At 38.1% G+C, this 122109-nt stretch overlaps 3 protein-coding genes across 3 annotated transcripts; all 3 read left to right on the top strand.

Moving 5' to 3' along the window:
• Positions 1-2905: 2905 nt before the first annotated feature.
• On the top strand, positions 2906-5986 carry RPL27A (ribosomal protein L27a). The gene is made up of 5 exons (XM_080345985.1): positions 2906-2977; positions 3279-3342; positions 3912-3987; positions 4857-5031; positions 5804-5986. The coding sequence occupies exons 1-5, from the start codon at positions 2975-2977 to the stop codon at positions 5930-5932; spliced, it is 447 nt and encodes a 148-aa protein (XP_080202111.1). The 5' UTR covers positions 2906-2974; the 3' UTR covers positions 5933-5986.
• Positions 5987-11701: 5715 nt separating this feature from the next.
• Positions 11702-60534, top strand: TRIM66 (tripartite motif containing 66; the record flags this gene model as incomplete). The annotated part of the gene is made up of 19 exons (XM_080345525.1): positions 11702-11921; positions 22551-22654; positions 27026-27173; positions 32444-32576; positions 33187-33303; positions 34552-34666; positions 36015-36161; positions 36299-36416; positions 37755-38647; positions 39296-39457; positions 49012-49284; positions 49489-49717; positions 53064-53124; positions 53837-54011; positions 54777-55084; positions 56644-56767; positions 58309-58383; positions 59514-59666; positions 60265-60534. 19 exons carry the CDS (start codon positions 11702-11704, stop codon positions 60532-60534), a joined length of 3825 nt encoding a protein of 1274 aa, XP_080201651.1.
• A 34931-nt stretch (positions 60535-95465) lies between these two features.
• Positions 95466-108613, top strand: STK33 (serine/threonine kinase 33; the record flags this gene model as incomplete). Its single annotated transcript, XM_080345282.1, is given in 8 exon segments — positions 95466-95583; positions 100763-100769; positions 101073-101103; positions 101107-101178; positions 102362-102500; positions 103491-103579; positions 106778-106793; positions 108534-108613. Coding segments are annotated over 8 exon segments (552 nt in total).
• Positions 108614-122109: the final 13496 nt, after the last annotated feature.

The raw sequence follows: 122109 nt of genomic DNA, 5'->3' as shown, positions 1-122109 counted from the left end.
TTGATTTATGCTTGGTGCAAAATTGAAAAGCTGATGATGTGCAGCTGACTGTCTCAGCAGAACCACTGACTTCATGGGGTGTTTGTGAGCTACACTGATGCCTGGACACTGCGGGGTGAATGGACTTGGGTACGCGGGAGAGGTTGTACACACGGGGGCTGCTTTCATGTGGCGGAGTTGGTATTTTTTTTTAATTAATTTTAAAAGAAAGAAATAACAAAGTAACTTGATAATAAGGTACTTGGTTCACAATACAAAACTTCCACTTGGTTTGAACTCTGGTCAGTAAACTACTTGTAATCCATTCTGCACTAAGACTGCTAAACCTGAGGAGAGCTCAGTTCTTTGACATGCAAACTGCAACCAGTAGGTACAGTACATCCTTTCCTAATGTATGTATGTATGGTTTCTAATAAACTCTGTAAATATACCTGTTTGTTTATATTCATTGCAAACCTCTGCAGTTTCTGATGTTGAGCAGGTACAAAAACAGTGACTTTCCTGTGATTTTAATGAATTTGTAATTAAAATATAAAATGGCTATTATGAACGTATCTTTTAGTAGGCTTGCTGTTTCATGACATGTAGTTTGATTTTTCTGTAGTATTTTTCACTGTTCTGTTAATTTTATCCTACAGAAGCGTATCTTAAAACACTTTTTTTCTTTGCCATTGTATCACCGATACTGCTCCTGAACTGTGGTATTTTCAGGTTGTTTTTGTGCTGCCTTGGTTAGATGACAGGAGGAGCGTAACTCCTGTGGAGATTCTCTAGAGTTCTGCCTTAGTCTGAAGAAGAAAATACAAAATACTTGAATATATTTGCAAGTCTGACAGCTAAAGAAAATTAGCTATAGATTCTTACCTTTAAAAAAACCCCTGACACTGTATTTTTCTTCATTTGTGGTGCAATTCCATTAGTTAGATTGGCTTTGAGGCTTGCGCAGTTCCTAACCTGACAGTGGTTCTGGTTTGCTATCAGCCTCATAGAACAAAACTGAGGGATTATTCACTAAAAAGGTGAAGTCATTTCCTTTTTTCCATACCTCCCTCACACTCCTGTATATACAAAAGCTGCTTAAGTGTACATGAAATGTCTGTAAAATATCAAGTGTTTCTGATTCAATGGAAATGTGATCACAAATGTTAATTTCCATTACTTTTACTCTAAAATATGTTGTAAATTCCAGAATTATTTTTTAGATGTAGTTCTTCAGAGTGGAAGGATTAACTTCACTTGTACAGGTAGACTCTGGCTATTTTATAAACCACAGTCGTTAGTACATATATGGGGAAATATATTTCTGAAGAAATACATCTGTAGAGAAAATTATGGTTTAAACGTCATCCGCTGAAGGAAGTACTGTGAAGAGTTGCTACAAATGCAAGAAAAAGCTGTGGAATGCTGATATACAACGAAGCAGTGCTGTAAAACCCATCTCCACACCAAAGCTGTTTCATCCATCTGCACTTTAAAAATATAAGCAGAAAGCTTTTAAACATTTTATTACCCATCAACATGTCGTTCCAGTTTTTTTTTTAAGGTGAATCAGAGGAGAGTACCAGACAAGGTGAGAGCATATTTCAAAAAATCTCTTAAGTGTCTTCTTGATACTCAAAGGATAGTCTTATAGATCTATCCTGGTGTAATCTGGAGGTCTGTGTTTGAAAGGATTGGATTGATGAAAAACAGAAATGCACTATTTTGCCTTTTGTATTAGTTGTTAAAACTAATGGTGTTCCTGAGCGTGAAGCACTACTGGTGTGCTATTTAACTGAGAAGGAAATCACGAAGAAAAACAAATCCAGTACTGAGACCCCTTTTAAATTGGTAAAGATTTGCTTAAAGCCTTGTGGTATAAAATACATTTAAAAAGCAAGCTTGAGAAATGACGACACTCTCCAGGAACTGCTACTCTAGCTGTGCAGGTAGTTGTGTTTAACTATATATAGTATTGTGTGAGGCAATGCAGGCAGGTCATAAGAAACAACCAGAGGCCGTGAATGCAATTGCAAAGAGCAAATTTGTTACTCTGCTACCAGGGGATCTCCAAAACAGCTCTTCTAAGCTCGTGGGCAGAGGTGACAGGCACTGCAGAATTCAGCCCTGGCAGAAGATCCCTGGGTCTGCTGTGTTCGCCTGTATTTCCAGACTTCAAGCGGGTGCAGCCTCACGCTGTGCTCTGCTCTTTCTCACAACAAAGCAGGAATCTCGGGCGCAATGATAAGGTGCCTCAGAGTTTCTCACAGGCCTATGTTATCCGACAAAGAGGTTCTACTTGTCAAGCACACAAAGTCGGTAAAACAATTAGTGTTTTGAGTTTTTTCTACACCCCAGCTGCAGTCACCGATCCTCCTCGCCATTTTTCCACTGTATTCTCATACAAGTATTTATATTCCCATTGTTGTCGATATTTAATAAAGTGACCAAGCTTGCAAATTTTCCCAAATTCTGCTCGAAGTCCTGCAGTTGCTACAGAACACAGAAGGAAGCAAAAGCAAGTTGTGTCTGCCGTAACACACAGCAGTACTGCTCTGCCTGCGAAGTTCAGCCCCGGTGAGGGCAGCTGTTCAGAGCTGCTCCTCTTCCGCTGACAGGGCAGCGGCCCGGCCCGGAGTTGCAGCAGGTACCGGAGCGCCGGGAGCGCCCCGGGGACCGGTGTGTCCCCTCTGGAAGCCACGGGTGAGGCAGGGCGGAACACCGCCCTCCCAGACCCCTCCCGCTTCGGAAGCCGCCTGAGGCGCTGCTCCAGGGCGGCTCGGCCCGCCCCAAACCCGCGTTGCTCCCCCGGCCCGTCCCCGCCGATCCCTCAGCTCCGGGGCTACCGCGATCTCGCGAGACTCGCTCCGCTCCGGGCGCCTCAGCCAAACCTCGCGAGATCTCGGCCCGGCCCGGCCCCACTTCCGCCCCGCTCCGCCTTTCCCCGCTCTCGCGAGCGCCGCGCTCTTTCTCTTCCCTCTCGCACGCCGACAAGATGGTGGGTGCTGCCGCTGGGCCGGGCCGGGCCGGGCTGGGGGCTCCGCGGCCGCCGGCCCGCGCTCCCGCGGCGGGACATGGCTGGGGAGTGGCGGGTGGCCGGGGAGAGACGCTTCTCCGAGCCCGCGGCCTGATGAGGGCACGGCGGGGCAGCGCGGTGCGGCGAGGCCGCCATGGCGCCTGGCTGCGTGGCTGCCGAGGGGCTGCGGCCGCGGAGCAGCGCCGGCCGCGGGGGAGGGCGGGTGGTTACGCTGCCTCTTGCTGCCCGTTTTGCTCACAGTTGCTCTCCCACTTTCCCACAGCCTTCCAGGCTAAGGAAGACCCGGAAGCTGCGGGGACACGTTAGCCACGGCCACGGCCGCGTTGGTGAGTGGAGGGCCCGCGGGGTTGTGCCGATTGGTGCCTCTCGGCGCTGGGGGATGCAGATGGTTCTTTGCGGGTTGCAGAGAAATGTGGCTGTGGTGCGGGGTCTTGCACACGCTGTAGGTAGCAGTGAGCAGCGCTGAAGACTACAGCGTGCGTGGGTGCTGCTGGTGCTGTGGGGGCAGATGCCACAGCGCTGGGCTGATCCGAAGTCTGGCGGATTTTGTACATTAACTTCAGTGGTGTTCAGGTGATAGGTACTCGTTCTGTGACATCTTAAGCTTACAGGACAGTGCTGTGTCCTTTCTAACGCTTTGGCCATTCCCGCCTTTTCTTGTTAGCCCATTTGTGCTAGCCCTGGTGTCCTCTTGTACGCTAACCACAGGCATGTTTTGGTTATTTTTTTCTCCTATAGTGTTAGTTTTTAGTTGGTTCATTTTGCTGAATTGTGATAAATTCAGCATAGGGGATAGAATAAAAATAATTAGCTTAAATTGACATTGAACATACTTCTAACCTCAAGTATTTGTTGTAATATTCTTAGTGTAATGAATTTGAATTTTTCTTTGTAGGCAAACACAGGAAACATCCTGGAGGGCGTGGTAATGCTGGTGGTATGCACCATCACAGGATTAATTTTGATAAATAGTAAGCTAACATTTTAAATATATACTACAAAATGTATGTTTCTAAAGTAGAAATGTGAATAAACAAAATTCCCTGCAGTCGTATATGTTTTTTCCTTTTACATGAAGTGGGGCATTAGAGCTATGGTCAGCTCATGTCCCTGTTTACCCTAAAATCAACAGCCCTTTCACTTAAACCAGGTGTCTATGAATTCAGTGCAGCATTTGGTGAACTTGACCAAACTGGCTTGTTACAATGTGTTCCCTGCTAAACAATGTACACACAAAATGTTATGCTAAATTTATGTTACATTCAAAATGTTATATTAAAGTCCTGTTAATGTTAAATGTTATGTTAAATCCTATTTAGCTGCATACTGTAAAGGTAAGGGATGTTGTTTTATTGCCGAGACTAGAGTCACATCTGGACGCTGCCTGTTGTCCTGGTGTGCTAGAGTACTCGGACAGGAACCACTAATCTATATTCACTGGCTGTGACTGTTCTTGACACAGTCAGTCACCAGGTTAGTGACAAGAGTGCTGAAACTACTTGGGATTAATTAACTACTTGGGAGGGCAGGCGCAGCCCTCCCTAGTGTCACTGGGTTGGGGTTGCCTCAGAAATACAGGACTGGGCCAGCCTCACTAGTGAGGGGGTTGAGTTGTGGGTTCAGTGGAGAAAAAACCCTTAAAGAGAAAATAATTTTCCCTTGCTTTGGATACTAATGATTATTACACTTGAATACTAAGTGTACTAATATGAGTAAACGTATAATGTGAAATTTGATTACTTTGATCAAGTAAGATGCTTGTTCCAGTGTTAATTTGTAGTCTTACCTGTTCAGGATGAATTAAAAATGTGATCTAACAAGGAATATCTTTCTTTCACAGTCACCCTGGATACTTTGGAAAAGTAGGCATGAGACACTATCACTTGAAGAGAAACCAAAAGTTCTGTCCTACTCTCAATTTGGATAAACTATGGACGCTTGTCAGTGAACAGACAAGGCTCAATTATGCAAAAAATGAGGCTGGACTGGCCCCTGTGATCGATGTTGTGCGCTCAGTAAGTTTCTGCTCATTGAAATCTACAATTCCTGGTCACTTCATGTGTAATGTATATTTGCATATCCAAGTAGGATATGCATATCCACTGCAAATGAGCTACAATGCTTGAATATTTGTAACCTTCTCAGGACAAGTATCTTGGCATATAAGTAGTTGCACAGGTACTTCTGTTTTTTGCCTGTAAGAACATGTCATGTTTCTGCATGATTGCAGACAGGGACTTCCCTTATTTTGGAAGGTGGTGAGATTACTTGTTTAGTGTGTTACTGAGAGACTGCATAAAAACACGGTAGAACTTTTCATTTGTACGAAGCCACTTCTCTGATATCGAGACTAGAGTCACATCAGAACATGTTTGATTGTCTTGGTGTGCTATAGTTCTCGGACATAAATGTCTGATCACTATTCACTGGCTGTGATGTCTTATGTCTCAGCCAGCCACCGAATCAGCGACACTTACTAGTCTGCCAAGTGAGTGTATTGTGTGTCACAAATTAAGATACCTGCCTTGGCCAGTTATGCCACTCCTAACAAGCAGTGACTTCAGTGGCTTGTGCCATGTTTGTCATTTTAATGTAAGGGACAGGAATGAAATGAGAATATTTTTCTTCCTTTCATTCATACCAGTTTGATACGGGAGACACACTTGGTGAGGTCATGGAGATAATGGTTTAGGTTTTAACAGGTATATATTGAAAGACAGATCTGAATGCAGGAGCGTGCAAGCTGATCACAAACACTTAATGTTTTTTTTTTTTTAAATTTTCTAGGGCTATTACAAAGTCCTGGGTAAGGGGAAACTGCCCAAGCAGCCTGTAATTGTGAAAGCAAAGTTCTTCAGCAGAAGAGCAGAGGAGAAGATCAAAGCAGTTGGTGGTGCCTGTGTGCTTGTGGCATGAAGGCCTGTGTTTTATTCAAATTTTTTGAATAAAAACGATGTGTAAAATTCCTGATTTACAGAAGTTTCTGATTTTTTTTTTTTTCCTCTGGCTTGTTCTCCAGACACTGTTTGCACTTCAGTCTTGTCCGGTTAGTTATTTCTGGCAGTTTTCTGATTAGTGGCTTGAGTGCTCCTCACTGGCTTTTGGAATTGCCTGGCTAGAGTGTCCAGCATTTGGCATGTAGAGATATCTCATCATTTTGTCTTTATGGGGTTGTGAAACAGGTTATTCTTGTATTTCTTTCAACTGCTGATCCTCTTTACAGCTGTCTGTGAAAAGGCGACTTGGGGTTTTTGTACACTAAAATGACATGAAGGTAAAATCTCTTGTGGGGATTCTGCCGTGGCCTTGGGGAAAGAAACAGCAAGAGTGCGGACAAAGAAATGCAATGGGAAGTGGGTAGCAGTATGTCCAAAATCACTGTGTGAAAGAGACAGTACAGGAAATTGCTTTCAATAAGCTATGTGATTAATAGGGTTCCTTTTCAGGTAGCAAAACAATTGTAGTCTCATTTTCAATAATGTGGGGTATAGGAGGGGATAAATGGGATCACCCTGGGAATAGTGTGGGACAGTAGGGAAGAGCTGAAATGGGTGGGAAGAAACAATCCATGGTGTTATTGCCAGACTTAAGTCACAAGAAGCACTTCAAGGGGGTTTCTGCAGCTGCTGTGAGGGTCTGCCTAGAATGCAGCTTTCACTAATAATCCTGGCTTTTGAGCAGAGGATGCTGTGGTGTACCCCTTTGCAGCTAACAGCAACTGTGCTTCCAACAGAAAAAGCAATCAACGTTTCTTTTCTCTATTGGCATTATGCATAGAAATAAGATGTATTTTGAATTTAGCTCAACAATGTGGTTCAATTATTTCCTTGGTTTTTTGTGGCACTGTTAATGAAAGGTCTTTCTAAATTATGACTTTTGAATTTGTCTCTCCAGTGCTTCAACTGTTGCTAAATGGCTGTCAGCTGTCTAGCTTCTGATTGCAGTTAACGTACAACATGCAGACCACTTAAATCCATGCACTCTTTAGAAACTACTGGTGTAGTACTCTGAGTACTGAAGTGTTTGCATCCTGTATTCATCAGAACATGAGGCTCACAGTCATATGTAGTGTAACACTGCGATTTTGCAGTCTCTTAGCTGCACCACAGCTTGTAAACACATTGGATTTCTTTGAGATTAGGCTGAATTCTTCCACCACAGGATGAAATTGCTTCTGCACTTATTTATTCTGAATTTCATTAATTCATAGCAATTGTAGTAGCAGCATGATGTCCTTTTGGTAATAGTGGCAGACTAGCTAGGACAGATTACTTTAGGTTAAAAGCTTTTAAAGCTGCTTGTCAGTGTTGCTGGACTGATGGAGGCAATTCCAAGTTGTGCTTTTAAGGGTTGGTAACAGCAGCGATGTACTGAAACTTAGTGACTGAACTAATACAGTAACTGTTCATTTACTTTTGCAATCAATACCCTCGAGTAGGGTACATGATTTCTGAAGTCTCCATGTGTGGGACAGAACTGGTGCCAGGTACCTTCCGCCTTCCCTACAGCTCACAGAAAGCAATGGCACAGCTCTAGAACTGCACAATAATACATTTCTGATGTATTTGGCTTAAAATCACTGCATAAAATATTGCTTGCTTAATTGTAACATCAAAATAGGACTTCAGTTGCCAATGCAAGGCTTGACCCTGCATGCCAAAGCAGCATCTTTATCTAGTGGTAAAAACCAAACAATTAGAGCTAGTGAGCTAGCTCTTGTTTAAGTGTCAGACCAAAAGCACTGACACCAATTTTTTTAATGTTCACTGCTAGAGGTCTTGAATTACTGCTAAGAGTTGCAAATTACCTTCTAGTATGTGTAATATGGTCCTAGTTAATGAACTCCTAACCTACTGTTTGGTAATAATTAAATTTAGACGGCTTTTAAGCTAAAGCTGACATGCATTGCTTTGTGAAAATAGTTCATCTTAGACAGTGGTACTGCTAGTTGTGAAGAACTATAACTTAAACAAGCAGTTTTTAAAATTCTGAGGTTAAAAGTATATGAACTTTATGTCATTGACTGCTGGGACCACTGGTTCCAAATATGTAATACTATTTATCCACTGGCAAAGCTAAATCTTTTCAATCCTCAAAGGTAAGTTGTGTGGTACTGCAAAATAAGGAATGTCGTTACTTCCTCATGTCAGTAACCTGATCGCTGACCAGATCATAAGGACAGTGAAAGGCTCTATTTACACTGAAGTACCCTGTGCACAGGTGACACCAGGCAAGTGATGCTGGCTCACTAGCATGAGGACAACACTCTCAGTTCTTTGGTAGTTGTATAATGTTTGGTCTTAAATCTTCCATGTTTTCTGGTCTTACTTTTGAGTGAGTACAAGAAGTTCCTTGTTGTAAGTGTGCAGGGTCGTCCAGCTCTGATCTCTGCCCTGCTGAAGGCCAGCTCGGGTATTCTGTGTGCGGTTTGGCTGCGTTTCATCTGTCACATACCGACGCTGAGGCTGGAACAGGACACCTTCCTTGCCGGCTGCCTGTGCTGACTCCTGAAATAACTGTCGAGGGGTCTGGAGGAACAATCAAACCCTGGCGGTTGAGCTGTTTCCGAGTCCTGTTCCCACATGGCCGTTTTCCCGGTTGAGTCCTTGCGCGGGGCCGCGGCCGCTCCTGCCGCGCGATCCGGCTGTCGGGTGCCGTGCCGGGGAAGGCCGCGCCGTGCCGGCGAAGGAGGCGCTGCGAGCGGCGGCCGCTCGGCGTGGCCGCTTCCGCCGGCGTCCCGCCCCGCCCGGTAGGTCCCGCCCTAGTCCCGCCCCCCAGCTGTCACTCATGCCGCGCGCGGCGGCCGTTGGGCGCGCGGGGGCGCCCGCGGGCGGGGCGGGCGATGCGGGCGGTGCGGCGACGGTTGGGCGCGTGGCGGCCGTTGGGCGCGCGCCCTCCCCTCACAGCCGCCGCGGTCCCGGAGTCGCGCTGCCCCGGGTGGGTGGACGGGAAGAGCTGGGGTCGGTTCCGCACACCGGAGCGGGCAGAGGGGCTCGGGCAGGCTTTGCCGGGCATACCGGCGTTTCTCAGAGTAAAGCGCTGTCGGGGAGTATTCCGAGGAGTACGCGGGCTGAACAATCGCAAACAAACCGCACTGTGACCCGCTTAACGAGAAGCTCCTGCGAGGGCTGATAGGAAACCCCCAGAATGGCTGCCCACGATGTCCGAATAAAGGATTTTCCTATATAAAAACTGGAGAAATGAGGAAGCCAAATAAAGGCCAACTGCTTAAATGTAACACTTTTTTTTTTTTTTTTTTTTGACTGATAAACATTATGCTAAAATGGACAGGAGTATTTTTATTCAATGTTTTCCAAATTCTTGGCAAGTTGCAATACTGCTAATGAAGTGATTACAGACAAACTTGGTAAAGCTCATGTTATACCATTTTAAAATGCTGTAACGAGCCTCCTGTAGCAACATCCATATTTCGTGGAATAAGATACAAAAAAAAAATCTGATCAAATCTGAGAAAAAGGAACACAGGAAGTTGAAAGAGTTGCATGGAGAGTTTATCCCTAAAATAGAGAAATGATAAAATTATGAGTGTACATCATTACAAACTTCTCTTGTGTGAAATGTGTTACTCTTCACTGGAAGTTCCAGTCCCACGGTACCCGGATACTTCCCTTGGACTTGTGTGTGGGTGGCCGCTGCCGTCCCAAGGCCAGGACTGCTGTGCTGGTGCTGAGGCAGCCCCAGCCCTTTGCCTTGTTCTGGGCTGGCACACCACAAGCCCAGCACTTCTCTTCCCGTTCCACGTGTGCTCCAGCTGCCTCCCCAGCTCTCCCCGTCTTCATCCATTTCTGTCCTGCCTCATTACCCTCACCACACAGCTCCAAATGCGATTAACTTTGTTTTGTTTGTCATCACCGCTGCTGGACTTGGTGTTTCCTATCAGCATAGGCAAGTCACTGGTGATGTAGCTGCCTGACTGCTGATTTCCATACCTACCTCAGCAGGAAATTTTAAACTTTTTATCACCCTCACCCTTCCCCTTCCTACCAAAAAACTTGTATGTAGTTTCATATGCTATGCAAAAAGCATAAATTAAAATGTATTGTAACCTGCTTCTCATTCAGCCACAGGTTTGGCCTTTAAGGTGATACAGCATTTCTCAGAGTCAGGCTTTGTTTGCACAGATTCTCTGTGCGTGGATGCTTTGGTCCCAGGCTGTGGTTTTTCTGTCTAAGCAATGTGGTAGCCTAATACCTCAACTTCCTACTGCAGAAAGTACATGTTTTTGTAGGTGCTGGTTTGTTTTGGCAACAACAGTTGCGAGAAACAATAGAGACGGAGTGAGCAGAGATATTTGCCTCTGAAAGATGGTTGATGAAGTGCACTGTAAAAAGTGAACTCATATCATAACCACTGATATAATATTGATTAGTTAAATCACAGGTGCAATTGCCACAGCTAATTTTTTGAAGCTGCAATCAGAAGTTTTAGTGGTAGGTTTGAATTTGTCTAAGTGAATTCAGTAAAGTTGGTGGATATCTACCTATTTTAATTTGTTCCTAGAACAGGTCTTGGGTATGAAATATGATGCTGACTTTAACATATGGTCCTTTTTTCTTTCTAAAATATTTACATAGCAATTACTTCAGGATCCAACACTTAAAAATTCCTGGCTGTCAATTTCTAAGACTTTTTATTTTCATTGTAAAAAAAAAAAAAAAAAAGACCCACTTACTAACCATTTTGACTGAAATCTGCCCTGAGACAAAATCCCTCAAGAAAATACACAGCCTTAAGATTAGAGCTGCTGCTCTTCTGTGCCGGGGAAATCTGAAGATAGTAGCTGCAAGTTGTGTGCTGCTGGCAGCACGGCCAGGGCAGTGGGCAGCTACGTGTGCTCTGATCTCAGAAGCTTTGGTCAGCTGGAGGGTGATTCTGGCGGACGCCAGACTTTATTTGCTTTTTCTCCTCTGATGCAACTTGCAGAATTTTCCCTTTTGCAGGCTGTATCTGACCGACATCTCTCAAAATCTCAGACTCAAGGATAGAACATGAACTGCAAATCTCGTTTTACCTTGAGGAGCTTAGGTTGGCAGGAGGAACACTGTCCTGCTTGTGGGAAGTTCAGGTTTGGTCTATAATTTGACCTGCGGGCATCTTGACCTTTGAAATCTGCTTACTGCAAAGTTAATTTTATTAAATTTCTACAAAGAAGACTGGCAGAATATGCTGTACATTTACCAAGGCAGCTTTCTAACATGCACTGCTGAAATCATGAATGTATGATCAGTTATGCTTATCATTTGCTTTACCTGAAAGCTATAAAATATTGATGTGAAATTGTAAAAGTGGCAGAGAATAGAATCATTTTTATTGCACAATTTCAGTGCTTCTAGCAGGAAGTGTACAGCGTGTGACAATTCAGCTTGGTAACAGCTTGGTAAGTAGATCAATAGAACAGATTACTTCAGTTTTTACAGAAGTTGCAAATACTATAGAGAGATAGTGGGATCATGGTTTCTAAACCATAAACCACACTTTCCTGCACAACAATCTGCAAACACATTACTTTTTTTTTGTAGAACAGGTATGTGATTTTCAGCTGCAAGGAACTTCCTCTTTCTTCAAAAGGACTAAATAAATGTTGTTGTTGAGAACACTCATCCCGCTGCTGTCTTCTAGTTTGTGCTTGAGTGATCAAGTGTTTTGTTAAGTGAAAGGGTTGTCATGAGCCATTTTGTGACTCTTCGTTTTTTTGATGTCAAACTTGAGCCGACAGAAATGGAGACTCTGGATCTGTTGAGGAATTGTTTGGTGTGCAAATGGGACCTGCGGAGGAGAGAGCCCAGAATGCTGCCTTGCCTTCACTCCTTCTGTAAGGACTGCCTTCCGGATCTGATTCAAGGATATAGCTGTATTCCCACTGAGTGTGAAGTTCTATATGAAGGTAATATTTGAGAATCTTTGGCTTGTGCAATTTGTGTTGTAGTATTATAAAAATAGATGGATTGAGAAGTACTTTTTGTATCCTATTCCTTTAAAGCACTAGTTTAAAAGAATAGGAGACTCAAGATTTGTATGAGCGAAAGGTGGATTTAGAACAATACTACTTCATTATGTTTTTCATCAAACAACAATGTTATGAAGAGAAATTACACAGTCAGACAATATTTAATGTTTCCAGAATGGGATAATTTTCAGTTACCCAGTGTGATGTTGTGAATAGTTGATTTGCTTAGCTTAATAAATGGATAAATGCTACACGGTAGTTTCCAGGCTACATCTTTATCCAGTATTTTGGACATGTTGGACCTTTCTATGGTGGCAATTGTAGTGATAATTTTATTCTTCCTTCTCTCCCTCTTCCGTGCCCCCCCCCCCCCCAACACCAACACCAAAACATCCGGTTCTTTGTTCCTACAAGAGATCATAATAATTGTTATTAGAATATATTGTGTGTATTGTGGTGTACTGAAACTCCTTTTATCTCATTGTAAATGTGCTTTCTCTCTATCTGAACCCTTCTGACTGTAGACTGTACTTTAACTCACCCTAACAAGCTGACTAAAGTAGTGACTGTGGCTTTGGAAATCCTGAAGTCATTTGTAGAGGTTTTGGTAGTGATGTTAATAGAAAATACATAACTTTTTTTTTTTTTTTTTTTTTTAATAAGCCAGGATTTAGATCACAGAATACAGTAATTTTAACTGAATATGTCTTAATTGCCATGGGGAAGCTTTTCAGATTCATTACTGATTTATAAGAAGAGCAAAGGCATGTAGATTACTTGTATTTTCACAGGCTTTGAACTTCAGATGAATAAGAGGCATCATTTATTATCTCTTCCATAGCAGATTTTAGAAACATGTAGGAAGATAAGTTCCCTGAGGTGATGGTGATCTGAATGGATGAGATAACATAAATGAGACAAGTTCAGGTTTGACAACAAATGGAAAAAATGTTGAAAGGCTAGCAAAACTCAAAAGGTAAAGGAAAGGGGAATAACTTCTTGGCGAAGGAGAAAGGCTTTTCGTGCATAGGGTACAGACAGAAAAACACAAAGGTAGGAGAAGAAGACAAAGAAAGTAAAACAATAATTTCAGGTAAATATCTCCTTAATATCTCCTTAAAGTTATAAATGCCCAGTCATAGTGGGCTTACAGTCTGAGGAACTTTATTATAAAATGCTGTTGAAAACAACCACCCCATTGCTTTTTGTGTATCCTCACTTGACATCTGAGCTATTCCTCTCTCCCCCTTGTCACTGTTTGTCAAGTGGAAAAGTGAATTTATACCACTTGGTGATCTTGGATGATGTGCAGCTAGAAGTTCTCATGAGTTGTTGACATATTAGATATTTCTTCAGACTCCCAAGCAGATTGGGAATTAGTTGTGTATAACAAATTGGAACAAATACTAGTTTATTTCAGTATTCTTGATGTTTCTCTGTTTACTTCCTCAATCTCTTGTAGGTAGGAAACTTCAGTGAGAAAGAGCAAGATTAGAGAAAAGAGATAATGAACAGTGATGACCCACTAAATGAAGTGAGACACCAGGTGCAGAGACTCACTTAATATATGAGCAAGGAGAGCAGCAAAACTGAAACATCTGTGTCTCTTATTTAAGTCAATGACTGAAACTGCAACCACTGTAGGTCAGCCAGGATATATTTGTGAAATCTTCTGATGGTGTGATGCTAAACATTGCTTGTCTTAGCTGCACTGATTGCTGAGTTGTGGGCAGTACAGTACCAACTAAATTTTCAGCATTATCTTTAAGTATGATCATATATAAGTGCCAATGATAAACGGTAAATACAAGTGCATTTTAGTTGGATAAATGTGAAACATAGCCTGTGTGAAAAATGTGTTCCTTATTCACTGTGAATTCTTTAAGCAAAATATAGGAATGGAAAAAGTGAGTATATTTCTAAGTGAAATTAATCTGAGATTTGCTCCGAAAGCATACTTGAATTTGTGGGTTTTGGTATGCTTTACTATAAACAGAACTATACTAACATAAAGCTCTTTTCTTTTTTATTGTTGTTTTAAGATTGCTGAAGTGATGGAGGTAAGTGGTCCTGTTATTTGATGGGGTTGATGTTGTAAACTTATTTTATACCTGTGTGTATCTAAGATGACTCATGAATGAAACGTCTGAGATAGTCAGAACTCTTATGGAAAAGCTGCATACACAGCAGATTTTTTTCACAGCTGTGAGAACTGAGCATTTGGAAGTAATTTGAGTGAAAAAAGAAAAATAGCTTTCTGAGTTTAGCTCCTACATATCCTTCTTATATGAAGGGGATTTTAAGATTCTCAGTCTTTCTTTTTCTGCAGGCCAGTGTCAGTTTCTTTTTTTTTATTCCCCCTCTTAATGTAAGAGACAATCCACATTCTTCTCTGCAGGTCTACATGTGTGTGCTTCCAGTCTGTTTAGTGCATGGGAAGGAATATTTTTAAAGAGAGGTACTAGGTAAGAAAAAGAGAGAGAAAATTCCCCCATCTCCTGAGATTGAAATTTCTCAGATGAGGACTTTCCCAGTGAATTGCTGCTCACAGTGCAATGCGAAAACACACAAAATTGGTTCTTGCATGCTGCTTTGGCTTCTTGGATCTGGCACCTTCTCACTGCATTCTGAATACATTCAAAACCAGATTAATCCAGATTCCTGTGCTCATTCATCCTTTCTGCATTGGAGGTGGGTGCCAAAATAAATTACCTTTTGTCTGCAAATCTTCCTTTGCATAAGATGTTCAATGATTTAAATTGTTTTAGTGCTTTAAATGTCACCAGCGTATTAACTTCAAAAATAACTAAATGAAGACTGGTGGAGGTGCATCATTGTGACAAGTTCATGTTTTTACAAGACTGTTTCAGCTTTAGGGTTGTGGTTTATTATTATTATTTTTTTCCTTAAAAAAAAAAAATCACAGTTTAGACTCCTGAGAAAAAGGCAAATCAGGAAAGATGTGCTGGAACACCTTGCAGATTTCTGGTGACTCATATAAATTCCAGGTATTATTTACATTTTGTGACTCAACTGGGTAATTTTTCTAACTTGTAAGGTACACTATAGTATTTGTAAAATGCGGTTAGTAGTTGCCCAGCTTTGTAAATTGATCTGGGAAGTGGTAGGTTTAATTGTGTCATGGTTTTGTGTTGAACTACTTTTTCCGAAATTCTATTTTAAAAATATGCTTTGCTCTTTTGTGCTTCTCTAGGTTGGATAACAAAATTAATGACAAATGACTGCATAATTTCTGTCTCCATTCTGTGCATGAGTGAAAAACTGTCCACACTTATGCTAACATCCCACTTGCAGGAAAGGGTCTGAGATCCCCAGTTAAATGCCAAGAAATGTAACAAGGTCATGTGTTAGGGAAATGCAAATAGATTGGATAAAACTAAGAGAAAGCACACTATTAAAGCAAAAAAATGCGACTTCAGCTGTTGACAGATGTCCACTTGCTGCATTATTTCCAGCTGAAAAGATAGAGTTTTCTTTAGCTTGTAAGGTAGGTGCTATATATAACCATGGATGCCTAATGTGAACGCTTGTTAGCAAGGCACATCCAAAACTCAGCCAAGCACTGGTCACACTTGCGTTTAATGTGTGCAGAGGTGTCTTCAGGGGGTTTGTTTCAAGAAAAAGCTTGAGCTTTAGAAGTCCTTTGGCTCTAAGCTTATTTTCAGTATGATGTTTTGATGTAAGAGACTCCCAGTGTTGACACATAGTGCCTTATCTTGTACTAAGTTTGTAAGTAAAAGAGAAAAAAAAAGCACGTATCTGCACTACAGAGTTTCTTTAAACCGTATTTAGGCTTACAGTAGAGTACAGTTTGGATGTCTTTGTATTACAGCTGTTATATCTCCAGGACCCAAATAACCTTGTGATGCAATAATATAAGGCAAGTGATGCAATGCATCACATCTATTAATTCTGAAGGAGAATACCCACTTGCTTTAATTAGATCCACTTAACACTAAATATGTTTTATTTCTAAAAAGGGAAGTAGATAGGTAATTCTAAAGAGGAAACTGTTCATAATGTTTATATTCAGTCATCTTAAAATGAATTCAAAGTTACTCAGCCCTTCTCACTCTGTTGTTCGGTTGCCAGATAGAAAAGGCAAGTGAAACAATGCGGGGTTTAGTTATATAAATATGAGGCTGTAGAGTGGGAGGTTGTCTTCAGAACTGTTTCCTATAACCTATAATTGGGTCTCCAAGGAGGTGTAAATTATGCCTGCAGCTTGAGCTGTAGCTAATGCTCTCTGAGAATAATTATTCTGATGGTTGCTGGAGGAAAAGGAGTGAAGGAATAGGTGCAACATGTGGACAGCAAGTATAAATGTGGTGTGTATGATAGCTCCACTGTTTGTTTCTTTATGCTAATAAATTCTCATTATAATAATAGGTTAATTATCTGCATTGATTTATTTCTGAGGCAACCAGCTCAAGGATTCTTTCCGTTTAAAGCTGACCAGATTGGAAGACCTTGAAACAAAACTGAGAGCTGCAGCTTTTGATGTTCAAAAGGTCTTTGTGCTCAGTTTCTACACTTGGTGGAGAGGTTACAATTTGCACTTTCAGAGATGATTGCTGCAAATTATTTGCAGCTTTGTAATTTACAAATTATATTGCTGCAATATAGGTGGAGTAAAAACTTAAGGGCACTCAGAAATTTTAGTTCTTTCTTTATTTGTGTTTCTGCAAAGGAACACACTGCATGAGGGCCACTACCTTGATGTCTGCTTACTGTTCCCTGAGTCTCATGCAGTGTGGCAGCTTTCATTAACAGAAATGAAGGTGCTGTGGGATGAGAGAGATCTGGAAGTAGGACTTGAACAGTATATGGCAGAACCTTGTTGTTTTCCCAAAAGCTGATTTTGGATATCCCAGGTGTGGATCTGGGGTGTCCAGACTGGTTATTTATGTCTGACTACTGTATCCAATACCTTTGAATTTCCATTTTCCCTAATCTGCTGTCTAGTCACTATTGTTGATGGGAATGTGGGAGTGGAAATAAACATGCAGCTTATGAAGAAGGGCTGCAAACCGATTCAGAAAAGTAAAAATCTGCTGCTGAAGCTTTTAAGGGTCAGAGATATCTGTAGATAAACATAATACAGGCACACATGGAGATATGTCTGTACACATGTTGGTTTCTAGTGGTGGTGGCTTTTGTAGTGGTGTTCAAATGCATTAGCATACTATGGATGGTAGTTAAAGGAGTAGTGGAGCCCTGGAAAGATGTAGGTGTAGGATGTGATGAAACTTCATGAGAGTCTGTTCAATAAAATGTGGTCTTCAGTGATTGTTCAGTACGAGCTGATAACTCAAATACACTGAGAATAGCTTATATGTAGTTTATCCTGCGTATAATTCTGAAATAGGGTTTTATTCTGCATATGACAATGAAATGGGCCTCGAATTCAACATTAGGATCCTTGCTAGCCTTTCTAAATCTGTAGTAATCTCTTTAGCAATGGAATGTGTTGTCATAAATAATGATTTCAAATCATAAACAGCAAGAGGTAATGAACTTCTAAACCACAATTTATGCAAATATTCCTACCTCCTTCCTACCAATATAATTTCCATACAAAAATAAAGCATGTCAACAGCTCTCTTAGCTTTTTGCTACTTTTATTGGTTTTGATAACACTAACGGACTTCATTTGGGCATCACAATTGCACCATAGCTGAATTTGGCTCCTGATCTCTTAATATGTAAACTCTTTGAATCCTGTAATTCCATGTTGAATTGCTATTTAGATCCAGAAATTGCATCATTCTCATACGTACAAACAGCGAGTCTCTAGGGCTTCTGACTACTCTTCCTTTTACCCACAGTGCTGTAATAATGATATATTTAAATGAGCTGTCTGCAAAGTACTGGTCCTTAAAACAAATTAGCAATGTTGTTTAGAGGCAGTGCCAAGGTAGGAAGGCAAGAAAAATATTTAGGGAACGGTCTGCAAAGCCTATCGTGGGAGTGAATGGCATTGTAAGACCTGCTGCTACCTGGATCTGGAAAAGCTCTTCTCTTTCCTTCTACGTACTTGCTCCAGGTGACTCTGAGGACTGAGCCAAGACCCAGGCAAGAAGGGAAGTAGGATCCTGCTTTTCATTCTCACTATGGAATTTTTGTTTCACCACTAAAGGAAAAGTACAACCAAGGCAAGTTAACAGAGGCCTGAATGAATCTCAGAGAGGTAAGGGCAAGAAGGAAGACAAGAGGAAAAAATGTATGCATCTTGTAGTGGCCCAGTACATTTTTCTGCCCTGCTGATTTGTCAGCATTTCTGCCTGAAGAAGGGGGAGCAGCCCCAGACAGTTGGTGAGAGGTGTAATGACTTCTCTCCGCAGTACAGCAAAGCTGGATTCCAGGGAGCGCACAGCGTGTGCAGTTCTGCTTAACAACCACCCGCTTTCTGACACAAGTGACTTTGTGTGTAGCTCTCAAAGTGACTATCTAGAGGACAGGAAAGGAGTTTCTAGGAAATTGTACTTTACTGGTGATTTGTGCTCTGAGCATGAGCACAGCATTGTGCACTCGCTTCGTATTGTTGAGGTGGCTGCTGCTTGTGGCTATTGATAAATATGTATGTAAAGTTTGCTTAATTTCAGGGTAATTGCTTCACAAACCATTCTGTAGTGCATTTATTATGCCAAGGTATCGTTAAATTCTTCGGGGAATTTTTATTGAAAAAGGTTGGGCATTTCTAGGGAGCACAGGTTTTTATTAAATGAAAAAGGAATCAAATAAGAAGCCCAATTAGCTGAACAAGTATGATCTCCAAAGCTACCATATTCAGGGAATCCCTCTTTTAGCGAGATGCAAATTTGTCTCCTGTGCTTTTAATAAAGTCTTAAATATAGAATTCGGTATTAGGAGAAGCAAGAAGGTGCTTACTGATTAGTCCTCCTATGAGTAGGAGTCTGGTTCCAGTACAGTATTGCCACGGTGTCCCTGTTATTTTTCCTGTTAACTGTTATGCCCTTTGTTCTGATTTTTGTATTACACTGAGGGCTATACATGTCTTATGTTCTTCTCAAGGGAGTTTTGGATTTGGAATCATTATAATTCACACTTACTTGGATATTTAAGACACACTTTGACATTTTGCACAGTTAAAGCTGTACTTTACTTGATGGTCTGTGGTAGTGAGTCTAATACAAAGTTCTGACCTGTGTGCGCGTGACTCACTCCGTGTATGCCTCTGGAACAACACTGATTTCAGTAGCATAACTTGGATCTAAAACCTGGGAAAAAATTGTCCCCTGGCATCCAGGACACCACTTTTAGATATCCCCTAATATTAATCAGTAGTAATGTCAAAATCATGAGTGTTCCATATTTCTTAATACCATTGCATTTTTCAATATATAGTGAGGTTTTTGTGCAGAGCTGAAATCCATTCATAAAATATATTTTCTCAGGGTGAAAATTTTATGCATTTAAATGCATAATTTAAATGCATTTAAAAACATTAAAAAGGCAGTCTTGCCCATTGTCAAATTAATGTGTTCTTTATACAATGTATTTTGTACTTCACTGATTTGTAATGAATTAGCAGATTTTAAAGTTCTCATGAACCTACCTGAGGCCATAAGCATTCCATTAAATATAACTCAATTGCTTAATTTGATTTAACATTCTGCACTAATTGAATAGTGTTGGAATGTAATAAAATAGTAGCTTGAGTATTAACTTTTTATCCTTATGTGGTGTGTAGAAAGAAGTTGTCCTTGCTATGGCAAAATCCTGAGTGCTGCTTTTGTTTCCCAGTCAGCAGCTGTTCCCAGAAATGTTTTGCATAAGACTGTGTGCTCATCCATGCAGCGTGTAGATAAAGGAATAACTGTGAGAGTTGTGCACTTCTTACTTTGGAAAATAACCTGTGGATAATTTCCCCTTTGGTCAATTTGTGGCATATTATGTAGTCTCAGTATGAAGGTTTTCTCTTTGTATTAGTCAGATCAAGAACTGGCACTGCTTGGGCAATGCTGTTATGGGAGTAAGAAACTGGCTCCAAGTCTCAAGGGGCTAGAGGCGATTCCCTGTAAAGTCAGTAGATGGTTTCCTATCGACTGCATCAAGAATTAGAGCATGTCCTGTGAGATTTGAGAAGCTGCTTGCAAAGTAGGTATTTTGCTTCCTAGCTTATCAGTCAAAAGGTATCAGTCTCTTTATTTCTGCTGCTGTTATAACTGTTGCTTTGTAAGGTGTTCACAGGGAAACTTGTTTCACTGTCTAGGAATTAACACTACAGTATATTGGTGCTTGTAGTATGCACCATTTACAAGGAGTAGGAGAAGACCGTCTATATAACATATCTTGTCTTAGGTACTGCAGTGCTCCTGCTGTTTTTACATTTCCCTAGAGAACCGAGCTGTGAAGTGATATGTAAAAGACACACACAACCACAATTTAGGAAAGCATGTTGAGTTTTGGTGTGACTAATATTAAAATATTGTGTTGTCCTAGGGTGTAACATATGAAGGTGATTAACTACAAACATTGTAGGTAAATAAGGTAACTTTTCAGCTGTGCTCCTTAGATCAAGGATGCAAAGTAGAGGAAAAGTTTAAGAGACTTTACAGCTTTCTGCCATCACAGACATCTTTATCAGATGAATTTTTAGCCTCTTTGTAACTCCTGTCACTGGAACACACTTAAACAAGACTCAAGTTACATGACCAGAAGATGAGCAAAGCATTGGCAATTGCTTGCATGGCCCTTTCCCTTGGGGTGACTTTTAGCTGAGTAGCACAGGCACTTGTGGATACTGCCTGTTCCTTCTCATGTCTACATTAACACTGAGTGTTATATGAAATGCACCATTAAACAAGTGTGAGATAGGCCATAGTCTGACATTTGAGCCTCCAAATCGCAGTTCTGTTTTAAATGCAACCTTGGAAGATAGTGAAAAAAAATTATATATATACATGTACATATATATATATATATATGTATATAATTTTGCCTTTATAACAAGATTTGGGCTGAAAAACCTAGATCTCATGGAAGCAGTTCTTTGTAAGATGTTCTCTTCAAAGGAAATGTAGCAGAACTCAAAGTTTATTCAAAACGTTTATGAATGAAACTGAACATATTCAGACACCTGATTGCAGAGTGCTTTTGTCGGAAGTGGTAATGTAGGAAGGGTTTGGGGTTTATGTGTCTCTGTCAATGTAAAGTGCTGCTCTTAAAATAACAGTAGCCCTGTTCTGAAAATGGGAAACATTCAGGGTTAGAATTGTGCATCTGGCCAGGGACTGCAGGAGCCATGTCACAGGGGCAGGTAATACTAAGAGCCTGGAAAACATGAGAGTCTCTGATAACTGTCTAATGCAAAGAGTAATAGACATCTTAAGATTCAATTAATCTGCAGGCCACTCTTCTTATTCTGAAATAATTTTAGTTAAGGAAAATAGCACATAGACATTTGTTAGCATGGTAGAAAGTTGTCGTTGGTCTTGCTTTTAAAATCTTGCTTTAAGTAGGTTTGCATTATTTCGTTTTCATACACAGATCACTTGGCAAGGTGAGCATAGCACTGAAATTCTGTTCTCAACAGAATGGAAAAACTTAGATTTAAAAGACTTGATAAGACAAGGTAAAAACAATTTGTTACACTACCACCATCTCTAGAGGACTGGAATCACATCTACAGTAGTTTACAGAAATGTGGTCAGAAACTTGAATACTCCTTTTCTAAAAAAACAAGGAAAAGAAAAAAAGCACTAGACCTCCTACAAAAATGTAAGTCCTAGCACAAGGTGTCTAGGAATGAAATAGCAGAAATGCAAAAATGCAAGTGTGCAGTTATGGACACCTTATTGAACTGTTAGTTCTCAGGCCAGACAAACACTAAGATTCATCTCAGTTGCATCAGCAGCTGATGAAGGTGGAGCCAGGTTTTGCTTCTCATCCTGCCTGCTTTGCTTTAGGAGTGATCACATTTTGCCACCTGTGGATTTGTTGTAATAGATGGTGTGCTATTCTGAATTTTATTTATGCAACTTTTTTTTTGTCCTTTACATTCATTCTGACTTGTTGCTTCTGCTAGCAGCATGTTACTCCTCTCACTTTAGCTGGATAACATGCTGCACTGTAAAACTACTGTTAGGCAATGTGTGTTTTATGCCTCGATATACATCTGGTAACGTAAAGCTGGTCTAGAAGAACTGTAGCAAATATCAGGAAGCACAAATAGATCTGTCACAAGGGAATACAGTTTAAAGTGCAGCTCAGTTTTTATCAAAGCTGTAAGCTCTAATGAATTAATGGGAATTTGAACATGCAAATATCATTGATAAATACTGAAATAAGTCAACTGAACTATAGTGTATTTCTAGGGATTTTATTGCTTTGTTTTTATTTCCTATGTATTGAACTGGATCTAGCCAGAAGTAACTTAGGGCTTGAAGAATTCCTTGGTTTCCTGGAACTAAATGTGTCCATGTGATGTAAAAAAGCCAACAATACTGAAGCATGGTTTATATAATTTACTAGTTCACGTGGCTGGTGTGCATTTTTATTATATTTTTTTTTTTAATTCAGGTATCCTTTTGTGCCCTGTGTGCAAGCAGACCTGCTTTGCAAGGGATGTAGTTGAAAATTTCTTTCTCAAGGACTTTTCTACTGGTAATTCAACTATGGCAAAGGTAAGTAAAAAACACTAAGCAGGATGCCTTGTGAGTTGTTGAAACACTATCAGATGAACCTGTGTGAAAAGAGAGCAAATTTTGTATTGAATAACAGACTCTTACAGTTTCCTTATGCAGCACTCTAATTACTTCACTCCTAGGGATGGGCATACTGCCTTTGTAGTACTTTATACCTTTGTTTGAAGAATGAGTTTAACTCTGTATACTTAAAATAGAGTTGATTAAAAATATTGATACTAGTGGTGTAGGACTGGATCTGTGACAATATATTAGGAAGATATTGAATCTCTTGGATTCCTCATTGTCCCCTTTCTGCTCTCAACACAAAGTAAACAAAAGACAACTATTGGCTGAATGGTTACACCAAGATTATTCATTAGATCCTGTAGGAAATCTAGATTTTCTGATTGTCTGTTTTAATGATAAAAAAGATTGCATCACACTTCAGTTTCCCATTGGGAAATGTATGCAAAGGGTAACTGGAAGGCAGAGGATTACTACCTCAGCCTTGTGTTGACACAGTACGTAGGTGGATTTAACTTCTGTTAAATACCCATTTAACAGGTAGGACTATTCTCACACTTTTTCAGTTGTTACTACTTTGGATTGTGAAGAGAAAGTTATGTATTTCTGCCCCCTCTATTACAAAACAGTATTCTATTATTTGCATGAATAAGGTTGATTTCAGAATGTGGTAGTATTACCTGTAGCTGGGAGTTAAAACAGGTGAAAGCTTATCAAAAATATTCTGTAATCTGCTGACTAGTTTATTCAAAGTGTGGTCCAAAGTAAGGGAAGACTAAAAAAGCAGCAGTGACACTGGACTTCACTTTCTGCACCAGCTCCCGGACCTCAGTCTGTCTCTTTTGCACTTTTGATTCCTAAGTAAACAGGCAATTCTTATAGCCACATTGGATATTCAGTTTCAGGGCCTTTGGGTGGAGGGGAACACTTTTTCCGTAATGTAGACCAGAAGATATACATTTGCACTCCTCTTAACTCCTGCAGGGGCAGCAACAATTTGTAGGTCAGTTCTGTCCCCTGCAGAAGGCTTGAGACCACTTTAAATTGTGCAAGTGACTTGGCCAGTGACATGGTTACAAAAAAGTTTAGAGAGGATGTGCTTCTTCCCTGTCAGTCATTTCTACATTTCATTTTCTCCATTGTTACAAAGAAAAGAACGTATAACCTAATTCATGGAGTGTTCCAGGGAAATTAAGAAATTAATGCCATTGAAGTGGGTTGACATCTTCAGGTGTAAGGTGCTTGAAGAGTACAACATAACTTTAAAACACGAGGAGGTCAACTCACGTGCATTCTTCAAAGGGAAGAAGAAAATTCTTAAGATATTGCTGAATGTTTAGAATGCACTTATTATACTGGGATTTCTTAATTACCATGACTCGCATCATTTACCTTTCAATGAGAATTTGTGTAGAAAGGAAATCAAATGGGAATATCTAATGTCTTCAAAAGCACTAGATTATTTTTTCAAGCCTTCTTTAAAAGAAGTTTTTTCTTTTCTATAATCCCTTAGGAGTCCTAAGAGCAGTACAGCAAAGCAGATTTCTCACTGGAGCACAGGAGTACCCCAGAGGGACTTGTGAACCTTCCTTATAGTTTTTGGCTTACTTCCTTTTTATTAACAGTCAAGTCACGTATCAGTGAAGTTTGCTTACTGTCTTTTATCTGCCATCCCCCACCAAGACTAAAGCCATAGTTTCACCATCAGTGATATCAAAAGGAGAAGCACGAGCTCATCCAACTGAGACAGAGCTGAACTGGCATAATTTTTTTAATTTACCTAATATGTTAAAATGGGAATCTGTCAAGGCTTGTAACAAAGTGTTCGGAAGCAAGATGTTTCTTGGTGTGTGAGATAGTGAAGCATAAATGATAGAATGTGCTATATACCAGCAGCAGAGGTTTCAAAAATATGCAATTCAGAATCTCTTGCCCAAAAGCCCATTTCCACGTCATAAATAATGTAACTCTGGGAACACTCTGTGCCCTGCAACTTAAAAGTAATGTTAACACAGTACAGTGTCAATATAAGTTCTAGTCACACTGACAGCTGAAGAGGTAAACCTGTGATTAAGCGATTTTGGTTATTGCAGAGAAGGCAGAGCATCCCTCAACTTTTGTCCAGTTCCCTAAGCTGTCTCTCATGGGAACATTTTAAATTAGACACTTTAAAAAAATTAATAATATATATAACAAGCTTTGCTTCCCAGAATAAATACCCTTGCATTTTGATTGTATAATTTATATTAGGCTTTTTGGTTTAAATTATTACATGTACCTTTTGGAAAACATCGTTGATAAGCAAATGGCTAAAATAGCAGAACGGTTTACACAAATACTTGCCTGCCTAGACAATCAAACACTTGTAAAAAATTTGTTGCCTTATTGTCAGCGATTGCCCAATCTCTTTGAAAAAAGATTGGAAATACTTAGAAACTCTTGAACACTGGGTGGAGAAGAGACTTGTGAAATTACAGCCCCACTGAAGGTATTGATAAAATTTAAATTGATTTCAGCAGAACAAAATTTTATTTTCTTGCACTGAAGTGAATCAGAACTTGGCTCACTTGCGTCTGAGTTTAGGTGGATATAGATATTCCACTTTATGTTAAAGCCAGGATTTAAAACTAAGATGACCAGCAAAGAACTGTGATTGTTCTTTCTTCAATCTTTGTATTTCCTGAGACACCACAAAGAGAAACTCATCTACTAAATTCACCAGGGTTTGCATCAGGGCTTTTGTGCTGAGTGCATGCTGCTATATCCTCCTCTTCATGTTTCCCACCAGAATAGCTGGGATGCAGTTGTAACCAAGCTGATGCTCAACAGGAAGCACACCATCAGAAGTAATTTTTCCATCTATTATTAGTTGCTTGAGTAGCCCTGAGACACAGTGATATTTAGGAACTATGCATAAGTACAGTAAATAAATTGTAACTCTGTAGGAAATTGTTGAGTTTGATAAACACGTGGCAAAGCTTTTATGCTTTGGTGGTAAAATTACATCCCTGTGTTCACTCTACCCATTACTACCTATTTGTGGCTACGGTAAGTAAAAACCATTAATATTAGCTATTTTCAAGCGAGGTATTTTATGCCTAGTGCAAATCCTTTTAAAAGGAAGTGTCATTGTAGCTATCTTGAAATAACTCTTGAGTTCATTCTGGATACCAAGGATCAAATTATCCACTTCATTTACTTGTTGATTTATTTATTTTCCCTTAAGTGACACTTCCAGACAGCAGGGCCTATATAACCAAGGACATTTCCCAAACTATTGTATCAATAGAGATGATAGTTAATAAGGTTTCCACTTCTCATGTTCCCATGTCTTATGTTTCCAGTTCACCACATGTGATATCAATATATAAATTGAGCTCAATTCTGGTCAGTGCTTTAGAGAATAGGAACTAAGTTTTTCATTGATAGTATGGGGGTGTCCCCATATTGTTTTCTAAACTACTTTACTATTGGCATGTTTTATATATTTTTCTGACAGTTACACTGTATCAGAGTGCTTTATACAATGCTAAATAGAGTAAGCTCTAATTTTAAATAAAGTAATGTAGATTTAGAGTAGTTCTGCTGAAGTAGCTCCAGTTTACATTCATATACAGGAAAACAGAAGTGGTTTCTAGCCTATAGATTTTTATAGTTTGTTAATAAATAATTAGTAATGGACAGAAATTGATGAATGACACTGGGGTGACATCGTAAAATACTTCTGCATAATGTTGTGATTAGAAAGGAACTTTTTGATGGGCCATGTTTGACTCTTTAATAATTCACATATTTACTTGGCAACCTAGACTGTCTTTTCTGAGGTAGAAAATACCTATATCTATCTACCTATATATACATACATATAAAAGTAAGGTGTATGCTCATTTAAAGCCACCACTAATACCACACTAACAGAAAGAGATTACAAAGAACACCACCCATTTTCAAATGTAACGTTAAACCTAAATCTCCTTAACTGAAATCAGACAAGCCTTATTTCATAGTTTCACAGCTTTTTCACAGGAAATAAGTCATTATGATTATTTCTTCTGACTTCGTGTGTAACATGGATGCTAGAATTTTGCTGAATAATTCTTGCATTGTATCATAATTGTGGTTGATTGTGTTAGAGCACAGAAAGACAACAAATTTAAGAGCTTCGAATCTTAATTTTATTCTGTTCCCTTTTACAACACTAACTAGACTCTTAAAATCACTTGAATTGCTTAATCTGAGAAAGAAAATTATTAAGCTTACCAATCTGAATCATAGTCTATTCAAGATAACAGTTTGTATAGCTAATTTATTATCCTTGTATGTAATTGCACTTTGTGTTCTTAGAGCTGCTCCACATGTAAAGAGAAGAGACCTGCTCACAGTCTCTGTACAAGCTGCAATAAGTGGTTGTGCAGCTCATGTACAGAGGAACACGAACATGGCAAGGAAACCGGAGACTGCGTCCTGGCTATGTCCATGAAGGGCTGCACAGGTACTGAAGATGCACTTTGAAATTTTGTTTCTTCTCATATAATTTATTAAGCTGATGTTGCAGGCTCTGTGACACAGACACCATGCTCTATGTGTGTGACTCAGAAGGAAATTATGTGTCAGGGAGAGATTACGTGATTTTTCTATGACTTCAGGACCATTACCACAATCAACATTCCACAATATTTGAAAAATATTGAATATTTGTGTTTCACAGAGGCTATCTTTTCCACCTGCCTTTTCAGTCTGTGTAGTGATGGGCTAGGGCTTGGTAGGCTACAACAGCAACAGACCTTTCCCTTTCAGTATTTCTGTCCTCTTTTGGGTAATTTCACTCTGGAAACTACCATAAGCAATTCCTGCACTTATGGACAAGGCATGCGAGGGAAAGTCACAGACAGTGAAATGCTGTGATTACTGTAGGATTTTCTTTTTCTAAGCCAGGAGTGATAAACATGGTTCATGAGTGTGACCACTATATTGCCATCAGCAAGCACAAATGAAGCCCACTGGCAAATATGTCTCATCCTGTTGAGAGTTAAGATTGCGGAGTGACAATAAAACCCTGGCAGATGTATTGTTAACCCCCTCTCCTCCCCCCACTTCCCCCTTCTTGCCCCTTCCTCTCCCCCCTTCCCACTCAGGACAGGCGATCGGGAGGGAAAGAAGGACAGAGAGAAGAGAGTTGGAAAAAATAACAATGTTTTACTAATGCTACTAATAAGAATAGAGAAAATAATACAAAATATACAAAACCAATCTTGAAAGTCTCAGCAACTGCAGAGCCAGCACCCAAAGTCCTGGATTGGACTCTGCAGCCAACCAGAGCTGGATTCAGTCTCTCTCTAAGCCTCAGTTCTCAGGGACGACTAGCAAGCTCCTCTCCTAATGTCGGCCATAAGCAGAAGGGAAAAAGCAAAGGCAAAAGGGATGAGATCCTCGTGATCTCCCACTTTTATATGAAGTATTCACATGAATGGAATGTTATACACAGTTGGTCAGTTTCTTGGTCGCTGGTTTCTCGTTGCCCCTCTCGTGAGATGTCCATCCATGCTTATCAATAAGTTTGCATTCCATTGCTAGGTTTACCAAAACATGTGTCTGGTTCTCCAGGAAAATGCAGTTAATATGAAGGCTTTAGCTGACAGGCAAAATTCACTGAAAGAAAAACTTGTTTTTAACAAAACCAGGACACATCCCTATATAATTATGATCCTAATAAATGGATATAATCTCCTATTACTGCTCTTTTTTTTTTTCTTACTTATATCCCAGAAATCTGCTGAGGAGTATGCTAACCTGAAGTTATGTAAACACTTTTAACCTAAAATAGGAGTTTTGGAATTGTATACGATGATTTAAGTTTACACTTTGCTCACATATGAAATGACTATATTTGTGCTAAAGAGTTTATGCTGCACTATCATTCTTCTTCGTAAGAAAGATGAAGGGCAGAACAAGGAATATACATAAGTGTAGCCCGCTGATCATGTTTATGCCTTTTTTTTTTTTTTTTCATTTCTTTTGTCTTTAGGATTTAGTGTGTAGAAGCCTATACTTTATGCTTGCCATAAGTGGAGTTCTTTTAAGTCTAGGGTGTTCATATCAGAGTTTGAGGCACTTGAGATGCAATATGCCATTGCCAAATAGAATAAACAAAAAAAGAAGTCTCTAAGAATAATGATAATAAAAACGCACAGATGACATTTAAATGTGTGTGGAGTCTTTTCTAGAGAATAATATGAACTGAAGTACCCCTGTTTCCTCTCAAATACCCTGACTGGATGGACAAGATGTTTTTTTTTCTTGAGCTGATGACAAGATAAGGACTGTAGTTTTGAGGCTCCAACTGTTTATAATTTCATTTCACTTTGAGTAAGATTGCCAGCTCACATTGTTGACAAATAATGGTAAGAAAATATACCTGTGGCTTAGTTGTGGTTTTGTGTGTGCTGTAAAAATAAAAAGGTGGAAACACACAAGCCAAAAAGCTTTCTCGTCTTTTTAGTTCTAAATTATGTGTGCTGAAAAAAAATGAACCAGGAGGTTGGTAGTGTATATATAGGCTAGTTAATCTGAAAAATTGATTTGGGATGTAATCCATGCTTTTTAATTACTTTTATTATTTATGTATATATTATTTACTTAGGACATAGATATCTCATCAGGATATTTCAAAGCAAGCAAATACTAGGATATACTGAAACTTGGGCTAGTTTTTTTTTCCTAGAAATAAAGCAACCTCTGCTTTCAGATTCAGTAGCCACCTTCAGTCTGTGTGTGGTGCTTCTGAACAACAGCCACCTTCTTTGTAGGCCCTTTTAAACATTTAGAAATTCTCTGTCCCATTGGTCTTGCACCTTTAAACTGTTCTATCTTTTGCCATTTGCTTTACAAGTGCCAGACATTATTTTGTCATCTGAAAACTGTAAGATTCTCTGCATCTGCAATGAAGTAAAGTAGGAAAAAACCAACACCAAATGCATTGAATCCTGCCTATTCCTCTTCTTTTTGATAAACAATTTCTTCCTTGAGTGTCAGAACGAAAGTAATCTGGCTTCCCTGGGAAAGCTTGCTTTCTGCTTTTTTCTTCATGATACCTGTGCTCCATGTAACACATCTGATTGCTCCCTTCCACACAGAACCTGCAGCTCTGTCACAGCTCCCCATCCACTTCCCCTGCACATCCTCTTGCTTCCTTCCTGGGCCACCAACTGCCCACTGGGTAACACTGGCAGCACCCTCAGCCCACTGTCTCCTGAGGTCATGCTGCAGACTAGTGTGCCAAATTCATGTATAGAGCTCTTGAACTGCTAAAGTCATGAAACCAGGACTTCTTCCTACATTAGTCCCAACTTTCTGAAAAGCATGTTCAATATAGTACAGATTCTTTCCTCCCTCATTGGGGCCCCTCATTGTAAGAAGGGCATTGAATACTAGAGAGAGTGCAGAGGAGGGCGACAAAGCTGGGGAGGGGCCTGGAGCACAAGTCTGATGAGGAGCGACTGAGGGAACTGGGGCTGTTTAGCCTGGAGAATAGGAGGCTGCGGGGAGACCGTATTGCTGTCTGCAACTACCTGAAAGGAGGTCGTATCATGGAGAGTGTTGGTCTCGTCTCTCAAGTAGCAAGTGATAGGACAAGAGGAAATGGCCTCAAGTTGTGTTCAGATTGGATATCAGGAAAAAAAAATACTCATGGAAGGGGTTGTCAGGCGTTGGAACAGGCTGCCCAGGGAAGTGGTGGAGTCACCATCCATGGAGTTGTTTAAAAGGTGTTTAGATGAGGCTCTTAGGGACATGGTTTAGTACTAGAGTTAGGTTATGGTTTGACTTGATGATCCTGAGGGTCTCTTCCAACTGAAATGATTCTATAAAATCTGTGCTTTGCACTTGAGTAGAAACAATCCTTTTGCAAAAACTATGTTAGAAGTAAATGATCTGGTACTGACATACTAACTCTTTATAGGCTAGTGCACAAACTGAATGATTTTCTCTTTGCTATGCTGTCCCTGCCTTTCAGTCTCTCAAGGCTGAATATGAACCTCCAAAATAAAAGTTTGAGTCACTGTGCATTATGCAAGTTGAGGGAGGACTCTATTAGCCAAGATGAGATTGCTTTTTCCAGAGTTGACATCAACTGATCAGATGACCAGGGATTAAAAACTTCCTGTTATTTATTCAAGAGATACACCTGAGATAAAAAAAAAATACAGGCTGTAGAAAACGATGACTCAAATGATGTTACTTCAGAATTTAGGGCAACTGAACTTTCTCTGTTCTTCAAAATAGGTTCTTTTCAAGAAGCTAACATGAATAGTTGTGGTCAAGTTGTCTATTCCTAGAAAAAACAGGCTTGTGCCCTTGTTTAGTGTCTACTTTGTAAGAATTGAATTTATTTTAAAACTGAAGACTGTAGCTCTGAGCAGGTTGAGAATACCATGGCTCAGTGGCAGTTCTCACTGATACAGCAATTGAATCAGGGAATTACTAGTGGCAGAGGCTGTGGTTCTGTGTTGTGATTAGATAACATTGATTTTTATCCATAGTTTGCATTTTAAATGTGCTTCTCTCTTAAATCTGATACAGTGCTAAGAAACTACTGATTTCTCTGGGATGATTACAATCACCCAAAGGCTAAAGAACCCTTCAAAGAAAGAAAAATGGAGAAATCATTATATAAGACTGTGACTAGGCTTCATTATACTTCGACCTTAAAGACTCATCTCATTATAAGTTGGAGTTTAACATGGATAATTTGATCCTGAATTTTCAGAAAAACAGCTTGTGTGCTTTGCAGGTTATGAAAACTTATAGAATCTTTTCCAACTCGTGAAAACGGAGATAGTTATTATGGGCTTTTTCTTTTAAGACATAATATCTGACCCCATAAGGGAGGAAAAGATGATCTTTGACATCTGCTGTATTGGTCATACAACCTGCTTGGTTACATATTATTTGCACTGTCAGCTGCAGCTTTTAATGAAAAAGTACCTATTTGCAGTACAATCAGAAAAAAAATTGCTGTTGAGGTGAGTTCAGTTTGTAGATGTACTTGTGAATGTCTAACTTCAGTGGAAAGGGTCTTATTTTGCCATGGTTTAGCATTTTTTTTTTTGTTCTTTTATTGACAGTGTTCCTTCTATGTAAAACAATTCTACTGTATCCAGGAAGAGTAGATTTCACAAGAGCGACACTTCCACTTTACATATCCACTGTCCATTTTTAATCTTCATCACATTGCTCTTTAGACAATCCTTTTAGGAATAGGTTTTAGTGCCTAATATCAATATCCCCTAGCTGCTCAAGTTTTTGTACTACAAACACAAGTTTGAAAAAAATTCCCCATGTAAGTTTTTAGGACCAAAGGATGTCCTTGCTACTGCTGTGATTTCAGGTTTATTCAATGTATTTGCTTTCCTATATTCTACAATACAGTTTTGTTGACTGACTTGCCAGACCAGGGCGTTCAAAGTTGTGAGGCAGGGGCCCAAAATCATGAGAGAGATTTAAAACTCATGGGAGTTTAGAGGACAATATGAATTTGGTTTGATGACTTGTTTCTGAACTGATTTGATGTGCTCAGTTTGTAGGGTGTATAAGGCCAGGAAAAAATATAAAATAAACCTGCTTTATATAATCAAATGGTTCCAGGGTCTGTGTGTTTCAAAAATAACATCAAGACTTCCAATAAAATTGTGAGAGTTTAGCAACTGTTTTGTTGAACTATAAAAGTAATGCTTGACAATGACACCATTGCTTTGTATTCCTCAGCAACTGAAGATGAAGCAAGCAAGTTTTCCTTACTTTGCCCGGTGCACACACAAGAGCCCCTCAAGCTGTTCTGTGAGACCTGCGATACCCTTACGTGCCGCAGCTGCCTTCTGACAGAGCATAAGGAACACAGGTAGCACACATCGATTGCATAATCATAATCCTGTCTAAAACTGCAGCCAATTTAGATTTAATACTGTTCATCTGCGTTTCCTGTCAGCTGAAGTTGCAGGCTAGGCCAAACTTAAAAGCCACAGCAAACTCAGTTCAGTTGTCTTATGCCCAAGCAATGTGACACATGAGTTACAGCCCGCAAGGAATCACTCACTGCTCTCAGCCGTGTGTACCTTCCCGGTTGTATTGTCTGCCCAGATGCTATGTATGTGTGCATGTAGTTCCTTGTGATTGTGCTCAAGGGCACAAGTTCAACTCAGTACTTAGCATAGTTCAAATACTTCTGTTTTTCTTTATCAAAGACATCATGACTGTACCAGACCAGAGTTACCAACACTTAAGCATGCTGCTTGCCCGTGGAAGTGTGTGAGCCATGTGAGGAATGGTCTATATACTGTGACACTTGTGAGATGCGACTGCCTGTATGAGAGGCAATAAGATTTAGCTGTCACAGAGGACATTTGTAGTAGGAAGGGAGCTGGGGATCATGTTCAGACAAGTATTAAGATAGCTGGTTAGCTGGTTCAACAGAAAAAACTCTCATGTGAGAATTTCTCCTACTTTCACAGGTTCAGACATCTTGATGAAGCTTTGCAAAATCAGAGAGTTATCCTGGAAAATGTCATAACTAAAGTGGAAGAGAAAAAAAATGGAATTCAGGTTTCAGCTAAACAGATTGAAGACAGGTAATTGCTATGCATTTTTATTTTTTTCCATGAAAGTGGGTGATCAGTAAAAGTATTATTTTCACTGAGTATAGGTTAATAGAAGTAAATGCAGATGCTGTTTTAGTGTGTGTGGGGTTTTTTGTGTGTGTTTTTTTTTTTTTTTTATTCCTCTTTCGAGGGTAAGAAATAATAGGAAGATTAAAAATATCAAATCCATGTTTAAGTGGTACTGACAAATAATGACATTGTAATATATTATTCCATAGTCTTTATAAAGCATGTGACAGCTGGCTTCAGAGTTAAGATTCCTGAACTAGAATTTAAAAAGATTAGAAATAAAGACTATTTAAAAAATACCTTATTTCTTCAAGAAACCTCAAAACAAACTTCAAGTCCAGTCAAGACTAGTATAAAAATGAAAATATTTCATTATATTAACTGGATTCTGGCTACTGATTATGTATTTTTTAGCTGTTTGATCTCTCTTCTGCATTAATAAAACCATTTCCAGCACCTTGAAAAGAGTACAAATCTCTTTATACTATTTATACTCTAATATAAAGTTTTTTGGCTATGGTTTTTGTGCCAAAGAACTTAAGGCTGTTCTTGGCATGATGTTTGAGGGAGTCAAACAGCGTTAGCATGTCACATCCAGAGGGTAGTGGTCAATGACTCAATGTCTAGATGGAGATCAGTGATGAGTGGTGTCCCTCAGGGGTCTGTACTGAGACCAGTACTGTTTAATAAATGTAACTACTCCTACATGCTTTATTTTCTTAAATGTAACTACTCCTACATTTATACAGTCTTAAAATTACATTCGCCCTTTGAAGGCAACCGTGAGGCTGATGTGGCCCTGGTGGAAAGGAGTTTGACAACTCTGGACTAGACATAAGGAAGAAAAGTTTTAGGATGAAGGTGGTAAAATGCTGTCACAGCTTGCCTGGAGAGGTGGTAGATGCCCTATCCCTCGAGACATTCAAAGTCAGGTTGGATGGGGCTCTGAGCAACCTGATCTAGTTGAAGATGTTCCTGCTCATTGCAGGGGGAGTTGGACTAGATGACCTTTGAAGGTCACTTCCAACCCAAATCGTTCTGCAATTGTATATTTGAAGTTAAGTGTGAGAGAATTTATGGAAAGTGATACAACTTTCATTGGAGTTGTCTGTCAATAGTTAGATTAGTTCTTGTAACAAATAAATACTAACATCTAAATAATTGACATGCCAGCTGGCTAATCCCAGGATGTGTATCTCTTACCCATAGGCTGCTTGAAGTAAAGCATTTATACAAAAAGGTTGAAAATCAAATAAAAATGGCCAAGATGGTTTTGATGAGTGAAATCAATAAACGAACAAATATCCTTCTTGAACAACTTGAAGTAAGTAAGCCTAGTTTCTTTGATACCTTGGGAAATTAAACTAAATTAAATTTAATCCCAGTTCCAGTGGAAAGAATATAGACTGTGAGAGTTATCATCCCTTTGCTTGTATTTTCAAATATATATTTTTTTCTTTGCTGAAGATTTTTATTTATGGTATCAATTGTTGACAAAGCTTCAGGATGAAGTAGCAAAGTGTTTGCTTATCATGAGTTAACTGCACTTTCTAATGTTGTTACAGAGAATATGTGTGCACCTTTTGAGAACCTGCAAACCAAACCAGCTTCTGGTTTTCATGTTTAATTTGTAGAAGCCTGCTAGCAGCACATTTAATATCCTGTTTTGAAAATGATCCTCTTGTCTACTTTCTGTAACAGAGCCCTCAGTTTTCACTCTTCAGTTTTTGGATATCCATTTGAAGTATATGTGACTTTATTTTGAAATGTGCTGAGCACAAATAATTGTTACTGGATCTGATCAGAATTTGCAGTTCTCAGTTATTCTTGGGTAATTTCAGCAGATATTGGAAAGACAAGGCACTCAGCACTTTCTGGCTACCTTTAAATTTACAAATTTGACTCAAATATGGCTACTCAGCTAAGTAGCTTGAGAAAAAAGAGAAATATATGTTCTCATTTCATTAATAGAAAACATTAGGCTCTTGTGTTTTGACAACATTTCAGTGTCTCTAGCCACAAATGAACTGTGTGCACACGTGAAGTATATGCAGAGTGTTCTGTTGAAGTGCATGGTAGGGGGCATAAAATGAAATTGGGAGGTGCCGGGTTCAAATCAAACGAGGGCAGATGGTTCTTCACATAAATGGTAAATAAGCATGGAACTCCTTGCTGCAAGATATTGTGCATGGGTTCAAAAGTAATTAGACAAATGAATAGAAAAATACACTGAGGGGTCATAATGAAGCTTCTGTCTTTGTGGTCCCTAAATCATGAGTTGCTGGAGACTGGAAGGCCATTCTGAGGAAATGTTGCATACTTCCCCTCTTTATATATTCTTTCTTGAGTCTCTTCTGTTGTGTACTATGAGAGGCATGAAAGTGGTCCAGATGCAAATTTGATCCAACTTCTACAGCTTTCTTGGGTTGCATTATTCTATTAAACCAAGGCCAGAATGATGTAGGTTGTTGGCTCCTGGAGAAGTCATTGTCCTTCCTGAATTCAGACATATCTGCTGAATGGGATTTGCTTTCTTTCTACGGTTGGTGTATTAAAAAGTTTCTGAATAACACTGTCGCCACTAATAATGCGTAATGTAGTGCCAATGATTGTATGCATTATGTGTGTCTGAAGAATGACAACTGTCTTCTACTGATTTGCATTGTTAACAGAAAATCACAAGTGAAAGGAAGCAGAAATTGGAGCAACAGCTGCAAGGTGTTGTGGTTTTAGGCAGACAGGTAGAACATGTGCAGAACTTCATCAGTTGGGCAGTGTGCAGTAAAAACAGCATCCCATTTCTCTTCAGTAAAGAACTGGTAAGAGCAATACTTATTTTGTTAGTAAATTGAAATTGACTGTAAATGTAAGAACTGTTTTGAGGATTCAATATTTCTCAAATAAAACATTTTTCATTCATTGTGAATATAATCATCATCCTTTGATTTGTCACTAGATTGTATTTCAGATCCAGCGCTTGTTAGAGACAAACTGTAACACAGACATAGGCCCTCCTCTGAAGATCAGATTTACTTGGGATCCCTCCTACTGGACTAAACAACTGTCTAATTTGGGTAAGAAAAATATCTTGTTATTAGGCAAGTGTCCAAGGCTAGACAAGACAGATGTAGGCAATACAGTGCTTTCCCTGAAATGCTCTTTTTTTTTTGTTGTTTGTTTTGGTTTTGTTTTGTTTGTTTTGCCTTCCAATTTTGTACCTCTTTTCACATTCCAAAGAAAAACTAGTGTGGCTGAACTTTACTGTTTTGCCCTCCCATTGTATCAATTCACCTATTAAAAGACATTGTTATATAGAAATATCACCTTATAAACATTACCTATAAATATACTCTCTATATATAATCTTTGATGGTCCTACAAAATCACAACTTAAGACCACACTACTAATATTGTAGAAACACTGTGCAGGACTGAACAAATAACTTTCAACTGAAATTACTTACAATGTAGTGTCACTGGCTATCAAGCAACGTTGACTTTGCCCAATATATTTGAAATTCAGTTCTGTCCCAGCAAGTAATAGCTCTGTACCACACTAACTCTGGCAGTTCTGTGAGGAGTAACCTGGGTGAAATGGAATATCTGCAGTGGGCCTCGTGCTCTTGCCTCTGCCCTATCTATGGGCAGCTAGGCTGAGTCATGCCAATGCTTCTCAGGTCCTTTAGTATCTTAGTGGCCGAGGGACCGAAGCCGCACTTGAGACACAATTAATGGGCACGAAGATGGCTTTGAGACATCCACTCTGTAATAATTACGGTGTTATTTATATAATGAATGTGCACACTGTGACTTTGTTTCCCACCAGCTATAACTTTCCCAACTGCAGTAGGTTTTTACAGTAAATTCAGTTTGGTAGGCTGATCAATGGTCTAAAAGATTGGTTCTCTTCCCATTTTATGATATTTAAAACTAGATGGGATAAAACACCTTCAAAAGTATTACATCTTTTGACTAAAAGCATGGACAAGATCAGTCATAGGTCACTTCTATTTTTAGCTTTTATGAATCTCGCCTACATAACATCAATCTCTTATTTTTGTCACTTTCACCCTGGAAGCAGTCTTCTGTACCTGTGCTTATGAAGGAGATGATATGCTCATACTTTAGTAAAAAATGGAAGTATAAGCCATATCCATCAGTTAAAATAAGTTGAGGACTAATTTTCAAAGCATTTGCTGGTAATTCAACCATGAGTTCCCCTGATATCAGTGGGAGTTTGGTGTGATTTTAAATCTTGAAAAAATTATCTTGAAGGTATGTTGAAGGACTGGATAGAATATTTGAATATATTTTATATTTGAAATTAGGACAAGGAAATGGCTGTTGTTCACATTTTTTATTGTGTAAATTTGTCAAGATCATAAGAGGGTCTAAATTTGCTGCTTTTTCAGGCTGTTTCACTATGGAAGGTGGACACATTTCTCACTCAGATGTGCTGCTCTGTGGAAATGTGCAAGGATTACAGACCTCCTTGTATCACGGGCACCGTTCACCAGCATCACAGCTGGAGCCTGTGAATAACCAGCCACCTCAGTTTCCACCTGAGGTTCAGTGTCCCGCACCTGTGTGTTGCTCACACTGCCTCAGTGTGCCTCACCCAAACAAAGCTCAGCCTTCTTACCAAGACATAAACCGCCATCAAAATTTCCGACAACCTCCTGAACTGCATCAGCAGCACTTTCCTCTGCAGTGCAGTGTGCAGCAACATGACAGAGACCAAAGGGGTGTCCCCCAACCTATGAAGCTAGCTCAATCTGGGCTGGAACGGCAGCCACGGTCAGAGCCAGAGAATGTGTCTGGGAGGGTGGCAAAGCACTTACCATCCCAGCAGCCACAACAGACTGCACCCCTGGGTTATGCTGTTGTATCACATGAGGCTCAGCAAGTTCACGCGGGCCATCCACAGCCATTCCGCACACAGACCGCTTTGCAGACATCAACTGTGCAAGTGCAACTTGGTCATCTCCAAAAGATAAAATCAGGCCACTTGCAGCAGCCACCACAGCAGCAGCAGCAGCTGCCACCGGCGTCGCCACCATTAGGTCAAAATGAGAACACCCACAAACAAGTAATTCAGCAGAGCCTGGACATAATGCACCACCAGCTTGAACTGGAGGAGATGAAAAAGGATCTGGAGCTTCTTCTGCAGGCCCAAGGACAGTCCAGTTTGCAGCTGAACCAGGCCAAGCCACCTCAGCATGTTCAACAGACCATAGTTGGTCAAATCAACTACATAGTGAGGCAGCCAGCTCCTGTTCAGCAACAAAGCCAAGATGAAGTACAAGTAAGTTCTCTAAAAGTTCTTTCCTATTGTATTTACTCAAAGTAAGCTGAGAAATGGGAGATACCTTTGAAATTTCATGTATTTGGTTGGACTTTCTGTTGTCTATGTTTATATTCAGCAAAGGTTTCGTGCCTCATGCAAATTGGGCCAAAATTTTCTGTAAGTGCTGCATAAACAACCTGGATCCCAAAGATCTGATTCTCTAAATAGACAAGGTGAGCAGCAGATCCGAGAATAAAAGCATCATCGTTCCTCCTTTGTGAATAGGTAACTGGAGGACTGCAGTAGTCTCACTCTCCATTTCAACTACTTTTTTATTGGAAACTTTATGCCCTGAGTCCTTGAAAAAGATTCCTTTTTGATTCTGAATGATTAGCAAAAAGAGGCCAAGGAATACCTTTTTTCGGTCTGAGAGTTATTTCCCATTCTACTGGTAACTGCTCTTGCTACTGCACCATGTCCTTTAAGATTTTCATGAGTATTCACACATGCTGTTCTGTTACAGTTCTGTCAGCTGGGCTAATTTCTCTACTTTTCCTCTGTTGGTAAGAATCCTGCTTTTGAAAAAGGGACAGTGCTTAGTGGTGAGTATCCAAACTACTTCTTTCTGATATTTTTAAAACACAAATTCTCAATTGTGATTTCTAGATCTGTGAGAGTTCCACTGAACTTGATGCCCAGAAGCCTGTAACTCCTCTTGACAAAAGTGGCAGTCCCTCTCTGCCACAGTCAATGGATGAAGAAGCCAGTGTGAGCAGTCACTCCCCTGAGAGCACATTGCAACGATCAGCTTTCCATCCACTAAGAAAGGTATAAAGAACTTTTTTTGAAAAATATATATTTTAAAGCAAAACCATGATTTGATAATATGGAATATAATATGGCATTGGAATTTTCAATCAGTTTGAAAAAATTAAAATACAGTAAATGTTGACAAAACAGCTTGTAATTCTTGGAAGACAGTCATAGCCTAACCTAGCATGTATCTCCCAGTAAGATGCTTACACACTGTGCTGTAACCAGGATCAGCAACAGTTCCATAAGCTGGTAGTGTTTAGATCTGGCTGGCATGATTGTTAAGTATGAACTGGTAAATAAAGATAAAACTTATTTCTTCACTGAGTAAATTCTCTCTAGTCCCTATCTTTAGGGATTTAACTATAAGGACTTGTAACTACCATGCTAGCAGCAGTTAACTGGGGGAAAAAAAAAAAAAGCAAAAAAAAAAAGTGATTCTGATGAAATCTGGCCTGAAAAACATCCTTCAAAATAGTTGCCCTGTAAATAACAACACTAATTATTACTGAAGATGTGGTATCTGAAAGGGACGTAGTTCTGTTATACTCCTTCTCCTTGTTTGTGTAGAAGCAGAAAAATCATAGATTTCTGTATTGCTAGAATATTTCAGCACATTACAGAGCCATGTTTCGATCCTTCCACCTGCTGAGAGGCCCTAACTATTGAAGAGGCAGCATGAACTAAACCAGGAGGGCTCATCTTTACCAGCAGATCCTTGCTGACTCTGGATTTCACCTGTGCATTTGAGGCAGAGAAGCTGCCTTTTACCCCTCCATACAGTTTGTTTAAAATATTAAAACTTCTATGCATGACTCATGTAGTGCACCATGTAGAAGTCTTTCATGAGTATTTTTTAATTGGAATGTGTGTGTGTAATATTATAGAACTTGTCTTTCCATACTAGCCCCAGAAAGGAAGTTATTTTATCCTTCTTTAATATGTAGCTTTGTTGATCCAACAAATTTATGATGCAATACCCATTCAGAGAGTTGGAGATCCTTTTGGGAATTGTAAAGGCACGGAAAGGTAGAAGCAGAAAAATCATAGATTTCTGTATCACTAGAATATTTCAGCATATTACAGAGCCATGCTTCGATCCTTCCACCTACTGAGAGGCCCTAACTATTGAAGAGGCAGCATAAACAAAACCAGGAGAGTCTGGAAGCAGCATGCAAATTGGATTTGGAAGCCACAAAAAAATCTGCAATTGCTAACTTAATGCTATAGATGTGATGGAATTTCTGGATGAGGCTGATGACGTCATAACATTATAAGAAGATTTTTGGCTCCGAACTTTCACATGTGGAAGAAGATTTTCCTTAACCTCTGATGACAGAGGAAAACTCTGCAAATTTTCCAGGGTAGGGCTACATTTACTTTAGGATATGACTGTAAAAATTGAAGGTGTATATTTGAAGCTTGAGCAAGACCATGAACCTGAGCACATATTTTTCTTTTAATGCAGTCACACCCTCAAAGTTATTTGTGAAAATGAATGCTGATGTTAACCAACTAGTTTTCAGAGGCTTTTTCTACATGCATGTTGAAGAAGTTGTCCTTTGTCTTCTGGACCTGTAAAGGAAGGTTGCTCCCAAGAGCTTAGACAAGAAAAGTCAGAAGGAGGGAAGACAATGGAAGTAAATGTGCAAGACAGAGACTAGTGGAGTCTGATGGGAAAAGAAGGTGGGGAAAAAAAGGAACGGCTGACTCATTACTGTACAAGTTGAGAAGGTGGCAAGAGGAGGATACTCCTAGAACAAAGAAAAATGGAAATTTTTGTAATGGAGCTGAAAAGTGTATGCTCTTGTGCAGAAAGCACAGATGTGTCTGTTTTTTTACTAGCTACCTGGTACCTCCACAAGAAATGAGTGCTATCAACAGCTAAAGCACCCATCTTTGCTTGTATTTATCTCTTGTAATGAGTTGTTTGGGATGAAGCAATAATGTATTGACAGCTCTGGCAACGGCTAATAAGAAATGGCAAAGGAAAACAGCATAATAAGGAAATTCTTGAAATATATTCTTCATGAATGCTGTTGAAAGGTGTCTGACTGCTGTTGCTGACAATTAGAGTAAATGTAGGTTTAAATGGGAGATCAGTTCCTATTTAAGAACAAGGGGATGGTTCTATTCATTCTCATCCCTGTTTCACTTGATTAAATATTTTCACCCTCACAGAATCACAGAATGTCAGGGATTGGAAGGGACCTCAGAAGATCATCCAGTCCAATCCCACTGCTGGAGCAGGAATACCTAGATGAGGTTACACAGGAAGGTGTCCAGGCAGGTTTTGAATGTCTCCAGAGTAGGAGACTCCACAACCTCCCTGGGCAGCCTGTTCCAGTGTTCTGTTACCCTTACTGAGAAGAAGTTTCTTCTCAAATTTAAGTGGAACCTCTTGTGTTCCAGTTTGAACCCATTACCCCTTGTCCTACCATTGGTTGTCACTGAGAAGAGCCTGACTCCATCCTCATGACACTCACCCTTTATATATTTGTAAACATTAATGAGGTCACCCCTCAGTCTCCTCCGAGCTAAAGAGACCCAGCTCCCTCAGCCTTTCCTAAGGGAGATGCTCCACTCCCTTAATCATCTTTGTGGCTCTGTGCTGGACTCTCTCTAGCAGTTCCCTGTCTTTCTGGAACTGAGGGGCCCATAACTGGACACAATATTCCAGGTGTGGTCTCACCAGGGCAGAGTGGAGGGGAAGGAGAACCTCTCTCAGCCTACTAACCACCCCGCTTCTAATACACCCCAGGATGCCATTGGCCTTCTTGGCCACCAGGGCACAGTGCTGGCTCATGGTCATCCTGCTGTCCACCAGGACTCCAGGTCCCTTTCCCCTACACTGCTCTCTAAAAGGTCATTCCCCAATTTATACTGGAACCTGGTGTTGTTCCTGCCCAGATGCAAGACTCTGTACTTGCCCTTGTTATATTTCACTAAATTTCTCCCCACCCAACTCTCCAGCCTGTCCAGGTCTCGCTGGATGGCAGCACAGCCTTCTGGCGTGTCAACCACTCCTCCCAGTTTGATGTCATCAGCAAACTTGCTGCCAGTGCACTCTATTCCCTCATCCAAATCATTGATGAATATATTGAATAGTGCTACTCCCAGTACTGACCCTTGAGGGACTCCACTAGATACAGGCCTCCAACTGGACTCTGCCCCATTGACCATGACTACACTTATTGACCACGCTTATCTCCAGACAAAAATTTCTGTATTGGTGTTCATCCATTTACTTTCATATGGTCTGTATTCAGAACTTTTCAACTCTCTCAAGTTCTTGGAGGACATGGAAAAAATTAATATGGAGAAGTCTAAAATACTGCACTTGGAAAATATTGTAGAGAAGATGGCTAGAGAAAGCTTTTGCTGCCTGGAGAAGGACTGTGTGCCTTTTGGAGAATAATTGGTATTGGACTTCTTGGCCTTGTGTTGCAGTTCTGCTGAACTCTGACAGCCTTCATTGTGCACAGCATTCCTAGTGGAGTAGGTAATTCTGTGGCTGCTGAGATTCTTCCATTAAAGAGAAAACAGTGTGAACCAGGATGTAGCAAAACTCAGAATTAACTCTTTAGAGATGTTTGCCAAGATCTGTCAAAACATAAAAGCTTCCATTAGTCCAGTGGTTTCCTTTATTTCAGAGGGGGGTCAAGGCTTGATTGCACATGTAATTAAACATCTGTGCATTAACTTTGAAACATGTTTATGGTATGCATTTGATCCTATTTACTGATAGCCAGATGAATTGTCTGCATATGGGATCATATTTATATGTGAAGCATTATAGAGCAGATGCTATTAATAGTCATAAATGGGGAAGCCACAAGTACGTTATTCAGATCATCCCGGACAAGTGCTAGTGTAGCCATTATACCATGGTGTGAGACATTCATATGCTGTGTGAGTGCCTTTGAGTTCAAAGAATGCCTGTTCTAGTTATTCTGCTGAGTACCATTTTCTGTCCCTCACATTTATAGCTGGTTATTGATAAGCAGAAGTAGACAAGCAAGGGTTGAAGCACTTCATGCATTTGTAAAACGTCCTTGTGTGTTACATTTCACCACCTATCAGGACAAAAATTAAATCTGGCTTCACCGAGCAGACAGAATTTTGGCTTTCCAGTTGTATAAAGTAGGGTTTTCTAGCTGATGCCAATCACAAACTTTGGCATCAAGGCTACTGCTGTCTTAAAGGTCTGAGTACTTCCTGTCTGTGCCCAACTGCTCTGTATGCATGTGTATAGTATAGCCTCTAAATATGTAACCTTAGTTATGTGGTGCTTGTTTTCATTTGTTTCAGTGTTTTTGGAACGTGAATGGTGATATTTTGTCAAACTTTGTCTTCCTGTATATTCCTCTAACTATTCTTTCTCTGTGAATTGAATTTTTTGTGCAGAATAAATGTTTCTATACTTAGATTGTTGATTGTTTGATATAAGTCCTGCACTTAGCATAACTTTGGACTTGATGAGCACATTTTAAGAATGCAACATTAGAAATGGAAGTTTTCTGTCTGTGTGCAAAATGGATATAATTTTCTCTTCATACTCCCCTGTCTATATATTGCACTCACATAGCTGGAACCTCTGTTTTGGATTGTGGAGTTTTTCCATCTCCATGCCTGTCGAATACCCAACATTTCCAGTAAAAATGCCTGCAAGACAGAGGACAAGTCTCAGAATAACTTTTGTGATACTCACACTTTTGTTATGGGGAATTGTGGCAAGCTCTAGCAAACAGATTTTGTACAAGTTATTGAATTGCTAAGATGCAGAGTGAAAAATATGTACTGAATTAGATTAACAGTTTTCTGGAAAGGATTACCCACCTTCTGCAATGATATGGTTCTCCTGTTGTTTTTGCATAGTGTGATATTGAGTTATTAATTTATACACAGGACTGGAGAGGTCATCTATTCTGGAACAGAGGCAAGAATAATAAGATATTTTTTTGCCTAATTGTGTTTTCAGAAGTAATAAAGGGCATACAATCCCTGTGTTTTGCTTACATGTATCTAATTATCACTTGTGGCTGTGATGAACAAGGGGTACCTAGCATTTGAAGAAATGTCACCATGCATCTATAGCACAAATTTGTAGTTTGAGACTCAGATACTGCTGCAACAGGCATTGGCACTGTCACAGGACCAGGTGGACATCTCTCCTTCTCAGACTCCAGAAGTGCCCCCCTTTCTCTAGTTAGGATCAGGGACCTGGCAGGGAGGTTTATTTGTCTTGTTCAGCTCTTAAGCTGCGTCCTGGGCAGTAGAACTAGAAACCTCCCTGGCCTGGGCACAGTTGGATTGTCTGCTGTCGGTGGCATTCTTTGATATTTTGCCCCAACACATTCGTCCCAAGCTTTATTAATGACAGCTTCTCCATCTCAGTGGCAAGTGCATAACAATTTCTTTTTCTTCCTTTAAAACCATGTGAAATTTGTGGGAGAGGGATTGTGAGGCACAGTACAGGTTTATTTTTGTTAATATTGCACTCAGCATGTTGTGATTACTTAGTGCCTGAAAGTAATAATTTAATACTCAATCCTAAGACTTCAAATCTGAGCTTGAGACTGGGGTGAGTTTATTTTTACTGTTTGTTTGTTTGTTTTCCCTAATTACTACTAATTTTAGGAGAATTAGAGGTGAAGGAAATAATAAAAACACCCTGGAATTTAGGATCCTGCAAATTCAGAAAGTATCAGAGTATCTTTTGACATTAAAGAATTAAGCCACTTGCAGCACAAATGCCTTCATGCTTGATGCAATTAGGTACATTTCTCGGAATGTTAATTTCACAAAACCTTTTCCTTTGACCTGGAAAAAAGGATAAATAAAACATGATGCTGCTTGCTCCATACAGTCTCTTCCTCTCGCTTTAAGCTGGCTCCAGGTTATTCAGGCAAAATATTAAGAAAGATTTGGATTCTTTTTCTCATAAAAATGGAAAGGAAATCTTTTGGATTCTATTGTGAAATTAGGAAATATGAATAGGAAGCATGTGTAGACTGTGCTATCAGTGCTGCTGTGTGCGGTGAGTTAAACAACTGGATTGGAGTAGTACATTTGTTTAACCTCCTAGCATAATGAGCTGCCAGGGGGATTGCTCCACTTAATAGCAGCCGTTCATTACTCTGCAACCATTTGCAGCGTGTTATTTCTCTTATAGCAAAGAGAATTGGTGGTTCCTAGTTTTAGCTTTCGTTATCTATGACACTTAATGTCAACAGCCTTGAGACTTTGCCAAAACAATCCTAACAAATCCTAATCCCAGTGTTTCAAGGTAAGTATTTACTTCTCAGAATTCTTCTGTATTAGTGCTGCATGTTTACACTGGACCTTTTAAAATGCAACAGTGATCAAAGGAATATTGGAAATGAACAATATGTTTATTTTTTGTTCTTTGAAGGTACTTTGCATGTTCTTTCTTCTTACCTTTCACTACCATAGCTATTAAATTTGTGGTAGAAGGCATTTTGGGGTGGTGATGCTGCTGCCATTATATTATAAGGATCATCAGACCAAAATTAATTATGAGACAATGAGAATTCCATTTTTAATGACACAGATACAGTTTGTGCCAGGCTGTACATTAAAATGTCAAAAGTTTCAAAATTAACATAGAGATGAAGCCACCCTCTACCCAAGAGCATAATTAATGCTTGTTGTTGTTCAAAGGTTGCAATGTAAAAGCAATAGAGCTTTTATAAAACAGAGATCAATTCTTTAAAGGCATCCCATTTTCAAAAACTAGCTGAATTGTCAAGGGAAAAGAGAAATTTTTGCTAATGGCAAAAGAAATGATTATTTTAGGGAGTGAATTAATAGGCTATTAATGAGCCTTGTTCCCAGTGCATTGTTCACTTCACACTTGACAGCAGCTCCATGGATCAGAATGGAATGTGTCTGTTCTTAACTGTGAGTTTTAATATTTTGCACTGAAAGATCATAATGTTGCTTCATCATTAAAATAACCACAAAATTAACTTTTGCCCCAAGGGAAAGACAGATGGCAGTTTGATGGCCTCATTATTCTTTTCTCTTTTTAACAAGAGAAAGGTTTTATATTGGCTTATATAACCTAAAAAGATCTGTGAAGAAACTGATGCTAGCTAGAAAAGTAAAAAAGATATAGCCATATAATGCAATTGAATTTCGCCTTTCTAAAAATTGTAGTTATAACAATGTCTTATGCATATGTCTATTGCTTTTCTTCTGCAGTTGGAGTTGTCCCAGTGACTACTCCCAGTAAGTAAACTTGTTTCGCTGAAGCCAGGAGTAACCCTACCACAGCCTCAGCGAGACTAACATTTTGCCTACAGTGCACAGAGTTACACCCAGATGCATCTTCACAGGGTCAGGTCTCTATCCCTAATAGCTGATGGCATGCTCTTGTAACATAAGTAAAGCAAGATGCATGTAGTGCTTAGAAGAAGTGAAGAGCTGCAAGGTCTTCAGTTAACGTGCTGTCCATTTCCAATGGTAGTTCCTATTGACTTGGACAGGAATTTGTGGATGCCTCGTGCTTTTGAGCATCTAGCTAAATAAGTATTTAATTACCTCACAGGAACTTAATTAATACTTACAATGGACTTTGAAATAAAGGGAAAAGGCAAGGCTGATTACAGTCCATCTGTTCAGTTCAAGCGTGGATTCGGCTTATTTATTTTATTTTCTTTAAGTGGAGAACAATTCATGTTTTTGGTCTTTGTGGACTTCTTTAGGATATGTGACCATGAAAGCTGGGTTCCTTTCAAACCTACATCTATTCCTTTGGTTTGAAAGATGAACGTTCTTAGAGTATATGGAAAATTGTGACTCAACCAATGCATTTCCTCATTTGCTGTGTGCTAGTTTTCATCTCAAATATAAGATAGGAAGAACATATTTGACCAGTTCCAGCTGGTTCCAAGAAGTTATTATAGCTCAGACAGCTTAGATTCATTTGCCTGAAGAGGAGGAAAATGGCAAATGCCCTGTACTCTCGGAAGTGCCTTCTACAGACAGGACTGTTTAAAACAGGCTTACTAGAGCACTATGTGGTAGAATGGCACAGACCTTCCCAAGTGCCACAGAAGAGCTGATCTTTTTCTGTATCAAATGGAGGCTATTTTGTTTCATTGAATATAAGAGGTCACTGTTGAGGCAAAGCTCCTACCTCAGTGTCTCTTGCAAATTGAGGAAAAGGAAATTAAATTACATCCTTAGGTAGAAATTAATGTCTGCGGACAGAGTGCTCTCTTAGCATAGAGGTGATATGCATTGCAAGTAGAGGAATTCAGGACTGACTTCTTTGGCATTATGTTGGATTTACACAGGCACAGTTGACAGCTCAATCTAGGCTACTGTCTTTACCACTGTTGGGTTAAGATGGACACAGGTATCAAAATCCAAAATGGAGTAACAGTTGAGAAGAATACTAATTAAATCTAGGAAATGGGTCCTGTCTCAGATTCACTTCAAAGTCGCAGGCCCCTAGAAGAAAAATAAGTACAACAATGAAATTAAACTGTAATTTAGATGCAATCAACACAATTCTTTTGTCTTGATTTATATTATGAGTGCTACTTGCTGTATTGTAGTCAAACAAAAATCATTTATTTGGTCAGTTTTCAAGGGTGAAACCCCAATAAACTATGATGAGATAAATGGAAAATTACATATTCAAGTGGCACATCTGCATACTTCTTAAAACTGCTTATATTTGCTTCATATAGATGCTAGAAGAGTCCTGATTTCAGCACAGTCCCACATTCCTGGATATAAGGCAGCTTAAGAAACTCACCTAGATAGGAGGATTTGCTTTGTTTTGCATAACAGTATTCCTGAGGTTTTGACAGTGACAAATCACGAGACAGTAGAAAAGGCATGTTGCTAAAACTATTTCAGAGACTTGGGTGAATATTCTCTTTCTTTTGGAAATTAGACATGTACATCTTTTCTTTGTTAGTACATGTAGGATGTTTCTCGAGTTACACTATGATATTTAAAGGGCAAATGCGTTTAAATGGGATGGATGCGCTAACTAGCATAAAGTTTTTGGCATCAATAACTGTAACAATAATTTCATCCACTTGTGTCAGATCCAAATAATATTTCTTCTTGATTTTCTTTATAAATAAAGTCATATGATAATTTTTTAATAAGATGATAAAATTTCTGATATGATCTTATTTCTTCTGGAATAATTTAAGAGAAGCTAGTGGGTTTATATCAAGGATTAATTTAATACAATATTCTACATGCTTAGTTTTCCCATTCATTGTAGGGAGTTAAAAATCAGGATCCCTTGGACTGATCAAAGGAAGACATTGTTTGTGAATCATAGAATAATAACCTAGGTGTCTCCTTTTCCAGTTTTCAGTTTTAATGGCAGAAACTCTAAACCTTTTGGAAATGGTATAATATTACAGTAGATACTTTCAGGCCCTCATGACGCAACTGGTTTATTATGTATAGGTGAAAGAGTATCTCATCCATTATGGAAAGAAAGAATGGTAGCATTTTGCTGCTGAAAAGCTTACTGACCTTTTAAAAAATTATTTTTATTTCTCTTCTGCCAGCGTTCAGCATCCTTAAGTGTTGTGGGCTTTTCAAACAGTTTAGAAATGGAATTACCTTCAACAAGATCATCTAGCTCGGCCGATCCACAGATGCAAGAAGCAGCTGCTATAACTCTTGGCCTGTCCCCGAATGCCCTTTGTGACTGTGATACTGCACCAGAGTCGATTCCCAGTTCCAGCTTGACCTTGGGCAGAGCTCCGAGTGACCTGAGCCCCAGGGTCACTGCTGACCTCACACCAGGTGATGCACTTCAGGGCAGCACTAAGTGCAAGGTAAGAATCACTTGAACCCCTCTACTGAAAGGGAATCTGCTTTCATTGATAGCACATGTTATTGTTAGGCAGTCAAAGGCAGCCATTTCCGTAAGTGAACTTTTCGTTATCTGGTATTTGAAGACTGATTACAAATTATTTTCTTAAGATGTAAAGAAAATTAATAATAAAATTTGATTTTTTTTTTTTTTTTTCCTCCTGAAGCTGGAAAATGAAGACTTCATTATTGTAGATCATCCTCTAGAAAACAGCTTGGCTACTGCTAGGCAAGATGTAGTTGATGAATCAAGTTTTTCTATGCAAAATGTTCTGGAAGAACCTATTAATCTTTCAATCAAAAAATCTCAACATTGCACTTCTCCTTCTGAACTGCTCAGCAACAGTTCTTTCCTGCCTGTGAATGCCAGAACAGAACAGCTTAGAAGCAAAGAAGGTACCCGTCTTTTCATTATTTAGGATTTTAGTCTGTCTTTCTTAGCACTGTGCATTGCAAGCATTGCAAAGCAGTATGCTTATTAATATACTTGCATATAAATGTGCTTTTCCAGCAAGCTTCAAATAATATCAGAGTACTTAATCCAATGGAAAAGTGTGTTTGATCTCATTTGTGGAGGAAAAACATGAAAATGATATGCCTTGCATTTGTAACATCCTTCATCTATGAACCAGAAACAAGTGTGTCTATGTGAAGTACCTGGAGCATTAGTTCTCTTAGAAGCACTCCTGTTAATGAGACCTGCAGTTATGACTACTGAAGAGCTGTTTTGAAGAATCTAAATTCAATTAAAAAAAGAAATTGCTTCCAAAATGTAATATGCCTTCTGCTGAGTCCTTCACATCAATGGCATAGCAAATTTTTGTTAGGTTAATATATTGCACAGTATGTGCTTTTGCTTGGCTCTGTCTACTGTATAACATTGCCTTCAGCCAAGACCTATTTCTTCAGCCTTAATGGAGAATTAGACCTTACTCAACTCTTTTCATGGGCTAATTGCTAGCATCCTGTGCTACACTGTAAAGCCTCATTCCTGAAAACTCTGAAAGTCAATGGGACTATTCATGCAAGCAAGGGATTGCAGGATCAAGCTGTTATCCTGTGACTTATGCCAATATTTGGCTGCTTTTCTCTGTAAAAGATGAATTAATAATTGTATCTCTGTGCTGTATTTTTATTCAGAGAATTCTAATTAGTACAAAGGAGGCCTAGCTCAGTGAGCCAAGGAAATGTATTTGTCTTTTCTTATATGTGCTATGCCAAATTGTGGTAATTATGCCACAATCATTTGTGTGAGTTGTAAGAATCAGGCACACCCCTAAAAAGCTGTGCCTCAATCAGGCTTAAGTGTCTCTGAGAGGAGCAGCTTTGTAGTATGTGGTTTGGGTTGTGTGACACTATACACAGAAAACAGCCCCAACATACAGAATCTCACAATCTATAACAAACGTTACAAATTTGTTCTGTGCAAAACATGGGTCCTGTTGTGCAAGAGGATGGGAAGAATAGAGTATTGAATTCAATGGTGCTGCTTCTTTACAAGGCAGGCTCAGGAGTGAGCAATTCCCATCCTGCTCTCCCTGTTTAAACGTGTGCAGTGAGGAGAGACCTGAGGAGATGCAGTCACCATGTGCGGAGTGCACAGCAAGAGAGGTTAGCTCTGTTGCAAGGCAACATTATCTTTGGTAGTGGCTCTCAGTAGGACTTACTGGCTTCGGCAGTGCTGGGCTGCCAAACCCCACTGCTTCTGGTATGTATTTCCAATGACTTATCCTTTTCTAATATAAAATCTAAACATTTCATCTTAATTTATAATAAAATACTTCTTACCCTAGCCCCAAGGGATGTGGTAACATTTGTACATAATTTCATCATTTTTCCTCTTACAGCCACTTTTCTTCTTATCATGGCTTGTGTAAACACCCTCCCCTCTCCTTTTCTTTTCTAGACTAAACAAATCTGATTATTTCAGTCTCTCCTCATGGGTCAGGATTGTGATTATATTAAAACCACCTCATTCCTGCTGTGCTGTTCTGGGTTCTCTGCAATTAAGTAGTGCTGCCCACAGCCAAACGCAGTGCTGCAGCTGGGGCCTCTGGGGTGCCATGCAGAGCCAGGGTATCAGCTTCTTGTGTTTTGCATTCCTCACTGGTGGTAACGCACTGCAGGATGGCATTTGCTTTTTTGCAGCAGCAGCATTACATGGTTGACTCACTTGTAGTGAATGGTCCACATCATTAACCCTTAGTTCCTTCTACAGAACTGTTCCTTAGTCGATTATCTTCATTTGTGATTACATTCATCTGATCCTTTGTAAGCATAATACTTACGGTTATCTCAATTCAAGCTTACTGATTTAGGAGACTTTTTCTTTCTCTGATGTTTTAAAATAATTTTTTAATTGTAAACATTTGCCACAATGATTGCAACCCCTGTAGTTTGGTATTTTCCACAAACCCTTCTAGTTTGGTATTTTCTGTAAATTTTCAAGGTACTATTATTTCATGAACCAAGTTGCTAACAAAAATGTTGATTAATATTAGGAACTCAGCACCACTGGAACATCCTCTGGTTTGACAGCATGCAAGGGGAGCTGCTCCTTCAGCTCAGTGTGCAGTCAGCCTTTAGTAATTCTGTCCAGATACATGACTGCCACCCTTCACCTGAGCAACAGTCACAAGAAAATAACACTTTAGGGGTGATGTGACATGCACCTTTCCTTGGCAGTCTTGATTGTATTGTGTTTCCTGTGGCTGGGAACAAGAGTATCTTACAGGCATGCTGCTTACAAGCCATGAGTTGGGTACCGTTGACCTGAGCTAGATTTTCTTTAAAAAAACATGTTTTCCTGGCACTACATATCTCCAGATAGCCATGATATTGGTTTGTTTTCTTGTTAGTATTGTCTGCATCAAACTAATTCCTAAAAAAAGAAGGAGTTACTATGAAACTTGCCAGTGGACTGGTATTTCTGAGGGCATCTATTGGGACATTAATTTCTACTCCATCCCATCTATCCAGAGTTGTTTTGTTTCTCTTGTGTCTAGTATCAGCCAAGAACTACAGTCACTTATGTGCTTACATAAAGGATAGATCTGAATTCATGTGTTTATATTAGGAGTTTAAAAGATGCATAGATGAGGCTCTTAGGGATGTGGTTTAGTGCTGGATTTAGGTTATGGTTGGACTTGATGATCTTAAGGGTCTTTTGCAACCAAAAAGATTCTATGATTCTATGTCACATAGGTTGGAGGATAGAAACATACAGTGTAGCTTTTGTCCCTCAGTGACAGATGGGAGACACAATTTCCTTCCTGTTTTCAAGTAACTAGAATGATCTAGAAGCATCTTTCATGGAGCAGGAGACCACAGAGACTTCCTGAGCCTTGGGGGTTCAGGCCTCAGTAGGTCTGTTTTTCTCAAGTGAAGGCTGTACAGCGAAGGGGATTACTTATGTTATTCCATGTATATGGATGAATGTGGCATGGCTGTGTACATATGTAATTCCCTGGGAATGTAACCATTATGACAAAATATTTTGGAAAGGCTTCTCATATCCAGTACGGAAGCTGTGGTTAAAAAAAAAAGCAAAAGACAAAGACTGTATCCCAGAATAGAAAATAGCATACACATTTTCTATACATATAGAAGAAATGCTTCCATAATTCACTTATGATATCATATTAAACACCAGTCAGAAGTGCATGAATATTGAAGTACTTTCTACCCTAATCTGACTCTGATATTATAAATATTTTATTCATTTTCTTATCTTCAGTTCCAGATTCCAATAGCTATGAAAATGAACATTTTGAAATGGATATGAAAAGCAATCAGAATGTCAGGTAACGGGGTTTTTTTTTAATACAAAAGTACTGCCCATAAAATTTTATGCATGTATTTAGAAAATTTGTCATACTTAATGGAAACGGAGAACTTAAAAAGAATGCAGGACTCCTTACAGATAAAAATTCTGAAATTCTCTTAAACTTAAAAACAACAATTTAGAAGATGCGTTGAGTTCATGTATTTCTTTTATTCTGTATAACTTTCCAAAGTGAATAAATATTTGCAAAGTTATCTCATCTGAAGAATTAGAAACTGTTTAGCCCCAGTTAATCCTAAAAACAATAATAGGAACAGGATTAACATTATCTCAACAATTTTATACAATTTTGTTTTCAGCTACCGCTGTGATAATATTCTAAAGTAAAGCTGATGATGTGCTGTGTTCCTGCTTGAAACCAGCCACACTGAAAAGTATCAAGCATGACAAACTGGAATAAATAAAACAAAAATATATGGAGAATGGCAAAGTTTTAGTACAGAAGTTAGTAATGCATTTACACGTATGATTAATTTAAAGTAATTGTATTCACATTTCTTAAGGAATTTACATGTCAAAACAACTCCGTATTTTCCATGTTTAGCCAGCAGAGTCACTATGACAAAGGAAAAGGAGCACAAACAATAGTGCATGAAAAATGTTGAAACTGAATAGGGAGGAGAATTTTGTGGAATATGACTGAATTTAACCCTGTGTCATTTTTATTGTAGAGCTGACAGTAAGGAGCAGAAGATCCCCTATGTGCGACTGGAACGTCTGAAAATATGTACATCAGAAGCAGGGGAGCTCCCAGTGTTTAAGCTCCAGCCACAGGACAATGAGCAGGAGGGCAATTTCCTCCTGATCATTGAATGTGGGACTCAGTCTTCAAGTTTGTCTATAAAAGTGAGTGGAATTTCCTTGAGGCTTTACCTGCTTTTCTCTCCTTTATCCCCCTGGCTTGTACCCACAGTTTCTAAATATAATTATACACTAAAGAAGTCTTAGTTGATTTCACCCTTGGACAATTCTGTGATGAGTTGAAGTAACAGAGAATGCAGCTTTTAGTTTGCTGTGTAGCTGCGTGGGACTTCCAGTTCTGAGAAGTCTGCCTCTGGGATTGCATAGTTGTAGTGTATTTGTATTCTAGCAAACAAGCTGGTTTGTCTGTCTAGTTACAAATATAGGATAAATACCTTAAAACTGACCTGAATGCCTATTTGTGTGATAAGAACGGATGCCAGAAATAGCATAGTAGATTTTAAAAATCTTTGTATTCTGTTCCTTCATTGGAGTTTCGAGTGTGAACGTCTTTCCACAGAAAGAAACAGGAATTTCTGATGGGAGCAAAAAACTATACTGTTTGTTTGTTTGTTTTGAGCTGTTTACTTTAAAATTTTCAAATAAGATTGTAAAGTGTCCTGTTTCTATCATCTGTGATATGAAATCTTAACAGCTCATTCACAGTACTATTACATTGTGGTATGTGGACCAAGGTGACTTGGCCAGCCGGTGGCAGACACTGAGCTGAGCATTGGCCTGCTGAACCCCAGTTCCGCCTCCAGTAGAGGTCACTGCAGAGAAACCGTTTTGTCTGCAGATAACCACCACTGTTGTACACTTGTGTATGAAAATGATGATTGTCTGATGCCAGATTTTTCTTCCTTCAAGATAAATAACACTAGTCCACCTGAAGGACTGAATTCTGAAGAGGAGAACTCAGAGAACAGAAAATTGCTTATATCCCAGGCTGCAGAACAGACACAATCTGCTCCTGTAGATATACCATCTGTGGATCAGAAGCTCAGCAATGGCATCTCTACCATGAAAAAATCTCCAGTTACTCAGGAAGTCAATCCAATTGAAAATGAGGATTTCTGTGCTGTGTGTCTCAATGGAGGAGAACTGTTGTGTTGTGATCGCTGCCCCAAGGTCTTCCATCTTTCCTGCCATGTTCCAGCCCTGCTTAGCTTTCCAGTGTGAGTATGTATGACATTTTGCTAATGTACTCAGTTTCTGTTCACTGCCTTGGGGCAAAATATATCCTCAGGGATGTATATGTCAACCTTACATGAGGACTGCATCTCTCACTTGCCTTTTTCATTACTTTTCTTGCAAAGGGAAGAATTGTCTTACACACTTGGAACTAGATTAATTATTAACAGGAACAATTTCCAGCCACGTATGCCCTTTCTGCAGTTAGCTGGCCAGTACGACAAAAGAGGTTGTGGACCTGAGCTTTAAAAACATTCTTAGGACTTACTGGAGAAAAATAAAATCCTAACTCTCATGTAACATCTGTGGTGTAGGTGTCAGCTCTTCTCTGCAAGAACGGTGCCTAGCACAAGTAAAGGGCAATCAGTGAGTTTATATTCAGTTTGCTAGCTGGTTTTATGGGAAATTCAGGATTACTGGGGCTTTTGTGGAAATGTTTAGAACATTGCTTTCCCTAAGACGTACATTCCCTAGCAACTTGTCACAGATTAACTGTATGCGACAAAGAGCCAGAATTAGATACACGTCCACGTATCAAACTTTAAAAGTGAGTCTGAATAATGTGCGTTGTTAGTGTTATATAATTCTGAATTCTGTTACAAATCATTGCTCAGAAGCTACTTCATTTGTTCCACACATATACAAATAACATGCTCAGCTGAGAAAAATACATTGTGAGATATTAGTTTGAAGATTCTGATGTGTTCTTTTTGTTCAAAAAGTTATTAAAGAGGGAAAAGTCAAGAGATGGAAATTCCCAATAAGTAATTTTTAAACCTGCAGTTTCAAAACAATATGAAAACAAAATTTCCTTTTAAAATAATCTTTCTAAGCAAAGCTAAGTTTTAATGAAGTAAATTAATCTCCTTAACTAAAGTTCTGTATTTATTGTTGTTTAATATACCTTCATCTGTAGCTATTTATGCCATGGTGTTGCAGAAGTTGCATCACTGCCTCAAGAAATTGTTCAGTGGATCTACTAGGAAGGACACTTATGCCCATACAGAATTATGTCAACTTGGTTTGAGAACCAATGTGCTTGCACAAATTATGACCTTTTCTGATAATGTTGATTTCTTAGATAAATATGTCGGTTATCATATCAATTAATAATAAATACATCAATTATCAAACAAATCTGGTTTTATCTTATGACCCAACTCTTGGCTGTTTTTCCTTTATATCTTTTTATAAAACAGTACTTGAATCAATGCAGCTGCACATACTGTTGGTACATGATTTCAAACACTACTCTTTCTCTTTCTCTTTCTCTTTCTCTTTCTCTTTCTCTTTCTCTTTCTCTTTCTCTTTCTCTTTCTCTTTGTAACAGAAAAAGTGCAATGAGTAGAATCTGAAATTATTGCACTTCTAATTAGATTTAAATCTCTTGAAGAACATCTAGTACAATGGGCTTCAGGTTGCCTGCTGTTGTAATACTAGTTAAGGATGAGACTTATTTCCAAATACAGTGATTCCTGAGGTTTGTTATTTGACAAGGTTGCTGAAAAAACTTGACACAAGTTTTTGGTTTCTTGTTTTGTAGGGGAGAATGGGTGTGCACACTTTGCCGTAATCCAGTGAAACCAGAGGTAGAATATGACTGTGAAAACACACGCTACAGCCACAGCTGTAGTGCACAATGTGGCCTTGATGACTGTGACCAGAAGGTGGGAATAATGATATATGTTACTATTTAGAAAAGGACATATGATCTCAGCATGAGGCTTTGCTTCTTCCCTGAAAAGATGACTGTTCTGACTTGGTTGCTACTTGAAAGTTTCAGAGAGTAATAAATACAACAAAAACATTGTTAATATTTAGTTGTATCATTCTCTTCTATCTAGACATTGCTGTTCAATTTTAAAATTAATGACATGGTATAAAAAGATGAAACGGGCAGATCTGGATTTCCTTACTCCTTTGAACAGGGAAGCCTCACTCAGCAGCAGAGCTAGGTTCCCTCAGTCAACTTTGCCTGGCTTTCTGCCACTAAATCCTTTTCCTTAAGTACCTGGGACCTTCTCAGATATCTACTTAGGCCACTTGCAATGACATTTTTGTGATGTAGTCACTTTTTGACTTTTAGTTGGATTGAAATCATCAGACAGTCTTCATATGTGCCATTAATCCCCTTGAAGATGACATTTAGGCACTGTTAACTCAACCTAGATGAAAGTTTCTCTCTTCCATTCCCATTACCAGTTTTGTGTACCAAATCACCCATGAAAAAAGGCCTTTTCTTAAAGTACACTTGGTACTTGGAAGTCAATTTCTGAATAAATGTCCTGTATATATTGGTGACAGCTGGACAGGGAGGCTAAGTCCACGCAGCTGAGTCCAGATGTTGAGCTGGCCCTGCACAAATGAAGCCAAGAAAAAGGCACTGTTCTAGTCTGGGCACCATACATAAAGACAACAGCAATGGTTCTTAGACCACTGGGCCCCTTGGCAAGGCCTATGATCATAGCCACAGCACTGCTCTAATTCATCCATGATGCTTCCAGACCTCAGTTATACTGCTTCTAAAGAGCTGGACATAACTTCTTGACATTGATGTGATGCCTGTTTCTATTGGATTGGGTACAACAAGCCAGAAATAGTTGAGACCTGGGTCTTGATTAGTGAGGCTCTGTTTAGGAAGAGTTAATTAGAGATTCCATTGCTTGTGAGCAAACATGACTTGTAATGTTTTTGTAGTGCATTTTTTTTGCATCTGTGAAAAAAATCAAAGACTTAAAGTATTTTACAAGTTTACGGTGATTAAACGTATATACAACACTACCAGCTACATAACTTACATCCATTTGTATGAGGGGATATGAATAATGTTGAAACGTTTTCCATTTAACTGTTTCCACACTGTTGCTCCTGTTATTTTAGTCAAGAGCCAAGGAATGGATCTGGACTGCAGAAAGGAATTAGTGATAGTGATGAATTCCCAAGAGTTTCTGGGAAAGATGCATGCATGCAAAAAAAAAAAAAAAGTGATGTTTCTTTTCTTGTATTTCTTGACTATCCTCACTTTCAAAACTATAAAAATGCTATGAGGCAAAACATCCCTCAGGTTAGAGTGAAGTGTGTCATTTCACATCAGAAATGCCAGACTACATGAAAAGTCCCCTTGTTCTTAGTACGATTGATCAACTAAGGGCAAGAATGAAACTCACTTGTTTTGTATTAAAATGTATTTCAAATTTGGCTCCCACAGAAGTGTGAAAAGCTGGTACTTTTCCTGTTCTGCAATAGTATGAGCCTCCCATTCCATGAACCTGTCAGCCCCCTGGTAAGTACTGCACACCCATGGGTCAGAGGGAATCCAAAAATCCTGTGGCACAGCTTGCGAGTTCCTCCTTTTTCTTATTGAAAGATACTCTTAAGCTTTTTTTTTTTTTTTAAATAGTATTGCTTCCCAGGGAGGGGCAGATGTTTCCCTTTAGCAAGTGCTTTTGAAGGTGCCAGGTTGGAGGTGGGTAAATGCTGGTCAGTGTTCTCAGGCCAGGTTTGGGTGCCAATGTGAGATTCTGGTAGGACACTAAAGGTATATGAGGGGTTCCAGTGACTCAGTTGACTTGCTGCATACATGGAGAATGTTGCACTGGTGTTTTGCGCAAAGGTGGCAATGTGACTCTTTTCAGGTGGATATGTACAGACTGCACTTTCATCCATGTACTCAACATTTGCAGTTAACTGGCTATTTTTTGGAAGATGTAATTTCATGTTATTGTAACAATAGAACACAATGTGAAACAAGTCAGAGGAGGAAAATGAGAGAAAAAAAAAGGTTTTATGTGAATTAATAGGACAAATAACAATATAAAAAGCATTCCTTGTAATAAAGCTTGCAATGAACTTATGGAACACATTACCTAACTAGTAGGTTTTGACCCAGAAATATTTAAGGAATAGGATATCCTGGTAGCTGGTGCCCATTGAAAGAGACTTTTGTTGAACTTTGAATAGAGTGCATGGATATGCATGCATATGCATGAAAAGAATGCATATTTTTTAATTTTGGCAGCCTACTTCTCACAATATCAGCTGCCAGTATTTCAGCACACCATTTTTATAACTGCTTGGGGGAAATGTTAGTTAACTGTCAATGTTACATGGATTATTGATTATGGTTAAATGACAATATTTATATCTGGGGATAAACTTTAGAAAGTGCAAATAGCAGAGGAGTCACTCAAGTGTGCTATTTTCAAAATCAGTCTTGCAGCAAATATGTTTTTAATCAAACTGAAAAACACCCAGGAAGATGATGTGCAAGTGTAGGCACCAAAAGACTAGAGCTGTCTTTCTTGATGCAGGGAATCTTGTCCAGTGTCTTTTGCCCAAATTTGGATAGAAGGTACCACAGAGGAAATGTTCTAATTAAAAAGGTTACATACCTGTGTTTTATTCTTATTGCAGGCTCGGCATTATTATCAGATCATCAAAAGGCCAATGGATTTGTCAAGCATACGAAAAAAGTTGCAAAAAAAGGACAAGTACCACTATTCTGCACCTGAGGAACTCGTGACTGACGTGCGCCTCATGTTTTGGAACTGTGCAAAGTTCAATTATGTAGGTTTCTAAAATGGATGCTGAGGGGATACAAACTAGAGGGTTGCACTTTTAAGCTGTCACACTGGTGTAACTATTGGTTCCATTGACATCAGATATGGGATTGGGATAAACAGAAGTATTAGTGAGTTTTACTCTTTGGAAATTATTATTACTTTTTTAAATGACAGAATTGGAGATATATATATGGATTTGAGAATTTGAGATACATATGATCTGAAATTAAAGAGGGGCATCTTAGCAGACAACTTTTTGGAATACCAAGTTTACTGTGAGAAGCCAGTCATAGCCAGCAAAATAGCTAGGTAAAATTCAGGTGCATAGAAACTCTTAAGCAATGATGACTGCTATTCTTTCTAGTTCACTGCACTTCTCTTTTTCTTAGAGGTGTAGAAACGTGTTCCTTAATAGCAACATCTGGTTCTTACTCACATTGCAAATGCAGAGGGACTAATGGGCTGTAGAAAGTGCACAGAAGACTAATGGAGACGTAGCAGACAGAAGCAAGGCGAGGCATTAGGGTAGGGTAGTCATTTGGGTTTGATCCTAAATGATTTCTGTGTGCAGTAACACTGAATGGTTATTTATTCTCTTACAGCCAGATTCAGAGGTTGCTGAGGCCGGACGATGCCTAGATGTATTTTTTGAGGGCAAACTGAAGGAGATTTATCCAGATAGGCATTTTCCTTCAATGCAACAAGAAGACTCTGATTCTGAAGAAGTGGAGGGTCAGAATAGCAAGATACCGTCCCAGGATTTTCTGTGGCCATCATATGGACAGGAGTGCATTCAGCCTAAAAGGAGACGGCGCCATGCTGTAAGATTGCAAAAGCAAAAGCATTTGGTTGCTAAGTGGCCACCCTGCTAATTCTGTTTACAGCTACTGATGGGAAGTTTTGACAGGGCTGTATGGGAAAACTGTCAAGCTTCTATCACAGAGATGTGACCAGTTCTACAAATTTATGTCAAGATCCTCTGAGTGGAATAAAGTGTCAGTTCTGTATAAATGTGGGAGCATGAACAACTGAAGTCACTCAGGCCACACTGTCATCTTCCTAGCAGAAAACTCTGTCAAGATTTTTGAAAAGACTAAGCCCTCTAGCCATTGACTGTTTGTTTCCTTTGTACACAGGAAAGTGAGAAAACTAAAAGAATGATGTTTCAGCCAGCTAACAGCCTTCCTCAGGAATGATCTCCTCAAGATAAGAGACTTGCTATGAGGAATCCAACAGCATAACTGACAAGAGTTAAGGTGTGTGGGAGGAAAGCAAACCACTTGGGCTGTTTATTTAAACTCTCCTAATCTGCTGACCATATGCCTTATTTCTAGATCTTGTGGGTAGATAACAGATCCAAAGTGTCTGAATTTGTCAATATTCAATCTGTTAAATCACGTATATGTTTTGCAGTGTTTACACTGAAGTCCTAATGTTTTGGTGATAGGTAATTATGATTAATAAAAGAAGTAACATGCTAATAATATCTAATACTGCAGTACCATTTTATAATCTGTTCAACATGACATCTCTATTTTATAGAGCACAGGTAACCATGTAATAATCTTGCAAGCTCAGTGTGAATGTTGGCCATGCTTTGTGATGAATACAGTGTGTAGTCAGAAAAACCATAATCATGTTGTCTAATTCAACAATTTTTTCTGGGAGCTTGACTGCTCAAGGCCTGTGAGATACAGTCTAATATGATTATCTGATTAGCTGTTTCTTTTGAAGCAGGGCATTTTGATTAGATCATGAAAGAACAAGTGCTAATAGTGCTAATACTAGGGCTCTGTGTGAGCTCTTTCTGAGTGCATACTGGATGCTCTATTTGCAAGGAATGACTATTCTGGCGTCTTAATCATGTTCAGTAAAGCAGTGTGGGATTTCTTGAGTCTCAAAGGTCACATTTTTATACAACCCAAGCCTGTTGTTTTTCTTTAAAGTAGATATTGGAATTCAGTAAATTAACTATGAAGCAAATTACATGGTTATAGAAGTGCCTATAAAATAAAGTCATATATTCCTGATTTTCTCTTTGCTTATTTCTTGTAGTTGTGGTTATCAACAGTACTAGAAGATGATGATGATGTGTATATGTAGAAGCTGAAACAGAATGAAAGGATGTCTTAGCTTAAATTCCACAATGTGTTGGCAGAACATCACCAAGGGCCAGAAGAGCAAGTTTAGAGTTAACTAGGATGAAGGGTAGCATGTAGTTGTAGAGCCTGAAGGGTGGGATAGGTAAAGACATGACACCTGATCAGAGACCGATGGTTTACAAGCGGCTTCCCACCTCTTCCAGAAGCAGGTGAGACAGATCTTTGTGTGGCCAGTGCTTTCTTTGTGTGTGTGAGGGCATCTTCCTCCTTAGAGTTCTGCCCAGCAGTGTAAAGCTGGGCAGTGGTCTGGCTCTGAGGGAGAAGGGTTGTTGCAGATCTCAAACACAGCTGAAGTTCATTTTAATTAGGTTTCTGTAAATAAAAATGATATTTTCAGCATAGTTTATATGGACTATTTGGTCTGGTAACTATATATGTTTTTTAGATAACACTTTAAAGTAAAGGTTTATATATGAAATAATAAGACATGAATGTTATATTCTACTATCCATGTGACTTGCCATTAATTTGGTAGTGAGCTAATGTTTTGTTTTCTTTGAAGAAATGAAAATCTGGATATTATAAGCTGACTGAAAAACTGTGAGATGAAGGAACAGCCTTTACATTTTCTATATGTGAATTCCTATGTGTTTGCTTTTTTGTCAAACTCCTGTTCTCAAAACAGTAAGTGTCTTGGCACAGATAAATGAGTGCAGGTTTGTAACTGAATTAATCACCCTTATCTGTGCTACAGGTATCACCTTTTCTCAGTTGGTAATTAATTTCTCCACCAAAGACCCATCTTGTACCATTTATAGTGCAAAAATGATATGCTATATAGCCTTCATCTAAGGGCAAAGGTAGAAATAGGAGACGCTACTGATGAATTCCTCTTTCCCTGGAAAAGCAGAGTCAACAAGAGCCTACTTCTGTTTCTTAAAGGCTGTAAGTTTGTTAACTGTACCAATAGTTTTGGAGAACACCTGTTTTAATAAAATTTACGCAGGGTATATTAAACCTTTATTAAAAATAGAAGTGTAGCAGTTTGTCATCCTATGTAAGATACTCTTTGGATGTGTGCTAACAGGACTCTATAGCCTGAGCACTCTTAAGGCTAACTTTGGGTTTGATTACTTCTCTAAGGCATAGTAACAGTTTAAAAAATACTTATAAGCCTCATGTCATGTTGGTAAGCAGAACAAAAACTGAACTCATACCTATGACTTCACATACTTTCAGACACAAATTTGTGGGTCAGCAACGTTGCATGTTGTGAGAACAACAGTATCTGTCTTGGATGTTACCTTAAAATTGATGGCTTGTTGCTGCTGCTGGACGCCATACCACCAGGGCATTCTTGTGGCATTTACTGTGTTGAAGTCCAATTGTACACTGGTGACGGCACTAACAGGTATGACAGGAAGGGTGTCTTAAAATCTAACAGCCCAAGTGGCCCAGAAGAGAAGCAAACAATAGGTTATGTAGTTACTTTTCTCACTCAGACTGTTTCACAATCCAGAACGCGTAGGAAAGTAAAGTGGAACCCCTGATGTTTTCCACTGGAAGTAAGTATGTCAGAAACAAATACCAGGAGCACTGTGGAAACCCCAGCAAAGGCTCCTGCAAATGCAACCAAGGGCACAATTTTCCCTTTTGTCTTTATTAACGGGTTACATGTAAAACAGGAAAATCCTCTTTGTGCTTAAGCAGCTGGAGAAGAGACTGATTACATTTCAGTAATAGGTCTGTTGAAGAAGAAATGAGAGCTACAAATTTGACTTTCATCCCCCTACAGATGATTCCAAAGGCATACTCTTCCAGCATCAGTACAGAAGAATGGCATTAGAGTTAATACAAACAGGTATTTAACAATTCAGATTATCAAATGACTGCATGTTTTTATGTGTAATGTGCTTTACTGAACAATAAAACATGTGAAATGTATATTTGCACATCAATCTGAAATTTTTGCTCTGAGCACATCTGCTTTCTATTAATATATGGATGATATAATATCATTTAATACTTATTAGCTATGTTGTTTATAACTACTGATTGCAAAACTGAATGGTTACAAAAGCACCTATGCTAACACAGGATATCGCCTTTATAGTTGTGCTGGAATTTTCAATACCAAGTAGATATTTTACCTTTTCATTTTTTCAATGAGTGTAATTTAGTGAGAACCACACACGTGATGAATGAGTAAAAAAAAAAAAGTAGTTTAAATGTATGTATATAGTGAAGTGCTATGGAACATACCACTCACTAGTGAGATGAAAAACTATTGTAGTGTATTTAATCAGAAGGAATCAGAAAAGATACTCTAAAATTGAAAAATACTAGAAATTGAAGAATTACGGAATTATTTACAAAAAATAGAACAAAAATACTCTATTGGCAAAAAGTCAAGCAGACAGTGCATGTGTTTTTCCATTGTTATTGGTTCCTCTCAGTTTGGTTTATGGGAGTATAAAACTATGAACAAAAACTCTCTGACCTGGAGCCGTATTGGCTTGAGGGATAAGGATTCCTTTCAGGGTTACAGCTGTGCTGCTCTTCAGACATAATTAAAGAGAGAATTTGTAGATAGAGGTAACTTTCTTATTGTATGAACATGAAAATGTAGAAAAACTTCAAGACATGCAATTCCTTTAAGCGTGAAATACAGGCAATAGACTTCAAAGCTAAGTACCAACTGAGTTTCTCTGACTTTAATTAGATATCAATGAGATAATCTGAGGAAAAATATGCAGTAGTTATGGGCTAAGGAAGATACGCATCTTTGGAACCTGTCTTTGTAGATCAAGAGCAAGAAGTGAGAGTTGGAGTGATTGTTTTTTGAGAAATGTTACTCAACTGCCTATTCCTGTTCTTTAGCAAATGTCTAAAAAAGTCCATTTTAGTGTGTAGATATGTGCATTTTCATGAGAACATTTCATAGATTGGTAGTATTTAGTCTATTAAATAGACTTTCCTATAAGTTTGTATTAGGATATGTAACGGTAGGAACATGGTATTTGGGTGGCTTTGTTGTCAAAAGTTTACTGTGGTGGGAATACTTCCTGTGGAGATGAGAAATTGCAAAGTTCAAATTTATTGACAAATGGCTAACTCCACTTGCTCCATTTTTGTTCCATGTGTCTGAAAAGAGGTTCTTGAAAGATACACTTCAGATAACTTCTTCCTGCATAGGATGTAATTGGTAACAGATTCCCTGTAAATTCTATCTCACAGTGTATTTTTTCTGTAGAAAAGTCCTTTTTAGGTTAAGGAGATAAGACATGCAAGTGTTTTTCCAAGAGCAAATTGGTTAGTGTCTGAAGGAGTATTTCACTGCTTTCAGAGAGTGTCTGAGATGGTTACGGGTTTTATGGAAGTAGCAACACTGATTTATTGTTGTGCTGTGGATGTAAGTTTGTAAGGTACTATCCTTAAACTTGATTGTAGCACCTCAGACAATTGTGTCAGTACAGAAGTGTTCCAGAGGCAGTGTGATACTGACGCAATGCTTATTAAATTTGTTGTGAAAGTTGGTGAGGGAATCCAGGTTTTCAGTGCAGATGGTATAGATACCACTTATTTTAGCCACAACATCAATGCTGTGTTCCTAGATGGTCTGTGCTGAGATGATATATCTGTCCTTTACTCCAGCATTCCTTCCTTACCTGATGCACCTGATTCCTTACTACACTGGAATAACTTTTTGACATTTTTTCTCATTAACAGTTGTAAGTTCACTTTAGATGGAAAAAAATATTTTTATACGCTGACATTTGAACAGGAAATGAAACATGCTTGAATATTTTTCCTTGTTTGCTTATTAGCCTGCTCTTGCTTCTGGTGAGGTTACTATGAGCAGGAATGGTTCTTACATCTCTTATAAATTCAGTACTTATTCTGAGTTCTGTGATATCCTGCTCTAGGAAGATGTGTTGGTGCTATTTTGGACTGTGAACTGGCTGAAGGAAAGAAGCCAGAGAGTCGTGGTCAGTGGGGCAGAGTGTAGTTGGAGGCCTGTATCTAGTGGAGTCCCTCAAGGGTCGGTACTGGGACCAGCACTATTCAATATATTAATCAATGATTTGGATGAGGGAATAAAGTGCACTGTTAGCAAGTTTGCTGGTGACATCAAACTGACACACCGAAGGCTGTGCTGCCATCCAGCGAGACCTGGACAGGCTGGAGAGTTGCGCGGGGAGAAATTTAATGAACACAATGGCAAGTGTAGAGTCTTGCATCTGGGTAGGACCAACCCCAGATTCCAGTTTAAGTTGGGGAACGACCACTTAGAGAGCAGTGTAGGGGAAAGAGACCTGGGGGTTCTGGTGGACAGCAGGACGACCATGAGCCAGCACTGTGCCCTTGTGGCCAGGAAGGCCAATGGCATCCTGGGGTGTATTAGAAGGGGCGTGGTTAGTAGGTTGAGAGAGGTTCTCCTTCCCCTCTACTCTGCCCTGGTGAGACCACACCTGGAATATTGTGTCCAGTTCTGGGCCCCTCAGTTCAAGAAGGACAGGGAACTGCTAGAGAGAGTCCAGCGCAGGGCCACGAAGATGATGAAGAGTGTGTAGCATCTGCCTTATGAAGAAAGTCTGAGGGAGCTGGGTCTCTTTAGCTTGCAGAAGAGGAGACTGAGGGGTAATCTAATTAATGTTTATGAATATGTAAAGGGTGAGTGTCATGAGGACATGAAGCCAGGCTCTTCTCGGTGACAACCAATGGTATGACAAGGAGCAATGGGTTCAAACTGGAACACAAGAGGTTCCGCTTAAGTATGAGGGGAAACTTCTTCACAGTGAGGGTGACAAACACTGGACCAGGCTGCTCAGGGAGGTTGTGGAGCCTCCTTCTCCGGAGACATTCAAAACTCCCCTGGACACCTTCCTGTGTGACCTCATCTGGGTGTTCCTGCTCTGACAGGGGGATTGGACTGGATGATCTTTTGAGTTCCCTTCTAATCCCTAACTTTCTGTGATTCTGTGATTTCATTTTTTACAGGAGACTTCCTAGAGTTTCTTAATGTAGTGCAGGTATGGAACAAACAGGGAAGTCATGAGACGCCTTCTGGGAAATTTGCAGCGAAAACATTGTAAAATATTCAGATCTGAGCTAATGTTTGAATTGTACCTCTGAAATAGTGAGATTTGCTCCTGTGGACAGACATTATAGACATAGCTGGTTTCCAGGTCTTGTGCTGACTGCCTGCACTGGGCTGAACTTCTCTCCTAGCTGAATGAACAAACACAGCACCCTAATAGTGTTTTGGATATTGACGTAGTAGAAACTCATACAACTTAATTTGGTTTTATACTGGGCACAGCAAATGTCAGCATAGCGTGATGATGGAAATGCAGCAGAACAGTGCTATTTTCAGACATTGAAAGCAAAACAGATAAACCGTGTTGTAGTCAGAAAGTTAGGGTGTTGGAGTGGTGGTGTATTTTATGTTTTCATTTCTGGATCACATGGTAATTTGTAAGTCAGTATGTTCATTCTATAAATAATGACATTTTTGCTCACTACACTTCTAATGTTTCTTGCAACAGCATTGAAACAGGCAAATTTAAGTCAAGGAAACAGTTTATGCATGTGTCTATACCACATTGAGTAGTCTGTGGTGCACAGTGCAACATTTCTGAGTTTACAGATCACTGGGCCAACCTAAGTGGTTCTCTTCTGCAGTCAGACAGCAAACAGAAAACGCTCATACAACACTAATAATGAACATATTAATAGAAAGGGATGATAGCTGTGTAACTAGCACACTATGCAAAAGTAAATCACAGAAATTGAACGAAAGCCTTGTAGGATATCTGGCTAATAATAAAGAAACAATATAGAGGTTAGATAAAGTGAAAATCAATTCAAAATTCATCCTTACTTCCTACCCAAAATCTGTGCTGCATCTTACACACAATTGTAAATACCTCAGGCATCTGCAGTGCAGTATTTTAACACATACAGGTAGGCTTCAGTTCATGAGAAATAACATGAAAAATTTCAGTGCTTTAAGCAAACACTGGACACACCTCTGTTTCTTTTCCCCCATGGTCTCTGGAGACTTTAGAAACATTGGTAAACTGTCTCTTGTCCATGTTTGTGATGTACTTATAAATATTTCCCATTTATATCTATGAAAAACAGCATGATAAGCTACTGGAACAAGTGAGTGGCAGAAGTGGAAATTGAACATAGCCCTTGGGCCTGGTTGCAGGATTATCATCTAGCAGTGTGAAATTCAAGTATTGTGAGACACTCTGAGTTTGGGATGCACAGCTAAAACCGTTCCTTATGGAGGAGAGGATTTGGCTCTGGCAGCATGGTGCAAACAGTGCTTGAGGTGAGCATCTTTGGTCCTGGCGCGGTGTTGAGAATCACACAAACCTTTTTATACCTGCAGGGAAGTTTTATCCCATGCAGGGGAATGGGGCAATGCTCAGTCCACTGCTGCAAATGTACCACTGCCTTACAGCATGGGAGCAGTTGCAGCGGCCTGGGCAATGTGGACACTGTAACAACCATCTTTGGCTCAGTGATTTTATCTCAGGGATACCATGAACATGATGGATTTTATCCAGAGAACAAACCTCATAAAGGCTCCCCAGAAGTACTGTTACATACAATTTGAGAAAAACAAAAGTCTTCATCCCTACTTTTGTTCTTTTAAAGACCACAAAAACCTCTACAGTGCCAGCACTATTGATTGGCATGAGCCTGCTGGACAAGGAAATCACAGCAATGATCTTTTTAGGCGATAGTCTCACTGCTTGCTCACAGCTCTTGCATCATGTTCAAAGCTCTTCCCAGCTCGCTAGGCTGTGTTGTGTTGCATCATGCCAGGCTGAGCGGGTGCCATGGGACTGTCATCCCCGAGGCTGGGGAGAGGCAGGCGCTCTGGACACGTGCTGGAGAGCTGGGAGCACCCTGGAGGCATTCAGCCCCAGAGCTGGGAAAAGAGTCACTCCAGAACACCCTTCATCTGCTATCTAGATGATTCATATAGCAGAAGGATATTTAATGGAAGATGAATATATTATTTCCCTCCTTTTAAATAGTCCTACTTAGGAAGCACTGTAAATATCTGTGCGTATTTTTAGCCACAGAACTCAGCTTTCTAATCCTCTGGCTAGAGAAGGGAAGAAACCAAGAGAATAAATCTGATTCTGCATTTATTGGATTTTACTGCTTCCAAATAATGTATGTTTACTTTACAAACAAATTTCCATTGGTTGCCTCACCTCTTCCTAGCTGTCAGTCCTATAACATCCTTATCATTTTAAGTTCTCCTGCATTATTAATGCAGCAGTTTGTAATTAAATGATTAGCTAATAAAATTGTTCCCTCAAGAGTACTTGTAAATGCATTGAAGACTGATTGATTTAACTGAGGTCACTCAGAGATAGTTTAGCCTTCAAACTCCCTGTTGGGAAGGATGAGAACCAGAGGAACAGTTCTCATAAGGAAAAGGCTCTCTGAGCTGGGGATAGAAGGACTTTCAACCTTATACAAGTTTTCTTGTGATTCCTGTGGAAAAAGTAATGGTTCTGGAAGTAGAGATCCAAAATCACATAGACTTTTGTGTTTGTATGGCTTTACCTGTCAAAGCTGCAGTTCAGGTTTTAAAATGCATCATGATAATTAGCTGCTTTCTCCTTTGCTTTACAATGTCTCATCATCCAAGAACAAAACACAGAAGGACAATACCATGGGGGTTCCATTGCAGTAGTTTTATTGCTGGTTTTGTCAGTGAATTTAAGTTCTATGTGTAACTATCCCCACTCATTTAAGCAAAGTGGCTTCTGCAGCACTTATGAAAAGATAAAGTTCTTATGCAGTTTTAAAGGGATGAGAAGAGATGAAGATAACTTTTTTTTTATGTCTCTCTCAGTTAGCTTTTGCAAGCAAATGAGTGTTTTCTCACATTCCTCAAAAGCATTTAGGTACCTATCACTTCCAGAGGTGGTGGCACAGCCTGGATGGGTCAATAAACTTGGATGCAGCAAAGCTCATGTTTTCCTAATACTCCCTGTAGAACAAATGACACAGAGAAGCAACCTGTTCCTCTCCGGTAAGGCGAGATTCACCACCCGGTGGTAAAATGGTGTAAAGATGTGGCACCCAGGCTGCCGGGCTGACTGTATGGCAGCAGCAGATCTGGTCCTTCTACAACCAGGCAGTGGGCTCCCTCTGCTGATTTGCAGCATCATTTTAGTCATTTTAAGCAACGAGCACTCTCCTTCTTTAGGTACTGGAGGTTCCAGTATCGTTGTGCCTTCTGTCTTTCTCTATGAATTAGTTACAAAGCTCTATGTTCCCCTTTTGTTTAAAATCTGTACAGACCTTTACAAAGACTAATATATGTACTTAAAACCAAGAATCAAACTGTAATGTGGCAGCTGAGCATGAGCGTTTTAGGTAAGACCTCCATAAAACCATAATTACACCCATCTGTTTCCCTTAAGCATCCAGTAGAAAACAGTTAGTGCTTATATATCTCTTGATAGCGCACTCAATCTGGTATTATGGGGAAAGAGGGAAATTAATTTCCCTCTTTATTTTCTTTCTAGAAAAGAATAGTGCTTAAATTTAAATATGTGTAAAAATATATGAAAAAAACAAGCTGAAAGGACTTGTCAAATGAGCTTTATTTGTATATGGATCAGTATCAAACCGGCAGGATTTTCCAAAAGTCTAAGCCTTATGCACCAATTATGGAAAATACAGAACAGCCACATTTCTAAAAAAAAAGCTGTGGCCATATAAATAGATATTAACAATAAGCAAACATGATATTTCTTAAAAATACATAGAGTTGCATCAAAGCTGTTGGATGTAAAAAGAGCTTTGTAAATAGCTGTAAACTGAATGATCATTGAGAAGATACACAAATAAGCCTTACCATTATGGCCTGGCTGTTATGAGGTTATTTGACCAGATTCTCACCTGTGGTAACTTGGTGAACAGTTCAGTGAAGGACTTTGAAAGGCCATTTTCCACCGTGGCAGGACTGACTCTGAAACCACTGTGCTTCTAGAGCCGAAAAAGGAACTGATTTGAGACATTAATGGGGGGTGGAGGTAGGAAATTGGACTGAGAGAACTTGGCTAGTTGTGTGTTTTTTAGCACTTATCCATAACCATCTAAGGGACATTAATGTTAGGATATTTGGTATTGCACACTTTTTAAAAGTGTTGCTCGCAAGAATTTGACAATCTGGGCACAACCAAGTTATCCAAACTCAGGCTACTTGTGCCTTTTGAAACGTCCCCATGTACCATATCACTTGAAAGTCTCTGTGGAGTCGCAGTGATTTTTGAGCTCATTTGAAGGTATTTGGGACTTTTAATAGCCAAATGAAGATGACATGCTCTGTCTGTCCTGTAGATACCTACGTGAATCTTTCATGTATCAGCTCCCATGGGTCAGGTACCTATGTGTGCCTTTGTCACTGTGCACTCCGGCTGCCAGAGGTTGAACATGGTGACCAGGCGGTATTGTCACTTCGTAGGGGATCTTCTGAAGCTGCAGCAGCAGCTTGCCAAAGGGGCTCACTTTAAACTTGCAGTTCCACCTGCAGTTGCCGCTCCTGTTGTGCGGTGTGTCCGGGCGAACGCTGCTGCAGGGGATGCGGTGCCAGTAGATGGAGCTCAAGGATCCCAGTCACTAAAGGGATGGTGAAATTAATGTCGAAAGTGCAGGCCAAGATTTTGCAATTTTTGTGTGCTGCTAAAATTTGCCCTTTGCTATGACATTCCACCCCCCCACCCCCGCCCCGAATGAACCTTCATTGAGAAATTAATACAAGTGGAGCACTTTACAAGATTTGAAAAGTCAGGTTGTCTGAAAAGATTTAGACGAGCATTCACTGCTGTGTGTCTCTGTCCAAATAATGCTTCCTGAATTTCACCCGTTGTTAGTGACACAGCAGCTCTTAACGTCACATTGTCACTGTCACGGTAATTTGTTAAAAGTACTGGCACTTGATAGTCTTATTACGCTCTCAATGTGAAGGAGGTAAAAATTTCTCTGCATCTGCATATATATTCTTACTAGAATCATGTTACTATATGATAAATGACATCATTTTACGTCTCTGGTGACTGTTTCCTCTGGTATTACAACTGGGGATGGGGGCTGGTGGTACTTTATCTACTGCATATTTGATGCAATACCTATCTGAGAAAAAACCAAATTTCTGCAGGCCCTAAGGAGAGAAAGCATGTATACTCATGCATCACAATATAAATATTGAGATAAATAACAAGGATAACTAAAGCTGTATCTAAAGCTTTTCCCATTAATACACATGGTGGATTCTGCTCAAAGCACAGCTAAGTGGCACAGAAGAATGAGAGCTTTCTAAAATTCCCCTTTCAGATAAAGAAGTTTAGGTCTCACATGTCAAACATAATGTGACCTCAGGGGTTCCAACCTAGTCCTTAGCAGGCCTTTCTCACCCTCGAAAAAACAGCTGTCCTTTGAAACAATGCCTCCTTTCAAGAACTTTGGCTTAATATTATGGCATGAAGGTCAAGACTGTCTTGTGCTGACTGAGAGGAGCACAGCAGCTTTCACAGTGGTTCCTTTCTTCATATGAAGCTCTTACTTGTACTTAACATTTTGAATCAAAAAATGCAATGTAGCATGAGAAAGTATCATTTTCTCTGTGAGAATTTGATTTGTTTTGTCTTTTAGCCTCACTATTGTCATTCTTTTTGTAATACTGAATGGTTATTCTCTTATTAACTGATGCCTTTTCTTTGACAGGACTATTTACTTTCATTGGTCTTGAGTTTCCTGGCAAGGTACACAGACAATTTCAACTTGGACCTTTCAGTGGAAGGAACATCAAGACAATTCAGCATGTCTCCTCTGTACAGGCTACCAATGGAATAAACAAACGATGGACCTGTATGAGACCGTGAACAAGCCAGGTCAGCTCAACCCAGACACAATGAAGGTAAATTACAGCACGAGCAGGCTGGGAGCAACCACTAGAAGGGCTAGAAAAGGTTAGATTAAAACCTCTCAAATCTGAATAGAGGGATTACTTCTGGTTATAAAGAGTCTGCACATTGTATGTGCGCAATTTGAGAAGAGCAACCCTGCTCTAATAGACCCAAAAAGACAGTTAGCTAGTCAGACAGCTAGCTGCAGACAGTGGGGCAAAACCCACTGAAAACAGACCTGCATTTGCTTAGATTACATATTTTTGTTCTCAGCCACCCTCTCACCCTTACCCCAGGTGACTGTTGGGTGTCTGTGTGAGCTGGCCCATGACTGCTTTCCTGCAGCAGGACAGCGTGCCAGAAATAATGCACTTGTTGGCAGCTGCAGATTGGAACATGAATCTGCAATGTAGGTATCTTAGAGGAGTCAGAGTTGCTCTTGATTCACAAGCCACAGTGGTCAAACAGCAATTTTTCTTCTGTAGCTGGCATGTTATGTGTGACCTCTTCTACTGGAAGTGACCGTTCTCAGACACACCTAAGTCACTCACTGTCACCTTGGGCTCCACTTGCTGTGATGTATTTTTTCTCAGACTGAAACTGAAGTCATCTGGAAAGGATGCCTGAAAGGACAAGACAGAGATGGTTTAAGTAATAGGGTTCTTCCAAAACTCTTAGGGATAGCAGATATTGAGGAATCTAAATATACTTATTATCCATTCTTTTTGTGTGTGTGTGTCTGGAAGGCCTTGTTTTTTATTAAAAAAGCCTTTGAGAAAGCTCTTTTAGCACCGCTATTCCTGGTCACAGTTAGTGGCATCAGTAGGAACAGAACTGGAGGTTCTGTGCCCAGGTGAAATGAAGATTTTAACTGGGGCTTCCAACCCAAGGCTCACTCCATATAAGGAAAAATTCAGTACCCCTAGAGAAAGGACAGCACAAGTGCTCAAATTTTAGTGTGGCATTGTGGGAATGCCACAAAATTGTACCCAAAGTGGGGAGAAAAACATTTTGTCCCTAAATTGTGACAGGAGCCAATTTCACTTACTTTTGGATTATTCCAGCGCTGATGAATGCATACCCATGTCTTTATGTTTAGGAAATTAATAATTTTTCTTCAGGGAAAAAATAATGACAACTACACTGGCATACAAGGCATGCATAATAATTTACCTGGAGTAACTGATCCTTCTATTACTTTAGTCCTTAAAACCTCAGTTACTAAATAGGCAGATATTTGAGGTCTCACATTAAACTCTGGCAATGTGCCCTATCTATTTGAACAATATTGGTTTCAAAGGCCTGTTTAATACAGTGACAGCAATAGTTGTGGAGAAAGTTTTTAAGCCCACCTTTCAAAATTTCTCAACTTTAGGACCAGTTCTTACTGAAGTAAATCAGAGGAGTCAATACTGGTTTTGGAAGGAGATGCCAGACTCTTAAAATGTAACAGAAGTCGAGGCAAGGGGCAAAAAAAAAAGCCTCTTGAAGTGATTCTGCTCAGTTTGACTTGCATTCAGATACTTTTCTAAGATTATACATCTGCTTTAGTCCAATAAGTTAATAGAGCAGTTTTCCCTTTTGTTCCCCTATCTGTTCAGCATTCTCTTTGCCTCACCCCTCTATTTTTTTTTCCTGTCCTATGGCATTCAAGGTTTAAAACAACATACTGCTTGTGCCGAGAGAACCTCATGGAAACCATTGTCACGGACTGCTTAGCAAAGCAGGAATTTTGTTTTTCCTCCAGCAGCCTTATAATACTGTGTCTGTTCGTCTGCCCTCTGAAATGCCAGCAGGAGTGCAGCCACGTCCCAGGAGGGTGCCCTCCATGAGGAGGAACACCCTGTTCCCCAGCCCCACTGAGGTTCAGATGAGGCCATGAGGGGCCATTGCCTTCCTTTCCTCACTCCACATGTCAGCAGGACCCCCACCCCTGCCAGCCCCTCCGTAGGGTCCCGGCTCCATGCTCACAGACACCACACACGACTCGCTGCTCCCCTTGCCGTAGTGGATTTTTTTTGTATGACTCTGAGTTTATTTACACGTCAAAGGTGATTTATGTATGTCACACAAATTGAATGAGTTGAAAAATGCAAAGTTAATTTATCTTAGAATGAGTAGATTTTAACCATCTAGATTTTTCTGGCTTAGTAGCCGAAGACTTTGGTATTCTCTCATATTTAACAGTATGTCTGATTTCATTATGAACTGAATTTGCAATAAAGTACAGGGTTTAATTTTGATATTAAAAGTATTCTTAGGTAACGTGTATTGCTAACTTTCTTTGTTTGCCCATAATAATCCAGTTTATCCAGAGATTACAGAAAAGGTTATCTAAGAGTTACTTTACTGAAATACAGCATATTGGTGAGATGAAGTGCCAATTTACTAAATCAAGCCATAAATACGTCCTTCAACTTTACTCCTTCTTTCTTCCTCTTTCCCAAGAATGTGGCTGTGTCCTGATTATATTGCAGTACAAACATTCAATTTCTTTGATCAAACCTACTTCATAACTGTGTAGACCCTGATTCTATAAAGCCCCTGCATTCTTTACATAGCAGCTTTGTTTTGTATTATTTATTTAAGCATGGAAGTAATGCTTTGCAATCAGTTTATTTTGATACTCTAAAACTTGAAAACAATGTTCCTGTCAGGACTAAGGCACAAAGGTCAGCTGCAGAGTCTTGCTTCTGTTGCCATAGCTATTTTGTGGCTAAAATATGTATTTCATTTTCCAGAACTGTGATATTATTCATAATTCTGGAGAGAAAAAAACATCAGCTAAGCCAAGATTTTGATTCATGTAATAATGTCATATAAAATGCATACAGTGAGAAGGTAGGATCGCATTTGGGTGTTTTCCAACATTGAAAATGTGGCAGAAACATTGTTCCTCAAAAGTAAGATACTCTTCCCAAACTACGTTATTACCAGAGACATAGAAGGTGCAGGAATTTGTATTGGTATGGCAGTGACTTTAAACCTCCATCTGCCTCCCATAGACCACAGTAGCCATTCATTTATTTTATGTTCAGTAGGGGTTAGAAAATGCTTAGAGTGTTAAAGTATTAGGTGGTTTAATAAGAACGAGGTAAAAGCAAGTGTAATTATTAGACATAGATAGAATTACAGTAAAAACTTTTTGAGTTCTTTCCAAGAGGGCACACAAGCTCAGACTTGCCTGATCTATTTCCACTCATGTCTCTTCATAGCCTTTTTTTGATTCATTTGGGAAGCTTCCTTATCTGTGCATTGCTCAGTAAGGGGTATGCCATCTGCGTGTTATTGTAAATTAGAGGATTCATCCATCTACTATCTTAGATGAGTACTGCTTTCCTGCAGGAATTTGTTAAATTGTATAAATTTAATTCTCATATCCCTTCTGGAATATTGAACAAAACTCATTTTATGACTGCAGGGTTTTAAAGCAGAAGGGACAGTAAACTAATATAATTAATCATTGTGTCATTGCTACAGAATAATGGACTAATTGTCTTCCTAATTTCCAGTTACTTATCATTTTAAATCTCACAGGGAAAGCAGCACTATATAGAAAGCAACAAGGAACAGCCAATTAAAAAAAATGTTTTGTTTCATCATCTGAAGTAAGTGTAACTGGGGAAACCCTGGTTGTAATTTATTAGCTGCATTTGTTCTTTGAGTTTTCACATACCGATAAATATTTCACTGAACTACTTCTCACTGAAAAAATAATGAATTTCCCTGTATTGACATATTTTGTCCATCAAGTTTGCATTTTCAAAAACCACTAAAGTATAGAGAATAATTGGCTTGAGTTAAAATGAACAAAACAAGCCATCTAAAACTCTTTTAGTTCACAAATATTTTTTTAATGTCAACTGTGAAAAAATTAAAAATTCCTGTAGTTACAAAAACTCAGTTGTAATCTTACACTGTGCTAATTTGGGTCACTTAAACTAAATACTTTTGTTTTACTTACAAGACTGTTTCAAATATTAAGTTCACAGCTGAATTCAACTCTGCCATTATAGGTTGGTCAGATCACTAGAGCTGATCATTAGAAATGTGTCTACTACCTGTCACTAGTTTGGGTGTGAGACAGGGCTCTACTAAACCTTTGCAGGTTCAAGTTTAGGTTGGCACAGTAAAGATGACCAACACCTCTGATATCTCTCATTGGGATTGGAATTAGGATACTTTTAGAGACATTCAGGCCTCCTCTGCTAGAGGGAAGGGGACAATATCAAGATGGGGAAAGAGAATGGAAAGCAGTGAAGCACTGGGACAAAATCGTTCAGAGACAGCTGAGGAAGGAGCTGGAATAAAAGCAGCACTGAAAAGCCTGTCTGGATCCTGTGAATATGCAGCCGAGTCCTAGATGAGAGGAAGGAAAGGCAGAGTGGGAATGCAGGAGGGAATGGGAGGTGCTTGATGGGAAGAGAGAAGCAAGTTTTGGCACACATGAAATAATGCTTCATGGGACGGGTAGGACAGAAAGAGAGAGGGCTGGTAATATCTGGCAGGAGTGAACAGAGGAGAAAGATAAATTGATAAATCCTCTTGCTGGACAGAGTTCAGCATCATTTCTGGTAGCAAGCTGGAAAGCATTTAAAGACTGAGCTTTCAACTAAAAATTCTCATTAAGTAGAGACCAAATAACCCTATCAGAAAGATTAGAAGAAAAACAGTAAACAAGGCAGCATTTTTCCCACTCGTTTTCCCGTAACTATGGCTAATTCCACTGAACCTAGAGGAAGTACTGCCTTGATTTTTTTTTCCTTGAACATGTATTCAACATAAACTGTTTGCTACTTCAAAGTTTTGTTAAACTGGAACAATTTTAGTCACTGCTGAACCCGAATTAGAACCTAAACGAGTAACTAACATGTTTGACCTTCTACTTTAACAAATTCAGCATCAGTTTTGGGCAATACAGTTTTCTACATTGCCCAGTACAATCACACATCTCATTTATCCTGCCCGGACTCCTCCCGGCCTCCTGCATTGAATCAGGTGGTGCTATAGGTTGTCGAAGACCTTCTGGTGGGATTAGTTGGTGAAAATTGGTTGGATTTGGACTGTGTGAGTAGCATTGCTCAGAGTTCACTTTTTTGGGTATTTCTGTATTACTGCTTCCATCCTCATGGCAAACTTCCTGAAGGATACAGAGGAACAACCTACCTGCCTGTCAGACCCTGGGGAGAATGTTTCTGCATGTTCTGTTGTACTGCTAAGCCAGCCATCCTCTGTGCCTCATCATCAGAGGAGCACCACTGTGACAAGCCATTTGGAAAAAAAGTAACAGGGATTGCGTGGGTTTTCATCTATAACTGACATCAGGTCTTTAAAACATTTTAAAGAAAATGCTTGCAAATCATATAGAAGTTGCCATGCAACAGTTCATGGCAGTTATGTTGTTAGTAAACTTAAATGCTGTACAAGCAAGCTTTTTGAGTTGGATTTTTATTTTATTCTGTCTGGAGAACATGGTGTCAAGTGCCCATTTTTTATTTTAAGAATAGTTTTAAAGGCTTGATTGCTCTTTGATCCTGATGTTGCGTTGAAGATAGTTCAAAGTTATAAGGAGTTATGTATGCTATATTTTAAGGCAATGCTTGTCTGAAATTGTACTGATGCCTGCTGTGAAAAAATCAATTTGCCATCAGCAAACTGAGTGTGCTTGATGCTTGATTTAGTTCACCCAACTATTTCATGTTCTCCCCCTATAGGAAAACAGAATGGTCCTGAGAATTAATTACAGTGTTAGCATCTGCTTGTGGTAGCTTTACTGATATACTTAGTAGAATAAGATAGTTAAGGTGGGAGTGAGATAGAGTGTAAAGTTTTTTCCACTACTATTTCTTATGCAAATATAATATCTTTTAAAGGACAGGCCTCTTTTTTGACTCCTGTACATACTTGTCCTTTTTGCAGTAGACTATCTGGTTGTGTATTAGATCAGGAGATACCAATCGCTTTCAAATGAATCATGTTATGTCACTTTTTCACGGTTCATATTTCTATAAATACTGCTGCACAGTGGAGTATTGTTTATCTGAATGCTGATAATGATATTTCTTCTTTTAATGTAAATTCCAACCTTTTTGGGGATCAGTAGATGAATGAGAAGTTTGCAGAGATTACAGGTTCCTGAGATTCCTGATGTTGAATCTTGTTTTAGTGTAATTCCAACCTGCTGTTCCAAGTGCACCATGGAGCAACCCTGAACGCTGGACAAGCTTACTTTTGTGTTGTGCAAAATCTCCTTTGACAGTCTTTCTTAACATTAGAAGTGTTAGTGTTCTAACACGTCAATCTAAATGGAAGTTTTATTATGCTAAAGGTAGGTTGAGCTGCAGCACAAGCCCCCAAAATATTGGTAATTTTAGGATTTTAATATCCTACAATTTTGTATTTCAATGCATATTTAGGTAAATAAATCTCACTTAAGCTAGAAAAAGGAATAGGTGCTGTACTTTTTGTCTAGGCTTTTTCTTTTTGCTGAAACAACACAAGGTATAAATCACCTTTCTTGGAATACCTGAGAAAAAATGATCTTTCAAACCCAAGAGATTTTCAGTATTTGTAAATTCTCTATAATTTCTGTCATGTTGGATTTGAAATATGTTTGTCCATATCACTGTATTTTTGAGAGGATCATTTTAGATTTCTGTGGGAGAGTGCCTGAAATTCAGTCTTGTCATGAATGATACTGATGCCAGAAATGGTAGAAGGATTAGTCCTGTTTGCATTGGAGAACAATTTCAGTTCATGTTATTATAATAAAAACCCCAAGTTTGGTGAAGTAAGAGCTGACTCCTTGTGCTCAGTAATTTGAAAGAAGAAAATTACGATCAGAACTACTGGGAATTTTAAATGTTTTTAATATTTCTTGTTTCATATTTTCTGACAAGCTGCAAGCACAAATGGGAAAATTGTGTTTGCATGTCTGAAGGTGTAATATAAAGTTTAAGCCTTCAGAAAATTTACATGTGTCCTGTTAGTTGCTTGAGGGTTTTGAATAAGTCATTATCCAAAGAAATACAACCTACGCTTTCATTAGATTAAGCTGCTTCTTCTTGAAGACATTTGAATATTCTTTATTAATTTATTTGTTAATTTTATTCTTTTCTATATATATGTGCAACGTTATAATTAATGCTTTAGCTTTTGTATTGGATACAATTCTTAATTTTATGTCCAATAGGTTGCCATATACCAAATGCTATTGACTTAACTCGTAAAAATTGTTGAAGCAGTGCCTGGCACTGGTCAGATGCAGTGATAATTAATACTGAAGTGAAAAGTATCTAAATTATATATTTCATAAGCTAATACTCTTACAAGACTGTAGTAACATTGTGTGACATTTAATACACATGCCTGTATATCTTGCTTCTTCTATCAACTAGAATTTTAACTAAAGGCTGAAAGAATGGGTCTTTGCTCCCTATTGGCCTAGCAATTGGTAAGCATTTCTGTATTTTGTAGATATGCTTTATTAGAACATCACATGGCATGAAATTTAAACTCTACACATGTATAACAGTTTTTGAAAGAATGTGTGGTTTGCTGCTCTTCCAGAGCATCCTCTACATAATAACCATTTTGGTAAACACTTGAAATGATTCCTGAGGATGTCTAGAGAAACCCTTGCAAATAAAAGGTGGTCTGACTGAAATGAAAACACAACTAAACTGTCAAGAACCTGGTAATAGAAGAACAGCCTATCTGGACCTCAGAACTGGGCTGTGCACCATCCTTTTCTGTTTGTCAAAAATGCACAACAGCAATGCAAACAGAGAGGTAACAAACAGTCTTAAAACTAAGAAATCACTTTTTCTAAAAACTGGGTTAATTGTGCTCCGTACTCAAGTCCAAGAGAGAGTAAAATCTGCTAGTTGTGTAGGGAAGTATTACTGAAATTAGCAGTTTACTGAAGTCATTGTACGTTTCTTCGCTCAATCTGAACATATTTAATTGGCAAATGTAATAAATACACAGATTATAAAGGAACAGTCATTTTTGTTATTTAAGCTTAAACATTTAACACATATATGGACTGTTATATGTTGTTAGCCAAAGTATTTGATCTATTACGTGCAGAAAATGGCACTGTTATTTAGAGAACAGACTTTCTTGTTTATTGTTTTACAAAAATGGCTTAATGTCATTAAATGTTTTAGCTATTTCCTCTCTTTTCATTATATAAGTAGTTTGCATTGTGTACATGTACAAAGAGTATGTTGAACTTGAAAAAAGTCTTTGTTTTTCCTTTTGTTTTATTATTATTTATCATTTTTATCGTCTTAGAAATACCATCTTAATTAGTTAAAGTGTCTTGTATTTCTTTATAAAAATAAGATAGTAATTTATTAAAATTGCTGATGACAATATTTGTGATTCCTTTGGATACAAATAGACACCCAGGTGTATTGAAAACTAGTGGGTTTTATGATTCTTTAATATAGATCCAAGCAAGCTATATGTTTTATATGTTGCTTAGCAATATCAAAGGGAGGAAAAAATAGAAACGTGTTTTATCATTCTGCAACTTTTATGGCAGATTAGTAATTGTTACCTTGAAAATAGTTGGGATGCACTTTCACATAAGCTGTAAGACTTTCAAAACAGGTTTTTCTACGTTAAATTTGGTGCAGGAGATGTGTGAAATCTTGTGATCTTCATTCCTTGTATTTATGTGAAAAATAATTGTCAGGAAGAAGCACTTTTTTTGAACACTTCAACAAAAAATAAATTGAAACTCGCAGGTAATGTCTTCTGTGCTTTCAGTTTCATAAGAAGGAAATCAATTTAGTAAATTTTTCTTTGGTGTGGGAAAAGCATTCCTGATAGCATAATATTTCAAGCAGTTATGAGGAAAAATTGTAGTTTTTGTATACCTCTTACTTAATTTCTCTAGATGTTGAAATATTTTCATCTGGAGAAGCAGCATGTTTTGTGTCTAGCATTTCTCATTACAGGTGCTAATTAGCAATAGTTAACAAATGATGGTGTTTTGCATTAATGCTCAGAAGAGCATCCAGGAGCTCCAAGAGCAATTGGATTAATCGCTGAGACTGGGGATGTCTGCTCCCAGAAGCTCTCAGCAAAGTGTCAAAGGCATAAATGGTTTTGAAACAGCATATAGCTATGATTAGAGTAATTTATTTACATACAGTTTTAAGTATGAAAAGTGAAAGGAGTAGAAATTGTAACAGAGAATGGTAGGAAGGGAGATTTTATTTAATAAATAATTTGTTGTTGCAGGAGCACAAGATATTGGTTGCTTCCTTCTTCCTGTGATCCATTATAATTGATAGTTTTGGTTAATTTAGTTGATTTCTACAACAGATGCTTTGTCATGGGATTTGAAAAATGTTACCTGACATATAGGGTATATTTCAGCACGTGGATTAGACTTATTTAAATTAGATTTTTAGATTTAGATTTAGACTTTTTTTAAAGTAAATATCCTTTGTGTGGTTGCCTGCAGCTGCATGGAATTGCACTTAATGATTCACACTGTCCCAGGTATCAGCTCCAATGAGGGGACGAGGGGAATATTGTCTTCACCCATGTTTGATGTCAGGAGAATATGGAATACTCTGCTGCAAGTAGCTCCTATTTGACATATAGGGTATTTCAAAAAGATGGACCCAATTTGAAGTCACTATATCTTTGAAACTGTGTCTATCTTTTTGAAACAGCCTATATGTCAGAAATGTTTCTGCAGTTTATTTCTCATACAACTTTTTTTCCCCCTGCTTTCCTCTGAAACAATGTGTTTTCATCTACTTCCGTAGCCAAGGCTGAAAGGTCTTGATTTGAACTTGTCTAATTTCTCACATGTTGTTAGCATGTAGATATACAGAGATTATAGGTTTTCTTTGCCATGATTTATCTCTTCATCTACTGTTGGTCAAGCCAGAAGATGAGAAGGAAGGCAGGAAATTATATTATAACAAGTCTTCAAGAAGCCATTACAACAGATGCACATAGTTTATTGGAGGCTATTTCATTGCCACAGGCCAATTCATGTAAGAGGGTGCTTTTTTCTTATTTCGCTTATACTGATTTTTTAACTATGGAAACAATTTCATATTCATTATACAGCAGTCTCTGCAAAATTTCTGAAATAGTTTGTGTTGTTACTGAAAAACTTTTAGGAGTCTTCAGACTGAAGGAATTTGGCGCAAGTGCATTAAATTTAATGGTAGGCAATCTCTAAGAAGGAATATAGAGAGTTGTATTGGATGGGCAAAGTAAAGTCACTGTAAGAATTAACTTTTACTCTTGACATTTCTATTCAGCAAATACAATCTTGCAATAGTGCATATAATTCACATTCCCCTGTTTGTATTCTTAAATTTTGATAGATTTCTGGTTTTTATGACTGTTCAAATTGCATGTCAATGGCAGTATAAAAATGAATGACATTTAATTTAGTACCACTGAGTTTCCATTTTCAAGAAAGATCTAAGTAAAATGCATGACTGTGATATACTCGGGAAGATCCTAGGAGCAATTTTCTGCACCCTTTTCCCCTCTTCCAATCTTTGAGAATGAATCTTTAAAATTATATTTGATATTTTGATTTTTTTTTTTTGCAAAAAGTAGTTAGTGTAGCTTGTGTTTGCGTGCACACAACCATGTGTGTACTTGTGAACTTTTTTTATTTAAAGAAAAATTGGTATGTTCCTAGATCATGATAATGAAGTACGGGATTAAAGAATACATACATTTGATTATGGCAGAAAACCAAACAAAAAAGAACAGTAATGAAAACAAGACAGCAGGGTTAGCACAACTTCTAGACATTAAGGCATATCTTCTGCTTAGCTTTTTCCTCTTCTTAATATAATTACTTTATTTTTGACCTTGCATTAAAATCTGCTTTGCTGTCATCTAAGCAATCTTTCTGTAATTTATTATTAATTTTTAATTAGTACTACCTTTGATGCATTTTCACAGACACAGTAAAATCTGTAACTACTTGTTATTTTATAATACGTAATGATACAGTTCTTTACCTGTGTAATATATGTACTAGTGTGTAACTTCATGCTGCGCATGGAGTTTTTCGGCAGCCACATGTTCAGCTGATGTTTGATTTTCTTTTTAATGATAAACTTTACATAACTTTAAAAGTTCTGATCTTTGTGTGCAAGTATTGAATGACTGAACTGTTTTGATCTGTGTGAGACAGGAATAAGGTTAGCTTTGTAGGTTAAGCTAGCTTCATCCATGTTCATAGAGTTTTCATTTTTAAAACTTTAATAGTAAGGATACTAAGCATTAGTGCACAGAATACCAAGAGATTTTCTGCAATCATGTCTAAAGCAATTTGTCTTTTATATTTAGTAGATAACTTGAATTGGAAAAATGTTGAACTGAATGCCATGACTTGCAAATTGATTCCTATCTCAATGGTAAAATCAGTAAACATTTGATCTTAAAAGAAGAAATATTAATTATTTCTGAATGTAAATTCTAACATGTCTTTGTACGGTGGCTTCCATTTTTCATCTCAGGTTGCAATATTTATGAAGGATAGGTTGGGCCTAGCTAGCCTATTAAAGAAGCAAAATGTAGCATAAAGATGCCACCTTGTGGGTGAAATAAATGATGCAGTAGGCATGATTAAAAATAACTTGTTAACCAAATAGACTCTATGAGTTTGTGATTGGTTTCTAGAATTTGAGGTTGTATTTTTGAACATTTTCAATTATTTTGGGGGTTTTCATTTGATATTTTTGTAGGAAGTATCTAAGTAACTATGGTTGGACAATTCTAGCCTTAAGTGTTAAATGACTGCTAAAAATCAGACAATGTGATTTCATTTGTGCTTCTAATCACTGCATAATTTTGGCATCAAATTAATGTATTTTTCTTAATGTACTAACCTGAGTGGATAACCAGAATTGATGGTTTTGTAGATATTCCCTGTATGAAAAGAGAATGATGATGCATTCCTGTCCTGGAGTTATTCTCTTTACATACCCAAATTAACATGTTACATGTATTAATTTGCCTTCCTTAGCTGCACATCATGGATTTCTTACAGCAATTTGTGAAATACCAGGTGTCTACAGACCTTGGCGCCATGGTTTTGAATCACCTCTGTCTTGTACAGGTTTATATATGGTATTCTGGATTTTGAGGACACCATTTCAGTGTTTTCTTAGTCGTTCAGTGGTAATGACCTCTCATAGCTCCTGCACATGGGGAACACAATTGAGGAAAATGATATAAATACTTAGAAAATATGAAGCAGCAGATTGTGCCTGAGTCAGCTCACGAGAGCTCTCAACTGAGGGCAGTAGTGATGCTTGGTATCCACATCACAGTCCAGCCAGGGACCAACAATTCCCCAAGCTGTTTCAGATAGAAATCAGAGTTCTGTTCCTGTTATGAAGCACTGTGTAGTGTCCATGCATTCTATTTGTGCAGCTTCCACAGGGCGAGAGGGGTCTGTGGAGTGCTTCAGGTGAAAGACTCCAGGTTAAACCCATGTTATTCTTGTTCTGGCCGTTTTACCTGAATTTACTTTTCCTCCTTATTCTTAGATGGATTCTTGGGGAATAATTCATTTTGCTTTTGCTTTGGAAAAGCTGTGTTTGCTGCTCAACCCAGGTTTGTTATTATGTAGGCAACTCATAACAGCTCTTCAGGATCAGTAACGCTTGTTGTGGCATCATTAATCTTTGCTGTGACATTGGTGTGGGCAACGCATCCCAGTGTCATTAGAATTTTTTTTAAAAGTAGTCTGTCACTACATGCTGCACAAGTTCTTCTTTCGTAAGTCAAGTTGGGGAGCCCAGAGTTGTGTTTAAATGTTGTTGCCATGTAGCACGTACATTTTGTTGCTGGTTTGAGGGACTATGCATATGGAAGAGCACCTGAATTACGCAGATCTCAGATGTGGCAAGAAATAAGCTAATGGGGGTTACCAAGACTGGTGTCAGGTTGTCCTGGAAGGCAGCTGCAAGTCAAAATCCAACCTCTAAAGGAATTGTCTGCCTTGTGTGAGCCCTGGTACTCATCCACCTAGGAAATAGCCCCTTACCTTCACTCTTTGCATTACGTGTCTTGAACTTGTCCACAGGATTGTGAACTCCAAGGTGTTCAGATTTTCTTTTAATGGGAACATTTTTGTTACGATTTTTAAGGAAGATGATTTGCAAGGAGAAAAAAGGTTATTTTTGCAAATAGCAAAGCTAATATGTGCAACCAAGAATTTGCATTCTTCTGCCTCCAGACAAGTATTCATCTCCCCATGACATTGTCTGAGCTGGAGAAGGCTGTTTCAAAGTTCATGTCTCCTGCTTTGCCCCTTCACATGTTCCATCATGTGCAGAGCAAGACCTGGCCTCTCCCAAAGCATCCATTTCCATTAAAACCTGATGTGTGTACTGGAAAGCAGCCATGACACAGTCCAGTTCCTGAGGCGAATAACTGAGGGATCAGGGTTTCATGGTGCACAGTAGGGAGTACTTGCACCTTATTTTGACCACAATCTCAATGTCCTCAGTAATTTAACTAATTAATGCATTTTTATTGCAGTAGCTGTTTTTTGTGGTTTCCTATTGTCCAAACTTCAGAGATATCCAGAAATATATGATACAATTATTTCCAACTTAGTCAAATAAATAAAGTACTCTGTGTTTGCAGTGGACCATAGAGTAAGAGACTTGTGCCAAACAGGTGATAGGTCCCTAGCTTGATGTGTTTATAATTTCAGTGCACAAAGGAAAAGAAAATGAAGTTCTCCATGAACGTAGCACATGTTAAATTGAGGTCTTGTGACAGCACTTCTGATATTTCATGGAGACGGCTAGCCAGATGTTTTCTGGAAAGAGGCTTCAATGTTTTGACGCTATTTTTCATATTGCAGTCTTCAAATGAGGTCTTATCAGGAGCATTCTTTCAAATGGGTAGTAGATTTATTTTCTTTAACCTTAGAGATTTTATGCTTAAGACGGTACTCCACTTATAATGTATCATATGTGTACCAGTATCTATTGGAAAGCAGGTTGCTAAGCTTGATGAGTCTTTAAAGGAAAGGTTAAAAAATTCCAAGCTCAGTCAGGGGTTAAAAACCTAAAAGTTGTTTAAAGCTGCTTTCTTTAGCACAGCTTCAAATTAAACAAATGTAGTCCTTGGTCTTGTTTATTGGAAGTATCTATGAGCAACATGACCTTCCCTTGGCTTCGGATTCAGTTCTTGCTGATTTGACTGTAGATTTCAGGAGGGTTGTTAATGTAACGTTTAAGTAGCTAGGTAAGTTTCCTCTTTTCCATTACTAACTTTGGTTCAAATTAGACAAAGGCAATTTCTGTCCATTTCCTTTTGCATGGAGAACTGGAGTGATGTGGTTGGGAGTTCTGCTGGGCAATTGAGCAAGTCATGGCTGGCATTTACTTTTGGTGTGTCTGGCACCTCAGATTATTTTGTAAAGGGCTGGTTTCACTTCCAGGCAAGAGATGGAGTTAGACCTTCTTTATCTGGTAGATGAAAAACATCCTGGCTTGAAGATGTTTTAGGCTGTGTTCTGTTATGCTTTAACCGGTTTGTGTGCCCTTAGAAAATAATTGATGATATGAGAATCATCCAAGAAGCCAGGTAAATACTCTGGAAATAACGGTCAGATGCAGCTTTTCTGTATATGATTGTGCCTATCTTTTGAGCATGCCAAGTTCTGCTTTATAACCCCTTGACTTATTATTATTATACTACAGTGTTTATATGTATTTAAACACTAATGTAGTGCAAGAAATTAACATAGTGTTTACTGGTTCAAAATATATTACTGTGATTATGTGTTCCTGTGTCCCATAAGAGTGCCTTTGTTTCGAAAGATTTGTCTCTCTCTAAGCGGCTCAGTATTCTGAACTTAATACTTCTCTGCACCTTGCTCAGAGATTACAGGGTATATGAAACATACTCTGAAATTCATTCAAACTTTTAAAACTTATTACATCTAGAAGAGACAGATTTAAGATTACTGAGGTTTCTGGTTGAAGTACTTCAAGCAGAAATCCATACTCCATTAGGTTTTGTAACATTATGTGACCTTAATTTTCCAGGTATTTTGCCCTTCAAATTGAATATAGTATTTTAATACTATTTAAGTTTCCTGAAGAGCCTTATAATATGATAGGCTTAAGTTGTGAAACATTTGAACAAAATGAAAGATAAAAAAGTAATTTAGGATTTTGTATTATTTTTTAATGTATAGCAACATAAAGATACACATCAAATAATAAATTGAAATAGGTGATAAAAAGGTTTTTTTGAGTGCATTTATCAGTGAAGTTATGTGTACATATACTCAGCCATATTTCTTGTATGAAGGTCTTTACATTTCATTATTGTAGGCAAAGCCATTCCCAGTGCTTTGAACTTAGGGATTTGTCTCTTGCATTGTGGTGTACTTCAACTAAAATTGTATCTAAACAGCAGCTGTAGGATCCCATCTCAGGAGATGAAGTAGAATTACAGAGCTATACTAACTTGTTGGGGGAAAAACTGAACAATTATTGTAAAAAAATCTTGTAGAAAAAAGATAGAGGAGAAACACATTTTCTTATTAATAAAGGTGTTATAGTCTTTCAGTATTGTTAAATGCAAAGAAATGAAAATTATCAGCAGCTAGTATTGTGCCAGCTCCATATGTTAGAACTGAACCTAACAAATTACAGCAATAACTTCTGATATTTTACTCCCTTTAATGTAATCCTCAAGAAGTTAAATAGCTGTGTAGTATCATGAATGCAAAACGTACCACTTTTGAGAAATCTCAAAAAAAGTAAGAATGGTATCTAATTGAAGTGTAGTGGCCTGTACGCTGGGTATGAAATTATATATATTCACATGTGTATTTGTACTTGTTCTAAGTGTGTGTCTTGATGGTTACCTCAGGTGTGGGTGTATTTTTCTTTTTCCTAATAGTTATGTTTTATTCACATACACCAAGTGTCAATTTCTATGTTTTCTGTAGCTGTCTACAACATTGGTTGTTACTAAATACTGTAACAACTTAGCATATATTGCCTTCTTTAAATATTTTCATTATATTGCTGCTAAAACCAAAATATTATTTGATGGAATGTCCCTTTTTGCAGGCTTGTGCACTGATAACTGCCTAGCAGATTATATGAATGTTTCAATGTCAAACAGAATCACCTGAAATGCAGGTATTAATATTGTGACATTTTTCATTCTCAGCATCAGGTTGGGTATTCTAGTTACTGAGTGCAAGAAGGAATTCATAACAACTGAGCAGGCAATGATTAATTTCATTTTGCTTGTCTGAACTGTTGTTTTCTTGTTCTTGGCTGCCAACACTGAGATTTTCCCATGTATTTCATTAGTTGCTTCCCAGTCTCTTGGGCTTAGCTGTGTGTTTGGGATACTTTCTTGAGAGTTTCAAATGTAGTGATTGGTAGTGGCTTCTAAATTTGGTCTTATTGGCTGGTCCAGTTTTGGTGGAGTCAGAATAAATTCCTGTTGCTGCTAAGACTTCCAGTTCTGATTTTTAAGCATCACAGGCTGCCTTGGCACTTGGTGAGTGTGAACATTCACCCTGTATTCCTGCCAAACTTGGAGTAGGACAACTGTGAGTGTGGAAAAGCAACAAGAAATCTTGAATCAGGGCTGCGAAATATTAAGCCTTTGTTTGTCTCTGTGCTTCTGAACTCTATGTTGCCAAAAATTACCAAACTGATCCCCACTTTGCTAAATTTTACTAACTAGTAACTACAAATCATCTAGAAAAAGATTGTTCTGAGTTAAATCAGAAAATATGTGGTCCTTTTTGTTTAGAAAGCTGTGAAATTTTGGGTCTACTTAAGACTAATTAACTGAGCATCCCAGCATGCAGAGAGCACAGGTTTAGGAAGATTGCAGAAAGGAAATTGCAATCGATATGTGAAAAGGTTAAAAACACACACAAATTTTCAATATCGGTGAAGTTAAGGAAAGATCTTTGTCAAATACCTAGAAGTACTGAGTTCATACCATAACATATCAACTTACTTTATCTCTCAGAAGTTTCCTGAGTCAGAATTTTTGTCATCCCATTAGTCTTTATTGAGACAAGCTTCCATCTGACTTCGGAAGGGCTAATCTGTTTTTACAGCTTGCCGTCACTAAGAACTAAGTACATTTATGGCCACTGTTTCTGCCATTTGCAGAATCAGTTCACAGTGCTATGTCACCTGTAATGGTGGTACCAACAGTGTTATGATCTCTGGTGGTGTTGCATGGTAATGGTAGTCTTCAGCCAAGTCAAATTTTCCTGTTCTTCACATTCCAGCCAGAGATAAAAATAATTCTTCTGGTAAAATACTGGATGTTTCAGGCTCACATTTTACAAGTAAAGAAAAAAACTTGGTTTTAATGTTGAAGAAATGACACGGACTTTTCCTTTTAATTGATAGAAAGGATCTTTTGCCTGTGAAAATTAAATCCTCCACAGTTTGTAGCTGCTTTTCAAACTCATCAACCAGACAGTGAAATAATGTAATCTGGTAATAGCATGTCTGAGGCTTATTACAATTCTTTGGGCAATGGTATCAGCAGATGATGTGCTCTGTTCATTTTAATCACTTAGGGTTTGATTCTGATCCCACCTAGGTGTAAATGCAGAGTGACTTCACTGACTTCACTGGAATTGCCATAAACATCTCAGTGTAAATGAAATTGGACTTTGTTTCATTGGAGTAACGTTTCCACTATAGGATCTTCAGAAGTCACTGAAGAAATTAAGGTATGGATGACTTTTCCCATCTCTTCATGACAGCTTTGGAGGTTGGATTTTGACTTGCAGCATTTGTCTCTGACCAGTTAAAACTGTCATGTACCTTTCTGTGTGTTTGTACTGATGACTCAAGGTCTTTTGCTAAATGCACACGCCAGTTGACTTTTCATTGTCTTACAGACAGTTTGAGTTGCTTTAAGGTTCCTGCAGCTTGTCACTAGAATTTCTCTTTATTCATGAGCTTTTGTGCTGATTTTATAGTCAGTTTGAAACAGTTATGAATATATTTTAGTGTATCTGAATGGATGGGCTAATTGGAGATATTCTAGAGTACTTTTAGTAAGTGGCCATAAATAAAAACTATTGGAATGTACATTTGATCCTGCAGTTGTTTTTTTCCACCTTTGATAGTATCAAGGGAGATCTGTCTAAAAAGCAGGGACTAAGGTCTTAGGCTTGTACAGAACAGAAATGTAGCTTGTTCACAGCAGATTTTAATGCACAGACGTCTTCAGTGGCACAGACATGTTTGCTATTCAGTGAAGACTTTTTCTTTGTACTGGAAGTTTTCTTTTCAGACTTGGAATCCAAACTCTCCACAGCAAACCCTTCAGTAGGTTGTTTGTTTGTTTGTTTGTTTTCAGTACGATAAGACCAGTTAATTTGGTGCTGAGCCTGATGTGCATTTTTATATCTTTATTTACTAACCAATGAAAATTAAAGGGAATCCTGTGCTTGTTTGTTACTTGTGGTTCTCAAAATCCCCCATTTCAGTGGTTTAAAATTATGAATTAAAGGTGCTGGGCTGCAGGGCTGTGTAGGAACGACTGACTCTGTGAGCCTCTAGGAAAGTGTTCATGTGCTTTCTAAGAATTCCCATCTTGCTTTCTAGGAATTCACCCCTCAGCTTTGTAGGCTTTACACTGTCCTTTCAAGGAAAGCCCACCTTCTGCTTTCTAGGTATATTTCTCATAACTTTCCAGGATTATTTCCCACCTGCTTTCTAGGAATTTTCCCTATGTTGCCCAGTAATTTCTCCTCATGTGTTCTAGGAAATACCAGTGTGCCTTCTAGAAATTCCCTCTCTTATTTCCAGGAATTTCCCTGTGCTTTCCAGGAATTCTTCTGGTCCCCTTCCTAGGGATTTTGCTTCTTATGTTTTGGCAATTTTCTTCATGCTTTCTGAGAAATGTTCCCTCCAGGTGGGAATTCTCCAAGGACTTTGTAGATTTTTCTCTCTGTCATTTGTAGGAATTTACCTTGTGTGTTTTAGAAAGTTTCCCTTGTGCTTTCTGGGAATTCTGCTGTGCCTTCTAGGAATTTTACCTCTGTTGTCCAGATCTTTTCTCCTGTAAATTCAAGGAATTTCCCCCCTGCTATCCAAGACATTTTCTGTGTGTTTTGTAGAATTTTTCCACATCTTTTTTAAAGAATTACCTCTCCTTGTTCTAGCAATTTGTCATGGGTTTTCTTGGAATTCAACTTTCAATTAAAACTGAAGATAAAAACGTACACCTTACAAATGGTTATGTAGTAATTTATTAAATAATACGATTGACTATTTTTATAGTTTATATTGAGACTTTTTGTGTTGAGCCTTTATTTTCTGCAAGAGGGTATGATTAGTTCTAGCCTTTCTTTCTAAAGAATAGTGTGATGTCAGATTTTGGGAAAACCTGCATAACATGAGAAGATTTTCACTGCTTTATTAGAGCAGCTTGTAGTAAGCCACGTGTAGACAGATACCACCATCTTGCTTTTGTGTGCACACATTACCAGCTACAGTGAGGTCCTGGCCCTGCTTTTGTGTGTTCTAGGTGTTGATGTTACTCTTTTATAAGTAAAATTGCAAGATATGGCCACAGAATAAATTCCTAGCTCTTGCAGTACTTGCCTTCCTCTACAAATTATTTTTTATGTATTAACATGTTACAACATTAATTGTGATAAGTGGCATTATCTTAATTTAACAGTTAAGGAAAATTGTAGCAGGAGAGTGATGCAATTTCTCAGATCCCAAAGAAGCTGCTATGTCTGAGAGAAGACTCCATTTCTGACTCAGGTTAGAAGCAGACATGCCAAAAGTAGAAACGAGTAATTGATAGTGCTTAAAACCCAGCATTCTGGTTTATTTTGGTTTTTAAACTATTTCAGGTGTTGCAGATGCTAAAAATCATAGAGGAATTGAAATAAAAGATGTGGAATGTTAGATTCTGATATATGGGCCAAGTAACTCCAACCTTTCAACACCGGAAAGTTGAAAGCAGGAATTTCTAGTGTGTGACCATTTTTTATTCACGATGGACACCGTATTTATTAGTGTATCTGCCTTGACCAGTAACAACTAAATATATCAACGTGAGCTCGCATTCCCTTCGGATCCTGCACCATTGTAACTTTGATCTAAAGCACCTAAAAATACTTTTTGGTTGAGGAGGGAAAATAGCTTCAAATTGCTTTTTGATGATATTGTGAATTCACAATGGAAAAGCAGGCAAGCTGCAAATATGATAGGAAAGATCTTCTAGCTGTCACGTAACATTTTCTCCTCTGCTATTTCCCTGTTTGTATCACATGCATATTATATTATCCCTGTTTATTAAAAACAAAGCAAATATTTGTGTGCTCCTCCTATACAGCTTCTAATTGTATAAAATGTGCATTTGTCATAGTTACTGAAGGTGGTTAAGGCAGATAATTCACTGCTGGAGCATTTGAGATTTTGGGTATTTATTACCAAAGGATATCTACTAACCATACTGTGTATTCCAGAGTACTCTCTATTCTCGCTGTACATTGGATTCTTCTCAGTTCCTCTCATTTTTATCTGTCCACAGGGCTGTCTGCTGTGCTATCTGTTCATTCTTTAATTGGTTAATTAAATCCATTGTTACAGTTTCTAGTTTAAGTGATTCATAAAAGATTTCCAAATACTCTGTCAGGTGTACACAGATATTGTGGTAAGGTTTGCCTGATGTCTGGTCCTTGGCACTGACACCCAGAGCGGTCTGAGGAAGACCACATGACTCTCAGAAGGTGATTAAGGTATTGAGAATGGGAAGTCTCAGGCAAAGACTAATGTAGGAACAGAGTTTTTTCCTCTTTTTCTGTTGGTGGTAGTTTGATTTAAAGCAGCTGTATCCCTCTCTCCTTCATTTATTTATTTTCAACTAATCTTTTAGTAGTAGTACTTTCTTGTGGCTAGACAAAGAGTTTGCAAAGATTTTCTAGAAAAACAATCCATCCTTTTCCTTGCATAGACTTATGGATAATGTTTAAAAAATGTATCCTTCAGTTTATCGGTTTGTCAACAGAAAACTTTACTTAGTTCTGGATTTTAGTATTTTTTGTATTTTCAAAATATCTTCAAGAGAACAAATTATTCCATTGTATCATTACGCTTAGCTTTTCTTTGTGCTAGTTATTACTTTTTTATTCCTGGTAAGTTTCAGAGACTCAAATACTGTAATAACTTTATCATATTACAGTTAAAAATTTCTTAGATGATAGGAATAGGAGTACTAATATTGCCAGAGACTTAAATATGGAAATAAGGTATTAATCACACTTCATGTAAATTGCAGAATGTAGGCTATCGAGTGAGATTAGAAGCTATTTCTTATTATAAAAGCACTATATCAGAAAAGAACATTCTCTTAAGTAGCTTTTGCCTCCGTGTAAGAACTTTGTGCTATTGTTTTCTAATAAGCCATCTGTCATTCAAAAAGAGAGGTCCTAGATCTGGGAGGTGAGGGGATAAGGAGGAACCAAAGGACTTAAGGATGTTCAAACACCATCTGAATTTTTCTCTGAGGTGCATAAGAGGTGTTGGAGCAGAAGGCATTTTGCAGAACACCTGCTTAAAATTTGGTCCTTGTTTTCTGCAGAAACGCAGGTTGTACACTCTGAGCTTAAGCCGATTACTTTGTCAATTTCTTAATATTTGGATCTTCTATCTCATTTGTCTATCTCAGTCTCTAAAACACCATCACCTGTGCAGTCCCCATAGACTGCAGCCCCAGAGTGTGTGAGACAAGGTGCTGCCTTTCACAGCTGAGCAGGGCAGAAGCTGCTTCAGCACAGGGTGATACCAGAGGTGAACCAGTATCAGCACTTCAAGGTAGTTTTCAGTGCCTCACTCATGCTGCCCACCTGCAACACAAGAACAACTCTGTTTTATAAAGTTGAGCATCTTCAACTTGATGGTTTTCCAAGAGTTAAAGGTAGTTAATAGTTCCCTTGCTTATCCCCTGGCACTTTGAAGTATTGCTGCTTCTCAGTTCTCCTCTATGGAGGAACTGAGCTCTAGCCTTCTTGCCTGAAAATGTTCAGATAAGAATGCTTCTTTAGCGCTTTTTAACTCATTCTGAGCCTTTTTGCACAGCTTCTTTTTTGAGAGAAGTAGACTTTGAGGAATCATGTGCAAATCAATAGCTCTCCAGGGGAATTACAAGAGTACCAGGAACACTTGCTTTCGTTATCACTGTGTTGACAGTACTGCTAAGTATGGCCTCACATTGTGCCAGTTAGGAGCAAAGGTTCATTTTAATTTGACAGCCTAGATCTACAACTTCCCAGGTTTAACAAAGTATCTTGAAATAATCTAAAAATGTGTTGTATACCATTTGCTTTGAAGGAAAAATCTTTTATAGTTTTGAACTGTCAGGTGGAAAATATATATATATATATTTTAAATTCCACTTCTAAATGCAACCAGCAATCTGCTTGCATAAACAAGATAGGCAAGCTGAAGTATCATTTTTGACTATATATATATATATATTATTATTATTATTATTTTTCAGATCTGATGTACAAACCAATGTGCTATGCTACCCTCGTCAGTGTGGCAGACAGCTGCAGTTGGAATACAAGGCTTTTGTGTTCCACTGGCCCCTTCATCTCTCAGGTTTTATTCTGCTTCTTCAAGCAGTGGACAAGTTCCTACCAGTCTCAGTGCTTTTATTTGATTTGGGTCGAGTCTATCTAAGACTGAACAGATGGCTGAAAGTAGTAAGGGGAAGACCATAACATGTGCCACATGCTCGGCCGTGTTTGAACCAAGCAAGGTTGTATTTTTTTGCCTCCATTGCAGCAAAGGTCCCACATCTTCTGGAGGTGCGATAGCAGAGGCATCCAGCCAAGCAGCCAGGGACTGAGAGGGTAACAAATAGCCTCACCTTCGAAAGGTCCAGCTCATGTAGAGGAGGTAAGCAAACTGCCATTGGAGGTGTCTTTCTTTGCGATGTATTTTTGAAATTTGTATTCAAAATAAGGTATTGCTTCATATTCTACAGTCACTTTTGCTCATTTCTCTGAAGCAAAACGAGGATTATATTTCTCAATTAATTATTTAAAGCATTCTGTAATAGAGGAATATCTCTACCACAGAGAATGTTTTTGAACTCTTGCACCTAATGACAACTTGACATTATTTTTGGTATTTATAGAAAGTTCTGGATTCCAAGAAATTCACAAAAACACAGAGGGGTAGTTATACCAGGTAGGAAAGATGGGAAATTCACAGCAGAAGCTTTTCACTGTTTAGAAGATTCAGTTCATTGGAAGAAGTGCTGAATGAACTTACAATGTTGAACTTTAAAAAACTTTTATTTTTTTTAGACATTTAGCATCGTTGTTTTACTTCGAGGTAATGTAACAAATGGAATGAACTATGTAATGTTTTTAAATAGTGTAGTGGTTTGTAGAGATATTTATCTGGTGATATCATGCCTTAATTCTTGAGATTGGATCTATTCATAGAGAAGGTTTGTCTGCAAATATAACAGATATATTTTCTTACCACTGTATAAACTGGTAAAGAAATGCATGCTCTAAAAGTCTTATTAGTTCTACAAGTAGCATAACAGATGTTAGTGTGTGTTTATCATTTGTAAAGTTACAAATTAGTCTAAGGATTTGGGTCTGGGTAACTATGTAGGAAAAACAACAAAGGAGTGAGTAAAACTCTATTAAATCCATGTCAGAAATAATCAGGTGATACCTAATTAGTTAATCCATCCTGTGGTCAGTGAATACATGCTCATTCTTTCCTGAATTTGGTTTATTTGTTGGCTCAGCCCCTGATGAATTGACCCCTGAGGTCACATGCTTTAAAGCTCTGTTGAATAGTACTTTAAGTACAACTAACCTGATTGTTAGAAATACTGGGAATGCACATATTCAGTTGAAGTTAATGGAATTTGCATGCTCATCATATTTTGAAAATCAATCAAGCTTTTGTTTTAGTTGACAGAGTTTGTACGCAGTGGGCGATTTTCTGGTTTTCCTTCTACCCACTGTACCTGTGATGTCTCTTAAATGTGATACTATTCAGCTGTATAATAGTCTGTAAGCGTTAATACTATACTAATGACAGAAAGTGAAAAAATTTAGGCAGAAGCTGGATTTTAAGTTGATTGTCTTTAATTCCTCCATAGTTCATTCTTATTGAAATACAAAGTCTCTTTTACTCTCATTCCTGCAGTAGTTAACACATTGATAGAGACATACGTATCTTGTATAATAATGCCTCCTTTAATATTGTAGGCTGTAAAATTGTTCAGTTGAAAACTTTAAAAGCTTTTGTTGGATGAGTTCTCTACAATACACATATCTGAAAAGAAAATTGAAAGAAGCACTGAAGCTGAAATTTCAGAATAAAATCCATAATTTTGAATACTAACATGAATGGGCCCCCTTCCAAGTAGTATTTCCATGTATACATTTCTTTATATTCATATACATGTGTATAAAGTAGCTATCATCCTAGACTAGTCATGTCTGAATTTACAACCATTTATTTGCTTTTGTGAATTATATGGTTAGTAGAAGGACATAAGAAGTCTCAACAAGGAAGTTAGAGATGTGTCGCCATAGATATTTGTGATACTACAAGAGCAGTACCAGGTTATATTGGATCTTTATTACCCCTGGCAACTGAACTTGTGGTAGCTCTCTAGTTTGCTATTTCATTGCTGGTGTCTAAACACTATCCCCTTTTAGATCTCATAGGAATTTAATGAAAATACATGAGAATGTTTGATTAAATGACACCCTTTTTATGTGAAACATGCTTGTTGTTTTTGGTATTGCATTCAGAGAGTGCCACTTTATTAAGGACAGTTTTCAATATGCAAATTCTCTAGTACAGACAGTTTTTGCAATTCCCAGGCTATAGGCATAATGGAAGGTGGGGTTTTTTTGTTTGTTTATTTTGTTTTATTTACCACTAGCATTTATACAGTGGCTATCCACTCTCTGTCTCGGTAGCTGAATTGCTAGCAGTGTCATTATTATCCCAGGCTGACTGGAGAAGTCAGTGGGTTCAGCAGTGGATGAGGAAAGCCAAGCACAAGCATTTCTCTGTGTTGGATTTCCATCTTCTGCAGATTATTCCATCAGCTGCTACCACTTAAGAATTTGCTTCTTTGTCTTGTTCCCTTCACAACTTTTGTAGTACCTCTGGCTAAGACAAAGTGTTCTACTCATGAAAAAACATTTTGGAACCAATTTCAGGTACCTGAGATAAAGATGTGAAAAATAAAGGGGAAAATTCCTACAAAACAATGGGGACACTTCCTAGAAAGCATGTGGAGTTTCCTAGAAAGCACAAGGTAAAATTCTGGAAAGCAGAGGAGAGATTTCGTAGAAAATGGGGAGGGTCTGTCCTGGAAGTCATGAAAGTAGTTCCTGGAGACCAGTGGGGATGGTTCCTACAAAGTAGAGGTGAGATTTCTTTGTAAGCATATGAAAAGCCTCCTGGGAAAAGTGAATGGAAAATTTTGTAAAAAGCAGCCAAAAGGTGTTTCATAGAAAGCACATGAGAAATTTCTGGAAATCAGTAGGGGGAATGCATAGAAAGCAGCGGGAGGAGCTGTTAGAAACCATTTGATTGGTGGGAATTTGTGGAAAGCATATGGCAAAATGGGAAGCTGCAGGGGAATTTCCTAGGAAGCACAAGGTAAATTCCTGGAAAGTAGGAACAGAATTCCTGGAAAGACAAAAAGGGGATTTTGTCAGAAGCACATAGGAGGAAACACTTGCAGAACAATGGAGGGATTTACTGAAAAGGAAAGTGGGAATTCCTAGAAAGTTGAGAGGGTATTCCTGGAAAGCACAGGGGAAAGCCTAGAAAGTGGAAGGTAGAAAAAGAAGGAGAGCGGGGTGGCATGTGTGCGTAGAACACCTGCAAAGGTACAAAGCACCCACAGAATTCCTAGACAGCCAACGGGGGATAGTCTAGAGAGCACACTTGAAATTCCTGGAAAGCTGGGATGTGAATTCCCAGAAAGCTCATGAAAAGTCCTATAAAGAAAAAGGGGAATTCCCCAAAATAATATGTAAAATTGTGGACATGTGGAAAGTTTCCTAGAAAGCTGAATGTTAATCCCTAGAAAGCAGAGGGATATGTCTGGGAACTAACAGAGTGCATTCCTAGAAAGAATGAAGTAAATTCTTACAAAGCACATTTTGAGATGGGTACTCATAAAAAGCAGAAGGGGAATTTTCCAGAAAGCATGTGGGAATTTCATGGAATTCCAGGCTATTGCCAGTGGTGGGGTGAGGTTGTTTAGATGGGTGAGGTCACTGAGACAGCTTGGGTGGTGGAGTCAGGAATCCCAACTGACCCTGGCAGGGGTCTGGGTACCAGCAGCAAAGTCACAGAGTGGTTGCTGAGGGTGTTGAATTGTGGTCAACATGCTCTGTGCTCAGACATTGACACAGAGAAGCTGAATTCTGAACTTCAATCTTACCACAAACTATAATTTGTAAGTGTTTTGTTTCTGAAGTCATGTTTGTACTCGTGTTGTTGTACTAAGTTAAAAATATGCTGGCAATTTATTTTCACACTGACCACATTGTTCTTAATATTTCAAAATTGCACCTTACTTGTTACCACTCCAGGATTGTGGTTAGTAAGGTGACAGCTCATGGTGCTTTGCAAAGTGGAGTGGAAAACTCATACTGAACTCTACAAGTTGCTGGGCTTAAAACTTTGGCTAAGATGCATGAAGACTGAAACAGAGTCAGTAGGAAAATTGTAAATATTTTTGTTAAAAAATCAGAATGCTTCTCTGCTATGAAAAACATATTTTAAGCATTTTATTGCAAAATTTTGTTTGTTTAAATTAATGGATGATACATAAATTATGTTAAAACTTTATTAAAGCTGAAGTAATTTTTTAATGATTATCTGTTTCCTTATTGAATCTATTCTTTTTGAAGACAACTAGGACATGGCAGCCTTGTGGTTGTAATTGGAGTAAAACACAGGACAGCTGTCAAAAAATGGGCCATCAAAAAGTTAACAGTGAAAAAGTAAATATCATGTAGACAGGTGATTTTCTTTAAAGCATTCTTAGCTTTCTTCTGATCCAATGACTTTTTTTTTTCCAATATCTGTTTGAGCGCCAAGATGTCATATTAGATGCAGACTTTCTTTTTTTTTCACCTATGTAGATGTTTATTTTCATTTTTAAGATATAATTTTGTGTCTTAGTCTTTTCCCCTGTCACAGAAACTAGAAACAGCATGAGTTTGTCTAACTATGTATGTTAGGGTTGTTATTCCTTCATGAAAGAATCACTGAAAAGGTGTCTGCATATTAGATTCCAAACCGTCTAGATCTGATCAAAGAATATATGCATTTGGAAGGTGTTTCTTTTTAAAGCATTTGTTTTAATTTTTAAAAATAAAGTAAGGTATAAATTAGGAAGACAAAGCTTTGCATTCACAAATCAGTATGAATACAGCGGTACAACTTTATGCCTAGAGTTTTATGGCTGCCTGATGAATCCTGAGACTCTCAATTTACCAGCTGAAAACGCAGATACCTTATTTTGTTCCTCTTGATATTCTAAACTTTTCAAACTGTTAAATTTGCAACCATAAATTCTTTTAAGTTGTGGTTTATTTAATAAGTTGGAAAAATACTGCACTTTAGCACAGGGCAGCTGTGGCAATCCTGGGTATGATTACATTTAAATGGGATACCCTCATATAGGGTAGACTGGATTGTTTCATCTCCTTTATACCTCCCTAAAATCCATCATGTTTCTGGTGGGTAGTAAGATGCTTGGTGGTCTGTAAAATAATTTTTTTGCTCATTTGGTCTTCTTCAAATATTTGTGAGATCATGGGTATTATCTCCACTGACCTTGCCAGCTTCCAATGTGAATAATTGTATTTTGTTTAACTCCATTGCCCCAACATCTTTATTTTGTGTTGGTGTTAGATGCTTATTAAACGTCACCTTTTCCATATAAGTGAAGTCATTTTTATTTTTGTTTCATAGGTCTATGGTGTGTTTTGATAGTGTGAAAATGGTTGTACACAATCACAATAATTTTCACACGACCCAAACATGAAGGCTTACAGGGCATTTCACAGAATTGTGCATTTAAAACTGTAAGGTGTCACAGACCAGATTTATTAGATCAATGGCAACAATCTTGTGGGATGCTAGGATTTACTTGGTAGAAATATTTCAGGATGTAAGACCTATTAATTTATTGAACACATTCAATAGTTTTTAAAAAATTAAATTGTTGTTGAAAAAAATAATATTGCTATGTTTCTAAAATGTGTTTCCCATCAATAACTAGGGGTGGAAGTTCTGCCATGAAGCTACTTGAATGAGGAATGAGCATCTTAAAGAGAGTGAACTATGATAATATAATACACTTAGAGGAGATGTTTGAGACACCAAAGGTAAGATTTCATTAGTTGCCTCACTAGTGTTGGTAGACCCAGAAACAAACAAACAAAAGAAGAAACCCCATCCCATGGTAACTCATCATATATCTTATTTAACAATTTTGTAATCTGACACAAATCTTACATCATGAAAATATTAATATTTTATTTTCCTCAAAATTCCTGATGAGCCACTCTTGCCAGAAATATAAACTAGAAGTTCAAAAGAGGACAAAACCAGCTTATGTCATAGGAAGTACCTGTCTAAACCTGCTTTGTTGGCTGGTCTCTGATAGGCATAGACAATTACTGCATCCTAGATTTTCATGTCTTCATTCGTCAATTCTCTTATCTATTTATTCCCTATTCTATTCTTTTCAGAACCATTGCAACAATGATTAAATACAGTCAACATGAAAATTACAGTGTTATTTCTTTCCTGTGCTCATTTGCTGTAGGGCTCTATAAGGAAAGGGCTCCTCTTGTGTGTCTGTAGCTTTTCTAACCAGGGGGAACATCAGTCACTAAACAGTCTTTCAAATTTTTATAGATGTTTGTTCTTTCAGTAATTGTTATAAAGCCAAAGAATGGTGGAAATCTCATTTTTTGAGGTTAAATTACTACTATTTTGTCTTTAACTTACTGTATTACTTGTCGGAAAGGTGTCATTGGTGAGCTGCACAGAAAAGATCTCAGGACTTTATAAGGACAGCACCATATTATAAATATTGCAATAACAGATGTAAAATGACATTTGCTGTCAGCTGTAAGTGTTTGGGAGGTATTGAATTGGTCAGAATTCTCATCTGAGTACTGTAGTGTAGTTTTCATTCCTAGTTGCTGAAAAGTTGTATTTTATATTTTTTTCAAATGTTGGTACATTCTTAGGCTTTGTGTAAAAGCTATTGATGATGCATTGAATGGCTTTATGATGAAGCTATACTTGCTGCTTATTTTGTATTTTTTATACATTTTTAAAATGTATGTGTTTTGAAAGCTTGAGAGTTTGTTGTAGTAAGCACTGGCAACATTTGCAGCAGCTCAGTTGTCTTTTATTCATAAAATACTGAATGTATTGGGGTTCTGGGTCATCACTGCAGCTGTCGCACTGCTCTTAATTATATATATTGTTATTGCATTAAAAGAAATTAAACTCAGAAATAACAAAATCATTACATTCTCTCTTGATTGATATTAGCAGATGTATCTTGTAATGGAGCTGTGTGAGGATGGACAACTTGAAAACATTATTTGTAGTAAAGGACATTTTACAGAAAATGAGACAAGACACATCATTCAGAGTCTTGCTTCAGCGATAGTGTATCTTCACAAAAAAGCTAATTAGTTCTTCTATCTCACCCATATGTTCATTGATTTTGAGTGTTCGTACATTTAACAACAGTTACTGATTCCTATTCTTATCTATTATTTATTTCACAGTATAAAGGCAGTCTGGTAAAGAAAAAGTAAAATATGTTACATGAATGGTTTTTTTAGAACTTTGTTTTACATGTGCAATAACTTTTACCATTTTTATTTCTGTTTCTGTACTGTTTATGGATAATAATAAGTATTCTTATTTCCTAACTTGCAATTGCTTTCCATTATAACATTATTTTTTTTAGTTGTTAAGTGTACAGTATATGTTGCATTTAGGATTCAGTAAACCCCAGTGTTTTCATCTGCCACACAGAAGCATTAAAATTCCACACAGTCCATAACAGATTTAACTGATCCAGCCAAAAATTTAAAATTGGTTGATAGTGTAGGATTGTGAACCATTCTGGATTTTTTTACACAGAAATTCTGAGTCTCTCTGTTACAGAATACTACTTCCAGGCATTCTTTATTTACTTTTTCTTTTTCTTTACCAGTAGAGATATATGTGGTTATAGAATGGTTCCTTGTTTAGAGCCTTGTTTCTTCTGCGTACTCATTGGAAAGGCAAAAAGCATCTGCTGGTTTTGGATATGAAAATGAACTCCAGGTATAAAAATATGTGCAAATTGGATAATTATACAATATAAACTCTATTTTTTTAAAAAAGATGATGTCAGATATTCAACCAATATTAAAGACTGAACCAATATGAACTTTTTCCTTTGTTTACAGGATTGTGCGGAGGAATGAGATTTGAAAATTTGACATACTTATATCACTCCCTGGGTGAAATGGCAAAGATGCTTTTCATTAGGCTTCCAGTAGTTCAAAGTAAAATGCACTGGAATTGCTCAAAGAAATTACTCAATCGAAAGAGTTTAAAACATTTCTGTCAGCATATCTTCACTGCAACTGATAACATTTTAGTTCTGACTCTCTCTTGGCAGATATTGTTCACAGAGAGCTAAAACTAGAAAACATTTTAGTTAAAAGCAGTGACATCAATGAGGCAAATGAAATGAAATTAAACACAAAGGTAAGATGACAATTATAGCAGTTCTGCTTCAACAACTGGTTTTAATATCCAGGTATTACTGGGAGACCTGACTTTGATACCTATTAGCAGCTTTTGAAATAAGCTACTAAATGGTCTTATTAGGCGAAAAAATAATTTTGGAAGCCACTGCTAAAAAAGGCTTTTTAAAAAAATTATTATTATTATTTTTTAAAATAACCGTAATTCGAGGTCAATATAAAAAAATCCTTAAAGTGATCATACCTTGCTCATATAGATAAATGAGGGTCTGAAGAAAACAAGCAATGATTTATTTCAAATCAGCTCTGGGGTACGTTTGCCTAGACACTTTCCTTCTTTCCCTTGCTATTCTGGAAGTTCCAAACTTCTGAAATTGTTCATTGATTAAGAAATAGAACAATATTTAATATTGTTCCATCCTTTAAGCCTGCCTTGGAAGGTTTGTGGCTACTTAAAACTTTGACAAAGTTGACAGGAGACATTACTGACCAAAGAATCTGAAATCAAATGCGTATGGTTTTTGCAAACGAGCCATTGGTGGCCAGAGGTAATCAGAGATTCAAAAAACTGGTTTTATTGGAAGGTAAAGAATTCTTTTGAACTCCCCATCTGCATAAGATAGATGGAAGAACTCCATATTTCTCAACTGCTCATGGGAAAGGAGGTACAACCGTTCCACACCAGCTGCGGACCACCAACCACCGCCTGGGTCAGCCAATGGAGGGGATGCTGTCACCCCACTCACTACCCAGTTCCTAAAGCAGACAAGCAAGCAGGTCCCTGCAGCGAGGACAAACCGCGACTCCAGCTGACTGGATGTCCCCAGAGTGCCCACAGGGACAGACTGTGTTGTGCAGGGAGCTCTGTGACCAATACCTGCTGCCTGAGTTAGGGAAGGCTTTGATCAGATCTTAGATGTAGCCCATCAAGTACTCATTGCAACCTCTTAGATGATATGCAGAACTCATTTCTTATTTTTTCATGAGCTTTACCATGCCCTCCATGCAGGTAACACCCACCCTGCATTTCCATTCTACATGATGTTGTCTTCAAACTGCCTCAGTCTACCTTATATTATTGCTAAGTTCAGTGCAAGTAACACATTCCATTGTTACCAAGTCAGCTTTTTCTCTGTTGCTGGGTGTTTTTGAAGCCAACACTGCTACCTGAATCACAGAGACTCCCTCTGCTTACATAAACCTAATTTGTAACTTCTGATGTGCTGCAGAAACTTTTAGGAATCTCCTGTTAAACAACAAGATTAAATTCTAAGCCAGTTTTTTCTTAGACAATTCCCATCCAAACCATTTGTTTATGCCAGTGTATAACACTGATTATTATTTGGTGTTGAAAAAACCCACAAAACCAGATAATTACCACATAGCCTGTCCAAAAGGCATACTTTTCAGAGTTTTTGCTTTGCCTATTTAGGCAATTGGTGCCTTGCATCCCAGAATATAAAGATTTGTACTCCTTTCTGATCCATACTGCATACTCTAATATACTTCATATCCAATATAGCATTCATTTTTTAATTCTATAAAGTTGTTTTCCTAGATAGTATATACCAGCAGTGCATTTTACACCTTGCTTATAACAGAATGAAGAAAAAAAAAAACCTTTTTGAAGGAAGATGAGTAGTCCTTCTGACATTTCTATTGATGACACACTACTAGTGTTAAATACTTCTTTAAGTAAAGGGGTGGCATGGGATGAGATTACTTTCTGATTTACCAATTGTGACAGAAAGATAGAAGCTCAACACTGGAAGGGACCTTAAGTCATGTGATTTGTTTCTCTGTCCAAAATAAGAAGCAGCTGTGCTTAAGTAACTTCTGATGACTTTTTGTGTAAAGTGTACTTAAAGACCTCCAAGTAATGGAGAGTCTGTAATCTTCCCAGGCACTCTATTCTGATGTTTCATTATCGTCCTAGAAATTTTTCCTCCTGTCTGCCCTGAACCTTCAGTTTGACAATCAGCTTAAAGTTATACCTACAGGCCAAGATCTTATAACTTTTTTTCATTATAAATTTTCAGTTAACCCACCTGCAGTCACATAATTGCTGGAGCTGACCTAAGGGGGGTGGTGGGAGCCAATGTGTGGGACTAAAGAAAAGAGCAGAACTGCACTTCACATTTTCAGACTCTTATTTCTCACCCTGCCCATCATGGATATGAAGAACAGGTAGCCACCTTCCTATTTTCAGCAATCTGATATCACAATTCTCCCCTGGTCTCTTGTTCTTCAGACTAAACAGGTTGAATTTTTCCAGCCTTGTCCTGCATTTCTGATCTTGTGATTGACTCGCCATGCTTCATTTGATACCTGTTATGTTAAAATGGGAGTATCTAAAACTGAGCATAATATCTAGTTGAAGCCTTACCAGTGATGGGCTGAGTGGAGGGATAGTTTTGAGTGTACTGCATACCTTAGGCTTGCATATAAAACACAGGCGATGACTGTCTTTTTGCAATTTATTTAAGGACTCTGAAGTCCAGATAAGAGAACAAGAGGTAAGTGCTGGGAATCAGGCCATTAACCTGTTTTTCACCTGGCAGATTTGAACAGGCTTCTAACCCAGACAAGAGGAGGAGCGTTGGCCTTGGCCTCCTCAGGAAGGGCAGGGATGCACAAGGAGATTTTACCAGAGTGGCTGTATTAGGCTAATCCTGCCTTGCACAGGCATTGTCTGGTAGCACTGGAACTGTTAACTCACGTTCAGTTCGTGATTCACAACAGTCCTGGAGCTGCTGCCTGACCAGCTCTTCTTGTGTTTGTGTTCTGAGCTTGTCTTTCAATATACTTACAGTCATTCCTGGCTTGATGTTGTCTTCAGATTTAGTGAGCATGTTCTCTCTTCGATCAGCCAGGTCATCAATTATAATGGTATCATGGCTAGAACAGGCACCTACAAAACATCCCTTGGTGCAGACTTCCACTTTGACAATGAACAAGTTGCAACTACTTTCTGAGAAACATTTTTTATAAGCGTATGTGCATTGTTCCTGTGATATTTTAATGTAGACAGCATTATGAAAAACGTTACGTGAAATGGTATCAAAAGCCTTACTAAAATAGAGACATAAGATACTTAATGTTCCTCCTCTAACCCCGAAGCCTGTCAACCTGTGCAACATGGAGATTTGTTCCTGACAGGTGCATAATGGCTGTTACTTACCTCTTTGTTTTCTTCTAGGTGCTTATTATTTCCAGTATTTTCCTGGGAATTAGAATTAATGGGATGCATCTGTAATTCTTTGCTGCCAGCTTTTCCGCCCTCTTATGGATAGGTACCATGATTGCCTTTTTCAGTTTTCAAGTATTTTACTTGCCTTCCACTAATAGTTCTTGAACCACTAATAGCTCTGAAAAGTCTTGTCAGTTTTTAAAGTACTCTAGAATGAATTTCATCGGTTATGGCTGATTTTAAAATTTCCAGCCTAAGTACTTGCTAATCTTTTGCTTCTCTGTAAAGAACTGAGGTCTTGCCCCTGTGTCATTGATATTGATTGTGCTATCCGCCGCTTGCAGTTGACATTTTGGCTAAGATTGATGTAAGAAGACATTAAATACATTTGCCTTTTGAGCATCATCTATCAATTGCATCCTGGTTGAATACAGTACCAGCCTCTTTATTCACTGTCTTCCTACAACTTGTATACTTACAGATCATTTCATTTTCAGTTATGTCCCTTGTTAGTTGCTCCTCATTTTTCCTTTCTGTTTTTACCTCTCAATGCTTATGTTTTCATTTCGTTCCTATTTCCATATTTTGCATGCTTCCTTTTTGTGTGTGAGACTTCTGGAAATTCATGAATTAACCAGACTGGTTTATTAATTAATAAGAAAAAAATATAAAAGTAATAGCAATTTCCTGATTCTATAATTTTATTTTCTGTAGGATACATATACCAGCTTACAAACTTTTGTAAGTTTCCCCAGGATGTGAATAGCATGAATTACTGCTGGTTTAAAATGTTGTCAAAACAATCAACTAAAAATGAGATGATACTGTAGGTTTTGGCCAGTTTGGTAATGTTAATGGTAAGAATCTCCTTTGAAGTCTTGTTTTACCAGTTGTGGTATTATTAAACCATTAAGTTAACCCTTTTAAGTTGACATAATGATTAGATATCTGAAGCTTGGTACCTACCTAAAACATAAGCAACTGAGATGATAGTTAACCAAGCTTTTTGATTTTGTGGGACAACACCGAATAAAATAGTCTCTGTCAATCTACTCTTCTATTGCATGGAGGTTTTTATCTTCTGTTCCTTACTGTGGCTGTGTCATCTCCATTGATTCTGGAAGTGAAGACCATAGATTTTGCTGTGAACTCACAACCACTTTTCCCATTATATAAAAGATAAAATATCACTTAGATGGCCCCCAAGCAGCATCTTTTTGACATGTGACTGAAAGAATATAAAGTGGTTAGTGAATACATTATAATTTATGAATTTTTAGTCTATGATATAAATAAATATATTTGAAAAGTTCCATTTTAGAGTATTTTGGCATTGATTATGATATATTCAAGCTACTATGTGCAAACAGAAGCTCTTGTGTTTTGCAGAAACCCTGTGTTCTTATGTGCTACACTCATATCTGGTATAAAAAGAAAAGTTCGTATGGTGTTTTGCAGTACTTTAAGTCAATGTGTTATGAATACTGCTTTAATAACTTATTGTGGGGAAAGAGAATACTAAGTTTAATCATACAGCTAATGTCACAATGTCACCACCCCCTTAACAACTAAATGATAAAAGTGAGGATGCATCAGCATGAATTGTTAAGGTCTGTACATTATTCATTTAAACATCTGCTGTTGGTTCCTCTTTACATATGGGAATAAATTATACCACATCAGCACATTCTTCATGCTTTGTGTTTAAGCATTTAAAAGTTTTTTTTTGTATTATTAATACTATTTTTTTCTGCTTGGTTGGCAGCCCGTGAAGTTATCAGTGCCTGTGACTACAGCCAACACTGTGACATTTGGAGCTTAGGTGTCATTATGTACATGCTGTAAGTAGCTTGTAAGAGTAATATAAAATGTACAGACCCATTTATAATACAAGTACTTACAATTTTGCACTGAAATAAAAAAATAAATCTGTATGCTGAATTGTCACAAAAGACTGAACTCTTTTAATTGCTTGTATGTTAACATTACAAATTTTTATGCAAAATAACGCAAAAGGTACAGTTCAGTGTTAAAAATTGAGTATTTGATTTATGAACCACCTTATAATCCTGAAATGACAGAAAATTACATAACATTGCAGTGTAACACCGGAAAACTAAAGTGAGAGTTTGGGTCTCTCTTTTTCATGTGTTGATTGGACCTATATTTGAGAACTAAGTTATTGATTTACAGATTACTGCTCAAATCCTCAAATGGATTGCATGAGCCATGCAATCAGTGTAAAGGCTTTTCTTCTCCATCTCTGGCTGAGGTAACTGTAACCAAGACATTAGAGGGCTGCCAGGTCTCCCTGTACAGATAATCTGTGTCTTTTGAAAGTTTATTAGTCTGCTGTTATTAGAGGAAAAAAAGAAATTTTGCATTTGTAGGAGTGTGTACATATTTTTATTGAAGGCTTCCATAATTTATAACATTTGTCTCAGTGAAAAATAATAATTCCTCTCTGAAAAGTCTTACCCTGTCTATACTAGCTAAATAATAGTAATTAAAAATAAACTGTAGCAAAGTGCATGTTTCCTTTCGTATGATGCAGTTAAAATTGAGAGTTATGCAACTAAAATGTCACATGGTGTGCAGGCACTTTCTTTCTTTTATAATTTATTCGCATATTTTTTCCCCATTCTGTCATCTTCTTTTCTCAGTTTCCCCCAGATGATGCTTTAATACTGATGTTTTAGAACATTACCACTTGCCATTTCATATGTTGTTATTATTTCTGTCCTGTGATTGTTTTACTTTTGTTGCATACAGCTGGGTTCTTTTATAGCTTAAGTCTTTGTACATGAGCATGCAGACACAGGCACACAGTTCCATAACCTCCTTTTTACTGGATTATCTTTGTGGTTTTTTTTCTTTCCACCTTGTTTTGGTTCCTCAGTTTCTTTTCTATACAATTAACTCACTTTTCTCCTTGTGTCAGTATGATGAAGTGTTCATAGCTTTATTGCCTTTTAAAAAAAATTCTAAAATCCATGTGTACTTTCTATGCTGATACAGAATAAGTTTTATTGTCGTATTTCATGATATTAATGTTTGCATCATGGTAGTAGGAATTGCACAACATAATGCAATAGAATATAATATAAAATGGTTGGTAGAAATTGCATGGCTTGACTAGCTAATAAGAATCCAGAGCAGTGCCTGCAATCAGCACAATTCACAACTCAGAACTTGTAAAATTCAGAGCAGTGAACTGTGTTGATTGCAGCTTAGAACTTCTGACCTTCTTCCTTAATTAACAATATAAATATTTTTTAAAAAATATTTTATTTAAATATTTTTAAATTAGCATTTTGTAATCACAACAATGTCAGGACCAAGTAACATTAATTCACCCCTTGTTGTGATGACTGCATAAGAATGAAAATATCATATATGAATTAATAGAATACAATTCGCACTCCTTTTTATTGCTTAATTTGAAAATAGTAATACAAAAGCCATAAGATCATCTTCTGATTTTAATTCTGGTTTTGCGAATTACTTTTCTTCCCACCCTGACTAACAGCTTGTGCTTCTGCTGCTCCTCTAATGGGCTTAAAGATGCTGTTACAGCCATTATTGCCACCATCGCAGCATTGACCCTTCCAGGCTACAGCTAATGCCTCCCTGGTAATTTGCTGGCTGCCAGAGCTCTTTTTGCAGTGCAGATGGCATGCTCCATTGTGGTACCAAGGGTATTATTGCCACAACAGGCTCAGTCTCTACCTATATGGGGAGCATAAGCCCTGGGGTGACTCACAAACTCTGTTTTCATGAATGTTAATGCACAGGGTTGCCTCTGCATAATGGGGCAATGCCAGCATGATGGATTTTTATATGTAATTTAAACTGAGGTGTACTTTATGCTTTCCGTTTCATTTCTATTTTAGCATAGACTAATAGAAGCATACACAATAGTAACCAACAAAGAGAAAATCCATTAAAATACAGAAGTATGGCAGCACATTGAAAAGCAGAGTAGCCCGAGTCCTGCTGCCTGTCGCACTCAGAGCATGTGGCCCAGGTGCTGCTCTCTGATCCAAAGGGGTCAGGGCCTCCTTGTTCCTCTGCAATCTGCACGGTGGGATTTCTTGCTCATTCTTCCAAGCGCGCTCAGAGACTCTGGCCCTCGCAATAGTTCTCGAAAACCTTTGTGCAACTTAAGAACTCTATAGGATGCCTAATAAATTACTTCCCGCATTGCAGCAATAAGAAAGCTATTAAGAAAATGTGGCACCTTTCTGAAGGCACAGAAAATTTCTTCACAGGTTTTCAAGGTTCCATGTGATACGTTTCACCTACTTAACTTGATTTCTTTAGCTGAAGTTATCTGTTGTCTGTCACTGCCTTAGTCTGGAGAGAATTTAGTCCTATCTGTGCATAACAGATATAATGGGCATTGTCACCAGCCAATACTTACAATATTGTGTTCTGAAATGAATGCTTTCTTCCCATTTTCTGTTCTAAAAATTGAGTCCCATGTGGATTTTAGTCTCAGGGAGATTTAGTCCTCAGGGAGATTGGGAAGGAGAATTGGAGGATAAAAAACCAGCAATTATTGTTGAAGATATTTTGAGATTAAAATTTGGGGGAAAAATTAAAATATTTATTTTATATTTTACCTTAAAATTAAAAATTAAAGCCATATGAATGAAACTCTAGAATATTTTATTTTGATATAAAGTGACAGGCATCCTTCACTAGGATATGACAATTACATTTCAGTAGCTACTTCTGTGTTTTGGGAGTAGAACTAAAACCATAATTTGATGGAAATAATTTATTTGATGAAGTTAGCTTCTTTTTTGTTTCAAATGGCCACAAATAGGTGTATTAATTTCTTGAAAGTATTTGCTATGTATTTTTTACCTGTCAGTTGTGCTCGAATAGTATGATGTAAAATCTATTAGAAATTTAATCTCTCTTTATTAGTTTTGATTGAAAACACAGATCACGTGATACGGCTTTTCATTTGTTATGTGATTACTAGAACACAGATCAATATTTACTTCCAAAGTATATTCCCTTACAAACATTTATAGTTTATGTTTCTGGTTAATACTTCTGTTGGTAAACATTAATAGTCACAGAAACCAAATACAAAGCAAATTTAGACAGTAGGTTTGATATCAACGCACTTTTTTTTAGGAATATATTTGTTTTAGTTTCATATATATTACCTTTTTTTATCATTGCTACCTCATTAAGAACACACCTGACATAAAGGAAGCAGATAGTACAGAAAGAATAAAGCGAATTTACAGACATTCAGATACCACATTTACTCAAATGTTTTACTGAAAATAACATGAAATAGATACAGGGCAAGAATTCAGCCAAGGTATATTTTCATGAATTTATGTACTCTTAATATGTACAATTTGGGTATGTCTTAAATTTTTCTGATATTTCTGATACCTTTGCTTTTTTATTATCCTATTTCTACTCATACTTTAGGCCAGACAAGGTGATGTTCATACTATGTAGCTGAAGGAGAGACAGCTTGATACTAGAACAAAAAATGAAAGATTAAAAATTATAAGGGTTTTTTATTAAGTATTTTCTAGTTTATGTTTTTGTTCTGAAAAGTACATATTTTGTTGCAGTAAAAGTATATTATGCACTTCTATATTTTTCTGTGAATCACACTTGCTTTAATTTAATGTTATTCAATGAAGAATAACAACTTAGACTGAGAATTGAACATATTTCATAGATTGTAAGAATTTGAAACTGAGTTTATCACATGTTGAACAGCGGTAAACTTGACCTCAGGGACACAAGCAATATTTATGACTGAACTGACTTCCTATATAAAATCAGGCTACAGAATAAACATATCTAGTAATTCTTACACTGAGCCAATGACCTCTGTTTTATCCAAAGCCTATTTTTCAGAAAGACGGTTGATTGGGACTTAAGCTCCTAAATTGAGAGTCATCTGTTTTGTCTCATTGTTGTTGTTTTAGTTCTTGTGATTGTTTTTAACTCAGCGGAGTTTTAGCTCACTAGTCTAAAAACAGTGGGGCATGAATTAATAATGATGGTTCTTATTATTGAAATGTGGTGGTTGCTAGGACAGAATTGAATTGGTTAATGGAAAATATTACTTTGACATGAAATCAAAAGAAATCATAAGTATAAAGTGTTTGCAGTAAACAATGTTTCTGTGGTGGAAATACTGCACATGGTTGCAACAGGTTAGCTGTTGGTCAGCCAAATGATTTGGATGACTGAGTTACAGAATAGCAAAATACTATATTTTCAGTTTAATTTTTTTCAAGCTTGTACTTTCCGTTGTTATATTTTGTAAAACCTTTGGCTGCTATTCTAAAAATCCATAAAGTATCAATTCTCTTTTCCTTATGTGGATACCTAATGACCAAGATTAAATCGCCTTTTAACCTCACAGTCTTTTTCCTTCAAATCTCCCTGAGAGACACATTTTTCAGAACTTGAGTAATTTTTGCAGAGTTCTTCTGAAGCTTTCCCAGTCCTGCGAACTTTTGGATTTCACAGTGATCCCATAACACAGTTTTTGCCTCACCTGTGAAAAATAGTAGGTATCCATTCACTGACCCTAATTTTCTTACACCTTTTATAGCAAGATTAGAAGAAAAGTTTTTGGAATGAAAAAGAAAGAGAGACCCGTGCCTTGAAATTCTGATCTGGGAAACAGTTGATGAGGCTGGTATGTACACAATGCTCTCACAAAACAAAGGCTGACAGTATTGCAATGAATTCCACAAATAGAGTAGTTTTGAACTTATTTTTGCTTTCAGGTAGTTTAATTTTCTGAAAAATTAAAATGATGTTAAAAAATAAATGGACATAAATGACATAATGAACTAATTTTATAGCATTGTAAGTAAAATATTCTCTGCTGCATTAAAGCACTCAGTTGAAAATGTTTTGCCAGGAAAAAACCCCGCAACTTAATATATCTCATGTCTGCTAGGAACAACTCAACACAAGTAGTGAGACTAGTTCTGAAAGTCTACCCTACTCACCAAATCACAGTTAATGAATTATTTGATAACCAGTGAATTTTGAGGAGGTATAATTTCTTCTCCTTGTGTTCTACCTCTTGCTTATTTGGTACATGAAAATGCTGTATTGCCTCAGTGGAACCCAGTAGGGTGGAAAATGTAAAAATACACAACCTAAGAAACAGAGCCCTTCTAGGAGCCTAGTCCAAATCTCCCAAATCCATTAACATGTTTTGCTTGTATCCCATGAGCTTCTGATAAGACCGTTAACTAGGGGAAATTTTACACTGTGTTCCTTACCCAAATCAACTTTATCTGATTTCCCATATGTTTTGACATAATATGGAAGTATGGGTTCAGGTCAGCTTTAATTAATTCTCACAACATTCCTGTTACTATAATAAATGTTTTTGTTGTTGTTTGTTTGTTTGTTTTTAAATTTAATTTTATTTAAAGACAGAATACTGAGCTACAGGGAAATCTGGCCATTCTGAAGGCAAGTGAATTGTAGTGCTGGGAAGGGAACCTGTGAGCTCCCAGCTCCCTGGCTGGGCTGTAGAACAGACCATTGGGACAATACTGAATTTTCAGCTGTCTGATGAAACAGTTTCACTATTTTGTAGTTGAAATTAAAGCAGAGGGAATGCATATATCTGCTACCTGAAGATAACACTGATGATAGCAAACCCTTATTTCTTCTGTAGCTGGCTTCAATGCCATGTAGAAAGAGAAAGGCCTGTGAATTACTGGAAAATATTCTGTTATGTGGGAGGATAAATAGCTTTCGCTGTTCAAAATGGACCCTTGGTTTTGCCTCACACCTTCATCTACAAAAGAACCATGCTGGACTAGTGTACATCTTTCTTCTTTCTTACTAATTGAGTATAGCTGAACAAGAAGATTTTTTTTCAAAGTTTCAGTGCACTCTCGTGTGTGGCAGAATAGCCACAAGCAAATGTGTAACTTTACAATGGCCTGAAAAATGAGACAATTTTCATCCAGTTATACTATGAGTACCACACTGTCCTTGCTTCATGAAACTGAAGAGATGGAAAACTACCAGCCATGTGATTTTATTACTTTTCTCCATGTGCATTCATCAAGTTTGAGACTATGATAACATAATTGCATGTAACAAGACCTTCCTATAATTCATTGTAAACCCTTCCTTCTCTATATACTATACAACATTTCAGGCACCATAAATTATCATTTACAATGTTTTTCTTCATTCAAGAAGTAGGTGGCAGACTGGTTATCTTAACTATGAAATATCTATGAATGCAACCCCAATACTAGTTATCTTCTATATGCACTTTCACAGTAAATGTGCAATACTTACAAGCATTTGTTTCAATGCAGAACTATATTTTAGATTTTTTTTCATCAAGTTTGAATGTTTCTAATTGTTGAGAGATGAACATCAGAGACTGTTGATGGAATTCCATCATGCCAGGGAGCGTCTGCCTTTATGGACAGCTTCTGCAGACATTATTCAGTGAGAAATAAATACAATCAGAAATGAGCTCTGGAAATACACTGAATCCATTTGTTCCTCCAGATGATCTACCCCTAGCACAGTTTTAAGCTGCTTCCTTAAGGGGAATCTTTCTGGATGAGGCGGTGCTTCAGACAGTGATCTTGCCTTCATGCTTCCACCTCTCCTGTATGTGACCAGCCAGTGTTTTCTATTACAGTAGAACCGCAAAGAGGTATTTTGCTCTCACAAACATCTCTACATTAGCATGAGCTGACTTGCAGAGCCATTTTAAGGCTTGGATTGCTGTGTATCCAGTTCTGAAGGAGACTCGGGCACTGTCTGTGTGCGAGCAGTAGCTCCAGCATTGGATGCTCTGGATCTGCAGGGTGGGAACAGTGTGCAGCTGCTCTGCTTGCAGACGGGACTTGGTTGAACTTGCTCCATGGGCTCAGTACTGTGCATGTGCGGTGCCCGGTGTCCTGTTGTCATTACTGTGCATGTGTGGTGCCCGGTGTCCTGTTGTCATTACTGTGTATGTGCGGTGCCCGGTGTCCTGTTGTCGTTCCACTAAATTTATTGAAAAATGATTTCAACCAATATGCCTGGTTTTGTGAATACTGATGGATCTGTCTAGCATTTTTACTACTAAATACATCCCCACCTCTGTTCAGTACTGACACTCCCAATTTATTTATTTAGCTAATAATATTTTTGTTTCATTGACATAAATGATTGGTTTTGTATAAGGAGCTAAGAACACAAGAATGGTCATACAAGGTCATGTCAAAGATCTTTCTCACATCATTGTCAGTAGCCAAGGATAGATAAATAAGCAATATATTACATGGAATATTATACCAGCCTTCAGTCACTTGTTGCTCAGACTTCTCTGACCCAAAAGAGAGTAGTGGTAGTAAAGCTCGCTTCACTTCTTTTTTTTTTTTTTTTTTCCCACTGATTTGTCCAAATACATTTAAACTCGTATAAAAATTAACTTGTGGGAAATAATTCCCAGCTTCAGTAGGCAGACCATGAAGGAGACTCTCCTTTTTTGTTTTGTACCTTCTACCTTCCATCTGCATGTTTCATTTGAAGCCCCCTGTTGTCTTATTTGCATCGTCCCCTGCTGCTTATAGTTTTTGTATGTATTACATATTGCAGTGTTCGAAGCAGTAGTTAGATTTTTTTTCCTTTTCTAATAAAAACTTAGGGTTTTTAGAGGAGTATAAAGAGAAGAAAGAGGGATGTAAAGTGACGCTATGCAGAATTCTTTAACAAATGCTCCTGAAGATGTCCTGATATGGCCTGATTTCCAGAACTACTGAGCACCTGTGGCTCCCATCGTACTTCAGTGGGAGTTGCAGATACTCAGTTGAAAATCAGGACACCAGTTTCTACTTCATGCTTGTGCCTTCACAGTCTTTGTGATTTTACAATAGCCAGATGGGGAACATGGAAGTGCATTATCATGTAGAGAATTCTTCGTGTAAAAAAATTAACCCCTTGGTGCCATGTGACACATGAGCTTTTGCATAGGAGTAAATGCGTTTGGCACCACGGTCTCCCACCAGGAAATCCCTACCATCTGTACCAAAAATTTATGAAGTCACAAGTCATTCTGTATGATTCAAACTGGCATTTAAAACATGGGTGTAGCAATTTTATATTCCAGAACAATACTTTAAAAATTTTAATTTAAAAGTTACCATGTACTTATATCAAAACAAATGACCTCAAGCTCAGTTCTGGTTAGCGGATACCTCTGGAGGTTTACGTGTTGTCAGTTTGAGACCATATATAGTTTTGGCCGGCGGCTATGCAAAGGTTTAATGATTAATTATTTACCAGAAATACTAATTAATGCAATTCTGTTACTAGTTTTGATTATTCTGATCTTTATACCAGTTACAACTTTTCCAGGCACATTTAACTTTTTACATCTTCTAAAAAATAAGAGCAAAAAAGATGACAGGATGGCAGAATATTTTTAAGTCTCTGAGAAACACAAAGACTGTATTACCATTATGTGTTGTTTGTGCATAATCTGCAGGACTATATTACTTATCTACTGAGTGTAATAGTCATGAAATATAAGGTAAATCTTATTTTGCAATAAATATTTTTATGGATACACACATTTTGTTTTGATACTGCAATTTCCAATTACTTTAAGCTAGATCTTTAAAATATACTCTATTCCATTATTTCTACCTAATATTATGTATTGTATGGATTGTGATATATTTCAACTATAAGAATAGTCTTCCTCATTTTCTTCACTTCCCACTAGAAGAATTTAATATTTTCTTAGGTCTGATTTAATAGAAGGTGATGTTTCCTTTCAGGTAGTGAGGCTGGTTTTTTTCCTTCCCTCGACTGATCTTTGTTTTTCTCAGAAGAGCACATTGAAGGTGAGCTCTGGTTTAGAATTCTGTGTTATTGCTGTGATTTTTGGTGAAATTTATAGGTACCTGAGTCTTCTTGACTAAAGAGTAAAAGCAAGGCCCTAAATACAAAATTTACATTTACAACGTGTGAGATATGTCATTTCTTTTGGGGGCGAATTGACTTTTACAATCAGACAAAATGCCTGAAGCCCAAACTCTCTAGAGCCTGACTTACAACCCCAGTTCAGCAAAAAGCATATACATGCATTCGTGTTCTGCAAATTATTCGTGTTTCCAAAGCTATGTCAGGACTTGAAAAATTGGATCCAAAGAAGAACTGAGATACCTAATGATTCTGAGAAGAAATCTGCTTAGAACTCTCATGTTAGCAAAGCGGCCTCTCACTTTCCCATCTTAACTTTTCTCAGCTAACTGGAGTTGGACATTTTGTGCACCTCGACCTCCCTCGCTTGTCACTGCTGGGCAGTTTGAGCCAAGTTACTGCCAAAGCAGATAGTTTCCTGACAGAATACAGCAAAATCACCACTTTCTTTTAGCAACTGGCAGAGAATAGCACCTTTTGTGTGGTACTCTAGTGGTCAGACTACTTGCTGAAGGTACAGGAGCCCCAAGCTTGATGTACAGTACAGACTTGCCCAGAGGCAAAAGCTTGTGCTGGGTGAGAGCACGACATTGCCTTTCCTTCCCTTGACTGAAGAGATGACGTTTGGGTTGCACGGCTTACAAGAGGATCACTTTCTGCAATTCTGTAGAGCAGACGTTTGACAAGGATGATAAGGGCTGAAATATGTACCACACAAGGAGATTTAATACACATACACCTTCGCTCTGCACAAAATATGGAACTTGAAACCTCTTCCGCGTTTTTGCTACCAGCAAAATAATGCTCTCTGCTGTCATATCTCAGTAAAATAAATAGCAGTTGCATGATGCACTCCATGATATTTTTCCAATACACAAGTTCCCTTCTGTTTATATTATCTATAATTAGTTGATGGTTTATCACTGTCCTTGTAAATTTATTCCATTTTAGTTATCTTATGTTCATATTTTCTGTTTCTGTGGACTAGTTTCCATTTTTAATGGATGGTTGTACCCAGAATTTCTCTGAACTAAATCAAAAGCATTGTCCCCAGCTTTCCTCTGTACAGAAAATTCAAGAAACCAGGGAAGTCAGTTGCTCCTTTTCGCCTTGCCTATAGTAACATTGGTTTTCTTTTTAAACTCCAAGACATTTCTGTATGCATCAAGGCTTTTCTCTGGCTCTGTGAACTTCTCCCGTGGTATCAGAAGCATCTTTAGTATTTCCAGACATCTTGTTCTTCCATTTACTGTGTATCAGACCTAATTTGAAGGTCCTCCTGTTTTCCTCTACAACATTTTAATTGTCTCAGTGATATGCTTATTGGATTCTGAATGTCTGATAATGAATTATGAATTTAACAATCCTATTTCCTGCCCTCAGTTTACTGGCGTTACCTAATTCTTTTATTTCTTTCCCCAGTACTGTAAAACTGAACTTTTGTCCTCTAAAATCTAAACCTAAAATACTCCAGACTAGTACTTTGAACAGCTCTTGAAAACTATCACTTCAACTTGTCCTTCTCCTTGGTGTTTTTAAATTGGTGTATGTGTCACTGAGATTAACAGAATAAAGGTGCTCATCAGGCTTGACATTTTGTATGTTAGGTATGTCCATGGAAAGAACACTTTACTGTATTTTCCATAAGTAGTTGGATGTCTTTGAATTTTTTTCTTTAATGCTGCCAAAGTTTGCTTCCTAAAGATTGAGCAGAAAAAAGTTAAAATAGAAACAAAAGAAACAGAACAATGTCATCTGTCAGTTAGTAAACCTCCACTCCTTTTACCCGTAGTTGGTACCAGATGCGGTTGAATTAAACCCAACAGGTGTTCAAATGAGCCAACACAGATAATTAACTTAAATGGTCCTATTTTCTTAAAAAATGTCAGGAAACAAACTCCCTCTACAGTTTAATGTGGTATACAATTATCTAGCACTCTGTAAGGTCAAACGTTTTAAAAAGGCCTAAACTCAGCCTCTGATTTTGTGGGTGCCATTTACTGCATGCCACATCTCTAACTCTATAATTATTCACACAAAACAGGTAGTTAAAATGCGCGTCATAAGTTGTGCCCTCGGTTGTCGTAATTGCAGATGTAAATCTGCATCTGCAAAATATGACGTTGTTTTTCAAAACGGAAACTTACCTCTCTAATGGATATGAGAGTTTATTCCTTAATCATTTGGTACGTGTGTGTATGTAGCTATCTGTTTCAGACAAATGAAATACTTTCTAAATAACAGTCCACATGTAAATAAAACAAAGAGGAGTTTGAAGTAAGAATTGCTACCCTGTTTCCCCAAAAATAAGACACGGTCTTGTGTAAATCTTTCCTCCAAAACTTATTACTTTTTTACATGTATAGCTGCTTGGACACTTTTAAATTGACTTATTTTATGAACTGTAACTAGGGCTTATTTTTGGAGTAGGGCTTATATTTTGAGCATCTTCAACAATACTGAAAAATTATGCTAGGGTTTATTTTTGGGGTAGCTCTTATTTTCTGAGAAACAGGGTCTGGCCTCTGACCCTCTTCTCTGTTTAATCCACTGTGTGACCGCAGAAGAAGTGATTATAATTATAGTTTCTGTGTTGTGGTTTATCAGTCTGTACAACACAGATAAAAACTACCAAGTAACTATATATTATAAAATAATATTAGAAAAAATATCCCTGCTGTTCATGAAGTGCTCTGAACATCAGAAGATTAGCAGTGCTAATGTAAAATATTATCCCTTAAAAATAATTAACAGGACAATTCTAGTTTCTGAGTTGTGTATAAAGTTTTCATATAGTATGCACTTGTCTTTTTCTCCAAAACTTCAGATATGTAATTACCAGCTTTACTGAATGGCCAAAGGAGTCAAACCAAAATTATTTCTGATCATTCAGTGTGAGCTGAGAGGACAGAAGCCTGAGCAGGCTAAGAAAAGTTGTTTGTTCTGAACACATAGATCATTGCACTACCCATCCCAGATTAGGCTAAGTCAAATGGGGGGGCTGTTTAGGCACCTTCATTTGCTCAGTAAAGAAATACTGATGGATACAGGAACAGGGAGAAGCTGGGGTGGTGGAAAATCTCAGAGCCATTCTCTAACTCTTTAGGTTTTCTTGTTGTTCCTTTTGTACACAGAGCTAAAATTCCTTCACAAATTTTTGGGATCAATAGTTGAAGGAATTCTGGGGAAAAGATCATCTACTTCTCTGCTGACTGTAGTAAGCAGAATAGTAGTAGTAATGCTTGCAGGGTTGTGCTTGGAAAAGAGATGACTGGCATTTGGAAGAGAATTTTTATTTTGTTTTTTTAAATCTGACTGTGAATTGAAGTGCAGGGCTTAAAACAAATACAGCCATTACTCTGGTGTTATGTTTTTAACAATAGTTCCTACATTTGTTGAAATAGAACTTAAATAAAATTTACTGTTATGTCTAAGGTGAAACATATGTTTTCTGGAGACCGTGTCTTGGAATTAAAGAAGGAATGGAATAATTATCTAGACATTGGTGAGAAATGCAACATAGAAGAAGAATCAAATAACCCTGCTACTACATGTCAATAGGATCAAACGAGCGAAGCACAAGAAAACCCTACCAGTAACAACAGTAACATGGAACCTGGGGCAGAAGATGCAACAGAGAATGGGGGCAACAAATCCTCCACACCAGCAAAACAGGTAAGACACGTATAAGGTATATTGCAAGAAAGTAAATGATAAGTAGAATTGAGAGTGACTTAAGAAATGTTGAGTGTGACCTAGTGCAGAGAAAAATTACTGATGTCTGGTGAAGCATTTTAACGTAGTGTTAGAATAGAATGAATACTAGGTTATAGGGGGAACTCTCCACTGCACAGCTATAATGTAGGTACCGTGCACTAAAAGGAAACATTTTGATTTATATACCACGTTCATAACAGGTAATGTCTCCTGTTCATTCTCTTCAGGTTTAGGGAGTACATGTATATATGTGATGGGAGGGGAGAGGAGGAATGTGGCAAAAACCATAGCATCTTAATATAGAAATATTTAGGGGAACTGAAATCTTGCACAAGACAGCCAATTTTTTTGTACATACACTCTCTAACTAATGTAAGTAGATGTCTCATGATGCTACTTGCAGAGGAGAATAGAAATAATAATTAAAAAAAAATAAAAAAGGAATGAATTGTTCATAAACAACAAATGTATAAGCCCTCAATTAATTCTGAAGTCTAAAGTTTAACATTTAGGATAGTCATTTGATTTCTTCAGATGATTGCCCAAAATACTGAATTTTCTTTCATAGTGCCTCTCTTGATGCTTCAGCTGAAGCAAGGAAAAACCATAACGCAAATGCTAAGGATTCTGCATTAGCTGTGACCTCAAAGGCTCTCACATTT

Source organism: Nesoenas mayeri (genome assembly GCF_963082525.1).
Source record: "Nesoenas mayeri genome assembly, chromosome: 5".
Classification (NCBI taxonomy): domain Eukaryota; kingdom Metazoa; phylum Chordata; class Aves; order Columbiformes; family Columbidae; genus Nesoenas; species Nesoenas mayeri.
This window is presented reverse-complemented; position numbering and strand designations above follow the sequence as displayed.

Bases quoted from the DNA above. Each gene is read 5' to 3' on its own strand.
- RPL27A (XM_080345985.1), top strand. The intron at 3,343-3,911 runs GTGAGTGGAGGG...TTTTCTTTGTAG, and splicing joins CCACGGCCACGGCCGCGTTG to GCAAACACAGGAAACATCCT. The intron at 3,988-4,856 runs GTAAGCTAACAT...TTTCTTTCACAG, and splicing joins AGGATTAATTTTGATAAATA to TCACCCTGGATACTTTGGAA.